Raw genomic sequence first — 144,179 nt, 5'->3', positions numbered from 1 at the left:
CATTTTTTAATCTTGAAGTTCATGAGTATTTGATTCTAATGTTGCTGACGAGAGATTACTCGTTGAACTTGTATTTAAACATAAGTTTTCAGTCAACTTCAAAATTTGTCACATTATTTGAAGAGAAACCAGTGGCTTAAAAGAAACTTTTAAAAATGCAATATAACGAGAATGGATATGGCGAATACGTAAAAAAAAAAAAAAGAATACAACCCCACGGGGATGAAAAATGTGAGCTCAGACCTACCTATGGGTTTCCAAAAATGACGATGAAAGATGGTAGGCTGTAGCTGGTCCCTAAACAACACATTGTCTGGTAAAAAAAAAACTGGTTCAAACCACCGAAAATCTTAACGTTTTATGCACTTAATAAAAAGCAAAGGTTTCGTGATACAAGCGAAATTATATTCATTTTATACAACTGTTGTTGTAATAGAGGGAATTATTACTAATTATTGTACAATTTTTTCACATACAATGAACAAAACACATGTGGTTCAAAAAAGGGAAAATTTAACAAATTCATTTCTATTCTCGCCCATCGTTTTCATCGCCGACAAAAAGAGACAATGGCCAATACAATGACAAAAATCATTACTTGTATTTCAAAGCTTTAAATGTGCATTGAAAATCAGAGTTAACACTCAATTACCCATGTCATCACTGGAATAGCATTTCAAACGATCTATTTTGTAATGGGCTTTAAAAAGTCAGTGAAGCAATCTCCTATACTGATGATTGGGGTGGGTCCAATGTGGATGTCACTTTTGTTTGGTTTTTGTCAATATCAGGTATATTAAATAGCAGCTTAATTTTCATTGGATAAATTTACAAACTGTGTTTACAAAACATATTGGTGTTCGAATTAAAATTCATTTACTGACACGAGGTTCGAGATTGAGCCTCCAGACATTGTAAGTTGTTTTACGTATTACTCATTTCCTCATTCTTAATACTATTTGGACTAAAATAAAAATGCCGATTTTAAGGTATGCACCAATATAGTAAATTTGAAATCGAATAAAAGTTTGGTAACAAAAGGCGAATTTAAAACTACCACAGGAAAATGTAACTTGTTCAAAAAGCATGATTTCCTAAGTTGTTTTATTTGCTTTTGCGTAAGAAGGTACAATTTCGAAATTAATTTTAATATTGAATACTTATATGGCTAATAAGAAATGATTTTAAAAATATTTATCAGTTAAATTCCCACTAAGGTACTCATAAAACCCCAGAATGAATATTGTAATACGTTATTCCTATATATGTTATGCTACGTTCTTGTCGATTCCGACCGACCTCCAATACAGTACAATCCATTGAAGACCTTTGGCAGTTTCTACAAGTGAAGTTGGATCAAGTTACTTTATACGTTCGTAAGTGGTAAAATGAACCCCACAGCATACAAACCATCAAGTCACACGACGAGTTACGTTTTTGAATTATCAGTTTGCTTTATGTGAACTTTAGTACAGAGGAATACAAGCACAACTCTTTAAGAATTGTAAATTATCAAACATATTTTTCTGTTTCTTCATTAGCCGATAATATGCCGGAATATTTGACAAACTATCCTATGACGTCACTGACTCTGGATGCAATAGCGTGCAAAGAAGAAGACGCTGTAGTTGTAGACTATATCCTTAAAGGTAAGTTGATATTGTCAAGAAAGCTCTTGTTCTAAATAATTAAACATTATCTAAATAATGTTGTTGATATTTGTAACTTTTTCTGTCTCTTCTTGTACCACAACTCGGCGGGTGTATCTAGAAAAGCAGAGGACGATTACCCTACCGGTTACCGGTGCACATGGTCCATGCTCCCAGATTTTAGAGGAGCCCGAGTTGCTTATTTACTTTTGTTACTTTGTATATATTATTTTGATTATTTTACGTTCTTTGTTCTTTGTTGTGTGTCTGTTTTTTCATGTCTGTCTTTTGATTTCCGCTAGCATTTTGGTTCCTTTGATTACTCCTTCAAATCCCTTGCTAGAGATTTTGGGTTTTTTTGTTCGCTGTAAATATGGTATAAAAATTGATGTTGTGTCTGATATTCGTTCGGAAATTCAATGACCGAAATATATGACTTTAGCTGACCATTTTTATTTAGATAATTAAAATGTTTGAAGCAATATTCTGTTTCGTAGCCATATTTCATCAGTTTGAGTATTGCAGCAATATTTAAGTAGCACTCCAGCTAAGAATCATGCAAAATGTGATATATGGTTGGAACGCCTACATATTTTTATTTTTTTCCATTTTTTGTTTAAAGTGCTTTAGTAAACAGAAATTTATAGTTGGTTTTTCATATAACCCGTGCCCATGGGAGATAAAAAGTCTATAGAATGCACTGCAGATTTCAAAATTAAGGGAAATAGCTATGTAAATGACACTCAAATATAATAGAATCTACTGGATTTTCAATGTTGATTATCCCCTAAGAGCTGACAGATCGGAATGAATAAACACACATTTCATAATTTACACCCATAAAACAACTTAATTACAAAAATAAAAATACGTAGCCTTTTTTGGGGTGTATCATATTTTTCAGATTTTGCATGATTCTTATAAAGACAGCTACTTAATACCTATACCCGAGCAAGCATAATCTTTATTTGGAAAAGAATATTGCCAAAATGAATATTTGAGTTATGCCTTGCATGAAAGAGGCTTTACCCTATCGGTGCACCTGGCCCATGCTCCCAGTTTTAGTGGAGTCCGAGTTGCTCATTTGCTTTTGTTACTTTGTATGTATGATTTTAGTTACTTTATGTTCTTTGTTGTGTGTGTCTGTTTTCTATTTCTGGTCTTTGTTCCAGGATTACATTCTTTTGATTACCGCTATAACCTTGGTTCCCTTGATTACTCTTTAATAAGAATAGTGCTATTGTGCGAATTTTATTTTCTTCGAGGAATAAAACAATACATGAATAATATGTTATGTCTTTGGTTGAGCAAATGACTAACATTGTCATTACATATTACAAGCAGTTCTACAAAATAGGCTTACATTTGTGTTTGATCAAATAACTAAGCTAATCATCATTGATGTAATTTTTTAAAGAAATTGAACACATTTGTTAATAAAAATAAATTCAAAATGAAATGACTATGACAGAATTCGTACCTTATGCTCCGTAAATTATGGTTTGAAACGTCATTGCTTGTCACATTGGATTTTATGGCATAAATTTTAAAATATTGTTTTGAAAATATGATCACTAGTTCACGTTTGACTTCTTAAAACATTCTTATTTTCTTTCGATTACACACTGAAACACTTTAAATTATATGTCTAAGCTGATTCATATTTAAGTGTAAGTCTTAGGTATCAATTTCAAATTTAAAATACATGATACCGTCTGGAATTTCTTGATTAATTAATAACTTATAATGATTGGACTGGTATATTCTTATCCTGCAAAGTCTAGTAAGAATCTGGAAATAATTCATTTTTTATCCTGTATTATTATTTCATCAAATATAGGGACTAATAGTACACTTTCATTGATCAAATTAAGGCGTTTCAATACAAATTTACCACATTTACTTCCAAAAGTAAGATTTCCAAGTAATAATTTGAATACTATATCAGTAAAAAGCACAGGATGCATTTTCCAAAATTAATTCACATTTGATATACTTGGTACATCTCAATCATTTTAAAAAAAGATGTTTAAGCTATAGCTCAGTGGCGTATTGAAATTTCCTTATTTGTTTAGCGTATTTTGTTTAATGGCCATTATTTACATAAATAAATCATCCGTTTAACGTGTTTATTTAGTCTCAGCAACGCTTTAGGCTAAACGACAATCGTCTCGCCAGTGCAGTTTAACGCGAAAATGTCTAAATATCAAAACGATTTCAATTACTTGCATATAAAATTCTATAACTTAAAACTGAGTCGTTACGATGGATTTGATTGCCTTTTTATTTGATGTTTTAAATCATTGATCAAAGATAGCCACTAGCCGATCTTCATCACGTTATGCAATCCCAGTAACTGATTTTTTGTATTGTATTATTTTTTTTGAAACTGTCATTTAAATCACGAATAACATTATGATTGAACTGGGATGTGCAGTAGTGTTTACCATTAAGATATTCTGCGGATAGATTTGAATTGCATGATTGAGGCTAGTGTATAGACCGTCATAACTGTTTAATTTGAATAAACTATTAACTGGAATTTGATCGCTAGTTTACCCAAATAGCTTGATATTATATCCCATAGATTGATGCAGTTCAAACATCGAACATAAAACTTTCCATTTAAATCGGTGTAGGAGACAGCATATGATTGTAATGCAGTCGATCTAACAGCCTCTGGAAAGAGCACACATTTGTATAGAATATGAGACTATGTCAAAGACCACCTGCAAATAAAGCATAGATTGAAGTTTCTATCACAGTTGCTCATTCTATGGAAATACTATGGGCTGAGTTTGGTTCTCCATTCTCATGAAAGGAGCGCACATGTACAAAATATAAAGTTATGTCAATGACTTCCATCTAATGATCGAAAATTCTTACTTTCTTATTTATTTAAAAAAAATTCATTTTGAAAAAGGAACAGTGGACCAAAGGAAGGGAGAGACTATTGCTTTTGATTCTTTTGCATTTATAACAATGTATTCTGACATAATAGACTTTCAATAGCATGCTAATTATTGAAGCTAAATAATATGATTAGTTGGCATTGTTCATATATCTTTTCCTACGTCTAAATCTATGAGGACTTAACTTTATACTTGAATGACATATTGAAGGGATAGTATAATTAATCAGGTATGGTGTTGTAAACATCTTGACTCTCAAAACACCTTCAACGATCTATGTGTTTAACGTCTTAAATAAATTATTTTGTATGATTAAGTGCCAGACTTAATGAATCAAAGAATCAGACTGTGGGTAAAATATGGTATAAAAAATCACCATTTTTGAAAGTCATTGAAATGCACTGAAAATGGACATTTCAAGGGCATATAATTCTGTCAAAAACCTTTATTTAAAAAAAAATTCTAATGATTTTTTTTCTGAGCTAATCCAAAGATGCATATATCAAATAATGGTCTATTCAAATAGAGAAGAATCATTGAGTGAAATAATAATATCAAAACGGTGGGTTTTTGAAATAGATGTCTATAATTTTCCCCATTTTTCCTGATTTTTACAAAAACTTACACTTAAATCAACATTTGTTTTCGTGCTATGCGCTTGTAAAACATAAGTCTTGCAATCTTGAAATGGTTTTATGAAGTCGATAATATCCAGAATACATGTCCAGTCCATATTTAAAGAAAACTTTTTAAAACTTTCAGTATACAATAAAACCACCTTATTTGAACTTTTAGGTGATACCTTTTTCCTTTTTTAAGTATCAATCCATTTAACATTCAGGTACTGTCAGTAGAAGTAGCGCTGGAAAACCTAACGAACAAACAATGTATTATCGGTCGTCAAATCGTATACTTAAAGCATCTATAGTCCTTTCTATATACATGTGTGTATTATTTAAAAAAAAAACATACATCCATTCCCCTCTTAAATCAACTAATCTGCATTCCGTAAGCAATATTGCTTTGACTCTCATGGTGTATTTGAACTATTTACCATTATTTTGGGGTCAAAGATTTCCAGTTAAAAATTGCTGTTCAGACTGTATAGCGTCAGTGGAAAACTTAGGAGGTATCTTTAAGATTGGGTGATGTAATAAAACGGTTATTTTGTTAAAGCTGTTTACTAAAGTACCGTCATATGGTAAGTGTCTTTCATCATTATATCCTCAGAAGAACTTTTTCCCAAGATCATATAGAATAAGGCAGTGAACGAGGAAGGATTCAAACTATTAAAGAGCTAAAGAGCACCACTACAGTCATCTAAAGTTTAAATAATTGTATGGTTTGCTTTTCGTTATATAAAAGTTTGTCTTTCATAAATTTTATTATTTATTTCTTAAACATCTTTACAGACATGACCAAAAAAAATGCGGAGAATGATTGATTTTCAGTTTCTTTTAGGTTTTTGGATAAATCCATTTATCAATTCAGGTAATACTGAGAAACATTGCTGGTCTTGTAAACGAAAAATGTATTGAGAACCCGCTTTTTAAGTCAGTTTGATTGAATAGTTTGGTATCTTCCTTGATTTCACATCCTTGCGGATGGTATATTACCCGTGGAATATCTTAAAAAGTACATTATATGATAAAAAGATGCTAGAGATAGGGAATTCATTAAATTATGATAAGCCACTTAGATAGTTGACAGCAATAAATGACTTTTGATTATTTAAAAATACATCGTTAATCATGTTTTGAGTTGATGGAACTGATTGCATATATCATAATTAATTTTTCTTCATAATAAAATAAAAATCTATGAAGGTGTGGAAAGATATTAAATTCTCATTACCAAAGCCATCAGCAATGTCACAGATACACGTCATGCTAATATCACATGCAATAAATATCCACAAATTTGCATATATTATCTTGGTTTTGATTGACGGAGGTTAAAAAGTACCCGACATTTATTTGGATGTTATTGTGATAACGCTTCTTATTCTTATTCCGTTTCACTTCTCCTTTTATCTGTCTTGATATCGTATCAAAAATGTGTCCACATACTTTACCATCTGGTAAAATGTATGTTTAGATTTGTAGTTAAGACCCTAAATAACTAAACAGTATGTCATATATCAAATAACATTTTACCTAATTTACACCCTTCCCAAAAAAACTGGGTCAATTTTAATACTCAATTATTATGTATGTTCCTGTTTTGTTGAAACAAATAAATAACAATAATGAAGAACATGCATCAAAACGTTTCAAAAAGATTGAATTTTGAACCAACCTAAATGGACAAAAAATTTCCTTTTTCCTTAGTTTTTGTCACCTGATACCTGTAGATATTTTCAATGAATGCTCGTTGTAAAGATGGAAAATAACGTTATTGAAAGTCGATCGTATAGTCTAGTCGCTCTTTTGTAAAGAGGTGTTTAGTGAGTCTCGGAGATCATGTTTCTTCGCGTTCCCTCAAATGTATCAAATGACACTGTAAAAAAGTTTTCTATTGACTATATACTTTTACATTGATTATCTTTCTTTTGAAAATTCACCATATCTGCTACTGATGTGGCGTGAGATCAGTAAGTGGAAAGTCGCATTTATTACAAGTTCACACGATATGTGCTAGTTATAAATTTACTTTGCACTTTTCAACATTTAAATAACTTATGACAGACCAGTACATATAAACATCCCCAAAACTTGCAATATAGACCAATATAATAAACATTCCCAACTTACAATACAAATTATAAATATAAATATCCCCAAAACAATGTGATAATCCCATTTTTTCACAAGCATTTATTATTTGTATTGAGATACGTTTTCTTTTCAAAATCTGTTCTTCACTTCATTGTTCAGTGTAAAAGGGTGGTCCATAAATTCAAAATAAATAACTGGTATTGATTGTTAAAAGCTGTTATATCTTGATATTATTTACCAATACAATATTTTATATCAACATAACATCAGCACATTACATTTCAAAAGACGAGATCAGGCGGAGATTTAAGGAATAAAACCGTCTTTTTTTCTAATCGTTGTGCTGATTACATCCTTCAGCATTGTCCACGCGTAATTATCACTGCCAATTGTTAACCGGAACAGTGGGTCACTGTCTGTCGTCCCATGTCATTTTCTGAATAAACATTCATATCACAATGATCATCATTTTCTTTCTAAAAAAATCGCTGTTATATAAACAGTTTTAAATTTTAATATCTGATATATTAAGCGAACAGCTTGAATCTTGTCAAAAAATTAGACCATTTTTTTGTGCAATATGGCACCTTATGTGTCTGATTGTCTTCAAATAATAATTTCAATTGACGTCAAGATAATTTAAGATAGAATGCAGCTCAATAATCTTGAATCTCTTTACTATTTTTATAAGATTTACTAATGTTAAGTAGCGATCGAAGGGTTGACCTGATTTAATGTATCATAATTTATGTATGCTATTCGGGACAGATGCTTCATGATTTTTTTCCTATTAATTAAAATCACAAATTTCACACATAATGGCCATCGATAACTGCAACAGCACTTTGCGAAATCTTAAGAACTTAAAGCATGACCTTCGTGCACAATTAATTTTTTACAATTGTGCAATAAACGCTTGTTTTGATCAAGGTATAATCGCTTATAGGTAATACATTGATACTAATAATGATGACAATTCCTTACGTGGTTAATCATTGATGACGTTGACACAAGTTACAAAAATTGCTGAAACAAATATGACCCTATAGGTAAGATTAACAATGAAATCTTTAGGGAATATATATTGGGTTTTTTTAGATGCGAAGACAAATTTGATACAGTAACTAAATAATGGACATAATTGCTACGACTTTAAATGCAAATTTTTAATCTACTTGAAATACGATTTGTATAGTCACAATATCCAACAGTATTTGTATGAAACAGTTTTGGAGAATTTTACACAGCAGTTCCGAAAGTGTAAACATAATAAGTTGTAAAGTTAAAACGAACCAATGAACTTACATGTCCAAATATGTACACGGATTCTACAAAAAAAATAGTAAACATCTGATTGAAATTTCAAAATTCATTTAAATATCACGTACATATCATAAAATAGAATCCCCACTAGTCTGGTTTGACTGTTGTTGATATACTTAATATCACAAAAGAAGATAATTTATTTAATAGGTTTGATTCATTGTGTTACAGTAGATTTTATTACTTTTGTTGTCGGGCCTTTCAGAGCTTACATAAAGGTGTGTTTACACTTGTTGTAAATTGTGTTTACCATACTGTTAAAGGTTATACGATGATTTCACCATAAGTGTTCCCTATTTATCAGTATATGCTATTTTTTATACTTCATTTTTTTTTAATATTTCATATATCTGGTATATCGGTTTTTCTTCCTGTTATGTCGATATCTATCCCCAGACGCGGTAATTGTTTTCATCCTTTAAAAATCTAATAACCGTATTCTTAATTGATTTTAAGCATCTTCAACGTCTTTATAATGTTCAAGATGTTACACTCTATAATTAGCTAACATCAGCTTTTTATTCTAGTTAGACCTATCTTGCTGAATGCTTTAATATTGCAATCCATACATCAGTGCTAAGGTCAAGTTATAAAGTAATTTGTTTAACGTTTGTATATTATACATTGTAACGACAATTTTTATTGGTCGACAGATGGTGTAAAATTTTCAAAGAGCAACATTGGTCGCGTAGAACTATATGAGAAAAAAACAGGTTTTTTTAACAATTATAAGTAGTTTGACTATCTCATATTCGCAGTTTAGCCGGGCATATTTATTAATTTTTTTCATGTTAAAGGATGGATAAGAACTATTGATTAAATAAATTGAATGCATAAATTGAATAAATTTGAAAATTTTCAACACATTACTTATAATCTACGTAACTTTTTCTTAGACAGAATTAACAATACCAATATGATTATCATGATTGACAGCTATTTATGGAAATTTTCGTTTTTAAAAGGGTTAAAAATACTAAGTTTTAAATTTTTGTTCTTTATCCTTGAAATCACGTTTCATTGTTAAAGTTCTGAGATACTAATCTATTGATTAATTATGCTGATTAATAGACCAACAAGTACGCTTGTATTGTCACATGTCTCATGGGTAGTTTAGGCGACGAAACCTAGAAACCTTATATAAGAAAGGGAAACAATACACGGGGTAGATGGCTCCCAATGATACAGTTGACATCTGCAATCGCTTTGTTTTGGGATAATTGGTGAAAAGATATTCCAGAAAAGGAAAGTCAGAAAACAAAAGACATCCGTAATGGTAACGATAATTTGTAGAAATGAAATTTTGTTAATGGTCTTCTCTTTTGTCTTGTAGCAGAAGATTGACTGACAAAGTTAAGATGTGTTCGTTAACATATATATGTACTTATATGAACTTATTGCGTCATTCACCAAACAGAGCACTACTTTATCACAGAAATATCATGAATTATTGTATCGCTTATATCACTGAAAAAAGTAGTTGCTTACTTTAAAATAATATTATAAAGATGAAAAAGATAGCACTTTCCTTAACTATCTACCTCAATGACTCCTTTTGCCCGTTCCAATACAAACTTTAAAAAAGTTATGTTTCGATGTGTTAAGTAGCAGTCTTTGTAAGAATCATGCAAATTATGTAATATGTGATACACCCCCCAAAAAAGGCTACTTATTTTTATTTTGTTACTAAGTTGCTTTAGAGATCTATATGATGAAATGTATAATCATTCATTCCAATCTGTCTGCTCTTAGGAGATAATTCACATTGAAATCCAATGGTTTCTAATGTATTTTAGGGCTATTTACAGAGTTGTCTCTTTTATTTTGAATTATACGGTACATTCTATATTATTTATATCTCATATGAACAGGGGTTATATGAAAGACCACCTGTTAATTTCTGTTTAGTATAACGTTTTAAACAAAATATCAAAAATAAAAATATGTAGGCTTTCCAACCATGAATCACATTTTGCATGATTCTTAGCTGAAGTACTACTTAGAAAGCCTAATTTTTATTTTAAAAAACTCAAAAAGACGATAATTTGAGAGTTTTCAGAATTCAATTCAATACGTTTTTGGTGTGTTTTTGCATTCAATCGCATTGTTATCAAATGCATGCACCTTCTACAACACGTGTATCTACGGCAGGACAATTTTTTTCTTTATTTAAATCATCACAATCATATTAGCTCAAAACCATAAAAGGTGTCGCAAATTGAAGGGTTTTCAGAAAACATATTTCCCTATACACAATGAATAATTGTGTTTATTTTAAGAATCAAACGTTTAATTCCTCTAATGACAATGTTATACACATACGTGGCTGAACATTTTGTTTTACTTTCCATCCGTGACAACGTAAAAAAATCACAGAACCATATTTTATATTACATTTTAATTTTCTTTGAACGATCTGCCTCATATCGTATAACTTTCATTACATATTTTTTTGTTCAACTGTATTTCAAAAACAGTTTGGTGGTGAAGTGGCAAATTTAGGGTATTACTCTTTAGACAGAAACTCACACTTTTCCCCTGAAACTGATTTTTCTTTGTGATCGCTTCAGTCTACAATTAATGAGACATTTGATTCAATGTATTTGTTTTATGAATTTAAGGCAATGTATGTTTATCGTTAAGCAAAATATAACTTGTATTCATGATTAAAATAACAAGACGTGGTTTCCTTTCATGTTTTTATTAGTTATAATGTTGTTGTCATCAAAATTGTAGGGTCTCTGACCTATATAAAGAAAAAAATGTTTTAAAAGCGTTGAAGAAAGTGTGTTATATTGATATATCAATTACCTTAAGGTAATTCTAGGTGTCTTATTTGCTCTTTGTAAAGAACAATTTCAATTGCTCTTCTTTTTTACTCTTAGGTACAAATAAAAGTGAAGGGGCGTGTCACTAGTATAATCGAATCTTTAAGCAAAAGAGTTCTTTTTAGACATCAGAGGGAGACCACCAGCAAAAGTTCAATTGGGAATAACACCTGAACGTTGAATTGTAGCCACTTGTACTGAATATTACCCCATACCCGTACACTTGAAACTCACTACTAAGTTTTATAAATGGTTAAATAGATGCGTTTTTCAATCAGATCAAACAGAACACAGAAATACTCGAAGTATGCCTTAAATAAATGAAATAATCTTTTTGTTGGTTTTATTTATTAACATGAAAACTATTTAATTGAATGTAATTATATACCAAAGTTTTTACTTCTAATATAGATTTTGAAAACATTTACTTTAATAGTTGAACTGCGACTAAATAGTTTTAAGGTTATAACTAAACGTTAAATACGTCGTAGACAAGTACATGTAAATTTGTTTCATTTAAAACAAACCATTTTACGTACGTATATCTTCGGAAGAATAAAATTCGACGGTCCTAGATTTTTTTGTTCAACTGATGGAAGTAACGTATACAAATGTATTCGGATAATGTACGAAAAGTTTGTAATGTCAGTCATTACTTTAAAAATTGTTTAATACAAAGTCTGTTCGCATCAAAATATCAAAATCTTTCGTTAGAATAGTCGTTTCTCCAACAGTAATGCCTTCGGCGATAACGATTTGTGATAGTTTCATGTTTTAGTGACTAATATCAGTTACAGTTACTTTACATGAAACACAAAAAATCGTTTCAAACAAAACTATAAAAATGATCAGTTAAAACTACAAAAATGGCCAGCTAGGCTATATGAAATATAGACCTCTCTCTCTCTCTCTCTCTCTCTCTATATATATATATATATATATATATATATAGCCTAGCTAGCTATATGACATATGGCCGAGTGGTCTAGGGCGCTGGACTTTGTGCAGGCGGTGCCATAGATGTCACAGCGGTACGAGTTCGAGTCCCGCGGAGGGAACGACCAAACATTTGCATCGCAAATTTGACAGTTCTAACATTGTTGGGAATTTTTCAGACCCTTCTACACGTTTACATATCTTCCCTGTATCAATATGATCCGATGGAGCAGTGTAGCGAATAGAGTCGCCATATTCTGAGACGTTCATATATATACATATATGTGTGTGTGTGTGTTTTTTTTTTTTGTTTTTTTTTTCGTTTGTGTGTGGTTTTTTTTTTTTGTTATTTTTTGCTAGTTCTGATTTTTGTTTATTGTTTGTTTGTTTTTCTTTTGTTCCATTTTTTCATTCAAATGACGTTCAATTCATCGCAGTTTTTCTTTATTTTCTTAATTTACTTCAAGTAGAAAGGGTGTTATCGTTAAGGCAATATCGATATAATGCGAAACTTGTTTTAGTTATAGAATGTCATTTGCGACTAAGGCGATTACAGTCTACAGTTATTTGATTATTAGATAATGGAATATCCTTATACAGTTGGTCGTCATTTTCAATATTAGATATTTGCAAAAAAACACAACAATTATGCAAATCAATAACTGAAAATGGATTCCGGAAGAAAAAGAGAAGTTCAAAAATTGTTTATTAACGTAATACTAGAAATGTGATGATATGTGATAATAGCAACCTACTAGTGGAATACGTCAAGATTTAGAACAAAAACAACTGTAAATTCGTCTGAAAAATATTTGAGCTTTAGTAATGATTTTACCACTCCTTTCTGGTGCCAAAAAAAAAACCCGGAATACTTAACGTACACTACATAAAAAGTACTAGAGCGTATTAAGAATAACAAAATTTTGTTTTATATTTTTCTGAAATAAAAGTCTCCTTTTAGTGGATCGTGCATTAATTTTACAGAAGGTTAAAAAATAATGTACTTCTTAAGTGAAAAAAAGAAATAAAAATGCATAAGGAAGACCACACATTTCGTTTTATCGCTTAGAAAAAAAACAGGAATATCAGAAAATTCATGACAATCTTGTTTGTCATTTTGTTTCGTGATTTTTTTAAATGATAAATTTAAATAAATGTTGAACAATACGTAACCTGACCCGGTAACAATTATTGCAGACCCCGTTCTACAAATATATCTGATAAAAACTTATAAGTCTGTCAGTGCTGATTACGTTTTACCAGTAAAAATGAAAGCGGTATTTTATCATTTTTGTGATCAATCAGAGATTGTAGTAGGAGTAGGCTTCAATGTGTCATATATCAATGGGCAAACTCTTTTTTCTGAGTCTGGCGATTTAACTCTATATAAAATCCCAAAAGTTGTCATCGTGAATTGTTGACATGTGATATGCATTATGTTATTTATGTAGGTACTATTGAATGGGACTCCAAAATGAAACAAAATTTTGTAACTTACATGTTGATTTTTTTTCTGCATTGTCCATGCATTAACTTATTCGAAAGGTCACTTAGAAAAATCAATCAGTGCTAGAATATTCAAATTTTGACCAAAGCGATGCATTCACTGGAAGTTTTGTTGAGATTTCCAATAAAAAAAAGAAACAAAATGACACTTTTTCAATATTTGCAGTCATATCGATATTTCTTACTCTCATTTTATGTAAAATCTATAAATTGCTGTTTAACAAGAGTCTAAATGAGCAATTATCGGAATGTCGGACGCTACGTGAAAATCGCTGCTTTTGCTAAAATCCTAGTATATCTAGCTACTCCCTTTTACGTTTCTTTTTCAGTAAATGAAAAATACTGTAACCATAGGAAAAGATGTACAAGATATATACAAATACATAACATATAACATAATTGATAATATGACATTTTTTTACATACTCTTCTTTGTCCTTCTTTCTCAAATTAAAAAAAAAACTGGATCCCGTTGAAAAATGGCACGTAATTTCTGATATCAATGACATTTATATAATTACATAATAGCATGTTTATGAATACAAGTACGTGTACTTTAAACCATACTTACTCCATTTTTTTAACTACGAATTAAGAGAATTTGCATCCATGTCTAAAATATGACCGACATCTCATACTCATGAATGCATTGCATGAACCTGCTAATCTACATATTGGTCCTTGAACAATAAATCTCTCAAAACTATTCCGTTATTACTGTAAACGTTCTGTTTGTTTCCTCTTTTCCATGTACGTTGTACGTTTAAAAAAATGTTTCATTACTGCATCTCCTAGTCAAGAAATACGAATGTCAGAAAAATCAGCGTCAATAGAACACAATAATAAACCGGTCTGATGCTTAACATTTATAAAGCACAAATCGATAATAAAAGAATAATTTTCAAAAACATATTTTTTATCCTACATCTTTGGATTATTTTGTATATTTTTAATACAAGGGAAGTAAGCGAGACAAATAATAAATAACCGATCTTTTATGTTATTTACTTCTTAATTTCTTGGTATTTTATTGTTACTTTTGATCAGTTTTGTAATTTGTTTAATTTTGTTTGAATACTGGTATCTTTTGTTTCCATTCTCACTTCTCAATTTTCTACCATTTAAGCAAATCCAACAGTATTTTATATGTATCTGCAAATAATCTGCAAAAATGTGCACTATTCATTCAAGCACAGAACATGTGGGATTTATTTTTACGTAATATTTCTTATGACTTAAGTGAGTCACATCATGTAAGATAATAAATAGCGTGAGACGGCTGTTCGATTCTTATCAAGGTTTTGTCACCCCTTATTAAATATAATTTTGTTTTTTAACCTTAGGTAGGGATCATTGCCCACTAAAAGAAAAATATTTAGTTCTATCATTATCTTTTCTTCACCATTTTCACAGTCTCTACATAAGGGAGTAAGCGGAACTTGTATTGTGTTACATTAGATAGGCTTTCTGGTAATTTATCTTCAAAAAAAGATTTTAAACAAGGGAAAGATAAGCGCGTCCTCAGTGTTGACTCTCATTTTAGGTCTTTGTTGGGGATCTCTCTTTTCGCTAACTAATAGTGGTGAATTAAAACAATTAACTGTTTATCTTCATAATAAAACGATGATTCACTTTACAGTTATTGCATCAAAAGAATTCAGTAACAATTGCAAGTATAGTTTGTGATTTTAAGGATAACAATATTTTAGTAAGTCTACAGAAAGAACCAGTGGATGTGATAGTACCTGTTTCACAACCGAAGCATTTATTTCATTACTAGTACATTTGGCAAAAATATAGGCTAATTTATTATACGTTATATAAAACTCTGAACGTATAAGTTACATGTTGCATGTCTCTTAAACAACAATTCGTGATACAATAGGTAGTACCGCGATGCATAAATTGCAGGACATAGGAGTATATATACTAGTAACTACAGTGCACACAAAAAGGGGGTTCGGACTATATATGTTCATCAAGCGCGACATCGTATAGTCAGTGTTTGTCGGACTGTTTCCACTGTTGGTTAAGAACCATAAAAAATCATGCGCTGCTTAAATTTCAATTTACAATTATGTGAAACAGCTGAAAAGTGGCAATTTCTATAATGAGAATCATCCTTTCAGAGCCAGTGGGATTTTTAAAGGGAGGGGTATAAAATATTAAAATTTCAATTTGGGTACTACAGTAACAGAAAAAATTATTTGGTCGCAATAGAATGTAAAAAATACATTTTCACCCATACAAAAATTTTGCTATATCATAATTTCTGGATATTTACACGGAACTTTGATGTTTATCTTTTAACTGATATAATTAACTTAATAATTAATGACAAATGCGAAAACAAATGTTAGATAATGACCAAATTGGACCCTTGGCTCATTATATATGACTAAAATGCTTCCATAACTACAATAAATGCCATCTCTGATGTTTTCCGAACAAAAGAAGAAATTGAAAAGATGGTAATTTTGTATACCTTGCACATGCATTGCTTAATTGCATCTCCTGAGTTTTTTACTGAGTAAATATAGTTTTTTTTTTATATTATATATAAAGCAACTAAGTTTCAACTCGAATCATTGCAGTGAATCTTTGATCAATTACATCGAGAAAATACCGTTTTTGGTCTTTTGAAATAATAATAGCGCATAAAACCTACTCCAATGCTAGGGGTTGGGTAACTCGAATAATTCAAGCCCTCACTGTCATCCGATTCTCTCCGACTCACGAGGTTAAAGTAGCGATCGATATTGAATGGAATATAACCGACTGAATTATTCGGGTTAGGGGGTTGGGTGGTTAGGGGTTATTTTGAATGGATGCCTATCTTTGGATAACGCAATGCGGGTATTTGATACGTCAACCCAAGAGTATGTTTTTACCTACAGGATCATACATTGGTTTCTTCTGGTAAAAATATCGGCGAATAACATCAAGACCTGGCAATATGTTTTGTCACCACCGGTCCGTTGATCTCTTCGCTTGCTTTAGCACACATGATGGAATGGAACTATTGCTATTTTCAAAAAAGCTATGAGTCAACAAAACTGTCAATGATAATTGATCTTTAACGACAAAAACTGAAAAACAATTATGTTGTTGAAAATGCTCATATTGTTAGTCCAAATCTATTTCCTCTGTCCGTTTAAATAAAACCCACAGCTCTGCCAGGTTGTTTACTTCTAACTGTCCAAATGTGGCCTACTTTCTGGACTGGGCATGCGTACTAGTCCTTAGATCTATTTGTTCAGTACTGAAAACCTGAGGTCGGATTACAGTTTACAGATAAAATTTATTTCACTTCTTATGTATGGATGTCTTATGAATTATTTAATTAAAATTATTTTAATTAAATATGATTCAACATACTGAAAGACTTGATCTAGATTTATCAAGTCAAAATTCTGTGTCAAATGGAGAAAGTGTGGCAGAATCGGGTTCTATTAGTGGGCCCCTTGATGGCGAAGGTAAGCCTGGCGTTGAAAATAATTGCTGCATCCTAATTTTTCAATTATTAGAACAAATTGAAAGCATTTATTATATTTTCATGAAACAAAATAAACTGTCTGAATAATGGAAAGGGTTGTCATCGATTTAAAAGCTGTTAATTTTATTTATTTTTAGTCTTAAGCTCGCCGGCATTGATAACGTTAACATGCGGTTTTCCGTGGGGTACCCGATGGGAGCAATCAGCTGATTCCTGAGTACCCTACTTAAGATGACTTGATATAAATACATATATAAATATATCAATTTTTTTTAATATATTTTTGGGAGTCCTTCAAAAGTAAAATAAAAAATTGCGATTTATTTAGAAATATAGTCATAGGGAGCGTGTTAACTTTTATGTGATAAATGAAAGCCAGATCTATATGAAATTTTAAGTTCACTGGAAGGTTATCTTTAACCGAACTATCGGTCATTGAATGTTGATTTATTTTAGAAATATGTACACATTTCATCATCATTCAAATGAAAGGTTTGACAATGAAATGGAAAGCATTACCAGCTGTTGGTCCTGGTGATAAAGAAACTGTTATCCCTGTTAAAAGTTAAGAACTGTTCCGGGCATATTCGCGCACAAGATTATGCATAATACATGTGTCCTCGTGCTAATAGATAACAATTAATTACACGTTTTTTAACATTTCAAAGGCTTGATTACTGTCAAGAAGTCCCAATTTGTAGGACTGTTATTGTACAAATTCGTGTGAGCATAGAACACTCCTTACTGAAAGAAATGCCAAACCATGTTGTCATTTAGATATTTCTACTTAAGAAGTACTCTGTAACTGAATATATCTATGCCATTTCTACAATCAAAGACATGTTTACATTGCAAAATCAGTTTACGAAATGCATGCTATGCTTTCCGTGCAGCATCCATTTATCTTCGTTGTTTTTGCTTTGTTTTATTTTTATTGTGAAAGGTATTTAAGTAGCATGCCTTTTACATTGCAATTTTAAACTGGTCTTTCAACTGATCAATGCAAACTACTCCGTGCCTTTTCATTAAGTCAATATTCTGTTGTGAAAATAGTAATAGAGTTACTACCCTTACTATGCTCTCCTGTGAAGAAGGTGCCCTAATTATGCATAAAAATGGATGTTGTCAAAATTATTTAGATGAGATAAGATTTTTACGGTTTCTTCAAAATGGATGAATCCGATGAACCTGTAAACTTGAAAAGTTTGTATTTAAGATTTTGATGAACGAAATGGAATATTGGAAACTTCTATGATTGCAACGGCATATGTAACATTATTTGTAATAGGGGAACAGACTTCACAGAGGTCGTGGCCTTTCCGTACAATAACCCCGCAAATAAATTTCTTTGTTGACAGGTTTGCTTAAACAAACACAATTAAGTGGAAATATGTTTGATTTGTATTTTACGAATTGTGATTGATAAAAGACTTGACTGACAATATACAATTGTTGTATTTTTAAAACCCTTGCCCATTGTTAGGTGGGGAATGGAAAACAACTGTTCAGGCATTATTGAATTCATAATATTACATGCACCATGCTTTTGGAGAAGTTCATTTCCTTTCATACATTGTCATATAGAACCATCATTGTAACTTTGACACAAAGATGATCTATTATTTTATTTTAATAGTACATTGTACATGCAATATACATTTACATTTAATTTTGAAAATACAGAAAATTAAAATGCATACACCTATAATGTAGTTGTACAGACATCTGTACTTAATATTCTTGCTGCATTATAGCTCATTTAAGACCCAAATATTTGGGAAACTTTTGATGAGAATATCAAGTATAATTCAATTTGAGACACACATTACAGGGGAAGACTTCATTAATTAGAAAAAAACTTGTGTCCATTGTTTAAGAACAATAAAATATGTTTAAACTAGAAGCATTATAATAGCTTTTTGGTAACAATATTAACCAAATTTATTTGCAAACTTGTAAAAAATTACAAGGCCAAAGATATAATTTTGTTTGGTGGTCCTTCTTTGAGTAAGCCAGAAGAAATTCAGTCTTTCTCTCAACTTGTCCTTTGGTTAACAAATTAATAAAGATAAGCTACTTGCATGAATTTTTCTGAAGTTTTGATGTCAGACACCATGTGCAATGTACATTTATGCAGCCAGCAGTAGATAGGAAGTACATGTACATGTGTACACATTCTTCAAACTTCTTGGGCAGCTTAAAAGTACATGTACATGTAGTAGTGCTTAATATGTGTATACTATTTCCCTTGCCTCTACATTGAAATCAAAACTTATTTTATTGTTTTTTATATATATTAAACTTCAATCTTACTTAAAATATACCTGCATGACTGACCGGATATATGCACCTGTTGAGGTGTCAATATTGCCAACAGCCTATTCATAAAACCGATCATCTTTGTCATATTGGAGGCACATGGGACCGGGGCACAGAAGGGGGAATTTTATATTTTACAAAAAAGGCATCAAGGGTGGCTGAGAGGGCACCGAGGGCGGCGGGAAGGACACCAAGGGCGGGCACCCTTCTAAAAAGGGCTGGCGGGAACACTGCAGTATGCAGCATGATTTCTAAGTCATGAATGTTGAACTATCACTAGTTTGCTAGTAGTGTAATGATCACCATAATTCGGGTGGTGAAGTTGGGGAGATACATCGTATCATTTGACTGAATTTCAATATTACATCACTGTCATGTACATGAGCTTGTAAATAGCAAAAAAATACCATTTTCTGTATTATTACCCTGTAAATTGCTTGCTTTTCTCCAGTTATACAAATGTACATGAAAATATGTATTTTGTACATGTGAATTAATTTACATAATTTTTTTCCCTTGCATACATTACATGTAACTCTAAAGACTGTTTAAGCAGCTACCACTGAATTAAGTTTCATTTTGTTATTTTTTTTTCAGCATCATCCTCTGGTAATGATATGCAGTATTCAGGTGACCTGAAATTTGGTTGGGATGAACTTTGTCCTGTGTGTGGGGACAAAGTTTCAGGATACCATTATGGTCTTTTAACCTGTGAAAGCTGCAAAGGTACGGTACAAGTACATGTAATAATTGTTCTAATAGCATGTGAAAATTTCATTCTTTTCAAAGATGTTCCATGTTGTTTTACATGTAAATATACAATGTATGTATTTGTATATGTGGAAAACACATATATCTGAATTGTGAAATTGTAGGAACATAAACTGTGTGCTGGTGCATGTACATTTTGTACAATGTACATAATTACTGGTACAATGTACATGGACAATCAAGTAAATATCCCTGATTTATTCAACTTGGAAGATTAAGTGTAAGTATTTGTAAGAATTAGGCAAAATGGGTAAATTCAGAAACATGCATGTCAAAACCTTGATTCCTTGATTCTCATGGTGCAAGTATTCAAATTACACTCTTAAAATGATGGGTTTTTTCATACCATGTTTCACCTACTGCCTGATTCTTACAGGGACCAAAACTTGAGTCTTTCTCATGGGCATAATACCTACATAGTAGTTACAGTATAAAATTTCATAAGGAAAAACAATGTTTTTTTATAACTGATGGAGTTGTCAACCATTACAGTATTGAACACCTGATAAAATGCCATGTTATCCATATTGTCATTAATTGATGACTGTACCTACATAGTTATAAGTTTGTGATTTTTTTTTCATCTTGTAATGAGTTGATGACATTTTCCACATTATAGTGAGTTAGTGATACAATGTATTTTCCACTTTTTAATGATTTGGGGTAGTGATATTTTCCTCTTTGTAATGAGTTGGTGATGTTATTGCATTTTCATAATTTCGTTTTATTCAATTTGATCAATCATCTATTTGTTTTTGTTTTTTTTTTGTAGGATTTTTCAAACGCACTGTACAGAACAAGAAGGTTTATTCCTGTGTTGACAACAGATCTTGCTTGATTGACAAGGCTCAAAGAAAAAGATGTCCATTTTGTCGATTTCAGAAGTGTTTAAATGTTGGCATGAAACTGGAAGGTAAAGTGGGTCTAAATACAAAAATACTAACCACATTAATACTGCAGATTTCAGTAGCTGTACAAGTGAAATACAAGAAAGAAAACAATTTCACCTGAAATGGCAACATCATGGACATTTGTAACATTTTAATATACATGTATTTTACGCTCAGTAGCAGTATGTCACATGTAAATGTACAGTGAACAGAATGGTAGCTGTATTAAAAGAAACTGAACTGTTACAAGTTAAAAATGCAACAAAGAATGCCATCTATTCTATGCCTTACTGTGAAAGTACTTTTATTTGTGGATACCCATGAAAACCACACAAATTGGTACCCCATGAACAATAGTACTTTCACAGTACTTGTAAGTTATTTATAAGTTTATACAGTTAAACCTGTTTTACATTAAACTCCTTTTTTACTTGAATTTAGTTGGTTTATACAGATGTTTGGTTTGTTCAGGTTAAAAATACATTTAAACTTATATACAGGAAATTAGAAAAGTGTCTGGTTTAGACAGTTTTTCCTTTGGTTTTTATTTCAGGGACTGGTTTAGCCTGGTTTAGACTAGTTTAGACTGGTTTCGAGTAGTTTCATTGTATTACATATGGGGTTACACACTAATTGTAGGTCTTTTTTATTGCTTTAAATTTAAGTTTACTCCGTATTGAATTAGCTGAGTAAATATTAGTCATGTAATAATTTTTTGTGTGTGTTTATAGCTGTAAGACAAGACAGAATGAGAGGAGGGAGGAACAAATTTGGCCCTATGTACAAACGAGATCGAGCTCTTAAGCAGCAAGCTATAAGACAACAGCAACAAATGCTGGCACAATGTCAAATGAGACTTCAAAACGGGATGACTAGTCAGGAAGAAGATATTAAACCTGACCCAGCAATGCTTCAACAAATATCCCAAATGGTGTCAAATAATATGGGATACCCAAATTCGGCGAGCATGCCTTCACCATCGATGCCAGATTCGCCAGCATCAGACATTAGCTGTGTGTCATCCTCTCAACCATCACCCATTTCTACACATCCTCAGTCATCATACACCATGACACAGAACTTCCATCCACCATCGATGATGCATGACCCTCGGAATCATTATCCGATGCCCTCATATCAATACCATCATCAGATGGCACCTCCTGTCATACCAATTGTGCCTCAGACTATTATTAATATGAAAGCAAACATGACTGATGAAATAGAAATCAAACAAAAACTTTTATCATTTCTTCACAATGCATACGGTGCTGAAGATATTCTAAGTCAGCCAACCAAATTATTACAGATGATCTGTAAACTTTCAGATCAGCTTTTATTTCTTATGGTGGAGTGGGCCAGGACTTCCATATACTTCAAAGAATTAAAGGTACAAGACTTGTGATGTTAGATATTTAAAAATGTGGAGGGGCATTAGGCTATCAGTATTACCTGAAAAATGTCAACTTTGTTCATAAAAACATTAAAAATGTTCGTAACATACAGTAAAATGTATGAATATCAGGAAAAGAATATAATTTTCTCTTTGTACAAAGTTGTTTTGTAGGTGTAGGTACCATTTCCTTTCAAAAATAAGGTCTGAAGTAAAAAGGTACTTAAAAATATAATATCTGAATTTGTAATGTTCTTAACAATTCTTTTGCCCTTTTATTGCAAGAATTATCAAAAGTCTTTATGATCTTTCATTTTTTTTAGATTCAAGTCTCAAAATTCACAATTGGGTCTTTCATCACTTTATGATTAATTTTCAGTAGTATTTTTGGCCAATGAGACCCTTTATTGCCAATTCTCCATTGTGTAAGGTGTCACCATTCTTGAATTCATGTAGTTTCAGTGTTCTCCCTAAGATTACAGATATTATCCTGGTAACCTTTGAATTTCAATAAAGCATCTTGCATCTTAAAATTACATTATCACATTTGTATTGTACCCTATGGGAAGTTATTTTTGGATAGCATCGGCCATCCTGGTAAAAATATAGCTTGAGGGCAATGTGATGCGATATGGCCCTGGGGAAATCTCCTGAGTTAACTTTTGGTTTCGGATACATGTATCTAAAACTTGTACAAGAGTAATCAAGGGAATCTAGGTTCTAGCAGTAATCAAAAGAATGTAATCCATGGACAAAGACCAGATATGGAAAACAGACATACACAACAAAGAACTTAAAGTAACTAAAATTATACATACAAAGTTACAAAAGCAAAGGAGCAACTTACAGTATGAACTCACTTAGTAAATCTCCTGAGAAAAAAAAATACATGTAGCTTGTTAAAACCAATATTGTAAAACCACTACTTGTATCATTGAATGATTTATGGAAGAATCATTTGGTCAGTTGATGCACTCCATGTAATAATTCCTAAAATCTATTGTATATATTGAATAACGAGTCGTATAATTTAGCAGGGGTTCAAATTGGTGGTCTGTGGTCCTGGAGCCCTTAATTTGTGCCTAGGACCTCTGAAATTTCATTTACTTGGGTCCTGGACCTCTTTATTGACACTTTATGTGGACTCTTCATTTTCTTCAAGTAGACCATTGATTTGAAATTTGAAAAAGTCCTGGACCTTTCACTCTTGGAGAAATTTGAACCCTTATGAAAGTATACATGTATATTATTTGAAAAGATGCTTAAGGTTGGTAACCTCGTGAATTTACTGACCTAAATTGACATTTGAAGTTGCAAAACCTTGGAAAACAATTAGTCACTAAATATAGTGCTGATGAATTTGTCACCGTGAGAAAAACTTGTGAATATTGTGTCTGTGTTGTAAATAAGAAAGAGCCCCCTACCCACCACCCCCCAAAAAAGGAAGGGAAAAACGTATTCGAAATACAACTACTTGTAATAATCATAATGGTGCACAATATATAACGAGAATAGGTATGATGAATGTGTCAAAGAGACAACAACCCCACCTGATGAAAATGTCAGCCCAAGGCCACTTATTGGTCTTCAATGAATTATAACACAAATTAGTTTTTCAGATGTGCACAAAAACAGAACAAGCGGAGCCTTGTATATCATGCATGTACAATTTGTATCTTGTCGCAATTATTGAAAAGAAAAACATCATGCCAATAACTTTCCTTTCCTGTAATGTACTATTTAAATTTCAGACAATATAACATGAATGCATATGGTTAGTTGAGTACACCTTTCATGTAATGTATTGTTTAAATTTCAGACAATATAACATGAATACATATGGTTGAGTACACCTTTCATGTAATGTATTGTTTAAATTTCAGACAATATAACATGAATGCATATGGTTAGTTGAATACACCTTTCATGTAATGTACTGTTTAAATTTCAGGTTGAAGATCAGATGAAGTTATTACAACATAGTTGGAGTGAAATACTAATACTTGATTTAGTACATAGACTAGCTCATGACACTTGGAGTGGAGAAGTTCTCCTTGTAAGTATTAAATATACATACATACACGTCTTCTCTGGCATCTTACGGACTCATGAGATAGTTCAACGTCCCTTGACATGGAGAGCCTTTCACTTATTGTTTCAGCACTCTGCTAAGTATTCTCTTTTGATTTTTTATTAGTTTGAATCCACAATTTTAGTACTGAATTAACTTGAACGGATGTATGAATGAGTCTTACAACTGTGGGAACATGCAAGGCTGCACCAAGCATTTTTCACCAGTTCAGGTCAAATTTGTACTTCAAAGTTTTTGTCAAGTCAGTGTAGGGTTATTGTTTCTGTGCTGCAACAATTTTTAATCAATACAGTTAAATCTGGTTCAAATGACCTACCAAGGGAAGAGCTAAATCATGGTCACATAAGGCAGGTGGTTTTTATATATAGATTAATTTTACATAGAATGCACTACATACAATGTAGGGACATTTCAGTCATAGTTTTTTAAAGGCAGGTTATTGCTTAATACAGGTAACTGTTGCTAAGACAGGATTGCATGACTGTAATGTTTTTTTAGACAGAAAATGATGATTTGGATTTGAAGTAGGTGCCATCCTGGCAGCCTGAAAATAAGGTTTGTTAATTCACAATAAAAAGTTATGTTCAGTCAGTGACATTATATCATTTGACTTGGAGAGTACAGAAAATGCCAACTTATGCCTTAAGTTACAAGGTGACTAAGTCAATATAATGGCTTCACAAGGCAACAAACAGAAGCTAGGCAATACTAAAAAATTTATAACAAATATCAGAGATGAAATTTCATGCCAAATACATTTACATGTGAAAGACATGATTTTCTTCTGCTCTTTCAATTCCTGTTTATGATATTTTTTTTCACCATATATTTACTTCAGATTTTGACATTTTCTGCTTTGTTAATCTTTTAAAATCATATATGATACATGTATAAACGTTTTTGACCTTTTATTTAAGTCACTGTTAATTTACAGATGTTTTCCCCCCAAACTGCTATGTTGAAGATAAAACAAATTAGGTGTTAATTTTATAACAAACTGTTGCTATGAAATTACTCGTCATTGTTATCATCTTTCAAGGAAATTTGTTTAGCAGTTAACAACATACTGGGCTTTCAATTACAAATGTTAACAAAAGTTTCTAACAATTTTGATACCAAAACTTTCTTAAAGTAGAAACAGGATGCAAACTAATTACAAAATTCAAACTTTCTAAAAGTAGAAATACAGTATGGAGTTATTTTTGTCTTGTTTTCTTGTTTAGTGTGTTACTATTTAAAAATGGCCCATTTTTGTTCTGTTGTTGTTAAGTTCACTGCTAAACTGTGCAGGGACAAAAATGTTGGTAGAAATTTCTGTGATAACTAAATTGTTGTGTTGAAGATTAAAGACAAGATTTCAGTACCGTAGTAAATGTTAACTGAGAGTACTCATAAGAAATCCTTCAAGTTCAAATGTCCTGAAACAAGTTTTCAAAATTTAGTACCATCATGACCACACATACATGTATATTCTTCAGAAGTACAGTGTACACACTAATTTAATGCATGACGCTTATTTTTTATTACATGTACTACATTTCTGAATATAATTTTCTATTTTACTGATGCCAATTGTGGTACATATTACTAAGTTCTGTGCTGCTTTCTTGGCAGGAGTTTTGTCATTTTATGTATGCCTGTAATGTGAGATTTATCATGGTACATGTATATGGCTTTCCACCTGTCCACACTTGATACATGTAAAACTCACAAAAGATTTGATTGATTTTGACCAATAGTACAATGTTTACTATCATGGGAGGATGCTATTTTTAGTTTTCATCATTTTCTATTTCCATTTTAGAGTTATGGAACTCCAAACAATTAAAAAGAGAGACTGCTGTATTATATGTCTTTGAGCAGATGTTTTCTGACACTTATATTTATCACAATTGAAAAAAAAATTTCATACATGTAGAATGGTATGATGTTGTAGTCATTGTTGTTGTCAATAAAGACATTGATGAAGGATAAGTAACAAAATTATTAAACTGATAAAATCTAGGCAGTAGTCAAAATGAACAGTAAAATAGAATGTCTTTATAACAAATGGCAACATCAGGGTAAAAACTGGAAAGTTGGATACCACTGCAATGATCTTGACTTGGTTCAGGCTTCTCAAGATGATCTCAACACAAATGACTGGCCAAAATTTGCATTAACAAGTGAACAAAATATAAACATGACAATACATTTTACTTTTTCGTTTCTTTCAGAGTAATGGTCAGAATTTAAACTTGGAATGTTTGGATAAACTTGGATTATCTGACTGTAAAGACCGTATTCGTGACATGGTTCGAAAGATGAGAGAAATGAAAATAGATGTCAACGAATATCTGTGTTTGAAATATTTAATTCTTCTGAACCCAGGTTTGTTTTCTTATTTGGTACCTTTTAAAAGGGAAGATCAATAGTCAATCTTGCTGTTGAAATAAAAGTGCAAGAGATTAATAAACTACAAAATTGATTTTTAACACTGTATAAGACTAATCATTTTTTAAAACTGCAAAAATTGATACCCGCGAAGATGTTCTCTTGACAGAATCTATGGAAATTAATATTTTAACAGAAACTTTGCTCAACAGTTTAAATATCTATATATTTGTGGTAAATGTTCACTTTACAATTAAAATATTTCGATTTTAGATGTACCCGGTCTGGAGAATCGTCAACATGTAGAACAATGCCAAGAAAGTATAAATGCAGCACTTATGGAATACTGTATAAATTTTTACCCAAGTTTAAAAGACAAATTTGGTCAAGTTTTACTACGACTACCAGAAGTTAGAGTTATAAGTATTAGGGCTGAAGAGTTTTTCTATTACAAACATTTAAACAATGAAATACCCGATCAGACATTACTGATTGAAATGCTGCATTCTAAGAAGAAATGATTGATGGTTTCTATGGAGATAAAATTAGTGCCATAGCAACAGAATCCCTCCTACATGTACATTTCAGTCGAAAATCCTACATGTACCTTATATATCAAACTCCAGTTTATTCTGAAGCATGATGAAAGACTTACGTTGTTGTTACAACATTTTGTTAGTAGGGAATTCAGCCAAAGTTTGGATTTTGATATCTGATCAGATATTTCAATATTTTATTCTGATCATTCACCATTTTAACTCAACAGTTTTTTCTGTTTGCAATATTTCATTTAAGTTAGTGATTTCAAAACTTTTTTTTATCTTTTTTTCATTTACTGGAATGTAGAATATTATTTTTTCGGAAAGATACCCTTATATTTTGAGGCTAAGACTTTATATATGTTACTTTTGTTTCTTAATGTAAAGTTTTTTTATCAATACACTAAAATTAATCTAACCAGCTATTGAAATTACAAATTATTTGACAGTACTAAATTTTTAAATTTCTAATTTTTGAAAAGAATCTTGGGTTGGCATTTCCCTTTAATAAATGGAGTTGTCACTTACTACATGTGTTTATGGTATATGATTATACATTTAAGTGCTACAAGTATTTTTTTTTATTTATATAGAAACTGTTCAAATCAAACTTTTAGTTTGTAGTGTATTGTATAACAAGTTTTCAAACCAGACTTTTTTACCTGCATAACAGCGAGAAAGAGGATTTTAAGCTATTTCCTCTAACTGGTCCAGGATGCAGGCTAAATGTGCATTCAGATTTTTAATTAATAAAATCATCCCTCTCTGTTACTTTGTTAAAAAATGGTTAATTCATGCCCTTGAAACTGGAAAGCTGAGATCAGATTTTGATTCTTGCTTCTCTAATTGGCAAAAAAAATTGAATGTGCATGTACTACCTATAATATTATTCTATACTGTAATCTTTCTGTTTTTAAAGATGTCACACAATATCTTATTAGTTAACCTGGACTAAAACAGCATTATTTGAGCTTTACAAGCTTATTAAGGGTTTGGTTTGGTCAGATTTCAGGTAATTTACATATTTTATATTAGTACATTTGTACTGTGAAAATTAAGCTCAGGTTTTGACAGTAGGCTTGTCTAGAGGCTACACAAGATCGAATATATTTTCATGACCTTGTTAGCCCTGACCTGTCTTAATGTCAATATACAACCATTTTATCATTAAACTTGATTTCAAAATGTTATTTAACATTTACATGTTAAGGCCTTTTTTGTAATTTAAAAAATCTAATGAGGCCTGAAAAATTTAAGGAGTTTTCTTTAACATGCCTAATAGACTGGTTCACTTTGAGAATCAAAAGCTTTGGTGGAAAATACACTGGGACAGCATTAGGAATGTTGGGCCCGTTTTTTTAAAACACCTTTATTTTAATAGTTTTGACAGAAATAAACCTCATGTGGGGCTAGGCCTGTACAAAATTTTATAGACATACTTTTTTTTCAAAATTGAATTCTGTATTAGCTAATTAAAAAATTAGATTCTTGAGTATCATTTGTTCTTCAATGTCTTGGGTTTCTCAGAAACTTTTCTTGTGATTTTGTAACTTTGCAAAACAAAATAAACTCATTTAAGGGATGACGGTGTTATGCAAATTTCTTTCTCTCAGGAAATAGTTTAGTGATGCTATGTTCAGTTGTAAGTTAGGCATAGTAAAAAAAAAGTATTGATAACATGATTGTTTGAAGCACTAGCAAAAGATTTGGGAAAAAAAACATGTACACATGGATTGGAAATTACGTAATTGAGGAAATGGTCATTTTAATCTTTATCTTTTGGATCTCCGAAATTTTGAGTGCATATAGACTAATTTAGGAAGTGGTCGTGCAAATCTTCATCTGTTGAACTTTGGATCTTTAAAATTTTGATCGTATATAGACTAACTGAATATGACCTGTTACAAATTATGCATAATTGAAGACATACCGTACTTTATCGTTCAGTTCTTAACCAAAACTCACGATTTTCAGTTTACTTTCATTTTCATGCCACCTGGTTTTTCAGTTTACTTTCATTTTCATGCCGCCTGGTTTGATCAAAGAGACTCTTGTTACAGCAACACTTTGTTAGATAACTTGTTTTGTTTTTTTGTTGTTTTTTTTGTGTAATTGCTCAAGTATTTTTTCTGTTACAGATATGTTTATCTGGCATATGTTTAGATTTCACATTTTCTTATTTGTTTGTTAATATTTTTTATTTCAAGAGGAAAAAAATCAATTTGTCTAGACACAAACCAATTTTAGGGGTGATATGTGTACTTCTTGGTTTCTGTTTAATTTTAATTTTTCCCCGCAAAGGAATATGAGATCATGGTTAATTTCCTGCTTAGAAATCATATTTAGATACAGCCCAAAATGAAACATTTCCTCTTCTCAATACTGTAAAAGTACTTTTATTCGTGGGTACCAAATTTCATGGTTGAGGGAAAAATTATCAGTTAAATTCTTAAATGTGTGGATTTGACAACTATATCATATAATGAATGGGACATTTCCTCCTTGTTGGGAACCAGATTTCCAGGTTTATCAAACCCACAAAAATTTGTTCTTTGACAAACAATACTTTCACAGTAAGTGTAATATTTCCCTTTATATCTAAGCATTAGGCTTGGGGTGATTAAGAGACTAATCCTACAATATGATGAAAAAATTATACATATGAATAGGGATAATCATGGATATGTCTGCTATGGAGATTAGTTGTATGTTTATCTTTATAGCATATAAAATGTGTATGTTCAGGGGATAGAGTAGACCTTCCTTTTATATAATGACAATTAACTCAGAAACTTCCTGAGGTAGTTAACCGGACAATTTAGATTAGATATTTTAATTTTTTATCTGACTTAGACTCAGATACCCATAGAATGATAAAACTGTCATCTCAAATGTCAAGTTAAGTACCTCCGGCAATTCATTAAGTAATTGCCTTTTATTCATGGGAAGACCAGCTACATTCCCATAACATTATCATTATATGTGCTGTAACAGAAATAGGTAACCCAGATAAATATTTTTGGGGGAATTCATTTCGTTTACAATTATTGTTTAGTCACTCATTCCAAACAGTACTACTCTCACATTTTAACAATGTACTCAGAAAACTCTAAATTTGTTTATATATATATAGGGCAGCAGTTTTCTAATTGCTTCAGGTTTGTTCGTTTTTCACCTGTCACTTACTGGTAACAAGGTCAAAGAAGATATGCAGGGAACCAGTTGACTGGATACCTGTTGATCTTTTTTTTTTTATTTTTGTCCTGTCCAGTGTTAAAGTACTGATGAAATTTAGGTGAAATTTGAACATAACCTTCTTGGACAATCAGAGAGTTAAACCTCTCTGGTGATATTGAAGTGCTTCATATTAGGCCAAAATTAAAATAAAGTCTGTTTCCCCTTACCCTATTTATTGCCATTCTGACAAGATTTTTTTATATTTTTAAGGCTACATTTTTCACTTCTTTAAATATAATTTTACAGAATTTGAGAACTTTGGGAGAGGGGATATTTACCATGCCTACCTACCCCAAGCCAGGAGGTAGGATCAGGTAAGGGGAAACAAACATTATTTTAAATATGGTCTTGTTGTTAATTATTGTTATGTATATGGAACTAGATTTTTATCTCCAGTGCTTTTAAATGTAGAAAGTGCTTTTCATAATCCTTTTATTAGAGATTTTTACATAGTTTTTAGATTCTCTATAGAGCTAATTAAGATTTGTTAAATATGTACTAAGATTTAATCATGATTGTATTTCACTATGACTTATTGGAAATTATATATTTTGTGTTTATCTCCCCTTTTATGAGACTATTTTAATTATTTCACTCTTACTTTAATTAATTTATCAATTTTCTGTGGCACCGTTTTTTAACTTTTTAGGGCATGATTTTAACAAAAGTTGAAAATCTTGAAATTGTTAAATTTTTCAGATATTTATTATTTTAACAGATATAGACCATTATGGTAGATCATACCTAATATTTGTTTTCTATAAATTTCTTACCCCCCCTTCCATAATATTAGTCTGATATAAAAAAAAAATGAAATTTCAATGTGAATGAGACTATATCTTTGTTTGGTTTGGAGATCTAAGTGATTTCATATTGAATTTATGGGAATAAACCAGATTACTTTGGTTTTTGCAACCAAAAAAAAAGGAGAAATCTGAAATTTCCCATACAAAAGACAATTATCTTCCCTTTTTAATTTTTTTTTTTAATTTTCTTAATTTCTCTTAAATACCTTTTAGAAAAAATACTATTGCATTATATTAGATTTTTCTGTTAAAGACATATATCTCTATCCAAATATGCAAGGTGCCCAGAGAAGAGGTTCTTTGTAATAGGAATTATCTCCCTTGAATCCAAATAGTTCACAGTGGTAGCTCATTAAGGTACCATTTTAATTTATTTTTAATTAGAAAGGATATTTAACATTATTTGTGCTGACTTTAAATATTTAATTTGTACATTGCTTTGTATAGTAAGTGTTTTAATTTATAACCAGAAGTGCTAACTGTTTATTTATTTTATCAAATGTGATCTCATAACTTTAAAAATATGTGAAGCAGTGACTTTGTTTCATTTGTACTTTATATGTTGATGTAGATCGTGTAAATTTGACTTTAAGTTCTTTGGATTATGGTTTTGGTAGAAATATTTCTTCTTATTTTGACTTTATCCTTTGACTGAAAAAAATTGCAATTCTGGCTTTAGTGTTTTTTTCTAGAAATTTTCAAATCAACATCATTTCCCAGATACATTAAGTTATATGAATTTAACCCATTTTCCTTTATTTTAGCTATAAAATCTATGTTCATCATTGTATATGACATTAAAAATTAAAATATATATACAATGAAGTTTGTAATCGAATCCAAAAAATTAAAGTCATATTGCCTGACTTTGTCTACCAGGTAATCTTCAAAGATTGATTGCATTAAGCAAACAAATGATGTGTTTTTAAGTAGGCGATACTGGTTGTTTATGTTAAACATGTTAAATACGTACGAAAAATACACAATGCAAAATTTATGAACTGATCTTCAAAAATTTGATTGAATTAAAATAGAAGAATTGATGAAATATCTTTTTTTATAAAAAAAAATTTTCAGTTTTGGAGTTCTTCAAATCCTTTTTTGTTTGTAAAAAAAATTGCAGTCAATCTTTATATGCATTTTTTTTTGTTTTCTAATGTCTTGGAGTATAGCTTTCCTTTACACATGTTTATAGGTTGAAATGATTGTGGAACTTTTGGTGTATATTTGTTGAATTTCCATAAGTCTCTTTTAGGCTTTAGGCAGTATGTGACCAAAGCTGCATGACAGGTTCAAGTTCAGTAACTGCTTTACCTGGTAGTTAAAAAGGGTGCACTTGATTTGTTTTCAATCATATTGGTCCTTTTTCTCAGATCATCAGCATTTGTCACAGACATACAAAAAGCATTAAATTTTATTTTAGCGCTAGTTATGTGATTAGCATATGAACTGCTATTTATTCATGTACATTTTTATATTGCACCTGAAAGCCTGGAGCATTTCTTTATATGTGATATTGACTCTGTTTTTGAATATATGTATTTTAGGTGTGGTTTTCATGTATCTTCAGGATGTTGAAAGAGCTGTGTATTATAACAGAATAAACATGTTTCTTCCCTCAATCTATAGATCTAGAAAGAATTTATAAATTATATTATATGCAGATGTTGTATGATTTAAAAAAAGAGACATGTATATACTAACTTGTGCCATGTAATTGAGATAAATGATTTAGATGTGAATGTAATACATGAACATGCAAATCATCACATTTGTGAAATGATCACTTAATGTGGTTTATTGTCTATATCATCAATAACAGAATTTGTTTTTGGCAAATCTTGAATGCTTTACTATGTATGTAGAAAAGCAGAAGCTTCAATTCTCAAAATTATGCCACAAAAGGCACATGTATGAACAAAAATTAATTTAAAATGATTTTTTTTTTGCTGGGTGACTGTTTTCTTTTTTTTAAAAAACATATACCTCAATTAGAAGATGTTGTGTAACTCTGAAAATACCTTCATTTTTTTTTAAGACCAGTTCATTATTTGGGCAAATATTTGCTACTAACTTCATATTGTCATTCCTTATTGCAATTGTAAATTTCTAAATCATTATTTCAAAGAGAAAAACAAAATTATATTACTCACATTTTAAAATTTCATTTTATTTTTATAGGAAAAATTGTATATGTAATTCAAATTTCATACAATGTCATTGCAATATACACATTAACTTGTAATGGGACATAGAGCATTCTATTAATAGATTGATTCTATTTATAGATTGTCCCAACAGCATATAGTGTACTAATGATTAAGCATTTATGATATGTAAATACTTCTCTTGTTAGACTTGTTAATCCAGAAAATTTCTGGAAAAATCTAATAATAAAGGTCAAAATCTTCCTCTTTCGTTTCATATAATGATCGTAATATGGTATACCACTCTCTGTTTAATAACATAAGGAGGTAGACCTAGGGTAAGGGACATAACTCTTGAAATCATTGATATGTTTGTATCATATTCAATTTCAATAAAGCGTATCAAGCTTTCATTTGAAACAGAATGAAATCAGTCCAAATCGCTTTGATGCTTCAATAAGATTGATGTAAAATACTGAATATAAACGTTCCAATGATTTGTTAGAGTAGTGTCCCTTACCCTAGGTCTACCTGCTTAATTCTTTTTTTTTTTTTGGTGAATGATATGACATCTTAATTTAATCGGTCAATCAGAAAAAGTCCAATATGCTGGAAGCCATTTAGAAAATAGCAGGCCTATAATGCAGGATGGTAAATCATTTTCTTTTCATATGTAAATATCTTCAAATATGTACATGAATAATTTAAATGCTCACGATTTGCACCATGAAGGATTCTCTAAAAGAAGATTTTAAAACATATAAAAATACTGTCATTAGATTACAGTGTTGGATCCACAGGGACCCACCATGGGTACCCAAAAAAAAATTCTTGATAAAAACATTTTAATGCACACATTGAAACAAAAAAATACTCAATTTTCTCATTGATAAGCAGCTCTCCCCCACTCTAGTGGGTCCATCCTTGACTTAAAAAAATAACGTTTTAAGAAACATTTGATGTAACCATTCAATGAAAAAATATCAATAAAGATGGTGTATGGCATTCATATTCAAGGAACAGAAATGGAACAATTATTTTACTGGTACCTTCATCTGTTGATAGGGAGTTAGGCTTAGCTCAATCCATGAATGGTCTTTTAATAAGCTATCTTTACAAACATCAGACAGGAAGCAATTCCTGCATGTCAAAAAAAACATCAAATTCACTTTTATTCCTATTGCAGAAATAGTTATCAACCATATAAACAGCCTTAGTTTGTGATTCAGTTGTTACACATTTGAGATAAAAAATTATATAAATTGTGTATGAATTTGGTACCTTGCAAGAGTTATTGTTCTTGATTTGGTTTGATTTTAGTGCGAGATGAAAAAGTGGTTTTCTCAAAAATACAGATCAGAATAAAAAAGGACTGTAAAAATTTGGTATATGTAGACCAAAAAAGCATGGTTTGTTTGGTGGGTTTTAGCTCTATGTTAACAATTATTTTTTTTTTATATATTTGTGCAGATCTGGAGCAACCATTTCAATTTATGGGAGTGGTAAGATCAGATTTTCTATCCTGCCTTTTTATTTTGGGAAAATATAGAAAATATAGGTCCTGCCTTTTTTTTCTTCTAATCAGCTCAAAGCACTGTTTATTTTTTTTTTAATACAAACAAAAAATATATGGACAATAATAGATCCTGCCTTTATGTTTTTTTATGGCCTGTCTTCCCTTTTTAGCTCGCCTGGCTGAAGGCCATGTGAGCTATTGCCATCACTTGGTGTCATCATCATTAACAATTTTTCAAAACTCTTCTCCTCTGAAACTACTCGACCAATTTGATCCAAACTTGGTATGAATGTTCCTTAGGGTATCCTGCATAGAACTGATGTGGGGATTTTTTATCCATTGAAAAACATGGCCGCCATTACTAAAAATAGAACGCATTGGTCAGACAGTATTTTTTCGCATATGATGAGATCTATCTGCGGTCAAAAATTTTCATTTTAATCTATTTCGCCATGTTTGAGTTATTGCTCTTTTTCAACGTTTTTTGCTACTTTTAATGTTATTTATTTCAAAACTCTTCTCCTCTGACACCACTTGACCAGTTGGAACCAAACTTACTTTGAATGTTCCTTGGGGTATTGTGCATAGAACTGATGTACAGATTTTTGATCTGTCGAAAAACATGTTCGCCATTACTAAAAATAGAACATAGGGGTCAGACAGTAGTTTTTCACATTTATCTCCTAAACTGTTATGTTTAGCTAAATTCTGACATGGGAGAAAAGTATTCAGCATGATAAGATCTATCTGTGGTCAAATTTTCATTTTGATATATTAAGCCATGTTGGAGTTATTGCCCTTTTTCGACGTTTTTTTTGCTATTTTGAATGTCATTTCTTTCAAAAATCTTCTCCTCTGACACCACCTGACCAATTGGACCCAAACTTGGTATGAATGTTTCTTGGGGTATCATGCATAGAACTGATGTGAGAATTTTTTGATCCGTTGAAAAACATGGCCGACGTTACTAAAAATAGAACATAGGGGTCAGACAGTAGTTTTTCGTATTTATCTCCAAAACAATTAGGCTTAGCCAAATTCTGACTGGGATAAAAGTGTTCAGCATGATGAGATCTATCTGTGGTCAAAATTAGGTAAAAATCTGTTGACCTATGTTGGAGTTATTGCCCTTTTTGGACGTTTTTTGCTGTTTTTGATGTTATTATTTTAAAAAATCTTCTCCTCAGAAACTGCTTTACAGAATTCAATGAAAGTTTGTATTTTTGTTTTAAAGGGCATCCTTAACAAAATGACTGTTTGGATTTTTGATCTGTTATGAAGCATGGCTGCTGCTACTGAAAATTGAACATTGGGGTTAGACAGCATATTTTTGCATATATCTCTAAATAGATTTAACCAAAATCTGACTTTGGGGTAAAATTATTCAGCATGAAGAGATATATCAGTGGTCAAATTTTGGTGAAAATTTGTTGACCCATGTTGTTATTGCCCTTTTTGGATTTTTGCATACATCTCCAAATCTGTTAGGTTTAGCCAATAGCTTTCAATTGCTGAAATGATCCTTATTATAAGGCTTACAAATGTGTCCAATGAATCAAATGGAGTCAACATTGTCTGACAACTCCTTGTGAGAGTTATTGCCCTTAAAAGGCAAAAATTTAACCAGGTGACCGATTCAGGCTCTTGTTATTTCTTAAAAATTTCAATCCTGCCTTTTTTTTTCATTTTTGACCCCCCCCCCTCCCTAAATAATCAAATAGTAGGTCCCTAAATTGTTCCTTAAGATACTGGGAATTGTAGCCTACCACTTTCACTGTGTGAGTGTGCATCAAAGATAATACTACTTGATATTCATGCTTATCACCCCCTCAAATATTGGCATTTTGCCAAATCAAATTGCTTTTATTTTAGTGAAGAATGGGTTTTTCTTCCTAACAAAACTATCAATTAAGGATTATTTGAAAAAAAAAAACCTAAAAATTCTGAGGTTTAAATCTTGGACAAATGTTTGTCACTTGAAATACACAAAATAAGAAAAAAACCTGACTAATATGGATAAAAACAAATCTAAAGAATTGTTTAGTTGTAATTAAGTTATATCATCTCAAATAATCTTGCTTCATTATACACATACATATGTGATAACAAACTTCCTTATCTAAGTTTCATCACATTCCATTGAGCAGTTTAAATAGAGTTGCTCTTATAAGATAATGAACAGGGAATGACCAGATGGGGATTCCTATATACCCCAAAACTGTTTGCATATTTATTAAGGTAAATCTAAGTGTGCATTCTATGCTGCAGTGTTTTTTCAGTGTGTGTCCTTGTTTTAGTCATTGGATTAGGTTTGAGATCTCTAATAGAACAACTGTGGAACAGTTATCAAGAGAACCAAGATTTTAGCTGAAATCAAAAGATTGTAATCCAAGGACAAAGACCAGACTTAAAAAACAGACACTCACAACAAAGAACATAAAATAACCAAAGTAATACATACAAAGTAACAAAAGTAAATGAGCAACTCTGACTCCACTAAAGACTGGGAGCATGGACCAGGTGCACTGGCAGGGTTAGTGTCATCTGTTTTCCGTTTTGTTCCTCTTTTGTTTTTAGTCTTTTCTGTTTCATAATTTTTGGGGTGTCATGAGTTATGCTTCTGCACCATTTCTTTGTAAGTTTTGGGTGAGTGGCCACTGATAATATCCTGTCATTTAGTAAGTCTCACTCTGTGTATATCAGGGCTATTCTTTTTCAATCTTACTTCTTTTTGACACTATGTCACAGCAGGATCCATGGAATTTGGTAGAACATGTTGTATCTAGAAAAAGCTAATCATGTCTTGGCAGAATACAGGTTGCTTGCCAACTTTTTTGTGTTCTTTTTTAAAATTTCTCCTTTAGGTTTGTAAAATCTCAGGAGCAGATCCAAGTTTAAATTTAGTGGAGGAAGAAGATGCCATACTCAGAGAGGCAAACATTTTTAAAAACAATTCTTGATTATTTGCTCAACTAAATGAAAAGATTTGTGATTAAAACATCTTTTGCTAAATCCACTGTGTTAATAAAATCAATTGATGCATTGCTTTTCCTTGTTTTTATACTCCTACAAACCATACTTTGTCAATTATTAAGGATGGGACACACAAACCCCATCTAAATTCCACCAAATCTGTTCCTGTTTTGTTTGATACGCACTTTGTTTCTTAATTTCTGAGATATTAATAACAATTCCTCCGTACAAAATAAAAAATTAGAGTAAGGAAGTCCCCCTAATTTTCATACCTACTAAATTTACTATTCGATTTAAACAGCTTCAGGCAATGATTGAAAAATAAATGTTTCCATGGATTAAATATTTAATATTGTGAACAAAGCATAAATACCAACAATAAATGAACTATCAAAATAAATAAAATATTACAAAAAAAAAATCTAAATATCAATAAATGATAAAACAAAATATATCACTTGTGAACACAGATTACGACTGTTGGACGGTTTTTGCACAAAATATTATAAATAACAAGATTTTAATCAAATCTCGAATTATTTTGGATTTAATAAAACTAGTAAAATAAAAGATTTATGAAACCAAACCCTACCATCATGACTAAGGAGGTTAGTAATATTTTTCTGGTCTTCTTATATAACCCACCTAACTCCTTGACAAGAGGGCATGACTAATCCCATATGGGGAGTTTTGTTTCCTCATTTTTGTCAAGAATAATTCCAATTTTAATTTTTCCATTGTTTAGATAAATATTCAAAATTAAAGACAAAAACAAAAGAAAATAGTTAATGATGAATGACACCCTACTTAAAAAAAGGAAATAATCAAAGATTTTTCTTTTTAAATTGTATACTGGTGTACAAGTCCAGTACAAGTACATGCATATACTGGTAAAAACATGTGATTTCAAACTGTTAATTCAAACACCTACATACATGTATAATACAATGTTCCTTTGCATCACACATCCCCAACTGGAGCAGGTGTCCACTTTCAGCACTAAAAGTGATACTTTTAACAACCGAAACATTTTATTTGTTTGCCAGTATGTGTCAGTAAATAGACCCCACCAGATTTTCAATGTAATGTGTGAGCTAAATGAAGCCAGTTCTTTATGGGACAAGGCGTAGACTTAGAAAAAGATAAATTTGCAAAGAGACATTTTTTCCTGATGCATGTCTTACAAGAAAGGGGGGTATGTATGGAAACAAATAGAATCACACAATTTTTTTCAGCAATTTTTCAAAAAAAAAAAAAAAAAGTCTTGAAAAATAAACTGTTTGTTCTAATTATCCTCATAAACAATTGGAAATAGATATAAATCAATGCAAAATTGTTGTTGAGGAGGTTTTGTTAAACAAGTTTCGATTTCTTTTATTTTATTCCTGTTTTTTGCTTGGATGATAATTTCTCCATAAGAAATGGATCCAACTGCCTTCTTACTGCTGAATATGTCTTCACATGGGATGCATATGAAATCTAAACATTATGGACTTGAACACAGGAAAATGCATTTTCATTCTAACAGCAATAATGAGGAATTTATGACAAAATATTTGAGATTTGAAAACAGATACCTGTATCAATAACAAAATATATTTCCATAGTAACAAGATGTTTCCATGGTAAATTAACAAAAACAAACATCACACTGAAGAGATCACGACACATGTAAAACAAAAAAAAAGAAAATTTACAAATGATATGAAAATTTAAGCTAATATTGCGTTTTCAACTTCTCATTGTCAATACCCTTTATACATACACACATCTTGAGAACATGACATATTGTTTATGAAAATTATTGCAACATTTTAATTATTGTAATAAAAGGATCGTAATTGCAATAGTAAAAACACTTACTGTAAACATATGAATTTTTGCCGTTGCTAATTTTCGCACATTCTGTACCGTGACCATATTCATGTGTATCAATTTTCACAGTTTAAACAAATGATTAGTGTTACATAGACGTAAAAAATCAAATTCATGGGAACAATTTTTCATGCTTAATATAAGTTCACCCTAAAAAAAGCAAAAAATTGATACGTTTACGGTATTTGGAATTTTTAACATCACCTATGCAGGAGTCTTTAAATATTGCTCAAATTTAAAATCACAATTTTGTTTCAAATAGACAAATAAGCATACAATAGTTTCTTCATTTGAAAATATTGCATTTAAGATATTAAAGTAAAACAATACAAAACAGATTCTCAACTTGGTTGGATTGCAATATTTTGGAATTTATGTATCATCTAAGCAAGATTTTTCACAATATTGCTAAAAATTTATACCACATTTTGGTTTAAAACGACAAAATAAGTGCACAAAAATTTCTTACTTCTACCATTGCATTATTTAAATTTGTGTCAATCAACACTCCAGAGATTCTCAACTTGGAAACAACTGCAGACTGTAATATCAATCACAATCCATGGCATTCCTCTGGGTCTTCTGTTGGATTGTCTGGTACCCTGTTTTCCAAACTTTTGTTTTCAGCAGAAATATTACTGTACCACGCATCCCCATCCTGCGTATGTGTCAACCTCTGGTGGTGCTACTTCTACCGGGGGCTCTGTAAACTCACTTGCAAAGTAAAATCTGAAAATCAAATCAGATAGCAAATATATTTCTCAATTAGAGATATTTTAATTTTTCATTCATTCTTTTATTTCTATGTTCTTTTTGAGTCTTACATTGACCTTCATTAGAAAACTGTCATACCTGTTAACATGTGGCAGATTCTGCCCCACTGACCTACAGACCGAGTCATTGTAGAATTAAGTAGGTCTATAATGAGATTGACTCAAGTTGCTTTAAAATGTACAGTACTGTAAAATTATAATGGGTCTATGTTGACAAAAAATTTAGTTTCTAACACTGCAGTGACCATGTCTCATGTGGGAGATTTTGCCCCATCAACAATGTTTCATATGGGAGACTTTTATGTAAAAGTAAATTTTTTATCTAACAATACAATTATTTAGTATTTTGACCATTGACCAAACTTCATGACAAACATAATAACTTTTCATTCAGAATTGTTAATTTTCCTTTCATCTGTGGCAACATTCCTTCAGCACCTGCATATGGAGTGTTCATATCACAACTCGTACTTTATGCCAGAGCTTGCCGAAACTATGCAGACTTTTTGTATCACGCTAGAATTCTAACAAATAGGATTCTGGAACAGGCTTATGTTGCTACAAGATTGAAGTCATCACTACAGAAGTTTTATGGTCGCCATCATGAACTTGTGGATCATTACTGTGTATCCATCTGCACCATGAAAACTGATTTGTTCAACGTGTCATAGTTTTCCTTTCCTCTTTCGTTGAACAAGGACTTAACTTTTTATGAGCAACTCGGCAGGTGTTTCTAGAAAAGCAGAGGACGCTTACCCTACTGGTGCACCTGGTCCATGCCCCCAGTTTTTAGTGGAGTCTGAGTTGCTCACCTGCTTTTGTTACTTTGTATGTATGGTTTTAGTTACTTCATGTTCTTTGTTGTGTATGTCTGTTTTCCATGTCTGGTCTTTGTCCCTAGATTACATTCTTTTGATAACTACTATAACCTTGGTTCCCTTGATTATTCTTTTGCAAAATTTATGGTAATTTTAACCAAAAACTCTCCACAAATCTTACATTTTTATGTGGGAGATATTAAATATTTCATTGATTTTATGGGAGCCTCTCCCTAATGTGAAAGAGATAACAAGTATGAAACTGGCTGCAGATATTAAGACAGAATGCTGAAATGGCCATAGTTTGGTCATGTGCTTAGAAAGAAATGAAAATGGCAACCTTAATTCACAGAAAGATTAATGCAACCTGGAAGTTAATGGAAGAGCTGAAGGTAGCATATTTTTCATGGGGTAATGAACAGGCTCTGTCATTAAGAGATCTTGTGGCCTCAGGCTCTATAGAGGAAGGTAGAAATATGTAAGAGCTACTACTATTGTGAAAATTAATAAAAATGTTCTCATTCACTAATGCTACAGGAGATAGTTGAGTAAGGAGCCCTTTTTGACCACATCATTTGTGCTTTATCAAAAATTTGATTAAAGCTGATTTCTAGGTAGTACATGTAGTAGTATAGTAAAATAGTTGCAAACACTGAATACAAGCTGGTTTTGATGAGATTTATGACCTTCTCCAGAAATACCAGTATGCATTTATGTAACTTTTACAAATATCTTACACTTTTAATATTTCTGCAATTTTTAAGATGATTTTTGAGTGGATCAGAAGTGGCCACAAATTTGTTCACTCAAGATATTCTCACATGAGTTGTAACTGACAAATTTATACAAAATATATGAAGCATGAGAATGAACATGCATGCAGCCATTGTTAATGAAGCAAAAAACTGCACAAATTCCCAATTTCAGCCAAGTTTGAAGGCCATATATGACTGTAAATGTTCAAATGATTACAATAAACCAATCGAATCAACTATAAAACACATTAAGGAGTTGGAGAAACGTCATTAAATTTTCTTCAGGTAGACTTTGATTTTAGGGCCAAATTTTGTCCTTACTGGACCAACTCCTTCCACAACTTTTGGATAAAATCCATTATCTTCTCTAAATGGTATAAGATTTTTATGAATTACTAATATGCATTTTAATACAAACTCACCTAAATGTTGATAACTGGTGTCTGCCATTTGAACGTCTTACATTTTTATCCACCTTATCCTCGAGGGGACCAACAGTTTCTCCTCCAAATGTTACTTGATACTGGACTGTTTCTACTGAAAATGGTGGTACTCCTGAAATATAACCCACCAAATATGAATATTTGTTTTTTTCTTATGTTTATTCACTTAAATTGTTATGGATGTAACTTTTATTTTCTTTGCCAAACTCACACCAACTGGAGCAGCACAAAATAGTGCTATGCTCTTCTGTCACTTGTTGTTGAGTATATATGGATTCTAAATAAGTAGTTGCAGACAATAGTCCTTACAGTTCATTGGAACACCATTACATTATATACCCCTATTTGTTATGTTTAGAAGACTTAAAGTACTTCTCTGTCTAAGAATCACGCAAAATGTGTCAAAGGTGTGGCACATAAAGAAAAGGACCACAAAGATTTTATTGCATTATCCAAGTATTTTAACCTCATGACCCTCAGAAATAGCAATAAGAGTGTATCTAAAGTTTGCCTTCTTAAGATGTTGATTCGACAAGTTTACTTGAAATGGACTAAGAAAAAATGGCAGGAAAATTCACCGCAGTTTTTCCCTATATGAACAGTCAAAAAATATCTACATCACAAACGCTTCAGGATAAACTTAAATAGCTTTTTAGTTGTTTTCTAGATTACTGAATAAGTTTTACTCAAAAATGACTAAATTGGGGAAATGATATGCCACCCATTACCTGATTCTTACACAGAATGGTTCTTAAATGTTGGCACGAGTACCCCAAAAAAAATGAAATAGGCCAAATCATAACATGAGTAAAGTGGAATTGTGTTTACAGATAATAATTCAAACACTGAAATTTGCTTACTAGTACTGTAAAAATATAAACTTTTGTGGTGTACTAATTTTCGCTATATTTGGGATGGACAGAAAAGTGCAGAAAATAGTACCCACCAAATTGATTTTTAACACTATATAATGCTTATAATTTTTTGATACCACGAAAAATGATACATGCGAATATATTCACTTAATCAGGAATAATTAGCAATCACGAAAATTAATACGTTTATAGTATTTAAAGTATCTTTGTTTTAAGCAATTATATAAAAGGTATTATGTAGCAAACAAATCATGTCTAAAATCTCAGTGAATGTTTCAATATTCTCTATACATAGCCTTGTCGGAACATCTCAAATACTGGACATGTGCAGCATGTCAAGGAACTTATTGGGGCAGACTTTGTAAGGAGTCTGGACATGGAAGGCTCATAATCATTCTGTCAAAAATGATGTACGTAATTTGAAAGTTTTAGAAACATTGCATTGTACCATCAACAGTCATTCTTATAAATACAAATTGCTCCATCCCTCATAGATTAAGCCTAAAATCATATCATTCAATGCAAAAATTTTACTTACGTGTATGTGCTAGCCATTTTATTGTTCTCTGAAAAGTTTTAGAAACACTTTCAAAATGCTTGGTCCACTCTGTCTGTACAGGAGTAAATAGTCTAGTACTAAGGTTGATAGATTGATAAGGTTTTCCTTCAGATTTCTGATGAACAAAAAATGCTCGTAAAACCTTTGCGTATCTTGTTTCTATTCCACATCGTTCTACATAGTAGCACTGATTGGCATCCAACTTAGCATTGGCTGGAATAAAATAAGTTATATTTAGATAAGAGGTAAGTAACAAAGGAGAATCTGATAAATCACTTCCTGCATGGTCATAACGACCAAAAAAGAAAAACAACAGTAGACAGTAAACCAACAATTTTGGCATGTAATTTATTTTCCCTAATATCTACAAACAAGTCCCTTTATTCTTGAATGCAGGTTTAACACAAAAATAAAAAGTAGTGGCATTTAAACTGATATATGAAATGCTTTGTACAATACAGTACCCTGTATGATGGTACATTAACCCCTCTTTGATTCGTGATCTAGAAAAATATTGTAGTTGCCTAATTTGTTGTCACATGATGATGTAAGCTGCAAGACAGATCTAAAATAGTAATGCATCACAGAAATGACCTATTATAATTATTTTTTGTGAAATTCTACAGATTTTAAACAACCATTCTTACCTTCTCTCCCAAAACCAACCACTGTATTTATACTTTGTAAATGTACAACTCTTATTCCCTGCAAATATACAAAAATATCTCAATAGGTATTCATTTTCATGGATTCCGTCAAGTGAACGTATTTAAAAGCAATTTTGTGAGTACTATTTTTCCCCATTATCTGACCACCATGAAAATAATGAAAACTAATACATTTTGTACACCACAAAAATTAGTATGTTAATAGTATCTAAATTATGATGGTAATACATGCATGTATTTTATGTATCATTTTTTTTATAGATAGCAGTGATTTATTGAATATTCCCTGTGTAAAACATTTTAATAATTCAGAGTAAGAAAGAAATTCTCTGATTTAACTCTCAGATTTTTCCCGGTCAAAAAGTCAATACAAGTATATCAATATGTTGACTACAAAATTAAAAATTAATGTTGAAACAGCAATAAATTATTGAGAAAATCTATATAATAAATATGATAATCGATTGGTTATTATTTATTATTGTAAATAAGCAAAAGATAATTACTCATGTCAAGAACATTTGAAGATTTAACTTGTGTGGACAAGTTCCTCACACCCATTAAATCTAGGTGTTCTTTGGCACTTGTGATCATATTTTGGTTATTTACTCAGACATATCTCAAATCTGCCTCATTGACATTAAAAAGCTGGTTTTAAATAAAGTTGAAAAAAAAGCCCAGAGTTTTATGTTAGTCCCTGTAAACTTTGACAGCTGCTAGGTTTTATCCTTTGCACATTTACTTTTGTTACTTTGTATGTATTATTTTATTTATGTTCTTTGTTGTGTTTGTCTGTTTTCCATGTCTGGTCTTTGTCCCAGGATTACATTCTTTTGATTTCCGCTAGAAACTTGGTTCCCCTTTGTGATGCTGAATTCAAATTCAATGTTAATCTAGTGTGCTATAACCACAGCACAGCATTAGGAATACTAACCTTTTGTGATTTTAACCAGTGTCCCATTCTCTTAACAGCGTTTCTGAATGGCCCAAATCGTACAGCAGTTACAAATGTAGTGTTGATAATGTCTGGCTGTTCATCATGGTAACCTATGTGGGTATAAATATTCAGATTCAAAAAAGTTTCATCGTTCTGTTACCATGGATTTTTTTTACTTTTGTTGTCAGGCCTTTCAGTGCTAACTTGAAGGTGTGTTTACACTTATTGAAGACCTTCTGGTGATCTCTGTAAGTATTTACTATTTTGTATTATTGTTGCATTTCACTATATCTGTTCCTTTTTGCTGCACCAAAATCCTTGTACCAACATGCATAAGGGCATAAATAGTTATCTCTCATCATTACAGAATAAGTTCAAAGATGAGGACTTTAGTTCAGCAAAACAACATGAATGCACAGTTCCAATTTGCTCCATTCAAGGAGGTAGACCTAGGGAAAGGGGCATAATGCTTGAAATCAGCAATATGTTTGTATTATATTCGATTTCACCATAGCCTCTCAAGCTTTCATTTGAAGCAGAATGAAATCAATCCAAGTTACTATGATGCTTACATGAGATTGATGTAAAATGCTGAATAAAAATGTTGTTTCCCTAACCCTAAGTCTACCTCCTTAAATCAGTACAATAAAACAGTATATATTTTGACTGAAAAAATTAAGCAACTGGTAAACAATGTCCTTTAACAAAGTGGCTAACCTACTACTGAGACTTTTTATAGACTTAAAAAGAGACTTTCAAATTCAGACAGATCATTTGAGTGGCACAGAGTAAATTCTATCTCACTATTTTATTTTGGTTCAAATGTAATTTTAAAGATCCCTATCAAATCAACTACTTTATGAACAGATGAAGAGTTATTTCCCTTTATTTTAAAGTTTCTAGTGCTTTCTATGTTACTTACTTCATTTTTACCATTTTCAGTAAATTTCAAACCAACATTTATTTTATATAAAAAACATGAGTTTGTTATCTCTAATTGATAATAAACAAAATTTGGCATGTTACATCCACTGCCTGGGTCTTCCATGCATACCTACTTAACAGAATGTAAATTAGCAGTTAAAATGGCCAAACTATTGACGAATATGCATCATTCCCTAAAATGCTGTGTTTATAAGAATAGCACAAAACATGAACAATTGTAAATAGATTAAACATAAACTTGCTCATTTTAAACCCCAAGAATTTTTTTTTTAATTTTAAAATTGCCTACCAATTTTTGCATACTCTTCTTTCCCTGTTATGAAGAAGATCCTGAGACCAGAAACTTTTATGATATTTTCAGAGCCATTTTCTGTCCAGAATGTCCTCTCAGGATCAATAGAGAGAGAACCCGATGTTTCATTCTCATGGAATTCTACCTGCTCTATATTGAGTATCACACCTACAAAATAACATTCGATTTTTTATAAAAAATATATTGTTTTCAGAACAACATTGTAGACATATCAAGAACAACACAATTTCCCAGAACTTAATAGCTTTATAATGCAACAAACAGGAACAAGACAATACTAAAAAAATTATTAGTATACCAGAATTGAAATTTCATGTCATATACATGTACATGCAGATATAACAGAGAGATTTTCTTCCACTTCAAAGCAGAATTCTGCTATCTCAATTCCTGATTTTACCATCAAGTTTTTTTTACTTTAAATTTACTTCTGATATTGCCAATTGACAGTTCAGTTGTCTTAGAAGTGTCAAAGGATGCAGAAAAACTAGTTCAAGATAAGGAAAATTGAGTTATCTCCCTTTGTGATGAAATGGAAATGCGTATCATAATAATTATACCTCAAATTACAGACTTTAAAAAAAGAAAAATCAGGTTGACTTTGTATCAATTCAACTTCTAAAGGATCAAGTCTTTTATTAGCAACTGTTCTATCTGCCTGATATTCTCTATCTCAAGATACTGGCTTGATACTTAAAAATATGACAATGTTAAGTCAAGTCAACTGTGACTTTGCCAAAAAACAGAATAACATCAGTTTTTAATGTCCTTATCTGAGCTATCAGGACATCAGTGATATTTTCTGTCTTGACTTCAAAACTGCCATTACTCTGTATATCAGTATAAAGGAAAAGAGATGTGGTGTGATTGCCAATGAGATAGTCATCCATCAAATGCCAAGCAACAAAAAATTTTAAAATGTCTACAGGTCCACACACAGTCTTCAATGATCAACAAAACCTATACCATAAAGCAAATTGTAAAAGGCCCAAAAATAAATGATGTGAAACTATCAATATAAGACAAAAATCGAACTAATCTATAGAAAAAAATGTAAAACCAATAACAATGAACAATGACAACCACTGGACTACAGGTTCCCGGCTTGGGACATTCAAATAACGTATGTGCCATTTTTTCTGCTAGTTAACATACCTGGCAAAGGTTTTCTTAAAAACTGTTTGTTAAGGCTCTCAACCAAATCGTGAATTTTACTATTAGGTGAGGCTCTGACAAGACCATCATTCTCTGATGTCCCTGGCACAGCAGTTGTAAAACCAATCTGACATACTGGCATTGAAGTGTTCATCTGTGGTAGCAACCATAACCTGTTAAAAATTTGCAAAATGGACATTTAATTATGATTTATTCGGAAATCATATACTCTATGATGCAATACAATTACACACTATGTAGTAATGGATTAGGATCAATTACCATTACCCATTACTATTACCCATTACCATCACCCATCACAATTACCCATTACCGTTACCCATTACAATTACCCCAACCCCATCTATGATGCAATTACAGTTTGGAGTGCATTTGTACCTACTGTGAAAGTATCATTGTTCATTGGATATCAATTTTTTATGGCTTTAGTGGGTTCGGTAAACATAAAATTGGGTTCCTAACAAAAAGAAAAAATCCCAATCAATTTGTATGATGGAGTTTTTTAAATCAACTGATTCAAATATCATCAACACACTCATATTTTTTCACTAAACCATGAAAACTGCTACCCACGAATAAAAGCACTTTCACTGTATATAATGTTCCTTGATTTTAGAGCTAAGGCCATTCAAACTTTAGGAACATTCTATTTCTGAATTTCAGGCATGAATCACTTAAATCAAAGAATGAAAAAAAAATTGATCCTGTCAGTACTTTTAGGCAAAACCTTTAATTTTTAACCATGATGAAATTTATTACACATATTTATAGGTATTACAGATCATATGTAATAGGTTTTACAATGTTTTCAACCTAACATCACAAAAAATGCTTGACCAAACAGTCAATGAACATGTGAGGGTATGAAACATTACCTCAGAGCACTTGACCAAGTCATTATTATAACAGTCTGATTTTCGTGTTTAATAGAAAACTAAGGAATTTTCTTCATGTACATTTAGCACTACTAAATAAAACCATTTTCTGTAATGCCCTAAAGAAGATTGAGCTAACCAAGATTAGATGGAACTACTGTTTTCAATTATATTTTCATCTTCTCCATTTCGGGTAGAAATACAGCTGTATAAGTTTCCTGTGCAAACTGCACTGTCTTCCTACATTTTTATGACATAAAGAATCTAAAAACACTAAGAATGCAATACAGAGAGATCTAAGACACCCAAGGATAAGATTTCAAGTTTCAAGGTTCGCTAAGGGCTGGCCATTTATGTTGCATTGTTTTACCCTAAGAGATAGTGAAGGGTTAAATAACGACATAAATGGCATAAATGAGTTTTTGTTATTTCGATTCTAATAGGACTAGTTTCTCCATATTTTTTAATAGACGCAGCCTATGCATTGCAAGAAACTTTCGTCATGCGTTTATCACTTTTTTACAAGGGCTGTGGTCTAAAGAGCTTTGAAGCATGTCATATTAGAATCTTTTACTTACTTTTAAAATTAATTATGTTATTAACTTGCACTAATTCAGAACACCTTGAATACAGAAGTTCCTTTGTAATTACAAGATACCGTATGTTTTTTTACAATGATGTCACAAGCATTGTATGTTTTATCTCATCCATAATTGAGGAAAGGAAATCTCGCATTAATAAAAATAAGAATAAGAATTCCATTTTGTCCAGTGAGATATATGTAGTCCACAGTACAAGACAGGCAAGCTGGGCATTTGTGCTCGATTTAACCAAAACCAAATTTTGTGGTTTGGCCTACCCACAAAACAACAAAAATTGGTACCCCATGAACAATACTTTCACAATTTCATACCTCAAACCTGATACAAATCTAGTAACACCATAAGCAGATTCCATATAAACAGCAGCATCTTGTTCTGTATTAAAGCTGGAAGTTACATTAAATGTGATGGTTTCACACTTCCATAGGCTATACTCCTTGTTCTGCATCAACCACTCATTAGCTTGTTCTATCAGGGAACTTTAAAAAAAAAAAGCAACAAAATTATGACTTTTTTGTCCTACTCTACCATTTACTAATGCATGTACCTGTTTTGGTAAATGTATTGATGTATCTCTGGTTGTAATGGTCATTGGTCAGACATTTTCAGATACTAAAGAAGAAAAAGATGCACATTTTACCTCTCCATTGCACTGTATCATAGGTTATCACATACATAAATGCTTCTTACAATGAACAAATCAACAAAATTTATCGCCGATGGATTAAAAAAATGCACTTGTAGTATTATTTGATAATTTTGTAATTAGTTTTGTGCACATGCATTTCAAAGTATTCTACATATAAATATATGCATTTCAGAAGAAACATATAGGCAAAGGCTGTCTGGTAGTAGTATATAAGAATTCCAAGTAATATATAGCATGAAACATCTAAACTAAAAATAAAAGTTCTATGATTTATCCCCCTATATGATACCTACAATTTTGCAAAATATTAGAGAAATTAGTATCTTAATTCAAATTACAGTACTTATCATATACATGTAGCATATGTACTGTACAGGATGAATAATTGGAAACTTGAAACTCCATAATGTAACTTTTGATTATTGTGAATTCAAGTCAGTTTTTTTTTTCAAAATAATAAAAACATCGCAATAATTCCTAAATTTACAGTAGTTTTTCATAGATAAGACCAATATCTAAAAATCATTGTAAGAATGTCAGTACACTTTACCTAAAATTTGTATACACTGGGTCTGTTTGAAATTCTTCTTGGCTTTTGGTTGGTAAAAAGTCAACATAAGTAATTGGTGGTATAGTTTCCTCAATAGCTGCATCTTCTTGCATAAATACTGGATTTGTGACACCATTTTTTATGTGATCATTTGCCTCAGTAGAATCAACATTTGTGTGCTTTTGTGAGTCTGTTTCTGTTGGTTCTTCACCATTTTCAGTGTTTGCAGTACAATTTATTTCTATAACAGGGCTACTTGTTACTTCCTGTTCCTGCATCTGCTCTTGTATTTGCTCCTGAGGTTGTTCCTTAGGCTTTGTTTCTGGGACATTTGGTAATTCTATTTCCTGTGTGGCCATCTTTTTTTTTATCTGTTCAGTAGAAAGCATACATTGAGAATATTCAAAATGATTTTCATGCCCTTTTCAAATTTACATTATAGGCAAATTATGCTCAATACAAATTCATGCACATTTTATTAGTTGTTGACCAATATTACTTTCAATTCCTCCTGTCCTCTTGACACGATGTATGTCTGAGGGCAATTAAATATTCTTGTTTTGTCAAAAATTAAATTCTAACCTTATTGTCTTGGAATCAACATATCAATTGTATACAGTAATGTGAATGTAGGTACATAGATAATACAGCAAAGTGGAAAAAAGAGGCAACACCAGATAAACATGAAAAAAAAATGTACACAAACCTTACCCTCACTCTCCTACCGAGTACCCATACAATCAAAATATAAACACAGTCGTCAAACAGGAAGTTTATATTAGTTTTGAATATATTTGATACCTATATATAATATTGTAGGCACATACCTAAATAAAGCATCTGTCAAAATATTGTCAAGTGGTTATGACAAGAAGTTGTTTAGAAAACGAAAACATTGTGGACTGATGAGCTAACAAATGGAGCGATGGGCAAATTGTATGCTTACTAAATGTCTCCTGTAAAAGGGGGAGGGGAGCAAAGGCACAACAAGAAATAATATGATTCTAAAATCTTTAGTCACATGTGCAATCAAATAAGTAATCAGTCTTGGAGGCTTACGCCAAATATAAACATTTGATTAACAAAATGCCTCAACAACATCTGGACTATCCCTGTATGAAATCATAGAAAGCATGATTTAATATATTGTTTTGGTGCCAAGAATCGACTACAGCTGAAATATATCTTAACACAACAAAAACTGCAGGGTATTAAGACGTTTTTACCAACAATGGCAACAAACTGGGGGCAGAAAAGGAAAATGATCGAAACGCTCACCTCAGCTTCTTTCACCACAATTACTTTAACTGGTTCTTCTACGCAGTTAAACGTGTTCTGGCTTATCATGTGAGTGTGAATTGTATTAATTTGGTCTTAAATTAATCAAAAGATTTGTCGTAACAGGTCAACTGACCACCCGTAACTAACAGAGACAGGTAAACAATAACAAACTTACTCAACCATAACATTACCTGTAATTATTTCGTATAGATATTGGATTTACCTAAGGCAGCATTAATGTATTTTGGGTTCAATTCAAAAATCAACTCCTTTTTTAATTAGCATATCAAAAATTTACACGCAACGAGTAAATTAAGAACTTCACGTGGCTGCTTCCACGTTTATTTGTTTACGCTTGACAATCTTTCAATCCTATCATTTCTTTTCTTAGTTCAAAGCATAAGAAAGACTAGGATCACGAGGCTCTTAATGGAATCTAGTCACGCATGATTATAATTAAGCTGATTGATTGATTGATTGATTGTTGGGGTTTAACGCCCGAGCAGCAATATTTCAGCTATATTCAGGCGATGAACATGAAGTGAATGATAAAATGAACATGAACTGTTGATGAATTGAAAAATGGGATGGGACACAGGGATGATGGGGTCGACAAATGTTGATTGCCACTGGGGCACACAACCCAGTTGCTCTGTGGGCAGAGCGCCCTAGCCCCCAGCTGAGGTTCTGAGCACTATTTAGTCGCCTTTTACGACAAGCTTAGCGCTGCTGCAGGCTTATTCTTTTGACACCCGGACCTACACGGGGCCTGAAGTTTGTTAGTTGCATGTACATACATTCACCCATATTTAAAGATCAGTCCATGTCTTTTGTTATAGTAACCAGCGGTTAACTCTGGACGCACCTCCATGTCTTTTGTTATAGTAACCAGCGGTTAACTCTGGACGCACCCCCCCCCCGAAATTTGTGTAGGTATGGTGCTTTATGTATTTTGAGGGCAATAAACCATTAAAAACGGTATTTTGGGGCACCCCATGCATTTATACATGAGAGCAATTCATTTTCTAAATCCTACAATAAACAGCCTTCACCTTAGTGTGATGTTGTAAGAGTATATCTTCAATGGGTGCCAACACTGTAGGAGCATACTTTAAATTGCAAATGAAGTAAAAAAAAATGATGAAAAAAAACTACAACTCAAAGCTGAATATGGCCATTTGGGGGCACATTCTAAAATTATGAGGATCGACAGCATCATGCAGGCGCGGATCCAAGGACTAGCGTGCCGGGTGTATGCCCCTTAAATAGGTAAAAAAAAAACATTTTTCACCAGAAGTTTCACCTCATAATATTTTTTGCCTTGCTTTGCACGCTATTTAATCCAATGAACGCCCCCCTGAAATCAAATCCTGGTTCAGCCCCTGGCATGATGCAGCGCCATGCAAAATTAGTGTCGGGAATGCCAGTTACACGTGAAGATCCTAGTAGCTGCGAAACCGTAGTTCTGAAGGTCCATTTTTGCGAATCAAGCCTTTTTCGTGAAATTTATTCATTTTCGAAGGTTAAAATGCCTAATTATCAAATTCTCGTCAAGGCTCGTAATTTAATTGCATGTTTCCAGTATATATATATATATATATATATGCATACGCAAATTTGAACGTCACTTTGATTGTTCTGATTTAGTACAGTTTTCAACGTCACAAACTTACTACGGGCAACGCCGCCGTCGTTTCCTATCCGTCAGCATAGACAGACGTGATTTTTTATGGTAAAGAATTTATCGACCTTTAACGTATACAGAATTCAAGATTGTATTTAATTGGTACTCTTAAGTGAAAGTTCGGTAAGTTTGTTATATAATATGGCCAAAAGACAGATTCATATCTATATTTTGTTTGTTTGCTTGTTTGTTTGTTTGTTTTGTTTTTTTAATGGCATTTAATTTGCTATATTCCATGTTTATAACACATTGAATCCTAAAATTCAACGCATTAAAAGTGATATGCATTGAACATGTATACTACCGACAGTACATGAGTATTCAGATTCATAAACGAATGTTTATTTAATTATACTACTTACTTCTTTTTGACAGTTTCAGAAATGGCACGAACAGGGAGACAAACGAGAAGTTTCAATGTCATAAGAAGAGGTCCGTTATTGGCGGATGAATTCCACTACTCATTGGATGCTTGGCAACTATCTAAGGAAGCCATGCTAGAGACCAAGCATAAGAAACAAGGAGATTTTAGCAGAAAGGGTAAAGGATCAGTGTATGCAGAGATTGAAATAGAAAAAAAAAAAAAAACAACAAATAATTCGTCCTCCTATTCTTGGGCAATTCTTGTTCTTGTATCTTCCAAATATGTATCACGCTGTGCGATGTTTCAATTTTGATAAGTACTGCAATATTTACATTTAAACATGTAGCAGCAGAGGAAAATCATTCAAGTTTACGAAGTTTCTACTACAAGAGAAGCCAATCATCACTCATTTCCGCAGTATGACGAGAAATAGAAAACCAGCAAATAGTTAGTCCTCTTGGTCCGAAACAATTCTTGTTCTTGTATCTTCCAAATGTGTAGCAACATCATTAGCCAAAATTTATTTATCGAAATATTTTGTAATTTATCTTTACGCTGATGTAATTTTGAGAAGTATTGCTTTAATTGTATTTATACATATAACATAACGGAATCATCCAAGTTTTCTGAGTAACGCTCTCACAAGAGAAGCCAATCATCGCTCATGTCTGCATTCGATTGCATTTTTCATGAGTTCATACAATAAATTTATTTGTGTATTACGCACACCTGCGTAGGGAGTGTTCATGTCACAACTCATACGTTATGCCAGAGCTTGCCGAAACTACGCAGACTTTTTGTATCGCGCTAGAACTCTAACAAATAGGCTTCTGGAACAGGGTTATGTTGCTACAAGATTGAAGTCACCACTACAGAAGTTTTATGGTCGTCATCGTGAACTCGTGGATCGTTATGGTGTATCCATCTGCACAATGAAAACTGATTTATTCAACGGGTCATAGTTTTCCTTTCCTCGTTTGTCTACCCCGGACTATTGCAAAATCAGTCACATTTTTAATATTACAAAATGATTTTCTAATAGTGAAAAAAATGTAATTGAATATGACCAATCCATTTTCTAATACTAAAAAATAGTTTTTTAATAGTAGAAATTCAATTAAATTTTTAATATTAAAAATGATTTTTTAATATTAAAAAAGTGTTTTGTGATATAAGAAATCTAATTTGTAATATTAGAAAATGAATTTGTAATATTAAAAAATCATTTTTCACTATTAGAAATGCCCATTTTTTCCACTTTGGCTTGCCATACAGTCCGCTCAGAAATTTCAAGTGTTTTGTCATAAAAAAGTGCATATTTTTATAGTTTTCCTTTCCTCGTTTGTCTATCCCGGACTTGACTTTTTATGAGCAACTCGGCGGGTGTTTCTAGAAAAGCAGAGGACGCTTATCCTACCGGTGCAACTGGTCCATGCTCCCAGTTTTTAGTGGAGTCCGAGTTGCTCATTTGCTTTTGTTACTTTCTATGTATGATTTTAGTTACTTTATGTTCTTTGTTGTGTATGTCTGTTTTCCATTTCTGGTCTTTGTCCCTGGATTGCATTCTTTTGATTACCGCTTTAAACTTGGTTCCCTTTATTACTCTTTTATATTTCTGTTTTACTATCACCATTACTATTGAATATTTAATTTCAGCAGGAAAAGTTTCCATCGCAGGCGAAAATAAAAATGAATTTGAATCTCCAAAGAATGACTTGAGACTTGAGGTATGTACTGTTTATTATATGCAAGGAAAAATTTGCTTCCTGAGTAAGCGAGGATGTCACCGTAAAAAGTGTAGATCAATTATCCGTTACTCCTACTCCACTGAGTGGACTTTAATGAATAAAATTTCCTACAATTATCAACGATGTATTCCATATGTCTTAGCAAAATCCTTATAAACTGGACTTTTGCCTATCATGAGTAATAATCGGAAATTCTTTGCTGTCTGTAAGAACTTAAATAATTTACAAGTTTTCCTTTCAAATAGGCTGTTTAGTGAACATTGGTTTATATCATACTTCTAATTAACAATGCTTACATTCAGATTTCCCTACCAAAAGAGGGTGAAATGATCAATGATGCTATGAAACAGTTGTGTAGAGATGTAATCGTAGTCGCTGCCCATGGGGTATCGGTAGAAGATGGACGAGCAACCAGGAACATTGAATTAGCAACAGAGGACAAAAAAGGTAAGGACTAGACAACCCGCCAGGTTTAAATTTTATTTAAGATGATGAGAATACCATGAGCTAGTTTGACGCATTGAATACAATTTATCTGTTTAGGTTTCGTTCGTTTGTTTGTTTTACATTTCCAACCGTTCTAATTTTGTTTTGATTTTTAGATCCTTTACAACACCAAGAAAGAGGAGATGGCGATGCAAAGTTCCAAGACCTCCCTATGAAAGTTGAACCACCATGTAATGGGCAGAACTTAGAGGTTGGTTTACCTTATCCTGGTCATTCTTTTTTTCTTTTACTTGGTCGTACCTATTTTGATTTCTTTTGTTTCAGAACAGATTTTGTTTTTACTTTCGATTTTGCTTCAGTGTTTTATTGTGGAGTTTTGCCGTTGATACCTGTTAGTTATTATGCTTTTACTGTTTTTTTTATTTTTCTTTTGTTTTGTTTTGTTTTTGTTGTTTGTTTTGTTTTGTTTTTGTTATTTGACTCCATAAAATTACAAGATTTCATTGTTTTTGCCAGATTGGAAGTTTCGCTAACTCCGTGGAAATGTTACAAGAAAGAGCGAGAGTGATTTGTAAGGATGTTATTACAAAAGCAGTATACCAAGTATCTAAAGAAAACCTGGACAATGTACAGAATACACTGAAGTCTGCAGTTACCAAAACATTACAGACCAATGTCAAAGCTAATAGCAATGAGACATTAGAGACCATGACAAGAACTCAAGACCAACAAAAGGTTGGTTATTTGTAAAAAAAATTCACTTTTGACCGTAGACATTATAGAAAAGCAGAGGACGCTTACCCTACCGGTACACCTGGTCCATGCTCCCAGTTTTTAGTGGAGTACGATTTGCTCATTTACTTTTGTTATAGTTGTATGTGTTAATTTAGTTGTTTATTGTTCTTTATTGTGTGTGTCTGTTTTCCATGTCTGGTCTTTGTCCCTGGACTACATTCTTTTGACGCTAGAATATCTTGGTTCCCTTGATTACTCTTTCTTAAATTATGTTCAGACAAAAATAAAGGTAAATCTCAGTGAATAAAAAGTTGATATTTAGTCTTCATTTCAATGAAATTCACTAATCCAGTATTCCTAATTCGCAGCAAAAACACAACGAAGAAGAAAAGAAGATGCTTAAGAAGTTAGAAAAAGCAAAGAAAAAAGAAGAAAAGGAACTGCGAAAATATCAAGAGGAAACAGCAAAAAAATACATCAAAATGGTAAGCAAGAAATATAAAGAAAGGAACGAAATAAATGCAAAGTCTTCGAAAAAAGAAATGAAAGAGCAACAGAAAGCACTGAAAAGAGAAAAGAAAGAAAGGAAAAGAGAAGAGAGAAATCTGAAAAAAGAAAAGAATAAAATGGCCAACAAAGGTAAGATTTTTTCAAAGTTTAATATTTGAAATTAAGCAATCAGGGCAAAATCATTTCAAAGTATGTTTTGGTTCGGCACTTTTATTTCCAACTTTTCGTTGAAATTGTTGCTCATTATAACAGGGTCCAAAACGAACACAGTAAAAATGTTAAGAGGAATTTGTTTGACGAGAAAGACTGAAACTGATTTTTGTTTTCGAACCAATGACTCGTTTTTTTCCAGTAAATGACAGAAAATAAGAACAAACTTTGGATTGACCGAATTCCTTATTTGTAGGTAATCATTGTGCAGCCTTATTCGCAGGAGAGATCACCGACAAGGAGGAAAATACCACAGGGAAGGCTCCACAAGACAATGGAAAGCCAAAACTTGCATTTATTGGAAGAATCGGACAATTATTTGGATGTACCAAGGAAAGTCTCACTAAAGTCTGAGCATATACCATCACTGAAGAAACGATATTAATTTATTAACTGAAATCATCGTTCTCTGCTACTGACCCTACTATTGCGCAATATTTGAATTTGATTTTATAGATAACATATATATTATTATTTAATTTTTAGTTATTCCATTGCCTGTTTAAATCTGTACCAGTGCAAGATACGGAGGGGTTCCGGGGGTTTTGGTCCCCTTTTCGTTGGAAAATTTGGTTAATTTCATGCAAAATTTGAACAAAAACGAGCAACTAATAGCTCGGACCCCCCTTATCGAAATCTATGGACCCACCCGTGCCTGTAATTTGATACGCCAGGATTTAACCTAGCTCTGTGGTTGTATTAAGGTGCGACCTGCAAAGCACTTTATTTACAACTGCAACAATCCCATTAAATGAGTCATATTGCTTAAATACACAGAAGACAATTTTTATAGTAGAAAAACTCAACTCACTCACTTAAATGTTTGATTAATCAGTTTAACACTTTTCAAAAACCATTACCCCTCGTCTCGATCCTGCCCTGCATACAAAACAAATCATTATGATAAAATATATTACTTGTATTAGGCTCTGTATGAAGCGGGTGTAACGTGTAAGAGGACGAATGTGTTATTAGGCTTTTTATGAGGCAGGTTTAACATGTAAGAGGACGAATGTATAATGTAAGGCTGGGTACGTGGCAGATGTACCGTGAAAGAGGACGAATATTTCATTAGGTCGGGTATGAGGCAGGTATAACGTGTAATTACATCTTCAGGACAAATGTGTTATTAGGTTGTTGGGTTTGAGGCAAGTGTAATGTGTAAGAGAACGAATGTGTTATTATGTTGGGCATGAGACAAGTGTATTGTGTAAGAGGACCAATGTGTTATTAGGCTTGGTATGAGGCAGGTGTAACGTGTAAGAGGGCGAATGTGTTATTAGGCTTGGTATGAGGCAGGTGTAAGGGGAAGAATGTGTTATTAGGCTTGGTATAAGGCATGTGTAAGGGGAAGAATGTGTTATTAGACTTGGTATAAGGCATGTGTAACGTGTAAGAGGAAGAATGTGTTATTAGGCTTGGTATGAGGCCTGTGTAACGTGTAAGAGGAAGAATGTGTTATTAGGCTTGGTATAAGGCATGTGTAACGTGTAAGAGGAAGAATGTGTTATTAGGCTTGGTATGAGGCATGTGTAACGTGTAAGAGGAAGAATGTGTTATTAGACTTGGTATAAGGCATGTGTAACGTGTAAGAGGAAGAATGTGTTATTAGACTTGGTATAAGGCATGTGTAACGTGTAAGAGGAAGAATGTGTTATTAGGCTTGGTATAAGGCATGTGTAACGTGTAAGAGGAAGAAGTTGAACATTTTGATATATTTTATTTAAAATCATATTTTTGACTGTTTTGCATCAACTAGGATTTATTTATTTTCTTCATAATGTAACAAATCTTTAATGTGAACTATAAACAAATTAACTTTTGTTTTTGTTAAAGATACGATTTCGGAAACTAGTGACTTTCTCGGTATATATCACAAATTAGTGTCAGTCTCTGTAAGAATCAGGCAGTGGATATGGAAAAAAAAAATCCATATTCAACGTGTGCTCGGGACAAAAAAAGCAAGAAAGTACATTACTAGTATATATAATTTATGCCTTATATCTCCCCTTAACTACTTCTTCCGATCAGTTCCGGCAGTCCTTCTGTCGGACGATAGTTCATACAGTATACAGTGCACGCGTTGATGTTCGTTGTTTAATCGCACGAATGTTTGTGGAACAGAACTTGTTTTCCTTGTATCGCAATTCAAACGATAATAATTTTATTTCAAGAGGCAAGTGGCGGATCAAGAGTGGGTGCATGTGTTGGCAACACCTTTTTATTGGAAAATTTGTCATTTTCATGTGTAAAATTGACCAAAAAAAATTGAAAAGGTGGTGCCAGCCGAGGTTCCTCAGAAAAAAGGGGCTGCTAGAACATTATTTGCCCCCTTTTTTTCTTAGGAACCTTGGCTGGCACCTTCTTTTCAAAGTGCTTAGATCCGGCCCGGCACACACGTACAAATACACACGCGCGCACACACACACACACACGAAACAACCAACAAAAATACAGAAGTAAAATAATTTACTTTAGGTTACAGACCACCAATTCAACCAATGAGCATTTGGAACGTACGCAAAAATAGTCCTACGCAGAAATTACCCCTGTTCCTCTTAGTGCTGTGAAAAAAGTTCTCATCTTATTTTAAAAATTTAAAGAGTTTCTGAAAGGAAAAACATTTCTGTACATTTTATAGGTGCATTTTGCTTCTTGTGATGTGAAGCCTAATCTCCATAATGAATTTTTAATATACCCCTATCTTGTGAAAACACTGGGATTTCCCATGCTATTTATAGACCCTTCACTTCCGGTGACCAGTACTGCACTGCAAGTCTGCTAACCCCACATGCCATTCTGAGGATTGTGAGCTGACATATGTAGAATCATGCTGATATATAGTCATCTGCAGGTTAAAGTTAAGGTAAAGTCCAGAGAAGCCATTGAATATTGTGAAATTAGCATAGAAGCCTATGGGAAGTTGAATTAGTGGTTTTTAGCCTTAAGTAATATGAAGGTTTTGATATTAAATGTACAAAGCGGAGAATCCTGCTGTGTAAGGTAGCGTAAGTCGTGCATAAGTCATGATCGTTAAAATGCCACTCAACACACTGACAAGATCGTTCAACATATCCTACTCATCGGCTGTGAAGTGTGTTGATATGAAAGTTTTAGAAAGAGTTCATCTCATAGTACGCGAATTGGTATATGTATTCACACAAAAATAAAATGAATAACTCTCTTGGACCTTTTGGTGATCTCTGAAGGTATTTATGTTTTAAATTAGGTTTAAAGCTGATACGTTTCTCCATATACTTGTTCCTTTTTCTACATTTGTAATGGGCTTAGAATTATTCAATCCTGAGGTAATCCATGGCCGAGAAAAGACAACAAATTACCTTTTGTTTGATACAGTATGATAAATAATACGATAATATTTCGCGGATAAAACGTGCATGAATCCATATTTTGGCAAATATGTGAACTGATCGAGATTCCTCAGCATATCAATTCATGTCCAGTGTTTTAGTTAAAGAACCTGCAGATACCAATGGGTAATTGTTAAAGTTGTATTTAAAAAAAGACTACTAAATGAACAAGAAACGGAAATAAACATTAAAGAATAATTGAATTATGCAAGTAAAAACTGTCCGAAAGTGAACTTATTCAATTACTAAATGTCCGCGAAGGCTCGCATCGATTTTGTTGCTTCAATACATCTTTATTAAATTTTATGGGTGTATGTTTGTAGTATGTTGTATCGGTCAGACTTGGTACAATTTTAACGTCACACAGTTTCTACGGACAACGCCGCCGTTGTTTCCCACCCGTCGGCAAAGACCGAGTCTATTTTTACGCTAAAGAATTTAGGTTGTGTCTAGTTGTTTTCTCAACTAAAAATTTGGTAAGTTGTTGAAAAATATTATCAAGGCGTTATTTTGTCTCTTAAAATATGATCGTGTTATAATATTTTCAGTTTACTGAATCCTTAAAAGGAAATCTAAAGTATCCAATTCTACTTTATGTATACCACCAGTAGTACTTCAATGGTGAGTACTCAGAAATTCTTCATTTTGTTCCAAAATACTACTATTTATTAACTAAATTCATTGTTCTCTGCTACTGACCTAGTATTGTGCAATCAATATTTGAATTTGATTTTATATATAACATAAAGATTATTATATAATTTTTAGTTATTCCATTGCCTGTTTAAACCTGTAGCAGTGCAAGATACAGAGGGGTTCCGGGGGTTTAGCCCCCCCCCCCCCCCAACCTTTTTGTTGAAAAATTTGGTTAATTTCATGCAAAATTTGAGCAAAAATGAACAACTAATAGCTCGGATCGCCTGGTTAAAATCTCTGGACCCACCCGAGCTTGTACTTTGATACGCCATGGTTTGACCTAACTCTGTGGTTGTAATAAGGTGCGCCTTGCAAAGCATTTTATTTACAATTGCCATGATCCTATTAAATTTGAAATGAATTTTATTGCTTAAATACACAGGAGACAATTTTATATTGAAAAAAAAACTCGACTCACTCACTTAAATGTTTGTTTGTTTGTTTGTTTGTTGGGGTTTAACGTCCGAGCAGCAATATTTCAGCTATATTCAGACGATGAACATGAAATTGATGATAAAATGAAAATGAAATGATGATGAAATGAAAAAAGGGATGGGACACAAGGACAATGGGATCGACAAATTTTGATTGCCACTGGAAATAGGGAGAGGTGGGTAGGGTCGGGCAATTTAGCCTCCTGTGGCGGAGCCTTATGGTTCCTACTCCGGGAGAATACCACAGTAGGGTTCTTTAACGTGCGAGGAACGTGGCATCTTTCCCAACACGGTGCACCACTATGGTTTGCGGTCAGGTTTTCCGTATTATAGCCTGACAACCCCAGCATGTGATACGCCAGGGGTACCCCATTCAACCACCTGGGGCACACATCCCAGTTGCTCTGTGGGCAAAGCGCCCTAGCCCCCGGCTAGGGTACTGAGCACTATTTAGTCGCCTTTTACGACAAGCTTAGCGCTGCTGCAGGCCTATTCTTTTAACACCCGGACCTGCACGGGGCCTTAAATAAATGGTAAATGATAAATCAGTTTAACACTTTTCAAAAACCATTACCCCTTGTCTCAATCCTGCCCTGCATTAAAACATTATGATTGAGTATATTGTAAGACTTAGTATGAGGCGGATATAACGTTTAAGAGGGAGAATGTGTTATTAAGTTGAGTATGAGGCAGGTGTAACGTGTAAGGGGACGAATGTGTTATTAAAACTGGGTATGAGGTAGATTTAACATGTAAGAGGACGAATGTGTTATTAGGCTGGGTATGAGGCAGGTGTAACGTGTAAGAGGATTAATGTGTTATCCGGTTGGGTATGGGGCAGATGTAACGTGTAATTACATCTTGAAGACAAATGTGTTATTAGCTTGGGTATGAGGCCGAATGTGTTAATGTGGTTTGAGGCAGGTGTAGTATGTTAGAGGACGAATGTGTAATTAGATTAGGTATGAGGCAGATGTATCGTGTAAAAGGACGAATGTGTTATTAGTTGGGTATGAGACAGGTTGAACGTGTAGTTAATTACTTCTAGTGGACAAAGGTGTTACTTAAAGTATTAGGCTTGGTATGTGGCAGGCGTAATGTGTAAGAGGACAAATTTAAGTTTCAAAACGTACCACCAAACCTCTTTCAAAACTTTTAACTTCTATTCTCACAGCTGTCAAGCTGTCAAATAGGGTCTCCAGTCTTACCACAACACTTGTAACTCCCGTAGTGGTATTAAATCAGTGTGGATCCTGAAAAATTCGAAAGATCTTTTGGAAACCCTCATTTCAAGAGTATTATCACAATATAATAGCATTAAAACCTAAGATTTTTCAACACTCTATACTTCTATTCCCCATACTCAGTTAAAATCTCGACTCAAAAGCATTATACATCGTTGTTTTTAAAAAAAGATGGTACACATAGATACAAATATATAGTTCTTAGAAATTCCTCATACTTCGTAAAAATTATTCCAAATCATCTTCCAAATATTCAGAAGAAGATGTTTTCAAAATGCTGGAATTTCTTATCGACAACATATGTGTCCAATGTGGTGGACGCTTTTTTCAACAAACGACCGGCATTCCAGTGGGAACAAATTGTGCTCCTCTACTTGCTTATCCATTCCTCTACTCTTATGAGGCTGACTTTATAGGTGATCTGATCCGAAAGAAAGGTCATCTTTTAGCTAGATTTTTTAATCTCAGTTTCCGCTATATAAATGACGTTTAGGGGATTTGATACATCGCATCTACCTCAAAGAACTTGATTAAAGGATACTACAAACACTGTGAAGTCAGTCTCGTACCTTGACCTACACTTAAAGATCGATGATAAAGGAAAACTATTGACCAAGGTTCTAGCGCGATACAAAAAGCCTGCGTAGTTTCGGCAAGCTCTAGCACAACGTATGAGTTGTGATATGAACACTCCATACGCAGGTGCTGAAGGGATGTTGCCACAGATGAAAGTTGACAATTCTGAATGAAATGTCATCACGTTTGTCGTAAAGTTTGGTCAATAGTTTTCCTTTACCATCGATTTTCTAAGTGTATGTCAAGATATGAGATATTTAAAGATAATACGTCATCTATATAGCGGAAACTGAGATTGAAGGATCTAGGGAAACGATATTCTTTCTTTCTGATCAGATCAGCTATAAAGTCAGCCTCGTGAGACTGAAGGAATAGGTCAGCAAGTAAAGGAGCACAATTTGTTCCCATTGGAATGCCGCCCGTTTGTTGAAAAACACGTCCACCATACTGGACATTTTGTAAACGTCTTCCTCTGTATATTTGGAAGATGATTTGTAATTATTTTTTACAAAGTATGAGGAATCTCTACCAAGAACTATTAATATTAAAAAATGATTTTTATATCAAAGTGATTTTCTAATATTACAAATTCATTTTCTAATATTTTAAATTCAATTTGTAATATTACAAAATGTGTGATATTTTATAACATTACTAAATCAGGAATTTGTAATATTAGAAAATTAATTTTCACTATTAAACATTGTATTTCTAATATTAAAAATTTTTTTCTAATATTAAAAATATGATTTTGTAATATTAAAAATTCATTTTCTAATATTACAAAATATTGATTTTTGTCCACTTTGGCTTGCCATAAGACTGCTTCATAACAGCTTTGTTTCAACAAAATGAGACCAAATTTTCAGAAATGACCTAACCGTATTGTACTACATGTACTTTTAGTTACAGAACCTGCATATACCAATGAATAATTGTTGAAGTGATATGAAAAACCACCAAATGTACAAGAAACGAAAATAAACATTAAAGAATAATTGAATTATACAAGTAAAAACTGTTCGAAGATTAACTAGGTTCCTAGGTTCGAAACGATTTTGTTGCTACAAGACTTTTTTATGCGTTTTATGGGTGTATGTTTGTTGTACGTTGTATCGGTCAGACTTAGTACAATTTTTAACGTCACAGAGTTTCTACGGACAACGCCGCCGTCGTTTCCCACCCGTCGGCAAAGACAGACGTGTATTTTTACGCTAAAGAATTTATCAACATTTAACGTCCACAGAACACAAGGTTGTGTCTTGTTTGGTTTTCTCAAGTGCTAATTTGGTAAGTTGTTAAATAATATTGTCAAAGCGTTGTTTTATCTCTTAAAACACGTATTATTATAATATTTTCATAGTTTATTTAATCCTGAAAAGGAACTTCAAAGTATCCATGTTAACAACAGCTGAAAAAGTGGTATGCCCTGAAAATAGTTATACTACGTGTAGTACTTGTAAATCGATAATTCTTCAAATTTACTACTTACCATTCATGACAGTTTCAGAAATGGCACGGACAGGGAGACAAAGGAGAAGTTTCACTATCATAAGAAGAGGTTCGTTGTTTGCGGGTGGATTCCACTATTCATTGGATGCTTGTAAAATATCCAGAGAAGCCATGTTAGATGCCAAGCATAAGAAACAAGGAGATGTTTACAGAAAGGGTAGGTGGTTGAAGATATATAACGAATAAGAACAAAATCATAAATGTAAGTTGTATGTTTTTTTTCAGAGACAATTCTCGGACTTACCATGGTCCATTAAGTAAACTTTTAAAACCGGCCTCTGAAATTTACCTTAATTCAAATTTCACAGTGATGTTTTAATTTTGAGATATATTGACACTGGCGTGGTTGATTGCATTTGTACATGTAACAAAATGCAGTTATTCATCTTTTCTTTGTCAATAGAACGTCTCTCACAAGGTCTGCCAACCATCGCTCATTTTTGTTCGGTGGATTTCATCACGTGATTTGTATTTTATGGTTATCATTTTTGTTCAATGTTCTATTTTTTTTTCAGCAGAAAAGTTTTCCATCACAAACGAAAGGGGAAAGAAAAAAATTGAACCTCCAAAGACTGAAATGACACATGAGGTTTGTACTAGTCAGACGTCAGATTTTTTATATCAAAATATCATGAAACATGTTTCGAAATTCTAGAAGTCGGTAAAATGTAGACGGTCTAAACCATTTTTAAATTTTCGTTTTCAAAAGGGGTGTTTTTGTGTTTATTTTAAACCGCACATCAATATATCAATGCATCATTTCAGATTGTTCCACCAACAGAAGATGAAATGGTCGATGACGCTATTAAAATGTTGTGTAGAGATGTAATCGTAGTCGCTGTCCTGGAGGTAGCAGTAGAAGATGGCAGAGCAACCGAGAACATTGAAACAGCCAAAGAGGACAAAACAGGTACGATGACGGTCGATGTAACCAAGGGTAAATTAAAGTAATATAGTTCAGGATCCAAGTTCAAGATCTGGGACATTTTCTGCATTTTACTACTCTATGAATTCTATTACTTTATTAAATTGTATCTGTCACAAGCATATCCCAGAACAGAGTTAATTTAATTCAGTGAAGGCAGTTTATCTGTTTACATTTCACCATTTGTTTGGTTTTTTTTAATCAACCTATTCTTACATATATTTTTTTTTATTTTTAGATCCTTTACAACACCAAGAAAGAGAAGATGGCGATGTTATCTTCCAAGATACGGCTAAAAAAGCTGAACCGCCACGTATTGAGCAAAACTTAGAGGTTGGTTATTCATATTTAACTTTTACCTGTCTTTGCTTTATCATTTCTACTGTTTCTTTCTTTTTCTTTTCGATCTTTTTTCGTTCGTTAGTTTTAAGTAACGCGTATCCGTTTCTAATTTTTAGCACATTTTCTAATAGGTTGCCTTAACTAGAATTCAAAGCATTGGTATATCTGTTACTCATTAATGCAGTATCCAATTGTTCATAACGGTGGTGTCTGTGTGGTTGACTTCATCGTGTTATCCTTTCCCACCAGATTGGTAGCTTCATTGACTCTAAAGAGATATTGCGAGAAAGAACGAGACTGGTTTGTATGGATGCTATTTCAAAAGCGGTATCCCAAGTATCGAAAGGAAACCTGGACAAAGTACAGACTACAATGTCTTCTTTTACCAAAAAGTTACAGACCAATGTCAACAGCAATGAGACATTTGAGACCGTGACAGTAAATCAAGGCCAACAAAAGGTTGGTCCTCGGTAAAACATAAAAATATATCAGAATGATGTAGCTTTTTCAACAGTTTGAACTTCAATATCATTAATTCAATGGCAGGGGCGGATCCAGAATTTAAGTTTAGGGGGCGTTAATTGAATCAAATGCCGTGCAAAGCAAGGCAAAAAACTATTATTATGGGGTGAAACTTGTGGTGAAAATTTTTTTTCTTACAAATTTAGAGGGACACGCCAGTCCTTGGATCCGCGCCTATGTGCACCCCCTCTTCTCTATGGGAACCCCTCCTTTCAGGCGAGTTTTTTTTGCAAAATGAATCAGGAAAATTTTTTTTAGAGAAACAATTAATAAAGCGTTATGAAATTCAGTTTCGGTCGTACGTACATGGTACAACCCTGTTTAAACAAATGAATTAAACTCGACCTCCATTTCAATGAACTTTTCTCATTAGACTTTTCAAATATGCAGCAGGAAGTTAACAAAGAAGAGCAGAAAATGCTTAAAAGAATACAAAGGACAAAGAAGAAAGAAGAAAGGGAACTACGAAAATATCAAAAGCAAAAAGGTATATCAAAATGGTCAACAAGAAATATAAAGAAAGGAACGAAATAAATGCAAAGGCTTCAAGAGAAGAAATGAAAGAACAACAGAAAGCACTGAAAAGGGAAAAGAAAGAGAAGAAAAGAGAAGAGAGAGCTCTGAAAAAGGAAAAGAAGAAAAAAGACAACGGTTGGTTAAATTCATATCTTTTTCTATTTTGAAATTAATTTAAGCGAATTTAGCAAAACAATCAATATCTGTAAGCACGTTTAGGGTCGGTGCTTTTTGTAAATAACAAAAAAGGAACTAACGATTGCTTTCATTCCTAATTGTAGATAACAAAAATGACGCCATATTTGCCGATGAGGTCACCGACAAGGAGGACAATCTCACAAGAAAGGTCTCACAAGGCAATGGAAAACAAAAACTTGGATTTATCCGAAGGGTCGGACAGTTATTTAGATGTACCAGAAAAGAAACACCTCACTAAAGTCTATATGTGCTTTATGGAAAAAAAAAACAATGACGATTTAAATTCATTATAAGAACGAATGTGTTGTGCAATATTTGAATATGATTTTCAATACCAAGTCTAATAATTAAATTATATATGATTATATTTTATACTTCCTTTTTATTGTGTTTCTGTATTTTCTTTGTCATGTAAGCACCATTTATAAACTTACTTTTCAAAGAATATATTTCGTCTATTATATCTAAAACATTTTGGGTTATAATTTATTTATTATCACATTTTTAAAGAAATAACACCTCCTGACATTGTACTTTATTGTGGGATCACAGGCACTGGTGGCACGGATGGTTCTCGAGAACCATTATTTCCGTCTTGTTTTTAATTTGGTTAAAAATCTTTTTTTTTTTTGCTGGTTCACGGATTTACTTTTTATTATCAACTCTGCGGATGTTTCTAGAAAAGCAGAGTACGCTTACCCTACAGGTGCACCTGGTCCATGCTCCCAGTTTTTAGTGGGGTCCGAGTTGCTCATTTACTTTTGTTACATTGTATGCATTATTTCAGTTACTTTATGTTCTTTGTTGTATTTGTCTGTTGTCCATATCCGGTCTTTGTCCCTGGATTACATTCTTTTGATTTCCACTAGAATTTTGATTCCCTTGATTACTCTCTCACCTACATCAAAAACTAAAAAAAACTCAGATGTTAGTGCCCCAAGTGCCGAATTTTGAATACGGTAAAATGCAGATGATGTAATAATAAATCTTTTGAAATTTTAATAGTAGTTGCATATATGCGATATGGTGTTTATTTCAGGACAACTTGAGCGCACATTGTTGACTGATTTCTGAACTGAATCAAATGTTTAAGACAGTCTGATTTCTGTTCTCCACGTTCAAATTTACGTTTACTTTAAATTAAATGTTGAAATGGTTTTCAGACTACACGAATTACGTTTCTGTTTTTATCATTATTATTATTTTTGCAAGTTATTTGAAGATTTTTGATTTTCAAGATTTTTGGATCAGAATGCAATTATATTAATATTTGAAAGTCCGAATTTTTAAAAAATTCAAACATCATATGTGTGAAGTGATGAATATTTCGTAAAACATTGGACTAAAAAGGCATTTCATCGATCAAAACTCAGTGATTCTTTTTTAATGGCCAAGTGTACATGTATTATGTTTTAGGTATATAAAGGACCCCTTCTGTATTTCCGATTAGAACTCTTCATGTTGACGTACTCCCCTCCTTTTAATTGGAAAATTTGTCATTTTTATGTGTTAAAATATATTAGCACCCCTTTTCTGAGGAACCCCGGCTGGCATCCCACCTTTTCAAAGTGTCTAAATCCGCCCCTGCACACGTTAAAAAAGCATCACGTGTATTATTCTGTATGAACTTGGAGTGAACTTAAAGAGAATCGGATCAAACACCATTTGTCAAATTTTCAAACTTGCTTTACAAGAAAATTCCATTTATGTACCTACATCGGACATCGTTTCCAAAGAGATTATAGTCGGTTCATTAAGAGACAATGGACTTTTATTGTCCAGAACTGACTAGCATCGATTTTTGTCTCAGTATTTGTACTTCTTCGTCCCTAGTGGCTACATATATTCTCGTTTCATATAACGAGATCAACACTAGCTCATTAACCCGAAGGTTTAAGCTTGAATAGACTATCTTTGGATGGAATGCATGTACATTAGTTCTAGCAGTTCTGGGAAATCTTGGTAGTTGTAGACTGTTTTAAATATAATATCATAATTGTGTGTCTTTTCCCGCATAAGCGGCTACACAAACAGAATGTTTTCAAGGAAGGAATCTAAATACAACGCTGATAGCAAAGAACATCAACTGTTTGAAGCCATCAAGAGAGGAAATTTCACGAAAGCGCGGACATTGGTGTCGCATGGCGTTGAAGTGAACAGTTTGGACTATTCTGATTCTTCGCCGTTAATGTTGACCTGTCGCCTAGCGTCGGAACAACATTACCGAGATCTAGAGGCTGTCGCATCTTTTGTGGACTATCTTATCAAGGAAGGTGCTTACATACGAGGTACGGATATTTTCGGACGGAGTGCACTCGATTATTTACAAGAAAATGGACCAGAGAAGTTACGAAAGCAAGTGCTACATGCGTTGGACAAAGAAAATGCAAGATTCCCGTTTTGGTGACTACATGGCGTAAACTATATATAGTGCATTATTTTTCTAATGGGGAATTTGGTGCTGCCTACTTCATGGCATGGAATAAACTATGTTTCATTCTATAAGACATAAACTCATTGCCAAAGAACCAAATGCGTGTAACTTCATGTAGTCGTTCATGTTAAACAATATTTTATTTAATTTAATTGACATTTTAATCTTTAAAATTAGACACTTTCCGTATATCTTTTGTGTCATCTGAGCAGTCAGTGTTTTTCCCTAGTATTATACCTGTTAACCCTTCCACGTTAGGGAGGAGACTTCCTCAAAAACGATGGAAAATTTAGAATCTCCCATATAAAAATATGGAAGATTTGTTGGAGGTTACTATATTTTCTGTGAAAAATACTAAGTAGTTTTTACATAAAAAAACTGCTTTTACATTTAAACCTCTCACAGGAGACAGTCAATGGGGAATTGTTCCAAAGGTTAACATACATATCTAGTGCTATGAAGCACTAGACGCGCGTATACTAGAGTTTTGTGGATTCCAAGTTGTTTATTTTTAATTTTTTCTTCGTTATAAATTGTTTCTGTATCCGTTTTGTTTTCCTCGGGCTCTTTGACTTTAGCTCACTTGGCCAAAGACCAAGTGAGCTTATGTCATCACTAGGCGTTTGTGGTCGAAAATCTCCTCCGAAACTACTAGACCGACAGAATGTAAACTTGGCATGATTGTCCCTTTGAGTATTGTGCACAAAATGACCGTTGGGATTTATGATCCGTGAAAAAACATGGCCACCGTTACCAAAAATAAAACATAAGGATCTGAAGGCATTTTTTTTTTTTGCAAATAACTCAGAAACGATGCCTTAAGCAAAATTTATGCAGAAATATTATTGTTCAGCATCAAGAGACGGACATTTGCTGAAATTTTCAAAACGATTTGTCTACTGATGTATGAGTTATGGCCCCTGAAACAGCTTATTTGGCATTTTTCGCATGTACAACTTCGAAAATCTTCTTCTCAAAAGCCATTTTACAGAATTCAATGAAAGTTGGCTTAATTGTTCCTTAGGGTATCCCACACAAACTTTTGATCCATGAAAAAAACATGGCCTCTGTTTCTCAAAATAGAACAAAAGGGGTCAGAGGGCAGTTTTTTTTGCAAATAACAAAAAAGTTTTAGCCTTTAAAACATTCTGGCAGGGTTATATTGTTCAGCATCACGAGACAGATCTATGCCGAAATTTGTAAAACAATTTATCATTTGATATAGGAGTTACGGCCCCTGAAACAGTTTTTTTTGCATTTTTCGCATGTACAACTTTAAAAATCTACTTCTCAAAAAGCTTTGCACATAATTCAGTGAAAGTCGGCACATTTGTTCCTTAGGGTATCTCACACAAAATGATTGTTGGGATATTTAATCCGAGAAAAAACATGGCTGTCGTTGATAAAAATAGAGCATAGAGGTCAGAAGGAAGTTTTCGCAAATAACTTAAAAAACTGTTGCCTTTAGCATTTTTTGCAGGGTAAGAAACAATTCGTTTTTTTTCATATGTACCACTTTGAAAATCTTCTCTAAAACCATTTAATATCATTTAATGAAAATGAGCATATTGGTTCTTTAGTGTATTGTGCTTGTGATTTTTAATCTCTGAATATAGATATGGCTGCCTATACTAATAAAAGAACAGTGTTCCAATGTTCCCCGCGAAAAAAGTGAGGAAAACTTTAAATTCACTAAAATTTTCTAAGTCCAAGGGCCATAACTTCCATAAAAATCAATCATAGTAACACTACATACAAAATTTTAAATCAATTGGTGAAAGCATTACAAAAAGTGCAGAAAACTGTAAATTCACTGAAAGTCCAAAGGCCAAATAACTTCCATAAAAATCATTCAACTGTAACCAAAGTCAAACTCAATCTGTAACTTCTCATAGTAAGGCTACATACAAAATATAAAATCAATTGGTGAAAGCATTACAAAAAAGTGCGGAAAACTGTAAATTCACTGAAATTTGTCTAAGTCCAAGGGCCATAACTTCCGTAAAAAATCATTCAACCGTTACCAAAGTCGATCTTAACCTGTAACTCTTCATATCAAGGCCACATACCAAAAACAAACTCATTTGATGAAAGCATAAAAAAAAAGTGCGGAAAACGCGGACTGACAGACACAGACAAAATGGAACATCGGGGTAGGTAAACCCCAGTTTTTTTTAATTTAATTCAGAAACTGTTAGCCTTTAGCAAAATTCTGGTTCAGGTCGTAAAAATGCTATTAAAAGCATTTCCTGCATTTGACAGTTCAGTTAATTTTAACTTAGCCTGTCTCATTCCTCAATTTTTTCCCAATAAGCAAATGGTAAACCAGGTGAGCTATTCAGGCTTTCTTGGGCCTGCTGCCTCTAGTTTTAAATTAGTTCTTCCTGTGCTATAACCACATTTTTTTTCATATTGCGAAAAAAAACAAAAAAAAAAACATGAGACTTCAAACACTAAATTATTTTTTAAGAGAAGGGAGAAGGTTGTAATCACACCAAAGTACTTTAACCAAATTTTTTTAACTGTTGAAGTCAGGAATTACTGTTTACTACTTTCAGTTTACTTTTATGTTGCTCGAGTCTATAGGGGTAACTATTTTGCTGTACCAATGTATGATGTTGTTTTGGGGCCAGCTCCAGTCTGTCCCGCGGTAGTGAGGGTTTCCTTGTCGTTCATTGAAGACCCATGGGTGGCGTTGAACTGATTTTTCATCACAGTGGAGTTGTATCTTTAATATATTCACCATATCCGTTTTCGTTATATACCATAGTAGTGAAAATTACAATCACATTTCAAATGAAATGACAAAACTAGGACATGAAATTGCAAGCATTGTTGCGCTAGGAATACTGCCACTTATACAGGAAGTTGATACCAGACAGCAACTAAAATCCCTCACAATGTATGACCCACGCCAAATTTAAAAATAAATCTATCATTTTTTTTATTTGGGTTGCTACATTATGTATGTAGATCTTTGTTCCCTGGTCGATGTTACCAGTTTTTAGTGGAGTCCAAGTTGCTCATTTGCTTTTGTTACTTTGTATATATGATTTTAGTTACTTTAAGTTCTTTGTTGTGTATGTCTGTTTTCCATGTCTGGTCTTTGTCCCTGGATTACATCCTTTTGATTACTGCTATAACCTTGGTTCCCTTGATTACTCTTTCATGTTTTGGGATTTTTCTTATTTAAATCATCCTACTGCCAACACTTCAATATTTTTTGTCAATATTGAGAGCATTGTGATGACTCTGATAAGGTGATTCCAATATACCACCCACTCGCTGAATGGTGGTATAATTAATCCACAATATAATTTACATTAGTCAACTTAACTTTGATTGGTTCATAATTTCTGAACAAAAATGAATCTTTACTGTTTATTCTGGTTCTTTTGATGATTTTTACATCTATTTGTGAAAATAAGAGCAGTTTGATAACATCTATAAAATAAACAATTGACTAGTCACTTGTACTTCTAGTACATCACCTAAAGAATACAATTCACAAAGTTTGTCTAATACACAGACAAGTTGTTTTGAGTATTAAGGAATGAAGTCACATTGGAAGATCTAATAATTATCTTTCATTCAAAGAAAAAGTACATCCAAGACTAGAAGATACAAGAGTACGCTGTATGTCAGATAAATAATTTCTTAGATACGTAATTGAAATATCTTTTTTTTAATTAGTTTTACATGAATTTTCAATATGTCCAATAAATAATTATACAATTTTTCTTCTTTTATATGAATTCAAGAAATTTATTCCCTTCCCGTATGTTTCAATACATTAATGGCTAATTGACTAACATCTGAAAATCAAGTGAATTCCATCATTTAAACTCATGTTAGGCTAATTTAAATGAAGATCATGAAGAATTGTTAGAGACTAGAATACCATGAAATTCATAGTTTGAAGTTTAAGCAAACCACTGTGTGTCAAACTATGAAATCAATTACATAAAAATTTGATTGTTTCTAAATTTACACAAGAAACATCCTAGTTCAACATACAGTTTGGTAGCCTTTGGAAGAACATGTATGTACATGTAATCATACAAGAAAATAATGAAAAGGTACTGATACACCTTTTAAATATCGATCAAATTCCTACACTGCAAAAGGAATGATTTTATGTGATCAACAAACGAAGTGGAAAATGGCAAAATCAGAAGTAAATTTACAGTAAAAAAAAGCATTGTTACGGTAAAATCTGGATTTGAAATAGCTAAAAAGCAGAAAAGAATCATGCCTGCATACAGATTTGTATTTATTAGAAAACCATGCATTCATCTCCCAATCCTTCAACAAAACAAGAGAGATAACTTTAGAAAAGTGCCAGTTCCATGTACAATGTACATAATTTATATCTCAAAAAATGCAAAAAATGGATGAAAAATAAGACTGGCTATATTGTCTGTATTAACTGTTCCTGAATTAGAAATAAAAATTAATTTTGTGGGTTTTTGACATGCCTGAATCACCTCCTTTATGATCTTGATGAAGACAAATACTCTGCACAAAAATAAAATCTAAATACATAATATTCTATGATAACATTTATTACATGTACACCATCACATAAGCAAAAGTTTTATCTTTAATAACACAAGCATCCATGATCCACCAATCAAAATGATTTTCATTAATGATCAATATTATCACACATTCAATTCTCCTTCCATTTTGATTGTTGTACTTTCAGTTTCAGAAGAGGCTTTATTGATCTCTATCTTGAACACATAAATATGAATTTTCAAGTTTACTGAAGCAGTAACACAATAATGAAGTTGTTTATGATCACAAGACCACTGGTGTGATGAAATTATCTCTCATTTCTAATCGACAATAAATACATGAATACATTGCACACTCAACTTCAAATTTGAAATAAAATGTTGCTTTTAAGCAACCATGTAACTAGCATATGTTGCCATCCTTAACATTTACAATTCTCGCAAATGTTAAAAAGTTTGATGAGCTATGAAAATATTCTTTCATTGTAAATATTTTCCAATAACACTAACAATGCTTATATAAGAAATAAAATTCACATTCTACCACCAAAATCGAATAAATAATAAAAATACAATAACGACTATTACAATTGCTGCTATTTTAGCATATGATGACCTAAGGTTCAAGTATGTAGCGTCTTTTCTGTACTTCTGAGACACAAATGACAAGTTGCTTGCTTTGTTATCCAGTGCTGAAATGAAAAAAAAAAATCTCAAAAGGGAGCTTACATCAATATAAATAAACAATTCAACAAAGTTTCCTGGATATTGCAGCAAAGGATTTGAGATATAGCCTGAAAACTGAAAATCTCCCTACTTTGTATGCACAAAGTCCAAAGACTCATAAAACAAAAACAAAAAAACAGATATTTACTAAAATGGAAAGGGAACTCACATTATTAGAAAGAAACAATTCTTCGAATTTGAAAATTCACCACAATCCTAAAATTTTAGTTCAAAACCTGAAGATAATATTTGCAGAAAAATTCTCCTTTTTTGCAACTCACAACAATCTAATGCTTACAAAACATTTCTGGCCACATAAACAAACACCTATTAATCTAATTTAATGCATAAAAGATTAGTTTTTCTATTATTTATAGAATACATTCTTTTTGCCTTAAATTCAAGTTTATAAAAAAAAAAAATCTTCAATTGTTTTGTAAATATATACTTTCAATGAAATAATGGTTAGAAAGTAAATTTTCATGCTAAAATTTTCTTATGGAAAGCAGATTAAAACTAGAAAAAAATGAGTAAAGCTCTATGAAAGATACTCCTGGGCTTCCTACCCCAGTCACCAAAAGGTCAAAATACAAACAAAGTCTTCAAACAAGATTTTAATGTCTGTTGTCCTACAATTTGAATATGATACTTATATAAAGCTCCTGTCAAATATTAAGTGGCTGCGTTAAGTATTTGCAAAGCAAGTTTTAAAAAACCTGAATTAAAAAGTTGTGGACCGATGAATGGACAAAGGGGCACTTCCCACAAAGAATAAGGCATAAAAAAATTTTGAGAGGACAGTTTTTAGTCTGTAATTCGACAAACCTGATAAAGTTTCTCCTCTCTGCAAGACATCATCAATGTTCTGCACCATAATCCTATGTACATCTTGTAATTCTGTATTGATATTGTTTAAATTCTTCCTGGCTCTGGAATCCATATAGGATTTTCTAGCTTTCTGGATATATGTATCTAAAACAAAAATTAGATTATGGGAGTACAAACCACAGTAACCAATTTATATGAGAAATTTAAAATTCACAATCTAAAGGACAATGATGAAGATAAAAACAGAAGACAAAAAGCAACAATAGAATATACAAATAAACAATTTAGACTGCACTAAAACTGTAAGTATGGGCTTTAGTGTCCTGTTACATGAAAAATCACAATATGATTTTCTTCATATCCTTTCTTCACTCAAATTTTGACCAATCAGATTGCTTGAAATTAATATATGTGGAAATTCTCTATATAAGAATTTTTGTGAAACCATTGTTCAATGTACCTATGTGTTAAGGTGTCTCTGCTTTCATAGAAACACCTGTCAAATGCTAATGTCATGTACTTACAGATATAGTACATGTACTGGTATTTACAAAATCATATATTGAATATATTTTCCATAGTATTTTTAGAAACCAAGATAGAATCTGACAACCATCTTGTTCTATAATGATTACTTAAAACTGTTTTAAAACTCATGCCACTACAAAACTCATTAAAATATGACACCAAATATTCAAATTGTTCAGCATTATGTTTTGTTAAAACTTTTAACAATGATAGGAAACTGATTTCCGGTTATACTAACCAAATTCTATAAAACTGTATGGTCTGGCTACTGTTTCCACCCTACTACCATACTGTGAACTGAACTCAGTTTGTAAATCATCCAGGTATTGGAATGCAAGTCTTTTAGAAAATGATTTATCACATAATATCAAGTAACACACTCCTCTTTCAATTATATAACTGAAAAAGACATAACAGGGTATATGTTTGTTTTATCATATTACAAAATTTTTTAAAAAAATTACAAATGGTCACACACTCTATTGTAAAACTGTTCTTACCCCCATTAACATTTCTTTAAAAAAAAATTCTTTTAATTTTAGATGTCTTCAATATTTTGTTGAAAATGTATAATATATGACTATGACAATAAATCTTTAAAGTACATGTATGAACATACAATACACTAAGCGACATTTGTGTAACTAAAAAATGTCTGACTTGAGTGAAACTCGGTGTTACACCGACATATTGAGTGTTTACCACCCAGATTTCCCCTAGCTAACACCAACCTTTGTAACAGTTGTAAATTTCAATGAGGTATAACAGGGAATTCATTGTAAGATATGATGTATATTCTGTGTCTGTTTCTCAGGTAATTCAGAGCACTCCAGTTAGGATAAAAATTTAGTCATATTAAAAATTCTATTTTTTTTATTTTGTACTTATTTATCATTTACTGATGTGTTATTTTTTATTTACAGCTATGTCCAACGAGTGGGGGATATCTTGTAGAAATATTACACCATATTTTTACCAAGTCATAATGCAATCCTGTGATATTTAAATTTTGCACTTTTAAATTGATAATTACTATTAATAATTATAAATAAAACACTTTGAAAGTATTGATTGTTGTAATTTGAGTCGAGTGACAGACTTGTAAAAACAGTCTGGTGACACGTTTAGTTTTTGATAAATTTAATAGTTGAACGGCTTTTCTATAAATAAAAGAAACTAATTACATGTACAAGTCATCTATATCATGTGTACATCAGATTTGTAAAGTAGAAGCTCTAAATCAGGACTGCGAACATTATCAGTAATAACTAGTTAATAACATGTTACAATACGCTGTCCAAACGAGGACGAGACAGCAACCTCAACCTGTCGTTTTCAACCGCTAAAAATGCTTCAAATTAACTCTGAGACATTTCGTATTTAAAGTACATTTCAAATACCAGCTATATATATCTTTATTTTAATGATAAGTTTTGTTAAACGATTTTGAACTTTCATTGATGCCGACCAATATTTACTCCCATATAAAAAATAATCCCTTGACAAACCTTGTATGTATATAGTTGTCTATTTTTAGAAATTTAAATGAACAAATTGTTTAAAACGTCTTCGATGTGTGTCTGTCGATCAAATGGACTGCAATTAATTATAACTCAATACAGAACAGTTATGAAGTATGTCTTTTTTATGATTTTCTCGTTATATTTGTCAATCGTTAACACCACATGCTAATTGTCCCAGTCACTGTTTCGACGGGTTGGATTTAAGCTGGACAAATCAACTACTGACTAATGTTACCAGTATAGATTTTGACAGTTGGATTAAGAATTTTCATAAGTCCCCTGAACTCCCCTATTGTGATTTTCAGGGGTCCCCACTGAATTTTGGAGGTCAGTGACCTTGGAGCTCCGGAAACTTATGTCCATATTGTTGGCGGAGATCAATGAGATTAACTTCACCGAGCTGGGTGAATTTCACACCCAGGTCATAGATTCTCAGTACACAATGAACAACTGGAATATATGATGTCCCAAATGGGTGGGTGTAACACTCACATTTCAATGTGGAAAAAAAAAAACAAAAAAACAACTTAGACAATGTTTCACCGACAAACACAGATTTAAAACTCTGACTTGAGTGTTAGAGAAACAAAAGTCACTGAGTGTAGTGTGTTACAAGTTTCAGCCCCCTGTGTTATTGGTAATGTAATACAAAAACTTACTGAAAAATATAAGGACCAGATTCTAAACTACATCTTCCTGGTGCTGCAGGATCTGACGATATTTTTCTAAATAACTGTTTGGCTTGACTTTGGTAATCTGTTAAACTTCTCCCAGCCTTGAATCAAAATAAGAAATGAATAAATGATGACAATGCCCCAATAATGGCAACTTTTATTCAAATTTAGCATACTGCATGTACAACTACTAAGAAAAAAATATTTCTTTATTTGATACTGTCTTGACTGTTAATACATGTATTATATCAGGGAGCAATTGTACCATAATTTTTTGTAAATAAACAAAAAATATCGAAAACAATATGATAAGGCATCTGCTTATTTAAATAAAGTATGCTAACATACATTCATATTAAAACATGTACATATTTTGACCACTACTTTCTTTTATACTTTCTAAATAAATTTGGGTAATACCAATGATTTAAGTCTCAACAGAAAATGCAAAAGGATTTTGAAAGCAGCTGCTTCTGCACCTACATTCACTAACTTAATTGTATCCTAATAGGATGTAATAAACATAAACATCTATCTTAAATTGCACTTTTGGTACATAAAAATCGTAGTAATAAATATTTAATCATCTGTAACTACAATCCATTCTATGAAGAGTTTGTAAAAATATCTTCAGACACTGAATCTCATAACGAATCATAAACCAGAAAACTCCAACCATCAGTGCCTATGTCAAATGGTCAAATGAAAATCAAGAATGTGCTGTACATGTACAATGGGCCAAAAGAAAATTCAGCAAAGGGATTTCCAGCACATCAATTTTCTCAAACCCATGAGATGCAACTGACTATCAAAGTGTATCTCATGGGTTCATTACATGGTTATAAGAATAATATATCAGTGTTGATTAAAAGAATGAAATGTTTTTTTTTAATTTACATGTTTCTCCCGGAGCATTTCAGGTTTCATCTGTCTCATAGTACTAGTCTTTAATCTTTGAAATCCAAAATCCTTTCTTTGTCTTGTATACAAATACCAGATTTGACATATATTATGTATATGGATGTAAATAGCAAATGTGAAAGTTGTCTGTTGGATCAAACAGCTCCATAACTGTCTGATTTGGCATATTAACTTCTATTTCTTCGGTAGCATTTCAGGTCTTACCTATCTTACATTTAGTGAAGAATGAACATGTATGTATAACAAAGAAAAAAATGATGGGAAGGTGAATTTCATTCATTCACATATTCTAACTTCTCTAAGTGACAGACAGTTTTAAAAAAGCACCTGTTCATCCTCTTGTACTGATGCTGCAAGTGGCAATGCATCTTTAACACGCACAATTGTTGTCATCAACACCATTATTCAGCAGTGTCAGGCAAAACTTTGATGAATGGAGTTTATATAATACATCTGTGCAAGGGAAAGTTTGTTGTGATCTGTCGCAGGTGACGTGGTGTTCCGCAGGAAAAATAAAAGAGCGCTTCCGGTAAACAAAACATGCACTTCCGGTTCAGACACCCAGCAAAATTTTCTGATTGAAACTTGTTTAAGGTACATTATAGGATAAATGCGAGGTATGTAGTTTAGAAGAAATATAAGACGTATAGACAAATTTGAAACTGTATAGAAAAAATTAAGTATAGTCGAGGAAATCACTAAAATAGAACGGGCTAAAGAAAAGTGCGCATGAACGTCACACGTAACCACTGAAAGCAATATGGCAGATTGTTTTTGACAGATGTTTAAATTTCTATGTCGTTCAATTAATCTGTTTAGTTTCACGTAAATAATATAGGTAACGTAATTGTGTGTCAATCATTTCCCTAGTTATGAATGAAAGTCAGTAAATCTGTCAATTGACACAACGAGATGCAGCTACTTGTATTCTAAAAACAAAGATCTCTTCACATTGTTTTTGTTTTTACTTTCCTTATATACATTGTCTCTTGTGTTAAGTATTCATAATACATTGTTACAATTTAAATAGTAGCTGATGTAACAAATAATGATTCAAAATCATTCAGAATTAATTCAAAATACATATTTAACAAACTTGAAAGACTATTTTTGCACATTGAGAAAGATTGTTTTGGCACATGATTCAGTCAGACACATTTTAAATCATAATACTGCCATTCCAGACTGCATATGTGAAACATATCCATTCACACTGGTCCTTCTTTTTTAAGAACATTCAATGCGTTTTTTAAGAGTAATCAAGGGAACCAAGGTTATAGCGGTAATCAAAAGAATGTAATCCAGGGACAAAGACCAGACATGGAAAACAGACATACACAACAAAGAACATAAAGTAACTAAAATCATACATACAAAGTAACAAAAGTAAATGAGCAAATCGGACTCCACTAAAAACTGGGAGCATGGACCAGGTGCACCGGTAGGGTAAGCGTCCTCTGCTTTTCTAGAAACACCTGCCGAGTTGCTCAGAAAAAGTCAAGTCCGGGGTAGACAAACGAGGAAAGGAAAACTATGACCCGTTGAATAAATCAGTTTTCATGGTGCTGATGGATACACCATAATGATCCACGAGTTCATGATGACGACCATAAAAAATTAACACATGGGATATTTATATTATCAGCTAAGATTTAATTATTTACTTTTAAATATCTGGTAAAGATGATGCATCGACTTTGGCACTAGTCAACATGACTTCTGCGACTTGTTCTGTGTTTGACCAACATAAAACTCGTACATTTCCAAGCACAGGGGCTTGCTCTCACTATCAAATATGCAGTCAAACTAGAATATAACATGAACAGAAAACTGTTCAATTTATTAAATGTGAACACAGTTCGTTATGACATTAATAATCGTACATTTGTGGATAAGTTCGACAACATTTTCATAACGAATCAGGCGTTTCCGTCACGATTCTGTATGTTTTTGATGCAAACTGGATGTGGGGACGATTAGCCTGAAGAGGCTCCCATCCATGAATGCGTGGACGAGGAGCCACTGCTTTATTTTTCTAACTCTCAGATTTTAATCCCTTATTGGATACAATATCGAAAGCTATTTTCTGTAGAATGGAGGAATCTACAACAGATCCCAGATGGCTGCAAATCAAATGCAAAGAGGGTTTAATTTGGTCACCAGAATTTTAAACTAATCAAATTCCCATTCCTGATCAGAAAACTATGTCCAACATTTAATATTGAGAAATTTTACCTGATTGAGACCATGATCTCTGCAAAATTAAAATTTAGATAGGAAAGATCATGTAATATTGTCATGTGTAACTTAATATTATGCTTTGTAGTCACAGGGAATACTGCCGTCTCAATATTTGTCAGACCAAACTTTTAATGGAATATTTTTGGTTATTATAATTGTGAAGGAAGAGGGTCAGTAATGGCCAATTTTGGCCTCAAAATTTAAATTGTCAAAAAATAAGACTTTTTATCACATTTGTACATATAAGTGTCTTTACCAGCTAGTTCGATATTATTTAGGCCAAAACAGAAATGCATCTCGACATTTTAGCACCAACAAATTTGTCTAAATGATGACAAATCTGTAAAATATAAATATTTCAGCATATTTTTTACGGTTTTTGTGAAAAACAAATGTGGCCGCATCATACATGTGATACAGTCATTCCTTCAAAACTGGAGATTTGGTTTGATATTGGAGGTTTTTTATCAGTGTTTTTTTTTCGCGGCGTAATGAATCAGATATATGTGAAACTTATGGAAAACCTTGTATTAAGTCTGTTTCCATGAGAAAAAATGCTGAATACTCTATTTGAATAGTTAGAATAACCCTTTTGATGGAGTAACACTTAAACATTTTAATAATTTTCTTTATTAATGACGATAATTACAAAACAAGAACAGCATAAACATAAATAACTTTCTATTTAAAAGTGTCATCATTACTAAATAGCTACTATTAATTAAATAATTTTCATTTAAAAATTGTCACTACGTGTTATTGCTACTATTGCATTAATATGCATCAAAATGATTTAATTTCAAATAGTCATTACTGGCTTGGCACCACTTTAACTTTGACTTGGCAGGAGATGCTGAACATGAAATATTACGTTTCGGTATTTTGATGGTTGATGATCATGAGAGTGCTCCAAATTAAAAATATTCACATAGTTCCTCCATTGACTTGGATAAAAAACAAGCCATACTTTGAGTCAATTTCATTATTTCCATAACCATCAAAAGATCGAATGTCCCGCATCAATATGTACACAATGTGTCCTAATCGTCTGAAATAAATACTTTTTTCATTTAAGAGTGTGCCACTAAAACTTGGGGTAATTGTCAATCATCTCCTGTTGTCATATAATCATCATACCTTTTGAATTACGTCTCGTCGATAACCACTAAGGCACTAAATTACTGTTTATGAAATTATTACCCTAATTAACTTGTTCACCTGTCTACCCGAGATCAACCGGAAATGTCGTTATTCGATCCTCTCAGGTTTTTTCGTTCAGTAAAAAAAAAATGGTGTCCAAAATTTGTTTATGGTATAATGTTCAGAAAGCGGTAGATTTTCTGTTTAAACTGTAGAACGGTAGGCAGGTTGTATTTCCAGTAGAATTGCACTACCACCTGTAGGTTCACATATATGCCACATGCGTGTTCATTCTAGATCTTTATATATAGTGTGTAGTATTGTGAAGATTTCACTAATATTGTGTTAAATTTCACCGCTATTAGATCAAAAACATTTGTGATATCTCCAAAATGAGATCAGCAGAGATGTATTTACTACAACTATTATTCTTTCAAATAAACTAGTATAGACCAAAATAAATCTTTCAAAAAAGTTGAAAACTGGGGCCAAAATAGGGCCTTACCGAAACCTACTCCTTTTCTTATTCATCAAAGTTAAAAGGTTTCCAAAATAGTCTCCATTGAAAAAATATTGAAATTCTCTTGGTGTGTATCAGCTTTAGTTGTGTTATACTGTTTGTTATTCTTGAATGAGATATTTACTAAAACTGATATATGGTATTTGTTTTGGTTCACTGTTGCATCTCTGCAAGCTTGTTAAGGTTTGAACAAAAATGGGAACAAGAACTGTACCAAAGTTTTGCTGAATGCTACAAAATATATTTATGCATGTACATGTATGTACCAGTGCATATTTATTGATGTATATCAACCCTCTATTCTTCATTCTTTTACAAATGTAGCTGGTTTCAGTCAGAAGTACTGCATTTAAAAAATTAGTAGGAGTGGGAAAAAATGTTGAAAAACCTGATAGTGTTTAGTGTCAGTTTCTAATTTGAAACAAGTCAACCTGTAATTTAGCTAAGCCTATTATTGAAATGTCAAAAGTGTATTTGTATCATATTGACTATGTCAGAAATGTACTACAATTGTACATTGTACACTGTTTCACCCCATGTAATGGCTTTTAACCATTTACAAATATAAATAAATATTTATTTGTTCAAACTCATTTACAAGAGATGGTTACGACACAATACGCAAATCCAAACATACAAAAAATGACAGTTCCAATAACATTATATACAATGCACATGTACATGTATGTGTGATATGTGTACAGTACATGTACATGTATATGTACATGTAGATGATCACTGATTTGCTAAAGGTTAATACAAATGTACATGTATCATACATGTACATGTCAGTGATATTGTTGGTTTTTTTTCAAAACTACTCTGGACTTCATCCTTTTTTAACTTCATACTTTTTTATTGGGAAAATGCATTTTTTTTAACTTTAGAAATTTGGAAAACCATCCATAACTTAAAGATTGTAGTTAAAATGATTAATTTTATAGAGTATGTTAAGGAAAAGACAAGTGGTAAACTTTTGATCAGTGTTAATCTGAACAGAAACACTATACCCTACCCTCTGACTACCAATTTATCTTCTGGAGATTATTTTTTAATCATTTTAGGACACATGGGGAGGTAATTTAAGGGAGTAATATCACTACATGTACATGTATATACATTTGTACATGTACATCATATGTGTGTACTGCTACATATATCCAGAATGGCCTGACATGACATCAAAAGTAACTTGAACTGATTTCATTCTGTTTCAAATGACTGCTTGATAGGCTTTTTATAACTCATAATCAGTTTCTCTATTTCTGTTTTAACAAGGGACTCCAACCTTCTTGTACTGATTTTTAAATGTGTTTAAATATATAATACAGTACATGTACCCTGCCTCTTTTTTTTGCACCTGTCACAAGTCAATAATTTCTGGCCTGTGTAAGTGTATGTCTTGTCTGGATTTCACTTTCAGTTTTCTTTTATGCGGCTGAAGTCTTTTAGGGTAGCTTTTTCATTGTACCTGTTTATAATGTTTTGGAGCATGCTGCAGTCTGCCCCATGGTGTGAGGGTTTCCTCTTTTATCCTTGAAGACCCATGGGGGGCTTTGAAATGACATTTTCATCCCAGTGGAGTTGTTGTCTCTGTCGTATTCCCCATATTCATTCTTATTATACTTGGTTAAATTGAATATGTTACAAATATATTACATATCACTGATTTCCTCAGTTGTGTCCCTTAGCCTAAGTCTACCACCTCAACATGATATGGAGGATTCCATCACTGTCTTTAAGTTTATTTTTTAAACAGAATGTAAGGCATACTAATCAATTCTCTCCAGGAATAAGAATTTCATTACCACCTCATAACTACTGTAATGATCAGAGTTAGATTTTGGACATTGTTTCTGATTTGAATTATTGATTATTACCATCATTTATCATACAACAGTTGTTACCCACTCTCTGTTTCATGTACAATTTGTAATTGATCAGAAAAGGGGATTACATTTACTGAACTATACTAATCAGTTTTATACTTTATCTAACTAACCTTGTACTTTAAGTCTGTGACATTTTTTTCTTCTTTCAGTATGAGCACATCTGCGCCATGGAATTTTCAGCCTTCATCAGAATCTCAGGGAAGTGTTAAGCTATTCAATCCAGCACAATTCCAGCAAAATGGTCCAGTTCAACCTAGTGGTACAGATCATACCAACCAATCAAGTTGGGGCTCAGGATGGGGTGCTGACAATCAATATGGAAACTATAACACAGCAGGAGATGCAAATGCTGGGGCACAGCAGGTGAGCCAGGATCATGGTCAGAATGTACAAGATGAAGGTCAAAACTATCAGGGTCAAGGTGATTCTCAGCAATTTTATAACTTAAACCCAGGAATTCAACAAGGATACAACCAGGCATATCAACAGGTTAACCAAGGTCAACCCATTCAGTATGATGAAAAAGGCCAACCAATTCAGCAGTTTGATCAACTAGGGCAGCCTATTCAATATAACCAAAGTGGTCAAACTGTACAGTATGACATGAATGGTCAACCCATACAATTTGACCAAAATGGTCAACCAATTCAACAGTATGGCGAACAACAACAACAATATGATCAGCAGAGTCAGCAATATTACAACTATGATAACCAAGGTCAGGTTTATGATCACAACTATGGCTGGAATAACCCAGGCTGGAATGGTTATGGGAGTCAACAAAATTGGAGTACTGCAGAAAACCAAGGAGCAGAAACCCCAAATGAGACTGGTAATTCTGAGAATGTAATGGACAGTGTTCACGACAATTCCAGTGCAGGGGTTCAAATTCAGGAATCACCCACCACAGAAGGTGGTAATATTGAGTACCAGCACTCTGATAATACTGGACATGACAATTTGCTTGGTGACAATGTATTAAATACCTCTGGTGAAGGATATGATCATTTTAATCGAGATGAGCCTGAAATAACTGGTAACCATAATCAAAATTTGAATGTTCCTATGTCAGAATCAGTATCTGGTGATATTAGCAGTGAGAGTTTGGTGACTTTAAATAGCTCCAGCAATCAGCTGGTCAATAGTGAAAGTGAAGGACAGAATATTGCAAATCAAATGGAAAATTTGAACTTGGGTGATAAATCAAAGGAAAAAACAAATAGTGAAAAGGGTGATACAAATCATTCAGCTGTTGATGGCCAAGGTGTTTCAGTTGATAGTGGACCAAAACAGTCAAAAGACTCACCTGTATCACAAAACTCACAAACATCAGATGAGTGGGAAATGGTCCCTCCACCTAACACCCTTATGCCTCCAAGTAATCATAGTCGACAGGGTTCTACAGACAGTAGCAGTAATGTTCATTTCTTCATTGGTTCAACTAATATTTCACCTTCTGGGACCCCACCAGTTCATACAGAATCAAACACTGGTGACAAAAAACCTGAGGAAAGTTCACCAACTTCAAATATGATTCCTAAACATGCATCATCTCCAATGCCTCCAAGATCAGATGGCCCTCCTGCTACATCAGGACCTCCCCCTGGAATTGGTGTCCCACCTCCTCCCACAGGAATGGGCCAATCAGGAGGTAATCCTTTCAGGAAGGGGAAGGGATCTGAAGTAAAAACTGGTCATCCTGCTATGTCTAATGTAAGCCAGAATGATGAATCATCACCCTCAGCAAATCTTAAGCTAGATACAGCAGTAGCTACTGGATATCCTAGTCCTATACAACCAGTTGCTGAGGAGGCCAGTTCTGCGGATTCTCAGTCACAGAGTCCTATCATGCCAAGAAAAGAAAGTCCATTCCAGCCACCTAGACGAAGGAATCTGTCACAATCCAGCAACTCCTTTGATGATGAAAATACTCCAATGCATTCAGATAAGGGACATATGGGAGATGATCTGAGGAGGGATTCAGGATTAGATAGACGAGGTACAGATAGAAAAATGGGACCTATGAAAGCAGACAGGTCTATAGTACCAACATCATCTAGCAGACACCAAGATTCTGGTATTGATTACAGAAGGTTCTCTAACAGGGGTAAAGAACAAAGGAGACCAAGGTCACCTTTAAATTCAGGGAGAACTGTAGGTGGTGGTAGAACAACACCTACCAAACCTCCCACAGGGAGGACCACCCCAACTAAAGCCAGTGGTAGGACTACACCTGGACGAATTACACCCAGTAGAAGGCTTGAACAAGCTGCATATCAGAAGGCAGTGGAACGTAGGAAAAAAGAAAACATTTCTCCAGCTACTTCATTGTGGGCTAATAATGATGAGGTACCTAAAGCAAACATTCTACTGGCACCTGCAGCTCCTGTACAGGGATCAAGTGGGTCTGCTATCATGCCAATTTTAGGCTTGCTGCCCCAGACCACTCAGAAAACAAATCCTGAGACCAATGAAGTGTTGTCTCCTGTAGAAAACTTGATTTCTAGTATAAGTAATAATCTTTCACGAGAAAACTCACCTGAGAAAGACTTAGGAAAATCAAAAGTACCAGACCGAGGTGGACCAAGAAGAGATACAAGAGATACGACTCAAAAGGACAGACATGAACGAAATTCATCTATAGACAGAGAGATTGAAATGACAAAGAGAATGGATGAGAGAGAAAGAGTTCGGGAAAGTGAACGATCTTACAAAGACGACAGGACTAGGGGACCAAGAGACGACAGATATAGAGATGATCGTTACCGTGACAACAGAGATTACAGAGACAGAGAAAGAGATATGGAAAGGGAAAAATATTATGAGGCTTACTATCAAAGAAACAATAAACAAAGTCAGAGAGATCCATATTATGTTGATGAAAGATATGAGAGACCAAGATCAAGACAATCTACTGGTAAGTTATGCCTTAAAAAATTTCTGTGTTTCAGGTAACTTTAAAAACTGTTTTTACAGTTTTGGGAATATACAATGAAGAATGATATATTTGTTCATATTTATTTAAAAAATCATATTTATTTAAAAAATAGAACAAAAAATACCTTAAATTCATTTCCAATCTCAATTTGAAAGAAGAAATTACTGGAAAGACAGAATTTTTTCAGGCCAAGTTGGGTTAATTTTTGTATAAATCTGCATTTTATTTTAGTTCACAATATTTCTGTTTCTGGTGCAGTATTATGAGCAATCAGTATTTAAAGGCTATGTCCTTTTACTATTAAGGAGGTAGACCTAGGGTAAGGGAAACAACTCTTGAAATCAGTGATATGTTTGTATCATATTCAATTTCACCAATGCTTATCAAGCTTTCATTTGAAACGAAATGAAATCAATTCAAGTTACTTTGCTTACATGAGATTGATGTAAAATGCTGAATACAAACGTTCCAATGATTTTCAAGAGTTGTGTCCTTTACCCTACGTCTACCTCCTTAAATACAGTTAATGTACATATGTAAATAAGTGTCTTTAGGCCAACCTTAGTCATCCTTGTTCTGAGGCCAATATTTATGAAAACCAATGAGAGATTGTGAAATTTCAAAATTTGAAATAAAGAGGTGCTTTTTGGTTTTACTTTATTTTGAAGATTTAGTATTTTTAAACATTAGCAATGAGCAGGGAGGCTAAAGGACCAAGATATTTTTTCAGTTTGCCATATATTTTTTGAATTTTAAATACGAATGTATTGTTGTATGAAAAGGTAAGGAATCCAATTGTGTAACTATATTTCGTGATATTTAATGGTAAAATGTTTAATTCAGCAAGCAAAAATATTACTATCAAAAATCTTTGCCTTCTTGAGGGATTCCCCTAGCTTTACAGTTTCTTCATAAAAAAAAAACAACTTTAATTGTAACTGCCTCAGGCTATTTTTAAAAGTACCAGTCCATATAAAGTTCAGGCACTGCCAATGGTAAGGTGATTCATGGTTAAGAAAAACTCACTAAACAAATGATGCTTTCTCAGTCTACTTATGCTATACATTCACATAATGATAATCATTTCTGCATTCACATCTGCACTTTTTAGAAAATCATACATTCATCTCCCACAAAAATCAATCAACTCAAGCTAAATCAAGAAAAATAACTCTTGCAAAGTGCTAATTTCATGTACAATCTATATAAACTTTATCTCAAAAGTGCAACAACCAAATGAAAAACTAAGACTGGTTATGTGATCTGTAACTATCTCTGAACAAGAAATAAAAATGAATTCAGTGGGTTTTTGACATGCATGAATCACCTTCTGTCTGATTTTTAGAAAGACTGCTACTTAATATGCACTGTAAATTTATGTACATTGCACATGATTGAACAGGGTTTAACAGAATGGAGAAAAAAATTATTGTACCACATAAGATATTATGATGGATGATCATGGAATCTGTTTTTAGTTCTTTTTCCTTCTACATCAAAGATTTGATTTTAATGTATGATTGTGTTCATCTTTATAAACATTAAATTACAGAAGTAATTGTAGGCCAATATGTTTGGCATATGTTAAATCAAGATGTATGAAAATTTAAGGAATGGAACAGGTACATGTACATATATATATAATTACAAATACATTAACTTTTAGTATACAATGGAGCACTTGATATATCGGGATTTTAAAAAAAAATTTACTTGTTCTTTTAGTTGATGATCGGGCCCCATCACGTCAGACAGAGGCATCAGACCGAGGGCGCTATGACAGAGATCAGTATTATCGTGATAGATATGGTAGAGGTAATTAAGTAATTCACAAGGATAATGTTGTTCATAGAAAGGTGAAAGTACACAATATTTTTAAACCTGTAAAAAGTAGAACATGTTCAAATTTAGTGGGGTTTTGCTATAAACAGAAATGCCAGAAAACTGGTATGAGGAATCTCAATAAAGTGTTATAACAAAATCTCTAAACTGAAAGAGTGTTCAATTTAATTATGGTTTGGTCTGGTTTTCACTGTATTTTAAGGCAGTGTGATGAATTAGTATTACCAATTTACGTACATCATTTGACATCATAAATATGTTGTCTTTTTGATTCGACAATAGTTAGCAGTGTTTGAAAAAAAAATTGTTCTTGTTGATGAGGTTGTAGTAAAATCTGTTACTATTTTTTGTTTCATTATCTATCACCAAATTCATGTAATTTAATGGTAGATTTTCAGCATAAATAATTATATTAATTTGTCATATTGATGAGAATAGTTTTCCATGTTAATAATTTCATTTGGTTTGTGACAAGCTTTCTGATTGTTTGGTTCTCCTTGAGCAAACCAGGTTATTTTGTATAAATTGCTTTGGTACTGCGAGGTCATTAACATTGATTGGTTCCCACTTTGAGATTCAAATAATCCCAAAGAAAAAAAGTTTTGATAATGAATAAATTTTTTATATTTAGATTTAAAAGGAATGTTGCTTAAATTTTCTACAGGTTATGCAAAATAGCATGGTTTGGGCCAATCTACACTTAAATATTCCTTAATTGTTTAAATTTTGTGGTACCATAACATTGCCTCCAAAGGTTTTTTTTATATGGAAAAGAGAAAACACCCTTTTTTCTCATTTTCACAGGTTACTATGATTACTATGGTAACAACAGACAACAATATGGTTACTATGACCCACGTTACCAGGAGTACTATGACAGTCGATATGGTAAAGGTTACTATGACGAATACTACAGTGGACAATATTCAGATAAGTAAGTTTCACTGACAATATACATTGTAATAATTTAAATCCTCTGACAGCAGAGTTGGAAGCTTTTCTTTAATCTTGACATACTGTCTCAGGATTTGAATTAACCTCAATCTATTTAGTCACTCTATGTAGGATCTAACAAAAATCCATTCTACTTTCTCTTCAGATGACCTTTTTTGCGGAATCTTTTTTTTTCCTTAATTTGATACTTTCATAATCATATAAGCTAGAGTCTGATTGGTTGATCAGAAAGGTCAACTTTGTGTAGAGAGAAGTATGAAATTTTGATTGATTATACATGCAGTGACTGAAAAATTACCAGGTCTATATTTTACTTAAATTGGATTTAAAGCTTGAAAATCCTGAAGTGTTAATATCAGTACATGTACTACTTTGCTACCTATAATTTATTTAACAAATTATAAGGCATTTAAATTCAGAAAATAATTTGTATTCATGAATTATTTTTATGCTGTTTGAGTCAATACTTTTAACAACAATCTCAAAATATGATATTGTAAATTTATTGCAACACAGTTTTTAAAAATCTTCAAACATGATTTACTTCAATATTTTCAATAGAAAAGATATAAATCTGATCTATATTCGACAGTATGTTAAGGATTTTGCTGCTTGGTCTGAAGTGACTCAGTACAACAGTATGTCTGTAATACATTTTGATTCAATTAAACTGCTGTTGCTTGCTCTCTTATCATCTTAAAACATCTTGACATCAGTACAAAAAATAATTATAATTTCAATTTTTTTTTTCAGAAATGATCAAACTGAACTCATACTGAATTTGTTTTACATTTTTTTAAATCTAGTTCCAAACAAAATGTGTATTTTTTTTTAAGTAGATGGCGGAATGAAATTCTGAAAATTTTGAGAGCTTAAGAAGTAGTCCATGTAGGAATCATGCAAATTTTGTAATATGTGATACTACCCAAAAAGGCTACACATTTTTATTTTTGTTATTGCTTTATGGGTCTGTATGACAGAGTGTGTAATTATTCATTTCTATCTATTTGATCTTAAGAGATACTATAAATTCACATTGAAAATCCTATAGTTTCCATTTCAGTGTCATTTATCTCTCTTAATTTTGAATTCTAAAATACATTCCATATAGTTTACATCTCCTAAAAATCAAGGATTATATGTATGAAAAGACACAAACTTATTTCTTTTGCTAAACATTTTACACACAATATATAAAAAAATCAAAATATATAGGCTTTCCAATTTTGCATGATTCTTGGCTGGAGTGTTACTTTACACCATGAAGTCAATTCAGTGAAAACAGCTCCTTTTGGACTTAAAGATTGGTTCATTTTAGACAGGTTTACAGATATTCAAAGTACATTTGAAACATTTTACAAACTGATATATAAGTCTCTGGTTTAGACAGGTTTCACTCTGCTGATACAACATGACCATAATTTGATCATTTCTGGAGAAAATGTTTATCTAGACTTTATTTACAGCATCCTGATTAATATGTTATTCATTGTACTTATATACACTACTAAAGTCATTAATCCAAAGAGAAATTTGTCAAATCTGGAAATTACTTATAATTGAATATTAAATGAATTATAAAATATCTTTAGATGTTTGTCACAGGTGTTGATTTTTTGACAAATGATAATTTTATGTGTGTGCATTGTTTCTGTTGCAATTCACATTATGATGTGTTTTTTTTTTTTTTTTTTTTATAAAATACTGTTTCTGATTTATTTCTTAATTTGTTTTACTCTCAAGTCAGGAATTAGCATTCCCTATTTTTTTTTTTTTTTTTTTTTGAGAGCGATGGAAATTCATCTTTAGACAAGCCCAACCATTATTTTACTGATATTTAAACTTCAAAATTTTGGTTAAAGATCAAAATTGATATTTTTTTGAAAATTAAACATTTTAAATTGGAAAGCTTTTATAAACATATAATGTACATTTTATACCATGGTCATCAAGTCCATTATGAGCAATGGTGGTTTTATATATTTTGTCCATTCTAAATTGTAACAGTCACAAGCTCACCTGGACCTAATGTCTTTGTCAAAATTTATAGCACTCACACTTTTTGGCTTATGACTATAGAACAAAGTAGATTGAAATATAAAAGCTTAAAACCTCATTCAAAAGGTGGAAGTTGTAAAATGACTTCATGTTGGAATTGTTGCCCTTACATCACTTAAACAGGCCCAGGTGAGCATTCCTGTCTCAGTGGAGCCTCTTGCTTCTATAATTAATGTTTGGTACAGAGATATGTATTTTCACATCATAAAGCACAACTTTGACAGTCCAGTCAGTCTATAATTTCACGAGTCACCAGTATTGTGTCATATTCATGTAATTTCAGTTATGACAGAATGTCGCGTTATGATTATTCATGGCAGCAAGCTGGGTAAGAAAAGGGAGTTAACTCCCTTTTTGTCTTGTTGGATGTTTGTCAAACCATTTACCTATATTTTATTTCTTTTGTGCACTGCATTGGCTTTTTATTTAACATGCTTTTAGATTTTTGTTTTCTTCCCTTGCTTTGTACCAAAAGTTCATTATTCCAGGTTTAAGTTAAATTTCAAGTATTGAAGATGCATGAACTTTTTGATACACAACTTAATACTAGTTTGTCCATCCCCAAGCTGTTGCAAATACAGTTGGATAGTTTTTGTTCAAAATGATAGAACTGTATATATTTTTGTTCTGTTGACATCTTTATGAAATAATTCCTTTTTTCTCCAATTAGAATGACTGCCCTGCTTCATCTAACCAGAAAATTTTCAGCATGTTAGTTTTTCATCTTTCCATTAAAAATATTTTTCCCTTCTCAAAGATGCATTGATCATATATCCAGATGTAACTGCATTTTACAAAATCATTAGATACTTTTCCAATTCAAAGACTTATTGATAATGTGTAGTTTTAATACCTTGCTACAAAAAAAAACTGTTATAATGTCATTGTTTCATGATTGCATTGTGCCATTTAAACACCTTCACAAAGTTTTTGACTTTCAGAATTAATACATGTTTCCATAAAAAATACATGATGTATTTACCTTTGCTTTATCATAATTGTGTAGATTCACAGTACTACCAGTAGAATTTTTTTAACTTTCAGATGTCAAATACTAAGATTATCCATAGAAAAAAATACTATGTTAATGTACTATGAAGGATGTTTTTGATATCATAAAAAATATTTCATCATTATCAAATATCATTATCATCATGTACTAATTGCACAACGATTTCCTGTTATAGACAATAAAAGCAAATTGATTGAGTTACTCCATGTGCATTGTGTATCAGGGTTAGAAACTCTTTAAAAAAAGCACCAGTAGAGGGTTTGGAAACTGAAATTAAAAGATTTTCAATAGAATGTAGTATTTTAAGAAAAATCACATTATTCAATTTACTCTCAGCTGTTTTTTTTTTAATCTAACAACCCTGAATTTCTAACCCTGATGTATATTGTCAGACTGCATGTGTCCCATTGTGCATGTGTTTCCAGGTATTATGACCACTATAGAAATGACGATTCATACAGTACAAGAAGTGATAGTAGAGTTCATACTCCAGGGTCATTATCAGATTCGGGTGATCAGCTGTAAGTTATGTAACTAATGACAGTTCTTGCCCTGGGTTGAAACTTGGCTCATGACAAAATGAAATAGTTGTGATTCATGGTCTTGAAAACAGTGTATCATGTGGTACTTTTTGCACTTACTGGTTAAATCTTTATTATTTCTTTTCATTATGAAAGTTCCATAACGTTTCTTCCAATAATGGGAGGAGAGACAGGAATACAGGGGTAATGGGGGTGGGGATCAGTGGTAAGGGGCAGGGAATGGAGAGTGAAAAATACAGGAATTGGGGATTATGGTTGGCAACCATAACTGGTGGTAAAATAAAAGAAGTTGGGAAGCAGTGGTCAGGAAGGAGGGGGCAGTGATCTAAGGTGAAGGAAGCAGGGTTGAAGTACACCCTGTCCATCCCTTTAGTAAGAAACAGGGTGTGTAGTTTTGAACTGGCTTGTAGATTTTTATAGTAATTTAATTGTACTTTCACAGTTGTTTCTGCAGGCTGGGTTTTGGTTGCTGATATTCCAATGGGAAAATATTCAAACATAGAAATTTGTTTAAAAGTCTGAAATTAAAACATTCAAATTTTCAGTCTTTTTGTGGCACAAAACCATGACTAAAAAGCAACTGTTTATCATGAAAGACAACAAAATTTTTGTATTGTTATGTGCCATGTTTCCCCATCATTTGAAGGTTGCCGTGTTGTCTACATAGATTACATTAGTCTTTGTTAAGGTTCATTTGTAGTGCAGGTGTCCATGGTGAGCTAGGCAAGCAGCAACAATAGTGTGTCTTGTAAACGAGGAGGCTGGAATGTTGGGGATGGAAACAAACAATACTGTTTAACTTATAAAATCTATATACGGGTATATAAACTCTGTCTGCTCTACAATTCTTGGCATTGGTTGAGGGCTGTGGTTATGGGTGTATGTTACTAAACATGTTATAAAATTTGAACATATGGGTCAGCTGCATCCAGTTTTTTTTTTTTAATTTGCTGCCTCAATAAGGTTTTTTCAAAATGCAAAAGTTTAAAAGTTTTATACATAGCTGCTTCATAACAAAAGGAAAGTGCTAGTACATTGTACTATTGCTAGATGAGAATTCTATTAGCAATAGGTTACAAGTAGTTGCAAAGCTATCATTGCACATAGTGCACTATATATAATATATATCATGTGGGTATATTTTATGCATCAGTTTTTGCTTCAATTCTGTAGTTGTGCAGAAATTAATATATGGATGTATATTTTTGTATCTTGTAATACAAATGTATCAAGAACTTATCCTTACATTAATTTTATTTAATTAAGTATTCAACAGTTATTAAACAATAGATATAATTACCTTCATAGTACTGGAAATAAAGCATGAAAAGGCATGAAATGATATAAAATTATTTTCATTTTTTTTTTTTTTTTTTTTTTTTTTAAATAAACTTATCATTTAATGAATACCATTGTCTGTTCATCTACCCACGCCAGATGTAAATGTAGTGTAATAATTTGAAAGCACTAAGTTATATGTTATAAGTTGCCTTTGTGAAAGAAAGCTTAATTTTAATTTTTTTAATGTTTTCCTTATTTTTCAAACTTTGAATGCTAAAAATGGGGTTTGCTTTAGGACTGACTTAATTTAAATATTAACTAAGTAGCACCATACTCTTTTACCACAGAACAACTTTTAGCAGACAAAAATTGGCAGATTAACAAACTTTTATTGCCCTAAAAACATTCTATAATTATTTAGGTCATTAAGTTCATATTTCTTATAATACATGTACATGTATCAGATTTGGGTTTAATCTTTTCATTAAGAAATTTTGAATTTTATATAAGGTAAGTAGGATGCATGAAAGAGTCTGGTGTTCTGAGGGCTTCTAAATTTGTCGACTGGGATAATCTTTAAATCTGTCAATAGGAATGTTGGTTAAGGTCTACTCAATTGCTATCATCTCTAATGCTTTCTGAATGGATAGTCAGTGTCTGTTGGTAGTTTTATTCCAATACAGATTTGTCAAGTGTCACCAGTGAATTGAACAAAGGTGTTAATTTTTATAACTATATATTTTAGGGAAGGTTACCAAAGGTCTCGGGCTTCTAGTCGACAGGGATATGATGACTATCATAGAGGGCATTACGACCCATATTATTCGTATGGCTATGGAGATTATTACAACAATAGTTACATGGAACGTAAGTCTTTAGATTGCATATTTGTCACAAAATGACCTAGTTTGAACGTTACTGTTTTGAAGATTCATGTGACTCAGGTATGGGGCAAATTACTAAAATGACAAAAGCTGGATTATATTACCATTACAATTACAATTAACATTACAATTACAGTTACATGTATTTATTTATTCATTGCTTAATTATACCAAAAGTAAGACAAATGCAAATAATTTTCTGGAGATTAAGATGTATACAGTGTTGGCCTTATTTTATTTAGATGAGAAATGTTTGTGGCTCAAAATTTAAAATTTTCAATGGAGTTTAACATAGTTTTGATTTTCAACTGTTGCAAATAGAATTAAATTGTTAGCATTATATCCTATAAGTGTGGTGAACCTGTAGATTCTTTCACAACATAGAAACTTAGTAGAGGATCACTAGTTTTCTTTTGATTACTTTATACAGCAGAACCACCAGGTAGAATGACTCCAGAAAAGTACACACTGCCCCATATGTGTGCCCGATTTGGCCCAGGTGGGCACCTGATTAAAGTGATGCCCAACAGACCTAAGGAAGGACAAACAGCAACTGTAGAAATACACGACATTAGTATGATGCTCGAGGACAGACCAGAAGTTGAGGAGCTCAAGTGTTTCCCTGGGCCTCTTGTTAGGTAGGAAACCACAAATAGTAGTCATTGTTTCTGGAATCTTTACATGGAATCAGTTTAGATCAAGTCAGAGGACCAAGGCCTGGTTTCATAAAAAAAATCTTGAATTGAGATTTTCCTCAGATCCTTCCTCAACTGAAATTTTGACCTATCAAATCATTTGAAATAGAAGATTTTAGGAAAATCTCAAATTGTGATTCATTATGAAATTGGACCAAGGATGGGTCTTTATGTTTAGGGGACCTCAGACGAAACAGGGATAATTAGTGGTATGATTATGTTGTTTTTGTTGTTCATAGATGTTGGATTCTGAAGAGTAACTTGAGGGAATAGATCTTTAGTGAATTGTAAGAAAAAGTTTTCATACTATGAAAACAGGGTTTAAATTGAGTAAGAGAGTTGTTTCTACAAGCATTTCTAAATTAGGGCTTAAGATGTTAAAAAGAGGGTTTTAGAAGACGTGTTAGTAAGAGAGTTGTTTCTACAAGATTTCTAAATTAGGCTTAAAAAGTTAAAAAGAGGGTTTTAGAAGACTTGTGAGTAAGAGAGTTGTTTCTACAAGCATTTCTGAATTGGGCATAAGAAGTTAAAAAGAGGGTTTTAGAAGACTTGTGAGTAAGAGAGTTGTTTCTACAAGCATTTCTAAATTAGGGCTTAAAAGGCTAAAAAGAGGGTTTTAGAAGACTTGTGAGTAAGAGAGTTGTTTCTACAAGCATTTCTGAATTGGGGCATAAGAAGTTAAAAAGAGGGTTTTAGAAGACTTGTGAGTAAGAGAGTTGTTTCTACAAGCATTTCTAAATTAGGGCTTAAGAGGTTAAAAAGAGGGTTTTAGAAGACTTGGTAGTAACTGTTTATTTCTTGTTTTCTCTAAATAGTATTTGAACAATTGTGTTACATGTAATTCATTATGGTAATTATTGTTTTTTGTAAAAGTTTGAAAGTGCTTTTTCAGGCCATTGCACTGTCATTAAAATTGGTGCTGCATTATATATTATACTTAATTTCAGAGGTGCATGTGTTTATTGAATTAGGGAAGAATAGTATCAAACTATGTACTTGTCTTACAATATATTTTTCTTTTTGTAAAAAACTGTCCTTGTGCTTAAAAAGTCAAAGGAACTACCTTTTAGTTCATAAATACATCATAAGTTTACAAGGACGTAAGAAAAGCATTATTATACGTCGTTATCGTTTTAACATTAATCTTAATTTTTTCAGGAATGACACCCATAAGAACGATGTATTATCATTCTGTCAACAGAAGGCTAAAGCCTGCTCTGAGAACATTGACATGACTGATAGGGAATCAGCTGAGTTAATCTGGAGACTGTTAGAAGTTCTCATCAAACAGAATGGGGTTAGTGTTATAATTAAATAGAAACTAATTGTACAAACCATCTTTCTTATATTAATGTTGACTAAATGAGATCAATCAGGAATCTTATAAGAAAAAGGTGATTTTATTTTTTATTACTAGGTAGAGCTAATGGTTTTACCTTTGTTCTGTCATCTGTAACTAACAGTTTTTTTTATATATATATATATATGAGAGTTTTCCCCTATCTGCTATTGATAATTTTGAAATTTTTTGCAATGTTTCTATTATTGCAAAAAATTCAAACTGAACACAACTGCAATAACTAAAGCTCACATTATGGATGTTTTAACAATACTTAATGGAGATTTCCTTGATGTTGCTGAAGTTTAGATCACATTTTGGTTCGGAATTATAACAAAATCCCAATAATAAATACATGCCATCATTTCTGAATGTATAATATAACTTTTTGTGAAAAAGTTGGTGACATTTACATCCTTCTTGATTGAAGCCCGTTAAAATACATACATTAAAGTTTTAAAATGGAATACATGTACATGTTAGAATCATTAACAAGCCAGCCATACTACATGTAATAGATTAAAACATTAAGGGGAAAAATACTTTCATCTATGTGACTCTATTTTTGGTAACTGAAAAATTCATGATTAAATCTTATTTAAATGCTATGGGAAAACAGTCATGTAAAATTCTGTTCTTTTCAGGTGATAGTTGGGACTGATATTGCTGACCTACTTTTACAAGGTCATGAACCCACCACAGCAGAATATAGCATCATGGGAATGAAGATATCAAGTAGTACAGACAATTTGGAAGCTGACCTAGACGACTCTGAAATATCTAACATCACCATGGATAGGTCTGTTGTGAATAAAAGTCATAGGTCAAGGGAAGAGGTCACTGACAGATTTAGACATCTATTGATGTATGGCCGAAAAAAGGTATGTTGTCCTAATTTTCATTTGTCTTAATGTATTAAAGTTGTTTTTGGGTACAAAATTTATACCTTCATTCAACAGTTTTTTGCTGCTACAATTACCGGTACTAAAATTTAGGAGGTTATTAGCAAAATATTTAATGTTAATTGAAAACCATTGACTACTTTTCAGGATGCATTAGAATGGGCTATGAAGAATAATCTGTGGGGTCATGCCTTATTCCTAGCCAGTAAGATGGACTCTAAGGCCCATGCTAACGTAATGACCAGGTATATTTTCATCAAAACTTGTAATTTCCCCTTATTTGAAAAGTAAGTTCTAAAACTATTAGTTCTTGAAATATTTTTTTGTGAATGAGTTGAAGGTTAGGCTAAAAAATTAACGTGTTGAAATGTATTATGTCATTTAAGGCCAAAAAGTATTGATATGAATTCCAGTATAAGAAATTTTCAGTTACACATGTCAAGATTTTATGATTATAACTTAAGTCACGTTATGATATATTTTCATATAAATAAATGTAAATAGTAGTGAACCATTGCTGAAATTTACAATGGGATACCCTTGATTTCAGACCTGGCTAAATCATTTTTCAACATGTCGGACACTTGTTCCGGCAACTTAACAAAATCTGCTGGACCCAACAATTATCTACCGGACGGAATTTAAATTTGCTTCAATTCTGATGCCATCTTTAAACCGGAAGTTCCATTTGAGGCATTTCTAATTAAAAAAAAAACGTACCGGACATCAGGTCCGGAAATCACACAAATTTTACCGGACCGACGGCTAAAAGTATCGGTCATGTCCAACGGTCCAATGAATTTCGCCATGACTGTGATTTATTCAGAATGTAAATTAATTTTTCAGATTTGCTAATAGTGCTATGAAGATGAATGACCCCCTCCAGACTCTGTATCAGTTGATGTCAGGTCGACAACCTGCTGCAGTATCGGTAGGTGTAAGGAAAATAAAGATCTTTTTCAAGAATAGTTTAAGTTGAATAATTAGAGATCAAACTTAAAGTAGCTGAACTACATTGTACTTAGGAACTTGGTGCTACTGAATTTTTACAAATACTGTTTATTTGTGATTTCCTGGATCAAAACACTTCATGTGGTTGTAATTGGTTGTAAATTTCACAGTCAGATAACTTGCATCTAACAAATTTAATAGGGTCTGGTATTAAAGGTTTTCCAATATCTATAAGTATAATCGTCGTCATCTTGCCCCGTAGGATTAAATTCTTAAAGTTTTAACATCAAACCCTGTAAACAAGGGAATTTTCACATGGGAATGATATTGGCAGAATATTTTGTGACCCCAAATACAGCAAAGAAATTCTATGTTAACAATATGCCATTTATTTGCAGTGTATAACAGATGAGAAGTGGGGAGACTGGCGACCACATCTTGCAATGATGTTATCTAACCAGACTCATAAACATGACTTAGATAGGAAATGTATAATGACCATGGGTGACACACTGGGTAAGGATATCATCTCCATTTACAGGTTGTCATAGGTGTTTCTCATTTGTTTGTATATTTTTAATTATCTTTATTTAGACATGTGTCATGTAGGATTAGAATCTCTTTAAAGAATGATGTTGGGCAGAGGCAGACAAAATTTTTTGAGCTTCTTAAACAAAAATGCAGTATTTTAGGAAAATATTAAGGCATTCAATAAGTTGTTTTTGATAAATAGATAACCTCAAAGTTCAGACCCTTTTAATGCATCATGCATCTTTGTTTACTACATGGAAAAGGTTTTGAAAAGCACTAATTAGTTTAAAAAAATGTTTCTGTAATCCAGAAGCAAGGTACAAGACATGATGCTAACATGGAATCTTTTCACTTAAAATACAAAAGTAGTATTTTACCATCTTTCCACTTGCAACTAAACAATATTAACAAATTTAGAATTTCCATTGAGGAGGAGTATTTTCTAAAAGCTACATGTATTTGATCTGTAATACATTTTTGAATATTGACAACTAATAAACCAAAGGTTTACCTTGCAGCTGCCAGAGGTTTCCTACATGCCAGTCACTTCTGTTACCTGATGGCTCAGGCAGGATTTGGTTCGTATCATAAAAAGACATCTAAGATGGTACTGATAGGGTCAAGTCACACACTGCCTCTGTCTGAGTTTGCTACAAACGAAGCCATACAGTGCTCGGAAGTTTATGAGTATGCAATGTCTCTAGGAAATGCAGCCTACTTCTCTCCAAATTTGCAGGTTTGTATACTAGATGGTTCATGGAGGTATACCTAGGGTAAGGGACACAACTCTTACAAATCGTTGGAATGTTTGTATTCAGCAGTTTACATCAATCTTATCTGAGCATCAAACTAACTTGGATTGATTTCATTCTGTTTCAAATGAAAACTTGGTAGGCTTTGGTGAAATTAATTATGATACGAACATATCCCTGATTTCAAGAGTTATGTCCCTCACTTTAGGTCTACCTCCAGAAAGAGTCTAGTATTAATATTATATTTTTACCTTTAGACTTGAGGTTCTTGTTGTTGATGTTGTTTTGTGACATCTTTTTTCAATGTTCTGAAGGGTTAGTATTTATAAGAATCAGGCAAAATGGGAATATCAGAAACATGGATATCAAAACCCACTGATCTGACAATATAATTTCACTCAAGGATGATTTCTCTATTTGAAAAGACCAATATTTGATATCTGCACAACTATTTGCTTAAATTTTTTTCAATAGAATGTTAGAAGAAATATGATTTTTACAGATTTATCTGCCTTTGAAATACTTCAATGAAATTATAATTCAATCTTCAAAAATGATATGGAAATATCTTGTCTTTTTTCTCCTTGATTCTGATGGTGCTAATAGTCAAATTAACTTTCAAAATTGTGTTTTTTTCATACCATTTTTCACCCACTGCCTAATTCTTACAGAGCCTGATACAACTGGGAAAAAGTTCAAATTGGAGTTTCGTTTTTTTTTTGTTTTTTTTTTTTTATTTGATAATTTTATTATTGAATTTTTTTTTATTTTGTAATGATTTTACTTTCAAAGAAAACTTCATTTTATGTTATGCTTTGCAGAAACATACATGTATAGTGATGAATAGAATGGTATGAAGATGGCTTTAAGTAATACTACTAGTCAGATTAAATAACTGTTAATTTAGTAAGGAAGTTTTCTTTTTGAGTGTTTTTGTTTTTTGTTTTGCTTTTTTTTTTTTATTTTGCTCAAAATAAGGAAGGTTGAGTAGTAGATTAACTTGTATCAGATTATAAATATCTTCTTTTCAGTATTTCAAGTATTTGTATGCATGCAGGATGGCAGAAAATGGGTTTGCCCAACAGGTATGTGAATTCAAAAACTCATTCAAGATTTGTAATCAGTACATTTTTTTTCATCATGTAAGTTTTGATTTAAATCATTTGACAATAGATTACAAAGTCAAGCATATGACATATTGGTGATGAAGTAATGACTGGTTTATCAAACTATAATAATGTATCTTAGTGGAGTGATATGCTCAACTCTAGGCTCTTGCTTCATTTACTCAGCATATTTAAAATCTGACGCCAAATGTCAGACTAATTTAAAGCAGTGTCTGTTCCATATATCTCGTCTTGAAACGGATGAAGTATCTGCAACTGGATATTAAAGCACAATAAATTAGTCAAAGTTAACAAAGTACAATAACTTGATTTTTTATTTGTAGGCTTTGGAATACTGTGAAGTAATTGCCAAATTTATAAATGTATCACCAACAGTCTTTCAACCAGCTCTTGTTAAACTTGTGTTTGAGGTAAGACTTCAGTTTGCTTAGTATGATTTCAGTTAGCTTTTAATGCCCCATCTGAAACCATCCATACCTAGTTCTAATCCACAACTCCTCTCTAACTACTGAATGGAATTTAATTAAACATGTGCACCTTTGTTTTGTTTTACATCAGAATGACCATTTATGTTATCCTGATGCAACCAAGGGGAAACATCCTCTTACCTACAACTCCTCTAAAACAGCTGAAATGGAATTTGATGAAACTGTCATACATTTTCTATCACACGTACCATGATGCATCACCTAATCTGTTTTCAATCTGAATGACATATGGGATTTTTTATATGGCTTCTGTGGAGGGGGTGGTTTCAATATTTGAGCTTTGCTAACAGTATTTCTAGTTTAAAATTATTATATAAATATCAAATTCTCAATGGTTGTACTTAAGTAGCAGTCTTTATAAAAATCAGGCAGTAGGTGTTTCATGCATGTCAAAAACCCAAAGGACTCACTTTTATTTCTTGTTTAGAAACAGTTACTGATCACATAACCAGTCTTAGTTTTTCCTTTGGTTGTTGCACTTTTGAGAAAAAAATTATATAAATTGTACATGAAATTGGCACTTACAAGAGTTACTGTTCTTGTTTGATTAGATATGGTTGATTATAGTGGGAGATGATTGTATAATTTTCTCAATAAAAAAAAATTTGAATACAAAAAGGATTATTTTTTCCTAAAGATATAGCATATGTAGACTGAAAAAGCATTGTTTGTTTTTCTACAATTTGAATCACTTTACCATTAGCAATGTCTGAATTTTATATGGACTGTTACTTAAGTCCATCACTTTAATGCGAATGTCCTGGGATCTTGTCTGTTTACTAGTGAGAGAATTCCTTGAGAAACAATAGTTACTATTTTAGGATTTTTTTGGCTGATGCCATTGTCATTTCCTGTTTAATTTTGACCAATGAATTTGATTGAAATAGATTTGGAATGACTACATGCGATAACACTTGTAAATGGGAATGAGGATTAGTTCTGAGTATGTGAAGGCCATTTCTTAAATTTGATTATCTCCCTATAAAAATAACATTTCTTGCCTCCATTCAAATGAAAGTATTACATAATATCTAATGATGTGTGTTGATTACAAATTGAATACACTGTCTTCTGCATCAGTTAAGGTAACAATCCGTCTTCTGCATCAGTTAAGTTAGCGATCCGTCTTCTGCATCAGTTAAGGTAGCGATCCGTCTTCTGCATCAGTTAAGGTAATGATTCGTCTACTGCATCAGTTGAGGTAACAATCATTTAAGAAAGAAATTTTTTCATTGTTTTGTTCACAATTTTTATACAGCTGGCCTTACCCTAATTTCATTATGTAATTTTTCATCATTTGCTATATGAAATATAATTTGTTTTTACCTTTGTGTGGATAAAAATAATTGAGATGTCTTCGAAAAGACTTTTAAAATAATTGTCTTATCCACAGCTTTTACCACTTGGACATGGAAGGGAGGGTTATCATTACACAGTGAAACCTGTCAGAACTGAACCCTGTATAATCAAATAACCTGTTTAAACCATACACATATTAAAGCCCTTTATAATTTCAGGGGCAGAAACAGGATTTTAGATTACTGGGCAGGCGCACAGTTAAAAATTTTTTATGTTAAATTTTTGGAATATTCTTCTTGAGTGGGTGCAATGTAGATATCTTTTGTGGTAAAATTAGCGAGAAATTAAAGTTTCAACCTTAAACCGCCTAAATCTACCCTTTACAACACATGTTCTTGGATTCTTGAGCCAAGTAAGGATAAAAATAAAAGGACTATTCTTTGATGAAACAATAAGCCAATTGTTGGAAGATAGAATGGAAGATGAGAATCTTTAGATTTGCCCTTAATCAGTTACATGTATCTAATCTTTTCATCATTTGCTATATATAACATATTATTTTGTTTACCAAACAGCTGGCATCTCGGTTGAAGAAATTTGACCCTGAAAAACAACAAGTAGGAGAAGATAGTGATGATCCTATGTGGTTACAACATCTACAGAGAGTCAATCAGGGCTTTGAGGTATACATATCATCATTGTTATAATCTACTGATGAGAGAGACTATACTACCATGTCTGTAAATGTATTATTATTTGCAGTGGCTTACTGTCACGAATTCGTGATATGAATTTTGCTGTAATTGTTTTATAGGGTTCAAATCAATTTCACAGTACTAGTTTTTTTATCTGATTACTCCATAAATAATGAAAATTCAAATGCAGCAAAATTGATATGTTTACAGTATGACCACAAACAATTAATCTACATGTATTATTTTGTCACCTCTTCTTGCAAATTGATATCATATTTGATGTTTAGCTTTTGGATAATGAGTTCTGCATTGTTTCATAAAGACTAGTCAATGAATGAACTTTTTTAAAATTTTGAATCATGTGAGGTTAATCTATGCGTCCACATGTTTTGATTTACATAGAAGTATCCAAATTTCAAACCTCATAGAGAACTCAGTTTAGTTCTTAAATATGTGTTAGTGTTAAAAATTACAAGCACAATTCATAGAACAAAGCAAGAAAGTATGGGCAATTAGATGTGGTGTTTGTCAATTTTTTATGAAATTGGACCTTGTTTTGTGAAAATGAATACCTCTTTATTATTAGTATTTACACATGTAGTACATGTATATTAAATTTGTCATGTTTCTAGAAAAGCAGAGGACGCTTACCCTACCGGTGCACCTGGTCCATGCTCCTAGTTTTTAGTGGAGTCCGAGTTGCTCATTTACTTTTGTTACTTTGTATGTATGATTTTGGTTGCTTTATGTTCTTTGTTGTGTGTGTCTGTTTTCCATGTCTGGTCTTTGTCCCTGAAATGCATTCTTTTGATTGCCGCTATAACCTTGGTTCCCTTGATTACTCTTTTATTCTATTTTTATTAGTAATGATATTGACTCGTGTAATTTGTTATTTTCAGGATGGATCTATACAACCATTGTCTGGTAGTGTTACACCTTATTGTTTCATGGGTACCAGATCCAGCAGTGCTAGTGGCGAGGTAGCAGGACTGACAGACTTTGGTGCTGTGATGCAGTCAGGACAATATACTGGTTCCAGCCCTTACCAACAGAACCAGCAAATATATCAGCAGGGCTATGATCAGTCACAAATGTACAATCAGGCTTATCAAGCATATAATCAGGGTCAAGTTCAGACTGAGGCTCAGCAGCCTGATGCTCAGACTGAGAATCAGGGTTATACTGGGGACCAGTCACAGCAATACCAGTCTAATCAGCAGACAACAACTGACCAAGGTCAAGGTCAGGATTATTCCAGTCAAGGTTATTACCAAGGTCAAATGTACCAGGGTCAGCAGGTAGAGCAACAACAGAACCAGCAGTATACTGGGCAGGAAGGACAACAATACCAGTATCAACACCATGATCTGGCCACTGTTCCTGAGTCAACCATGGCAGGGAGTCAAGATTACTCACAGCAAAGTCATACTGGTAAATGTTCTTTGAGTAATGATTAGTGAAGACAACATTATAGAGAATGCATCTATACTACAGCTACTTAAGTAATATAAAAGTAAGATAGAATTTGAGCAAGATAAAGTAGTTGCTGACAGCCCAGGATTTTGAAATCTAGAGCCCACATGATACTTAACATTTCCTTTCCTTGTAGAAAATAATAGTCAACAACAACAGCCAAACATGACTCAGCCCACTGACTTCAGTATGTATCATAATCACTCCGGACTCCACAATCAACCTGGACAGAGAAACAGTATATCATCAGTGGGTACAGTAAGTTCTCATGCTGACACTGATGATGAGGAAAGCCTTGGCAATTCACAGAGAAGTGAATTTGATTATTTTGGAGCTGCTACGAAGCAGGTGAGTAATCATATTCGTCTCTAGGTTTTGTTTAACAGACATATTGTGTCCATCAGCATAATATAGATGTATTTTTTATAGAATGTCTTGATGGAAGGCAAGTCTGTTCTGTATTTAATTATTGTTAGTTTAGTGGACTTTTTAAGCCAGAAATTAAGAAGAGGCTTGTCATATACTGAAGGCTATTCCATAAAAAGTGTATCATCGTGGCAGAAAACCCACGATATCTAAGGGTACCACCAACACATCTAAGTGAAGATGCAATACATTTGTCATATGAGAAAAAAGCTAATTGTATCCCCCCACCAACTTATTAATAAATCAACTGCATGCTGCCCCCAGGAAACTTTTTTTTATCTGGAATAGCCCATAAGTGCAGCTTTGTTTTTTGTTTTTTGTTTTTGTTTTTTATTTTGGTGGTATTGTTGCAAAGGATTATGTCTGTAGAATACTGATCATACACCTTCCACTTTTTAATGTGAGCCATCTTTATAAGTAACATTTAATGTCCATAAATGTAGGAGTATTTTTTATTTTAATTTCACATTTGAATTAGTTACATATACTGCTTTGCAGCAAATAGTAGCACCTAAATTAAGGAAGAGAACAGAATCAGAAAGTAGCCAAGCAGGGCCCCAAAAGTCTGATTCTATGCCTCAGCAAAAAACTGAGATGAAACAAGACCTATCTGACAAGAAACAACAATCGCAGGTTAGACTTAGAAACTTCTTTAGTAACTTTCGAGGAGATGATATTTTAAGTGGTTATTTTTGCGGTACTTTAATTTTCAGTATATTTATGGGTGAAGTTGGTACGTGAAATTAAATCAAGGGAAATATTTATGAAGATAAACTAGAGTTATTCATCATTGTCTGCAGTTTGTCTTCCGCGAAAATTACATTACACAAAAAAAAATCCTCATCCAGTTTTTTACCAAAAACATGAAATCATTTTTGTATCTTAACAAAGTATGGTTAATCTTATGTTTGCAACAATGCAGGGTATTACCAAAAGTTAAGGTTTTTGCTTTTAAATCAATTCTTTATAAAATTAACTGTCAATTCTCTATTTTCAACTACCATTAGTAGAGCAATTTATTTCTCTCTTTTTTTTTCTCTGTATTCCTTCATATTTCAAGAAAATTTTAAACACCTTTCTATATCATTTAAAGGATTTTCAATAACATTTTTCAGAGTAAAGGTTGGTTTGGAGGTGTATTCAGTAAATTAATACCTAAATCAAAGAATGAGATGAAGTTACCTGACGACAAAGACCCATCTGTAAGTTATGTAAATGTTCTGAAAGTTACGACTCAAGTTTTAAAGGTTTGCCGCTTCTATAGAATGTTCATAAGTATTCATTGAATCATATTAACTTTATTAAATTATGTCCTTTAAAGTTCCAGTTTCACAAAGTTCGCTGGTTTGATGAAGGATTCTGAAAACAATCAATTGGAATTAGAAACTTTCAATGGATGAAATGATATGTACATATGTCTACATTTGGATAATTTTCAACCATGGAATTATAACCTTCAAAGATTAAATAAAGGTTTGCTTTTAATTCTGATTGAGTGATTCAGGTTTCCTGACATCTTTCTGTTGCTTTGGAATCATATGTATTTGCATTTATAGATTGTTTGGGACCCTGTCAAAAAGAAGTGGGTAAATCAGGATGGTAGTGCAGAAGATGACAAGCCTACAGCACCCCCTCCAAAAGATATGGAATTGTCCTCATCTACAGGTAAATATTCTTTGAATTTTTTACCATGATTGGTTAAAAAATTGTAGTATTGAAAAGTCTTATTAATTCACACAACCGACAATTACCCTAGGTGACTTAGGGAAAGGGACACCAAATGTTAAAATGCTCATATAATAAAATAATGCCTCAATGCAGAATTAGCTGTTTTTTATCCAGAATCATAAATTCCTGAAAACTATAATGTGTCTCATTATGGTGTCTGAATTAATGTTAAGTATTTACCATAACTACAGCACTCCAAATGTCGAACTGCTCTTGAAGTATAAATACCAATACTGGTAGTTTGTTGGAAGAAGTTCTAGAATCCTTCAAACCATAACCATTCAAAATTTGAGGGATCTTATTGCATTCATTTTCCATCATTCTTTTATTCATAAAAAAAATGTACAAGAACAGGGATGGGTGTATCATATGCCTTACCACAAAATGTACAAGAACAGGGATGGGTGTATCATATGCCTTACCACAAAATGTACAAGAACAGCGATGGGTGTATCATATGTTTACCACAAAATGTACAAGAACAGGGATGGGTGTATCATATGTTTACCACAAAATGTACAAGAACAGGGATGGGTGTATCATATGCCTTACCACAAAATGTACAAGAACAGGGATGGGTGTATCATATGCCTTACCACAAAATGTACAAGAACATGGATGGGTGTATCATATGCCTTACCGCAAGTATTTACTATTATGTTTTTCAGCTCCCCAACTTACTCCATCGACAGGCACACCTGCGGTAGGACCTCCTATGGGGAACAGATTTGGTCGACCTAGAGGAAGAGGTTTGTATTCCTGAATTTATGTCCTTACCTTTTTTGACATATTTCCAATGAATTGTTTGTTTCATATTTGCTTTAGAATTTTTAATTTTCATTGACTTTGATAAATGAATATGCAGTTAAAAAAACAAGCATATTGAATTAGATATGATAGATACTTTACAAAAATAACAATTAAATGCTGTTTCGACTAGTAACTGACACGCTACATATACATTTATTTGCATCAAGAACTTTTATGTATTTATATCTGATCATTTTAGATTCTTTGGGTTTGTCATTTTTATGAACTTTTTGCATGCATTGGTGAATGGGAGTATACTCAGATTTTGATTTGCATTGTCTCAAATATCCAAAAGAGGGGGAGTATCATTCCTATCATTTTTATTAGTGTAAACATATTAATTTTCACTGATTTTGGGGGATTTTGTCAGGTTAACTTATTTGGGGGGGGGTATCAATTTTTGCAGTTTCAAATACACATTAGTGTTTTAAAGCATTGAAAATCAATTTCATAGGTTCCATTAATCGTTCTTTTCTCTCCTCAGCAAAAATAGTGAAAATTAGTACACTGCAAAAAATAATATGTTTACATCACATTTTGTGAATCATAGAATGAATTAAAAATCCTAGTCTGAGATTACTTTTTACTTAAAATACATTGTTTCAGAAATATTATGTTAAATGGTTAATATGGGAAGTAGATACTTTTAAGTCTTCCATGGTAGTCATTGATCTAAAAATAAATGTGTTAGTTACTTGAAGGAATTAGATAATACATGAGAAGATTGATTAATTTTGAAGTCATGATATTTTATACTGCACATAGTTTTACTTTCTCACATAAGTATGAGAAATTATCATTCATGCTATAAAATTCCTTATAATAGGATTTTTCATGATAAAAAATGCTTGCAAATGGGTTATGGGTATAGAAATGTAGCCACATTTTGTAGTGAGTGGTGAATAGAGTTTACCAAAAGCAAATATGCCAAATACATTTTTTTCTGTATTTTCAATCTTTTCACCAGTAAATGGCATCCTCAAAGATTTACATAAGCTTAGTTACTTTAAGTGTAAGTGTTTATCAGAATCAGGCAAAGCCGGAAAAATCCGAAACATGCGTGTCAAAACCCAACAATTTGACAATGTAATATCACTCAAGGATGCCTTCTCTGTTTTAGAAGATCATTATTTGATTCCTGCATCACTGGCTTTGCACAAAATTTTTTCGATAGAATCTAAGAAAAATGAGGTTTTTGACAGTTTTCTGCCCTTGAAGTGTTCATTTTCAGTGCATTACAATGAAATGATATGGAAAATCTTGTCTTTTTTTCTTCATTCTAATTTTGCAAATAGTCAAATTACACAATCAAAATGATGAGTTTTTTCATACCATGTTTCACCCACTGCCTGATTCTTACAGGGACTGACACTTAAAATGAATCTTTGTAGAACCACTCAATCACAAAATTTGAATAATCATTTCTGAATTTATATTGTATTGTTGGGACCAGAGTGGATCTTAATGGCCCTACTACTTTTACTGACCATTATTTTTTTAAGTTGTACAAATATTTGAAAGTTCACTTAGATTAAGTAAAAGTAATTATAAAGGATAATTTTCGATACAAATTTTATCTTCAATCATAGAAACTCTTTGTGCCTGTGTAATCAGACAGGAAGTGTTCTGCTATGTAAATTGTCAGATACAACTCAACCAGCAGACGAGTCTTCCCAAGTCTTCTTTGACTCCTGTTATGACTTCAGCCTCTTACTTGTTACTCCTGCCTCATATTATAGTATCATTTTAAATCTTTTGTAGGTGCGAGAACCCAGTATGTAGATGTTTTGAACCCTAAATCATCAGAATCTACTGCCTCTGTACCTAACAATATATTCAATGTGATGCCATCTTCTCAGTCTTCACCTGCTATCTTTAACCCAAGTGAGTTATAAGCACCATAAGAGGGTTTAACGAATCATAACACAACCAAAACTGGATAAAGTTATTTTAATGGTTTGAAATTGAACTTAAATACCATATAATGAGAGTGGAAATGGTGAATATGTCAAAGAGACAACAAGCCAGCAGGGATAAAAATGTCAGTACTAGGTGCCCCCTGGATCTTCAATAAACCAGGAGGAAACCTTAACACCACAGGACAGGTCCCAAAACAACATTATATGCAGCTACAGTTAAATAGTTGGCCCTATATACCACAGCAACATGAAAGTAAACTGAAAGTGAAAACAAAATGGAAACAATACATACAGATTTTAAATATCATTCTTTATAAAAATCAGACAGAAGGTGATTCATGCATGTCAAAAACCCACCAATCTCACTTTTATTTCTTGTTCAGAAACAGTTACTGATCAAATAACCAGTCTTAGTTTTTCTGTTGGTTGTTGCACTTTTGAGAGAAAAAATGTATAGATTGTACATGAAATTGGCATTTTGCAAGAGTTGTGGTTCTTTATTTGGTTTCATTTGGTTGATTTTAGTGAGAGATCTACATATGATTTTATAATAAGTGCCGATCTGAATACAGAAATGATTAACATTATGTGAAAGTACAGCATATGTAGACTGAAAAGGCATCGTTTGTTTGGTGGGTTTTTTCTTGACCATAAATCACTTTACCATTGGTGGTGTCTGAATTTTATGTGGACTGGTACTTAATAGTTAATTTTATTGTTGTATTTTCCCTCCACTTTGTCATTCATTTTACTTTTTTTTCTATAGATTAGGTCGATTTTCATATTTTATAAATAGTTTCACGTCATTAATTTAGTGGCTTTTAAGAGCTTGCTTTATGGTATGAGTTTTGCCCATCACTAAAGACTGTGTGGTGACCTGTAGAAGTTCAATTATTTGTTGCTTCGCTTTAAGCTGATGACTCGTACCACATCTAATTTTATATTTATCTCTTTTAAAATGAAGGATTGTGAAAAAAGTCCTTTACCAAACTGATGAAAAAAAAAGACGTTTTAGTTCCTTTCAGATAAAAGGAGGCATATGCATCAGTTTGTGACAAAACAGCTTAATTTTCTTTTTTGGGTGAAAAATGTCCACAACAAAAAACTTTAGTGGAGCATTTTTTGTTGTTGCTGATTGTATAATGTAAACTTCAAAATGTAGAGTTGTTCTTAATCATATGTATTGAAACATTTTGAAAATCCATGGCAGTTTAGAGGAATGTTATACATATATGATATATTATTGTTTTTTTTAATAGTTAGTTGCCATCATCATTTTGAAATCTATTTCTTTTGTGTATGAAATACTTGTAATAAGCTGATATTAATACATTAGGTTCATATCTGGAACCAATGGTAAGTAATTTTTGTTTATATTAAAACAGGTGGTGGTGGAGAGTCAGAACCTAGTCAACCAGAAACTAATGTTGCTCAACCAACTGACCAAAGAGTTCCTTCAAGGGAGGTAAGTAACTCAAATTTTTCATTATTTTTCTCTGTTCTATTTAATCCAATGAAAGGACTATTAGAAATACTATTAAGGGTTGAGGGTATTGTGTTAAAGGTTTCATTTGGGTTTTTGTTGAAAATTATTTGATTTTATGATTTTGAGACAAATAGACAAGTACATGCTCTTCTGGAATTTGTTATGAGTCAGTTATAATCCTTATATAAGTTGATGTTAAAATGTGCCTTAAGTATTGTTCAAATTTAATTCTAAGACTTTTTAAATGATTCTATGCTGAAACATATCAATCATCTCTTATTTTATTTTATCTTATTTTTAATTCATGATAGGAATTTATTCTAGTGTTAAGTAAATGTTAATATTATTTTCAGGGAGAACCTGCAGAGATGCCTCCCCCATCAGGACCCCCTTCCATGCCAATGTTATTTAACCCTTCACAAGTTTCACAGACCTCGACTGCTCCTCAAACTGGGTCAAAACGGTTAAATCAACGACGAATATATCCTAAATCTTGAAACTGGCTTCTGTCTAGTCTTCTGTGTATCTCAGTGGCAACTATGTGATGGTGTATCATCATTGTTCACCTTTCTTCATGTTGAAAACATGCCATACTACTCTCTAGTCAATTCTAACAGAGGAAGCTGTGAATTATCTCCCTTTGAAGAACTCTTCTTACAGGAGGAGAGGATACTACTACTTGTGATTTTGTGGTTGAAAAGTTAAGGACCAGTTTCTGAAAGTGTGTAATGAAGGATAGTTGTTGAGAGTGTGATTTTCTTGTACATGTATGTGAAATTGAATTGATTTTAGATGTAAATTTCATGCATTTTATTTTATCATGTTATTAATCATTATTTAAATTTTATGGTGTATAATCAGTTGTGATGAATTTGAGTGTCAAACTAAACATAAGCAGTGATGGGGTAATTTAGAGTAAATTTTGAAATTTGATTTTTTAGGTAGTGTTCATAAAGCATAATGGTGTGGATTTTCACAGCTGAAAAGTACATAGTTTTTGCCAACCATGTCACATATATAGAAGTTGCAATGTTGTATCTTTTTTTATTTGTGTCATAAGTCATCCCATTTAGTGCTGTATGAAATAGCTTAACATTCATTAAACATGTTAAATCATTCACAGTTTATACTGATACTAGCTTAATCATCTTTTGGATCAACATTTATGGAGTAAAATGTTGGTTTTAAGATATACTCAATGAATGTTCTGGGTTAGGTGCCAAAAATGTTAAATTGTTTTTAAGATCAGTGTTCGGCTCAGCTTCGTGAAAGTGAAAAAAAATTAATGCTGTAACAATAGCTACAGTGCACGTCTCAAAAAGCTTTTTAGAAATGTAGAGGGTTGCAATGCACATATATATATACATTCCTTATTTTTCTTAAGATTTTAAGATTAAAAATTTATATTAGTTTTTATAAGTTGTCTCTGTTGCATCATTCTAGACATAGGTCTAACCTTTTATCTATACACCTATTGGCTTTTTCATTATAATCAGTAGTTGATCATTGAAGGGTGATTTCAAATCAGGGGAAAGGACACGGCTTATTTTTAAAGTCCACAAATAGGGGACATTTATATGTCGGAAGATATTTTTTGTTTAACCTTTAAGTGATGCACTAAATATTTAATGGTATTTTTAAGATGTGTTGTTCTGCATTCAGTAGATGATTTGCCTTAGTGTCTGCTCTTCAGTAGTTATTTATGCATTGTGTTCATCCTGAAAATTTGTATAATTTTCATTTCTTCATGGGTTCTCTCATGCATTCATTCTTTTTTTTCTCACAAGTTACTGTGAAAGTACTATTGCCAAACCATGAAATTTGGTTCCCAAGGAAAAGGAGGTTTCCATTTATGTGTATACTGAAAACCTCAAAACAATGAATTCAAGAATCCATGAACTTGTGTTTCTTCCCTAATCCATGAAATTAAAATGCTTTCACAGTATCCAAACATCTTTGTGCCAAAATTAAAGAATATAATGGTTTGAAATGTATATTTATAACATCATAGAATTTTTTACTTACCTTATACAAGCTTTTCCTCTTTAAAATTGTATGTCTCCAAGTTTTATAGATTTTCCTAATAATCAAAATTCTGTCTTAAGGGTAAAATTTTCTTTCTATTCTTAGTTTACACTACTGTGATACTGTAAACCGTGAAATTTCGCAGCAGTCTTATTTTTGTTATTTACAAAGTAAGACCTTCTACACAGGAAATATTGTGACATATGTTTTCACATGTGTTAAAACACATGGAAACATATGTTTAGAACTAATATCGAAATTTGTGTTTTTGTGCCTATAAAATTACATGGAAATGAAACGAAAATTTTTTCTAAATTACATGCACCGTGTCGGGAAAGATGCCATGTTCCTCGCACATTAAAGAACCTTACTGTGGTATTCTCCCGGAGTAGGAACCACAGGGCTCCGTCACAGGAGGCTAAATTGCCCGACCCTTAATGATCCATTATTCAGGTCCATTGGAAGACATATAATTACCATTTGATTTTTATTTACCTTCCTTTCAGGAATTTATTTGTTAATCCTATGTTTTGAGAACACCTTAAAGAACATGTGTTTATATGTTTTTCATATGTTTAGGACCATCATGAAAAACATACCAAAAACATATGTTGCAATTTTTCCTGTATACAGGAAAATTAAACTGGTGAATGTTTCTTCTGAGATCATTTTTAAGTAGTTTGAAGAATAATCATGGATTTAAAACTAATGGAAAATAGATTGAAACTAGAAAAAAAGAAAAAGATGGAGCATAAATTTCTCGGTTTACAGTACTCTTTCTTATATGTAATTGTTCATGAAATGTATTTATTTCCTAGAAATAAGGATTTTATGCTAAAATGTGATAGCGTTCTGAACTTATTTATATAGTACTGTAAAGCGTTCTGAACTTATTTATATAGTTCTGTAAATAAAAGGGAAGTAATATAAGATTTCTGAAATTGTAAATATAGATGTACTTTTGGTTTTTTTTAGTTTTTCTGTGCATTGTAAGTGCTTTTGTATATTTATTTACTATGTGTTCAGAAATATTTAGTTAAATATCAGAACATTCTATGCTTAAAATAGTTTTAATAGTGTCTTTATAATTCTTTTTGTTTTTTTTTAAATTTTGTTCCTTTAAACTTGTTGTTTGTCTAAAGTTAGGAAAATCTCTAAAAAACTTTTCAGAAAACATGCAGTTTTTCAGTTATGTGGTATTTTTGCAATTCTATTGATGTTAATCGGATGTGTTGAACTAGCATTTTTTTATTGATTTGGTAAATGTAATACAAAAATGTACTGTGTACAGTATATAAAACAAATATGCTTGTATGCAGGAAGCTTGAAATAAAAAAAATTGCTTAAATTTAATTAATGTTTGATAATTTTTTCAAGGTTGAATTTTATGTTTGAAAACAAAACATTTTAATCTTTAAATTATCATATTTTTTTTTTCAATTCTAGCATGTTACATGAAGTTGCATTTATAATGATATTGCTAGTATATTTGTTTCCACATGTATAGCATTTAAATAAGTGTTCTGTTATATTCATCAATGAAAATGAATATGTGTGTTGCTTTCAATAAATAAGTATGTGTATTTTGGGTGTATCATTTTTTTGTGCATGTACATGATATTTATGTGGTTTTGAAAGAAAAAATTAGACAGATGTAAAATTTGGTCTGATATTTGTGAATTCAGTTTTATTGAGCATGTATTTTCCATTTGGAGCTAGCATAACATTTGAATTTTGTTAATTATTAAATTCTTTTATGCAATATGAATTGAGAGTTGAAATAAATTTTATCATCCTTTCATTTCGTTCATCCAGATTAGTTAATTCTGTGTGTCTCAGAACCTGATAAAATTGTTTTTAAATTATTAAGTTTTAACTCTGTATGGAATCCAAGTATAGTTGGCTTTTACTACAACAATGTATACTTTAGTTGAACTTATTTTCACAAATTTCATGATATGTAGTTATTTGCGAAAAGCAGTACTCATGAAAATGAATACAATTTCAGTATATTTCATGTCAAAGTCATATTAGCTTATGTCCCATAAGTAGTCACATTCATAAATCTTGTACTACTGTCTCTAATTGTTCATTTGATTTTGGGTGCATTTAAGGAGGTAGAGCTAGGGTAAAGGACATGAAATCAATGATATGTTTGTATCATATTCAATTTCACCAAAGCCTTTCAAGCTTTTATTCGAAACAGAATGGAATTAATCCAAGTTACTTTGATGCTTACATGAGATTGATGTAAAATGGTAAATACAAACATTTCAATGATTTATAAGAGTTGTGTCTCTTACTTTAGGTCTGCCTCCAGTTCTAGGCAGGGGTACTATTGTGGTGTTTTCAGATAAAACTTTTCTGATAACTAGTAAGTATGGTTGTTGGAATTGTAAAAACAGAATCTGCATTTAAAAGAAGAAAACATCTACCATGGTATTGGTTTGGCTGAATCATTTATTCCTTGTTTTCCATTCAGAGTATCTTGTTGATGTGTTTGTTGATCTCTGTCAATCTGATTAAATACTTTTAGACCATGTTTCATATTTGTACAATGGGGGTGGTTTATCTATAAAGATTATGCACTATCCCATTTCTTGAAATAAGATGACATTAGGAGAATCATCATCTCCCCTTCAGACATAGGGGGTGTGAGTTAGGTTGAACATCTTAAGTGCCTAATATGATACTTCATTAATATGATGATCATATGATAAGCATATGTTGCAAACCATATGATCCTCATGTGTGGCACATTTGATTGTGTATACCAGCTGAACAGATTCCATTCTCCTTAATTATCCTCGTCTTGTTAAAAACACAAAATTGCATACAAATCTATACAGGAGTGGGAGTATTAATTTGAAGTTATAGAGATCCATCTTTTGTATATTGCTGTAATTTTTAGAAGAGTTTCTATGTCTACCAGTTCCTACTAAAGTATGAAGCATGTTTTATGATATAATCAGATCAGATTTATTTTATTGTTTTTGTGAAAAATGATTGTTAGTAAATTAATGTAATGATATACATGAGCCATTGGTAAAGAAATTAAATGATATTTTATGTCCAGTTTTATTTCATTTTGTGAAATTGGATGATTATACCCTTGCAAATGAAGTTGGAGGGTGTATGTAAATAACCTTCACATGTTGGTCCATATACACCAGAGGCCCACATTCGTGTGGGTCCAAGGTGTAGGACACTCAATTTTAGACCTAGGACATTTGAAATTTCACTTACTGAGGTCTTGGGATTTCACTCTTTTTCATTGACATTTTATTTAGGTTTTCCTAGATTACAGTTTCAAGTGGGTACCATTAAAGAGTTAGCTTACAGTTATAGTTTATACAGGTTTAATTTCTATCATTTACACTAAAAGGTACATACTAACTGCATATTCTGTGAACAATGTTGATAACTGATCAATCTGTGAAAAATCCAAAATGTTCAAAATCTCACCACATTCACACTTTGATCTGCAGCAAATTGATCAAATATAGGAATCTAATTTTTGTGTTTTAGATCAAGAATATTGTTTCCTATTCTATATATTTTTCTTGGAACATTATTTAAAATTGCTAAAAAAAAATTAAGAAATTTATCAGTGACTTGAGCAGTATCTTCTTTTGTCTCTGTTAAAGACACGGAAATTTAGGAAAACAAGAATGAAAACAATTGGAATTGGAAACCTATGAATCTGACTATCTATCCATTTAAGGAGGTAGACCTAGGGTAAGGGACACAACTCTTAAAATCATTGGAACGTTTGTATTCAATATTTTACATCAACCTAATGTAAGCATCAACGTAACTTGGACTGATTTCATTTTCATTCTGTTTCAAAGGAAAGCTTGAAAGGCTTTGGTGAAATTTAATTATACAAACATATCACAGATTTCAAGAGTTATGTCCCTCACCCTAGATCTACCTTCTTCAAGATATTCAACATATGAACCAAGGGTACCATTAACGATGTTAAACAGACCAATTACTGGAATAATTGCAGGTAACATGAGTAGTATTAAATGCAGGGAATAGAGTTGTCTTCTCTTCATTAGATGTTGATTACCTTATGAACTTCCTCCACTAGTTTACAAGAAAATCCACAAAAAAAACTGCCTATCAAACTTAGATTAAATTACTTATGTAATGATAGAAACTTTGAATAACTCTTTGTCAGTTGTCCTGCCTTCATCGAGGAATAGCCATTCAATCAAGGGAAGGCCATGCAAGGTTTACAATATTATTTGCTTTGAGTATATTCAAACATCTTATATATATATGAAATAATGGACCATTTTTTTAGGCTAGGAAAACTCATCTAAGATTTTTTCAGTTTTATTCTTTCTCTACTATTGAGGTAATTCTAAATACAATTAGTACTGTCAATTAGTAATTTTTATCAGTATTGGTTTTCTTGTATCTTGATAGGCGGAATGTATGTGTTGGTTAGAATCTGTCTTCATGTTTTTGCTAAACCAAGAATTCAAAATAAAAACTCCAATAATTCGGAAAATGAAAATCGGGAATTCAAAAAAAAAAAAAAATAGAAAAAAAAACCAAGGAAGCTCACGAAGAATTCTGCTGAAAGTATCATAGATCGAAGTGTAAACAATGGACGGACGGACGAACACAGAATACCATAATACGTCCCATTTAAACATATCATAAACAGATTTAAGTATCCCTCATTCTGAAACATTTTGGTTGATTATATTGGAATTCACTGGAGCTCTTAAACATGTTCGCAACCCCTATAATCAGGCACTGTAGACTGGCATATAAAAATTATTTCCGACGAACAAAATGGACTTGAGAGAGAGTTGATGATTGGCAAAAGTCATTATTACAACTTCTTCTTTCAGCACCTGTTTATTATTTAAGTAAAACCAGCAGATGATGTAACACAAGTACAACTTCATAAATAGATCAGGGCAACTACCCAAATTTTTATGCATCTTTCCACAAACGTAAGTCTATGTCAGGAATGTCATCACAATCAACAAGGGGACTGAAAAACAGACAAATTTATAAGCACGTGTTCCGAGAAATAAAATGTTAAATATTGTTTATATATTTAGTCATTATTATTTGATAGATTTTTATTATAGCTGGTATCATTCAAATATTTGTGTCTGTGTCTTTAAACCATTATCGTTTGTTCAACAATTCTTTACAATAAATTATATAGCATTTTAAAAAGTAAATATTGGCATAGTTGCTCTCTCCAAATTTATATGATAGAAAACCAGACGACGCACCTACCCTACCGGTCAATGCTACGAGGTTCTCGCCGGACTAAGGGTTTTTTTTTATTTTAGTTTTCTGTAATTTGTGAAGCACCTGTATGAAAATGTATGTGTCATTGTTGCTTCAATACAATTTGATATGTTTTACTAACTTATCTTCTGATGGTATTGTGAACACGTCCTTCTGAATCTTTTTCAAACCAAAATTTATGCAAAACATTTTCGCCAGAGTAGTATAACCTTTGATAGAATTTAGTTGATCTGAAATGATAGAAAACAATGTTCTAGTTTGTTCAAATCGATACCCTAATCCATTTTTATTATGAAACTACCATTTGATTTTTTTTTTTTTTTTTTGGGGGGGGGGGTGGGGGATAGGATCAAATTTTAAATAATAAGGCAGGATTGAAATTTTCAAGAAAAGAAACCAGAGTCGCCCATTAGAAAACAAGCCCGAGGTTGAATCGCCCACCTGGCAAACCCTATTAACTAAGTATGTAAAGGTATCCTGTTTTCTTACAATGCTTGACAAAAATATGATGAAAAAGGTATATATTAATGAATGCTGTAAGTTTAACTGAGTACTTAAGGCACTGTAAATTGTTGGAAATGCCTTCAAAGGGTTTTAGAACTTTTGAAAAAAAATGGGCACCCCCCTTTTCCTCTTATTTCACCGGGTCTGAGGGGCATTACCCCAGTATACATTTGCTGAAAAGAACATGAAATGAAGTTAAACCATGGCTATACAACATTTTAATCATCGACATTCAAGTCAGGAGACCATGTTTGCTATCGAAACAAAATATAGTTGAAATCAAAGCAAATATAAAAAATGGCGGGAAAATGGCCGTCAAGTACAAACTTTCGTCATCACCATTCAACTTAGAACACAATGTTTCCTCATGAAACCAAAAATCATTGGAATACGAGCAACTGGTGAAAATGGTCGCGCGAAATGGCAGCCGTTTTGAAAATGGCCGCCTATAAAAATTCAATACTACCAATTAACGCAGTATATCATGAGTAGCTTTCATCTTTCTTATTCTTCTAACGTTGAGGGAAAAAATAGTAAAATAAGCGTTTTGACCCCTATGTTCTGTTTTTAGCAATTACCGCCACGTTTTTTTGATGAAAAATTTTAAACGATCAGTTTGTCCAGGATACCATGGCAAATTTCATTATATTTTGCCGCATGGTTTCAAAGTACGACAAAAAGATCTGTTTCAGGTGCCATAACTCCTACATCTTGCGACAGATCATTTTTGGAAATTTTGGTTTAGGTCTGTCTTCTGATGAACAATAAAATCCACCATCAGAATTTTGCTAAATTCAACGGTTTTTGAGTTATTTGCAAAAAAAACTTTATTTTGACACTTATGTTCTATTTTAGTAACAGCGGCCATGTTTTTTTTCACGGAACAAAAATCCAAACACTCATTTTGTGCAGGATATCTTAAAAAAATATTGAATACCTACTTTCATTCAATCTGTGCGGTAGTTTCCGAGGAGAATATTTTTTACAGTAATAACATTAAAAACAGCAAAGAAACGTCCAGAAAGGGCAATAATTCCAACATGGGTGATAAATTTTCACTGTAATTTGACCATAAATAGATCTCATAATGCTGAAAAAATTTATCTATGTCAGGTTAAACCTAACGATTTTGGAGATACATTTTATATATGAGAAAAACTGCTGTCTGACACTATGTTCTATATTTTGTAAAGGCGGCCATAATTTTTCGACGAATCAAAAATTGAAACGGTCATTTTATGCAGGATACCCTAAAAACAATCATGCTAAGTTTCATCCAAACCCATTCAGTAGTTTCAGAGGACACCAAGTGACGGCAATAGCTCACTGGGCCTACAGCCAGGTGATTTAATTTTCTCAAAATAAAAAGGCAGGAAAGACAATTTGATCCTAGCCCACACCCCCTCAATCAATTTAAAAGTCAAATGGTTGTTCCCTTTCAACAACCAGGCTATTGTGTTATGTACGCATTTTGAAAATGTCCAGGAATTGTTATGTTAAAATCCACTTAAGTCTGAACCATTGGCTTTGTATTATATCATGGTATTTGTGTAATAAGGTTTTTGTATATCTATGACACTTAGAGCATATTGACCCTGTTCAACAAAACTTACCCAAGCTGAAGGCAAAATCTTTGTCTCCAGATTCATACCAAAATCTGTCTCCAATCTTTAGAAGGTAGAACTGCAGACCAATCACGCATGAAAATGTTGGCCCAACGCTACCTTTTTCCCCTTTTTCTAATAGTCCCCCAACATAGAAGTCTATATCATCGACAGTGCTGAAATTCAAAGTACCAATTTTGTTTTGCTCTACCATGGACAATATTTGATAAAATTATCTTGAAGAGATCTTCAATTTCCCGCTGTTCAATCCCACAGCAAGTTTCACTATTTTAATTTTAGTAATAAGTAAATATGCTTAGACCTCTTTTTAGACTCGTAGTATAGCATGGCCATGAAGTGGTTCAGTTAACACTTATTTCTTGTATGCACTAATATAGTTAGTGCCAAAACATTTTCATTAACGGGGAAACACACACAACTATCAAACAAAATAAAATAATATTTTAAGAATTGGCAATAATTAATATTTTTCAATAGACAAAAATTTTTACTATTGCCAATTCTTATAAATTAATTTTGAAACATATTTTTATCTTTAAACATGAGAAAAGTAGATCTGAATTCGACTGAATATGGGCATGTCAATATTTTTTTATCCATTGAGATATAACAAAATCATTTTAACCAATCCGATTACAGTATTTATCTCAAATTAATTTATTACATTATAAATAAAATAGAAACACTAAAATAGAAGAACATACTTATATAGTCTAGCAAGTTTATATCCCAAATAACCAAACTCGCTGAATGTTGTATAGTTCCGTAAGCCACAGAACTCCCTCCATTTGTTGTAGCTCGGAGTACCTTGGTCCCTTCCACGCTGTATGTTGAGGGAAACTAAATCGTTTCCAGGTGGTTGTGACAGGTAGAATAGTTTGTCGCGTATCGAATCCACAAATTCGCTGAAAAATAAACGAAACTAGAAGAACTGAGAGCAAGGCTCAGTAGGTGATATTCCCGTTTTCCTTCCCTAAAATCCATACAGAAAGTCCGTACACAATGTCAGCATCTTGTGAAAAAAAGTTTGCAAATTGCACTGAATTCTATTCAGCGATTTCAGAGGAGTATGCTCCATTTTTGGCAGAGAATTGAAAAAGTCCATGCATCAGTTTTGAACCAAAATGCAAAATAAGAGGTACACAATGCATTATCTGTCGAAAAGTGTATGCGTTCAACCGAATTCCATTCAGCAGTGCAAGATGAATTGCGGATAAGGAGATGGTCCCCCTTGGTCTACAAATGACATGATACATGATTTGCATCAAAGAACAAAAAAAAAATAAATAAATCATGCAGATGAAAATACAAAATACTATCTTCTGATAGAGAATGTATACATTTTCATCGAATTCCATTCAACTGTTCCAGAGAAGTTGCGGACGGACGAGCGGACAGCATGATCGCTATATAAACCTCACGCAAAGCAGGAATATAATCAGATATTAGTATTACAGAGGGTATAAACCTTCAAGAAATTAGTCAGCTATTATACGAGCAAAAAGCACGTGTCTATTGAACGTAACAATATTATATTGAAAAGGGTATCAATCCAAATGTGTCTACATCAATTTAGTTTTTAGTTTAGAAGCCCGTTTTATCACATTAATTTTAACTCACATAAGCAAACGCTGTCGCTTATCAGAAAATCGATCAAAAACAAACAAACAAACAAAAAACCAAATCTTTTGGATTTGAAATTCGACAGCAACTTCCGGAATTCAATTTAAATACTTAACCATCTAAGAATCATGGAAAACGTGTATGGTGTGGCACATGAAGAAAAAACGCAGATATTTTATTAATCCAAGTTTACACATATATATATATATATATATATATTTATATATTATACCTCATAAATTATTGATACGATAAATTTAGTTGAAATGCACTATGGTAAATGGTTTGAAAAATTCCCCACACTTCGTTCCTATATTAGCGGTCAAATATCGAAGTCACAGGTGCTTCAGGAAGAATTTAAATAGCTTTTTAGCTGTTTTCTAGATGTGTTAAATATCTTTGAGGCAAAAATGATGAAATTGAGAACAATAATGTGCTACTCATTGCCTAGTTCTAACACAGAGTGGTACTTAAGGAGCTTTAAGTGTTTGCTAATGAATCGTAAAATAAAAGATGTTTGTGAAAGTCATTGACTCTTTAAGTCAAACACGACTGAGTAACTAATGGTATGAAATGACTAGACATTACAAATAGCATTTCAGTCTGTGTAGGAAGAAATAAAATAATCATATAAGCGTGTAAAAACCAAGTACATTTGTACCACTAACTCAGTCTTAATTAAAGTTCAGCTAAAGTCACTCAACAAAGAACATAAAGTAACTAAAATAATACATACAAAGTAACAACATCAAATGAGCAACTGGGACTCCACTAAAAAGTGGGAGCGTGGACCAGGTCTACCGGTAGGGTAAGCGTCCTCTGCTTTTCTAGAAACATCGGAAGGAAACGTGCATATATGTAGAATACTGTACAGAGTGGCATTTTGCAAAGTTTTCAGGAACATTATAATTTATTCTTATAATAATATCTTGACTAAAATTATCTTGACAAGTAATGTCCTAGATTTTGACTTTAGCAGAACCAGAGAATGAAAACTTGATGGAAATAATAACCCTATTTAAAACAGAATTGAAGAAAGCGCTATGGTGGATAGTTAGTTAGAAGTTTATACCAGTCTGAATGAACACACGGAATTTTGTTCTATGGTCGTTTATCGGAATTACACCTGTTAATTGTTGCTAACGGTATTGTATAGTGTTATCGTTAAATAGTGTTGAACAACAGCATTTAACGCACTCGTTTAGTAACGTTTCGTTATCATTTTATTGACACGTTATAAGTAACGTTCATGTTAAGTTAACGACAGGTTGGACAACCGGGCCCGGGAAATTACACATTGAGCCACATGCAGCGATTCAGATTTTATCGATTTCCGTTTTTTACGAGGTTTTATATGACACAGGATAATTCAATAACATCTATCCTTTTATATCTACACAAAAAGGTAGATATAAAAAGTGGGTCACAGGGCCTTTCTCCGACGTGTTCTTGTACTTGTCGAGCAGCACATATTTTAAGCAAGCCTCTATAGAAAGGCTTTGGAAATAGGGAATATAAATATTAATTACTGATCAATCTTTAAAGCCGGTTTTGTAACTAGCCATCTGGCCATATCTTCCACCACGCCCATCCCATGATTTCTCTGGTACAAATGAGGACTCATCAGATTGTCCTCCATTTTGTGCTCTGTCAAAGTTTGAAAATCTCTTTTCAATTCTGAAATTGTTGCCATTACTTGGGAGTGTCCGTATCGCAGTGGTGCGGTTCCGAACCCGTTCCGAATTGACATGTCAATTTTATCATCGTACACGTTACTGTAACCAGTCGATAAGGAGTATAAGTGATAGGCAAGCATAGTGTGAGGTAAGACAACAGACGGCAGAAAGTGGTTGTAAGTGATATGCTGGACTTGCGCAATGATGATACGCCGGGTTTCCTGGTAAACTTTTTCGTTATTCCAATATGGGTTTAACTCTTTTAGTAAGTTTGCTAGGCGATTATGCTCCCTGACGAACAACAGATGGTTAAGGCCTAGATTTGGTGCTTCTGTTACTCTCTGGTCTCCTATAAAAACAAAAATATGACGCGTTATAAGCATCAAAAAGAAATAGTCTGAACTGAAATATGCCTAGTCTTCACTTCAGCCTTGCCGTAATTAGAGTTATGGTTAGCGTAAAATAGTTTTGTCTAGCCGCAACTTATACATAGCCTTCATTAGTCCTTCTTATCCTTATTTCAGACTAGGCATAAATCCAATTCAGTTAAGGCATAATTATTTCAGGCCAAGCATATAGTAAGTTAAAGCTTTGTATAGCTATTTATTTTTCTTTAATACTGTGTCAAACAAAAAAAAATGTAAGTATATTCCATATATGATAATTTAATTTATCACTTAAGTGTCAGTCATTGTCAGAATTAGGCAGTAGGTGAAATATGGTATGCGAAAAATTATCATTTTGACAGTGTAATTTGACCACTTGCCAGGGGTGGATCCAGGATTTTAGATTAGTGGGTGCACAGTTAAAATTCGCCGAGCCGAGCGAGGCGAAAGATTTGTTGAGGTTAAATTTTTGAAATATTCTTCTAGAGTGGGTGTAATGTAGATATCTTTTATTGTAATATTAGTGAGAAATTAAAGTTTCAATCCAAAACCGCCTAATGTACCCCTGACAATCCATGCTTTGCAAGTTTTAGGGTGGGGGCGCACGCCCCCGCATGAATCCGCCTCTGTTTGCACCATTGATATCAAGAAAAAGACAAGAATTTCCATATCATGTTGGACAATTGAGTCACAATTTCATTGAAATAAACTGAAAAATGAACATTTCAAGGGTAGACAACTCTGTCAGAAACCTCATTTTTCTAAGATTCTATTGTAAAATTTCTGAGCAATTGCAACGATGCAGAGATCAAATAATGGTCTTTTCAGAAAGAGAAAGCATCCTTGGGTGATATTTTATTGTCAGATCGGTGGGGTTTTGACATGCATGTTTCTGATTTTCTCCCATTTTTCCTGATTCTTACAAACACTAATCATACGCTTAAAAAGTAATATGTCATCGATAAATTGTTATGATTGACGTCTCCATTGAAAATATAAGGGGAAACATACAACATCCTATCGCACCATTCATCAAACGTGCATTCATATGAAATTGAAAGAAAAGTAATTAAAATAAAAAAAAAATAATTAATAACCCTTTTACAAACCGGCATATGGACATCTGTCTGTCTTTGCTTTTTTGAAACACGACCCTCCATCAATTGTTGGGAGCAAATCATAATGGTCGGTCTTCATTAAATCTAAAAACACGTCATATTTTTTTTTATAAAAATACAATGTAAAACTTATTTTGTAGTACAAATGTATATTGTTATTTACTTATTCTTATAATTCTAACATCTAATAAAAAAGTAGAAATATAAATGTAGCCCTTTCCTGGAAGCTCTTTTCAAAATCTCTGGCTCCGCGTGTAGCAGAGCCGTACACATCATTCGCAACTAATTAGATTGAGGTATATTTTTTATCAATAAGGAACAATAAGTATGTTAGCATTGAAACTTCAAACGGTTGACATATTGATTTCTTTTGAGATTGTTTTACCTTTGTACGGAAGCGTATTAGGGCCATCCTTTTTTTTTAATTTCTTGGAAATCCCAAGATTAAAGTTGATAATTCCAAGAAAAATGTTGATAATTCAAACATTAAAATTGATAGTTGAAGATTAAAGTCGACAATTTAAAAAAATAGAAAAGGATGGCCCTAATACACTTCCGTACCTTTGGAAGTAAAACATCGGTGAGCAACTAACGACTAATTATTATATAGATAGCAGTGATTTACCGAATGTTCCCCAGTGTAATTTTTTTCGATAATTCACACTGTGAAATAAATTCGGTAATTTCACTCTCGCGCTTTCTCCCGCCAAAACGCAACAGCACGAATATCAATCGGCAGTTCACAAAATTTTAGATTTATGTTGAATGTAATCAATAATGGAAGAAATCTATATGATAAATAGGATAATCAATTGGTTATTGTGAATAACCAAAATATGATCACTCGTGCCAAGAACATGTTCCACACACTCGTTAAATCTAGGCGTTCTTCGGCACTCCCGATCATATTTTGGTTATTCGCTCTTTCCAATTAATTATCCTATTATTACATCATCTATAAGTCATTTTTTTACAGAAGCAAAAATACTCTAGGGATTTTGACATTGAAAGATATTTCAATTTAAGCGATTTTTCAGTGAGGTATGGTACATTTTTTTTTCATTTTACTCCATAACGCGTTGTTTTACCGCAACTTTCTGTGCACCTTTGTAAAGCTGAGACATCGGGCTACATGTTGATACCTATATATGTCATTTTTAATTCATTTTGTAGAAAATAGAAGTCCGAAGAATGAAAAAAAAAACATATAAAATTGATTTTTGCCCCAACGAGGTATAAACATAGCCAAACGATGCGAAAATGCTTCAGTTTATTTTTTTGCCACAAAATGATGCGTAAATGGGAGGTATTAGGATAGCTGAAAATAATATTTTGGTTGATGAGTGAGGGTGTATTGGGGTGCCATAGCCCACATACTATAGTAGGTTGGTATGCAGAGTTGAATGGTATGCAGAGTTGAATGGTATGCATAGTTGAACGGTATGCGGAGTTGAATTCTTATCTATGGAACGCCGCAACTGTCTTTTGTTGATGGTTTTCTATATACGCAGTGCATTTCTCGTTATACACAGTACATTTTATGGTATACATAGTGTATTTCACATTATACGTGGTCGTGGACTCATCATACGCGGTGCATATAACTTTATGTGCAGTATAACTGTCATTATACATGGTGCGTTTTTCATTATATGCAGTACAAAACTGGGTATACGCAGTACTTTTTACATTAGACGTGTTACATATATCGTTATACGCAGTGCATTTTGCAATTTACGCTGTACATTTCATGTTACACGCAGTACAATTTCTAATATAATTGCGTATACCCAATTTTGTACTGCATATAATGAAAAACGCACCACGTATAATGACAATTATACTGCACATAATGTTATATGCAACGCGTATAATGAGTCCACGGCCACGTATAATGTGAAATACACTGTATACCATAAAATGTACTGTGTATAACGAGAAATGCACTGCGTATATAGAAACCATCAACAAAAGACAGTTGCGGCGTTCCATACTTATCTCATTTGCACGACATAATAAAGCCGATTTTCACCTGCAGATCCACTTCCTACGTTTTTTCCTTCACAACATATTTATAGTTTGTATCAGAGCAGAATGTATGCAAGGTTGTTAAGAAATGACCTTACTTCGATATACGAAGTTGCTTGGACGTCACCTCTCTTGCATTTCTACTATAGTATATGCAAAATTGGTGAGAAGTGACATTATCGATATGCGAAGTTGCTTGGACGTCACCTCTTCTGCATTTCTACTATAGTATATGCGAAGTTCATAAGAAGTGACCTCACCGATATGTAAATTTGATTGGACATTTACTCTATAGTATATTGTAGACGGTCGGATAGAGGAAATAGCCGGATATTTCCGATTGATATAGCAATTTACATTCAGGAATACAACTTGTATGCATACTTACAGCTATTTGGTACTCTTAAATAATTCGCGGTTTCTAAATCATCGCCATAAAGGAAAGTAGCGTCTATGAAAGAGCTTAAACGATTCACATTTTCTCTGTAATCTGTTGAGGAAAAAAAGGTATTAAATTTATACGTTTTGAACAGTATGATCCAAATGACGTACATGTACAACGGTGAACAATACATTTATCAATTACACACACACACACACACACACACGAAAAAAAAAAAAAAAAAAAAAAAAAAGGATTAAATTTAGTGTATTTTCGTCCATTTGATGTTGGATGTATTTACTTTAGAATTTTATGATAAAAACATAAGTCACTGTAAACGCCTAAAAGAGCCTTTCTAGGACTTTATATAGATTATGAATTAAGGATTTTTTTATTACGAGAAAAATTAAAAAACAAAAAAAAACAAAAAAAAAAAACAAAAAAACAGTCGGTATTTTTTTTTAAACTTAAAAGAATACTACTTGTTTAATTTATTTTCCATCATTTCCTTTAAAATAAAGATGGGGTTAACCGACCTTCTTGCGTGTTAAAACTAAAACTAAAATACCCATTACATTTCTGTTGAACATTTCCCCTCTACTAATTCCCCCAAAATAGTCTTTTTAAAAAAAAAATGTTCGTAATTTAACGACGTGTAGTTTAATATTAAACTCATCTTTTTGAAATAATTTAAAAATAATGTTTATCCATCATATATAACCCTGTAAGCTAATTGAAAATACATACTTCTTTATTTATTTGCAAGAAGACTGAAAAAAAAAAGCACAGTGTAATAGGTACGATTTACTTTAAACAGTATGTAAATGCAAAATCCGGTTTCCAGATGTTACCTGGAAGCTTTCCTTTGGTCGCTCTTCTTGCTCTAGCAAAACTTTTGCACCCAGCTTGGAATACATCATCATGTTTTGGAATGTTAAATGGATAACAGACATCTTGACTTCGAGTGAAAAGTAAAACCAATCATCATTAAAATAGTGAAAAAGATCATTATTATTTCATTATTATTTTAAGGAGCCTTACAGGTCATAGCCAACTTTAGTACAGTATTTTTCGTCATAGTTTCGTGAAATAAGTTTCAGTTAGTAAATCAGCTTTAAAAATCTTCGTGTTGCCTTCAAAGAAAATACTTTGGAAATTAACTTTATTTTCTGCTTTCAATCAATCCGAATTTTCTGTTTGTGGGGTGAACAATGTTAGCACATTTTAAATAATATATCTTAATCGAATCATTTTTATGAGAAGCTAAAGTGGACAAAAATGAGTATTTTCTAATATTATAAAAATGATTTTTTAATATTACAAATTCATTTTATAACATTATAAATTAGATTTCTTATATCACAAAATACTTTTTTAATATGAAAAAAATCATTTTTTAATATGAAAAAAATCATTTTTTAATATTAAAAATTCAATTGAATTTCTAATATTAAAAAGCAATTTTTTAATATTAGAAATTGATTTTCCAATATTAGAAAATGGATTTGTCGTAATTTTTTAATATTAGAAAATCATTTTGTAATATTAAAAAATTTGACTGATTTTGCAAAATTGCAACGTGATTTTCTAATATTACAAATTCATTTTCTAATATTACAAATTCAATTTGTAATATTACAAAATGGGTGATGTTTTATAATATTACTAAATTAGGAATTTTTAATATTAGAAAATGAATTTTTGATATTAAAAAATATTTCCTAATATTAAAAAGATTTTGTGATATTAAAAAGTATGTTTTCTAATATTAAAAAAATGATTTTTCAATATTACAAATTCATTTTCTAATATTACAAATTAGATTTCTAATATCACAAAACCTTTTTTTAATATTAAAAATTCCATTGAATTTCTAATATTAAAAAACGACTTTTTAATATTAGAAATTGATTTTCTAGTATTAGAAAATGAATTTGTAATATTGAAATATCATTTTTTTTTAATATTGAAATATCATTTTTTTTTAATATTGAAATATCATTTTTTTTTAATATTGAAATATCACTTTTTTAATATTAGAAAATCATTTTGTAATATTAAAAAATGTGACTGATTTTGCAGTATAGCAAAGTGATTTTTTAATATTACAAATTCATTTTCTAATATTACATATTCATTTTTTTTTATGTTTTATAATATTACTAAATCGGGAATTTGTAATATTACAAAATAAATTTCTAATACTAAAAAATCTTTTCTAATATTAAAATAAAATGATTTTGTAATATTAGAAATTCATTTTCTAATATTACAAAATATTGATTTTTTTTCCACTTTGGCTTGCCATACATTTTGTTAAGCATATTTGATAATAATCATACTTATCAAAATTTGGATACTGGCAGCAATCAGCTGAAAACAGAAATAATATCTTTTAAAATTCACGAATATGATCTCCAGTTTTATGAATGTAAGATCTCTTAATTTCTGGAGCCAAAAGAAAGATATATAATCACCAGAACTATGACGGATATATCAAACAACATTCCGCAGCTATAAACAGACACACAAAAAATCATTTGAATGAACTTGGATCAACATATGAAGGATTTACGTGAGAGCTAAAGAGGTGGGCCAATATGATGAGCGGAAGAAATGGGCCGATACGGCGAGCAGACGAAGTCTGCAGGTACGATGGGCGGATAGTTCTGTAACAAAAAACCTCGCATTTTATGTTAATCTTTCATGTTTTCATCGGATATCTCGCATTTTGACTATAAACAAAAAATGAAAATATCCGATGAAAACATGAAAGATAAACATAAAATGCGTGGTTTTATGTTATAGAACTAGGAGGGCGGACAACGTGTGCTATTTTGGTGAGCGTCCACTGACTTAAACTTTTTAATTGTCTCTTTCATACACGTAAAATATGTTGGACCAACGTATCGAATGTGATATAATCAGTACAACTAATGACAATCGTCAAATACTATCACAAGCGTTTAAACGCCATTATTTAGCATCTTTATGGCAAGCCAAAGAGGACAAAATCAATATTTTGTAATATTAGAAAATGAATTTTTCATATTACAAAATAATTTTTTTAATATTAGAAAAGATTTTTTAAAATCAGAAATTAATTTTGTAATATTAAAAATTCATTTTGTAATATTAAAAATTCATTTTCCAATATTATAAATTCCTGATTTAGTAATATTATGAAATATCACACATTAGAAAGTGAATTGTAATATTAGAAAATGCATTTGTAATATTAAAAATTTCCTTTGCAGTATTGCAAAATCAGTCACATTTTTTAATATTACAAAATGATTTTCTAATATTAAAAAATCGTAATTGAATACGACAAATCCATTTTCTAATATTAGAAAATTAATTTATAATATTAGAAAATTAATTTCTAATATTAAAAAATCTTTTTTTTAAATATCAGAAATTCAACTAAATTTTTAATATTAAAAATGATTTTTTTAATAATAAAGTGTTTTGTGATATAAGAAATCTAATTTGTAATATTAGAAAATGAATTTGTAATATTAAAAAATCATTTTTTTGTATTAGAAAATATTCATTTTTGTCCACTTGGGCTTGCCATACATCTTTTACCTTAATAACAAACGCGCATGTAAAACCTATAGTCAGCACTCATTTAACTAGATACATCACAATGTCAACAAGGAGTTATAAGTAAATTTCATTGCTACTGTGGACAGTTTTTTTTTTACTTTTACTTTTTCCAGACGATGCATTTTACAATTGATTGCTTCAACGGAGGCAACAATTATATTTATCTAATTGCAAAAAAAGAAAGGAAATTTATGTTGAAATCAGTAAATTATCCCAATGTCATATAAAAAGAGAATTCTGCTAGTTGCAATATAACAAGATTTAAGCTTTTTATTGAAATTCTTGTCCCTTAAAAGGCACTGTCTGTTGAATGTGCGAAATTAATGAACAACTGTCGACAGTAAAAATGAGAATTATGATATGTCTCATTGGTAACAAATCAAACTCGGTGCATAGATTACCTTTTAACAACTTCGTTCATATATACCTGAATGCAGGACGGTCTGTAAAATATCATGTGTCAGCAGTTGACCAAATGCCATATGCTGACCAGTACGGTAGACGTCTTCTTTGTTATGCCCAGTAGTTTTGCTCAAGACATTTGAAACTCGCCGAGGATCCGGTAGTTTATCCGGATATCCTCTTGGTAAACCTTTTCCTGGAATGGAATTGTTTCAAATATTCGTACATAGTTATTAATGTACGGTTTTGTCCTCATGACTATATTTTTGAAATTCAAGAGAAGTTTTTAAAATTATTTTTCTTTAATATATTAATACCGGCAGCTGGAAAGCACGACTATATACTGACTGTAAAGGCATTGCGATGAGGCAAGCCACTATCTCGGGAAGGCTCTGGGATCAACGATCGCACATTGAAATAATATAAAGCAAAGGACCATTGGCTGTATATACTGTCCGATAATTGGTACAAAACCAAATCTCTGAAAATATGTTTACAACGTGCGTTAAACAATCATGCAATAAAACTTGTATTGTGTAGCAAATCCTTATTTCTCGTTGAAGGTTGATGATTTACGTAAGTTCTTAAGGTCTTATATAACCAATTTAATGTAGAAATTATTACAGTTTATAACTGTTGGCAACTTTCTGTGGGAGGTACCAAAATATATATTTTTAATGCAGAAGACCATTTTGTATTAACTATGGGTTAGTCGATAAGCATGTGTCATATCATGACTCGGGTGAGGTAGGGCTTGAGGTGAAGTAAAAAAAATGATCTGATCACAAAAGTGTTTATTGGGCATACTCAAAGACTGATCTTAGTTATGACAAAAGACGGGCGGCATCACGAAAGTCCTTAAAACAAGTTTTTTTTACCGTCGGCGAAGTCCACCATTGGTTTTCCTCTCCAATCAGTGAACCGTCTTTGAAGCGTATCAGATTTTCCCCAATTCGGATGGTTCAGGTTATTACACGAGCCATCAAATGTCCGATACTTAGCATGATGAGGACATTTACATCCATGGTACCCAAATACTGAAAAAAGGGTTGTTAGTCCTAATAATTCGTGGTTAAACAAAAGCCCACAAAGCAATATATCTAATACACGACCAAAACGTGCACACATGAGTCATACACGATCTACATACACAATGTAGTCAACATGATAAAATCCTATTTCATCACAGGCACTTGGGGCACGGACGGTTTCGACCACCCCCTTTTTTCTCGAGAACCATTACATTTGTTAATTTGTTTAAAATCTTATTTTTTTGCTAGTGTCTGGGTCCATTTAATGAAAATATCACAAAGGGAAGCCTCATACCACCATAAAAAAATTTGTCTAAGATGGTAGTATAGGGACCATATTAATACCCAATTATACCTTATAAAAAGTTAATCTAGATAACTAATGCGATATTTCACTTGATCGTGGTATAAGGGATTCTTTTAGGAAATTTTTAATGAATGGTCTTAAGTACGGACTCGAGCGTGCGATGTTATAACCGCGAGGAAGTGTATTCAGAGTCTGCTATTGACTGCTGCCGGTTACATGGGAGGGGGAGGGTAGCATGATTAAGAAAGATACAGAGAAAAAACCGACAGTTCGCATGAGGGCAGGTTTCAAGATTTGTCTAAGATTTCAACATAAAAAGTCAGTACTTTTGTATATATATTTTTGTAAATTTTAAATTTTACAATTATTTACTACGCCAGGCGTTGCCTGCTTGTCCAAAGCCAAGATAAAGTAGGAGAGGAGTCATTCTTTTTCCGCCAACGTTTTCCAATTTGCCCAAATGAAATACAAACGTCCATATCAAGTAGTTTTTTTTCCAACCGTGTAGAAATCCGTAAAAAAAAAACAAGACGGAGTTGTTATTGCTATAATAGCATATGCCTTTTGGATATTTTAATGTATAGAGCTAAATGAGATTTTTCTGAACATCACAAAGATGTCAAGTGACAAAATGCCAATAGTTAAAGAAGATAATGATTTACATCTCCAGTGCCATTAAAGATTCCAACTTTTTGTACATTTTCAGTTTTATGCACAATATTGTATCACCTACCAATTACATTTTTTATATTGAACTCAGTAATTGTTAAGATTATCCGTTTTAGTTAAATTAGTTTCTGCGGTTACACCAAGAAACACAATTTTTACCAAATGAGGTAAATTGGAACATCACTCGTTTTTTTTTACGGGAAAAACCGATTGACAGTCCGATTGAAAATAAAGGAATGCATAAATCCTACCTGATGAGAAAACTATAAAAGAAATTAAAATGCCACTCGAATGCATTTTATCAGTTTGACTCGTTCGGCTGACTATTGACTATATGTGGACTAGTTGCCACTCAGATTACAAATACGTAAGGCTTTACTTAATATTTCCTGGTGTCAATTCGCTTTGCCTTCATCGACTAAGTTTCTCAGAGGTCTTGTCACCGCATTATGTAATTCTAGCTTATACCTAATTGACCATACATTATGTCGACGAGTTAATGTATCCACTAACTAGTAAACAAGTTGCACAGCTGTAGGAGGTAACACGACCCTTTTTCATAAGTAATATTTAGTGGTGGTCGTTCGGTTTGGACATGAGTATCGATTTTGACGATTTTTTTTGCAGGGATTTATTCGGCTTCATCAACCAATATTTTTTTGCTTTTTTTTTTTAAGTTCATTTGTTGTAATCTAAGTGTATTTTTTGCTGAGTTGTCGCATTTCTTGAAGTTGGTACATTTAACTCTTGTAATGAGAGCTTGCATATTTGAAATATCTTTGTAGTTTTCTTTTCAAAATGCAATTTTACGTTTGAAGCCCTAATTAGTTTCTAAAAAAAATGTAGAATAGACAAAATTTATTATTAGACACATTTACTGACGGGTTAAACCAATACAAAACGGTACAAAATACACGAATGAAATGCTTCGCATGACACAGGTTGATAACGACGGCAGAGGTCGAACCCTGAACAGTTGAAGCAAGTTTGGACTAACAATTAAAGGTTGATACTGCATTGAAGTTTGATAGTTAAAAGACATTTTTAGACATGGTTAGAATTTGACCCGAATCAAAGCGACCCATTTTTTTACCCTTAATTCCCAAGTGGCACGTCCTATTCTCCAAATCGGTCCAAAGTTTCTTCTAGGTTTATGGCCACCTTGTGTTTCAAATTTAATGAGATTCATCCCCTTTTACTGAAGTTATCATTTGGACACCAGAAAAATGCTTTTTGACCCCTAATTCCTGATAGGGTTAAAATCTACCCCAACAACACACCCCCCCCCAAAAAAAAATCATAGTACAACATTAGTGGTATAAAATCAATGTGCAACAATATCATAATAATCCATATTCTTTAAATTCTGTGAAATGCTTGTTTTGACCCTTCAAACTGGTTATGACCATAACCACAACAAATTAATACAAATGTACCAACCTTCCGTCTGTGGTTTGCAAACATCTTGTGACATCGACCAACTATTACGTATAAGTTTTCACATGAAATCCACGCATAGCGATAGGTAATCATACTGGCCAATGCGGACCTAATTTTCCCAGATTTATAGACCACCATTGTCAACATGCTGGTACAAAAATAACTCCCCTTTGAATCAGTTTTTTTTTAATATTTTGGAACGCCAAGGAAGTTATATTAAGATCATTTTAAGTTTGTATAAAGTTAATTAATTATTAATTGTAGTGTTTATTTTACAATTATTTGACCTTTTAACCTAGCTTCAATAAATATTCTTCAAGTTTGATATAATACTTTTTTAAATATCTTTACAGAACTAGTTTTGAAATATGATCACACATTTTGTACCATGCAAAATAGCTCTTCTTTTCGCTTTAAAATGGTTAAATATTCATGAACCAAGCTTCATCGGGTACAGTAAAATAGTCGCCCCAATATACTCCAGCAACATAAAAGTAAAACGAAAGTGAAAACGAAACAATACAGACAGAGGCCAGAAATTCCCGACTTGGAACATTCGAAAAAAAAAAACTGCGGCGGGATTAAGGTACTTAAGCGTTATCACAACAATCCCCCCTTTTAAATTTGGCCACTCTGGAAAAAATATTACAGAACTGTCCCTTGTGAAAACCGAAATAAAGAAACCGATTATACGTTACACAAATGAACAAACAATGGACTACTGACCATTAACTGGCATGCCAGCTCCAGACCAGTTTAAACCTACAAAAAGTTATGTCAACATCGTATATAAAACCAAACCCAATTCTTCCCCAACAGGATTCAGAACACGGTACATCATTAATCATACAATAAGGACACAACCCATGTCATTCCGAACACTGTTTTTAACTTTTAACTAATTTATTCAACGGGTCATAGTTTTCCTTTCCTCGTTTGTCTACCCCCGACTTGACTTTTTATGAGCAACTCGGTGGGTGTTTCTAGAAAAGCAGAGGACGCTTACCCTACCGGTGCACCTGGTCCATACTCCCAGTATTTAGTGGAGTCCGAGTTGCTCATTTCTTTTATATGATTTTAGTAACTTTATGTTCTTTGTTGTGTATGTCTGTTTTCTATGTCTGGTCTTTGTCCCTGAATTACATTCTTTTAATTATCTCTATAACCTTGGTTCCTTGATTACTTTTAAATATGATAGTGTGTTAGTTTCTATGTAAAGACCATATGAGCGAATCAAGTTGGCTAAATGGGTATTTTAACAATTTAACAAACTCATTTTCTGATATTACATAATCATCATTATGTAATATTACAATTTTCGAAAACTACATTATCATTTTCTAATATTACAAAATCATTTTCTAGTATTAAAATCCATTTTCTAATATTGATAAATGTTTTTTGAAAAATTCAATTAGTTATATTACTATAGTTAGCCACTGTAGACAAAAATAGGTGTTTTCTAATATAAAACAAAAATGATTTTTTTCGATATTACAAATTCATTTTATGATATTACAAATTTGATTTCTGATATCACAAAACCTTTTTTTTGATAATAAAAAAAATCATTTTTATAAAAAAAATTTTCTAAACATTATTTTTTTTTCAATATAAAAAACTGATTTTTTTTTAATATTGGAAAATCACTTTGTAATAAAATAAAATGTGACTGATTTTGTAATATTATAAAGTAAATATTATCTAATATTACAAAATGTATGATATTTTATGATACACCGTATTACTAATTGAGAAATTTGTAATATTATAATTTTAAATCCTACAAAATGAATTCCTAATATTAAAAATATTTCTAATATAAAAAATAATTTTGTAATATTTTTTTTCTTCCTAATATTACAAAAATATGTGTTTTCTATATTTAAAATTACTTTTTAATATTATAAATTTGATTGCTAATATCATAAAAAACAATTTTAATATTAAAAATTCAATTAAAAGAGTAATCTATGGAACCAAGATTCTAGCGGAAATCTAAAGAATGTAATCCAGGGACAAAGACTTAACAAGGAAAAACACACACAGAACAAAGAAAATAATAATCCACATCGGTAGGGTAAGCGTCCTCTGCTTTTCTATAAACACCCACCGAGTTGCTCATAAAAAGTCAAGTCCTGGGTCGACGAAAGATGAAAGGAAAACTATAACACGTTGAACAAATAAGTTTTATGGTGCAGATGGATACACCGTAACGATCCACGAGTTAATAATGACGACTATGAAACTTCTGTGGTGATGACTTCAATCTTATAGCCCCGTGCAGGTCCGGGTGTCAAAAGAATAGGCCCGCAGCAGCGCTAAGCTTGTCGTAAAAGGCGACTAAATAGTGCTCAGAAACCTAGCCGGGGGCTAGGCGCTCTGCCCACAGAGCAACTGGGATGTGTGCCCCAGGTGGTGGAATGGGGTATCCCTGGCGTGTTACATGCTGAGGTTGTCAGGCTATAATACGGAAAACCTGACCGCAATCCATAGTGGTGCAACGTGTTAGGAAAGATGCCACGTTCCTCGCACGTTAAAGAACCCTGCTGTAGTATTCGATAGGAGTAGGAACCTTTGCGCTCCACCACAGGAGGCTAAATTGCCCGACACTAACCATCCCTCCTTTTTTTCTAGTGACAATCAAAATTTGTCGACCCTGTTATCCTTGTGTTCCATCCCTCTTTTCACTTCATCATCATTTCATGTTCATTTTATCATCCATTTCATGTTCATCGCCTGAATATAGCTGAAATATTGCTGCTCGGGCGTTAAACCCCAACAATTAATCAATCAATCAATCTTGTAGCGACATAAATCTGTCCCAGCAGAAGCCTAATTGTAAGAAGTCTAGCGCGATACAAAAAGTCTGCACCCTTACGGCAAGCCCTGGCATAACGTATGAGTTGTGATATGAAAAATCCATGCGCTGTGCTGAAGGGATGTTGCCACAAATGAACGGAAAGTTGACAACACGGAATGAAAAATCATTGCGTTTTTCGTATAGTTTGAAACGATTCACGATTATTGCTTAAACCTTTAAACACTTGTTGGTTATATTAATCTAAAGATCTCAGTACTTTTTGGTGATGATTCAATATTTTATTTTTGAGTTATTGCCTTTTTTTGTAAAAAGGTGGTGTTTTTTTCACATGTCGCACCGTATATCAAAAACTATTTATGATTAATGCATAAAACTTCACACAATTGTTAGTTAAGTTAATCTGAAGATTTGTATAATTTTTTATGATGATTAGTTACTATTTTTTTTTTTGAGTTATTGAATTTTTACTGAGTTTCTTTTTGGAAAAAAAGGTGTGTTTTCACATTTGGGGGAATTCAGGAGGTGCATTAATCCTTAAAAAATACGTATGTGGCGGTTGGTTCACAAAAAAAATGCCTTACAACCCTCCCATACATTTATTGATGGAATGCCTTTTAGGAAGAATCGAAAGGAGTTTATTTAAAAGAAACATTATACCACGAATACGGAAACATGTAACAAGTTTTGTTTCTCTCTCTTATCAACCTTTTTTTATGGAATTTGAAATTTTCAATTTATGTATTGACATGCAAAATTTTCGTTGCAAAAATCTTTGCTCACTTAATCAGAATTTTTGCTTCAATTTGGCATCATAGAAGAAGAAGAAGATGAAGATGATGATGAAGAAGAAAAAGTTTTCATCGGAATAATTTATAGTCATTTTGACTATAAACAAAAGAAGAAAATCCGATGAAAACCTGAAAGATAAACATAATTAAATGTGTAGTTTTATGTTATGAAACTAGAGTCAGGATATACTTAACGTGACATCCTATGCAACCCATCGTTATAAAAAAAAAATTATAATTTTGTTTTCACAAGACGACGGGTGCGTGCGCTTTTCGCAGCTGTTTATTTTTTATTGCCTTCTGCATTCCATGCCATTATTATGTTTCAGGGGCGGATCCTGGATTTAAGGTTAGATGTTTGGGGGGTATTTATAATTAAAAGCCGCCGTCTATGGAACCGCGGCTGTTATACTGTATAAGGACCAAAATTAGCAGTCAGTAGTAAAAAAAACATTATCCTCCATTATGGTCTGCGTACTATAGCTTTCTGTCAAGCTAGTAAACAAATGTATTTCAAGAATCGAAACACTTTCGTTTCAGGTTTTAGTATTTCAAAATAGATAAACACTTTTTCTGAAACGAAATCGTTTTGTTTTGTTTTGGAACAATAATTTTCTTTCCCTCTCTTTAAATAGTAGTCCCTGAAACAAATTAGAAATTGTCTTCGCAATATTGTAGTTTATAGTCGCCTTTCATAATTTAACGCATATTTGTTATGCTTAAATCATTTCTTGAGTTTCGAGAAAAAAACTTACCAGTCAAAAGGCTGAATAGGACAACTACGATAATACCAATACTCATGGCTTTTACTCAAGCACAGTAACGGTGAATTGAATGCAAACGTGAACATACTGTTATATGCATTTCAAACGTAATTGAAAATAATTTTTTTTTAAAACGTAACAAATATTATGTCAAATGAGGCAATATGAAACAAAAATCAAACCAACCAGCTGTTTAAAGGAAGTATTAAGAAATGCTCGACTTTTTGTGATAAAGATGCTTGGAAGCTCATTTCAGTGGGAAATATCGACATGTAAATCCGCATTAAATAGTAATTTGTGTATTGTGAATTGATGAGGGGGCGTCAAAGCTTTGAACGGCTATTAATACTGATCTGTTGCATTTAAAGCGCACGATCAAAGTAAGGACGTAATAAGAACTCGGTGTGCACGTCTGAAATAGTTACGTTATTAAATCTATATGTGATATAAGCATGACTGATTTAACATACATAGGGCAGGTCCACAAAGTTTGTAGTGAAAATAAAGTACTTGGCGTGTTTTACTTTGACCTTTATCAAGTGCCTTCGTAGCACTTGATAAAGGTCAAGATGCTGCTTTAGCTAAGCAGAGAAAAGAGCTCGCTGAAGGTCACATGTCGAAAATCTGTATATAAATACCGATGTAAACTTATCTCTCCAATTTTTTTTTTCAACAGCCATGTATATTCGTATTTATGAACGTGCACTAAAAGTCTCAAAACAAAAATATTGCCAACTGACACAAACACGTTAGTTCTGTCGTTAAATGGCCAGAATCAGAAAGTCCTATTGTCTGAATAAATTGCAGGACTAGGCACAGGGCTGGCCCCCACTATCAAATATGCAGCCCCACTAGTATATAACCTACAATATACAAGTGGGACTGCATACTTGAAATGATATGCCAATGAAAACCTGAATTTTAATTGTTTTTTAATTTTTCATTTTTTCTAATAAAAGAGTGTATAACAAGTTCAAGAACGATGATACATTTTAGATCGTAAAATCTTTTAAAATAAAAAGTAGCGTCACGAGAATTTTTATATAAAGTTTCTAGATA

At 32.3% G+C, this 144,179-nt stretch overlaps 7 protein-coding genes across 20 annotated transcripts; 4 read left to right on the top strand and 3 right to left on the bottom strand.

The window, feature by feature from the left end:
* Nucleotides 1-852: 852 nt before the first annotated feature.
* LOC148612176 (nuclear receptor subfamily 5 group A member 2-like) lies at nt 853-34,198 on the top strand. Of its 4 annotated transcripts, none has more exons than XM_088593385.1 (8): nt 853-914; nt 1,542-1,649; nt 20,284-20,412; nt 21,230-21,370; nt 22,079-22,737; nt 24,692-24,796; nt 27,049-27,202; nt 27,479-34,198. In XM_088593385.1, the coding sequence occupies exons 2-8, from the start codon at nt 1,550-1,552 to the stop codon at nt 27,724-27,726; spliced, it is 1,536 nt and encodes a 511-aa protein (XP_088449511.1). In that variant the 5' UTR covers nt 853-914; nt 1,542-1,549; the 3' UTR covers nt 27,727-34,198. The 4 variants fall into 4 exon arrangements, with proteins under 4 accessions (XP_088449511.1, XP_088449512.1, XP_088449510.1 ...); XM_088593386.1 differs by lacking the exon at nt 853-914 and adding an exon at nt 971-989; XM_088593384.1 differs by lacking the exons at nt 853-914; nt 1,542-1,649 and adding an exon at nt 17,119-17,347.
* Nucleotides 34,199-38,751: 4,553 nt separating this feature from the next.
* LOC148612175 (uncharacterized) lies at nt 38,752-52,862 on the bottom strand. Of its 3 annotated transcripts, XR_015924344.1 has the most exons (11): nt 52,515-52,683; nt 51,237-51,607; nt 50,349-50,516; nt 48,540-48,712; nt 47,361-47,531; nt 46,124-46,236; nt 45,169-45,226; nt 44,501-44,734; nt 43,067-43,199; nt 40,768-41,027; nt 38,752-40,643 (listed from the first exon to the last, which is right to left on the bottom strand). XR_015924344.1 is itself a non-coding variant. In XM_088593381.1 (10 exons), exons 2-10 carry the CDS (start codon nt 51,593-51,595, stop codon nt 40,934-40,936), a joined length of 1,503 nt encoding a protein of 500 aa, XP_088449507.1. In that variant the 5' UTR covers nt 51,596-51,607; nt 52,709-52,862; the 3' UTR covers nt 38,752-40,933. The 3 variants fall into 3 exon arrangements, 2 of the variants coding, with proteins under 2 accessions (XP_088449507.1, XP_088449506.1); XM_088593381.1 differs by lacking the exon at nt 52,515-52,683 and adding an exon at nt 52,709-52,862 and having other exon boundaries at nt 38,752-41,027; XM_088593380.1 differs by having other exon boundaries at nt 38,752-41,027.
* Nucleotides 52,863-54,123: 1,261 nt separating this feature from the next.
* Nucleotides 54,124-58,689, top strand: LOC148612174 (uncharacterized). Of its 2 annotated transcripts, none has more exons than XM_088593383.1 (8): nt 54,124-54,324; nt 54,577-54,741; nt 56,225-56,292; nt 56,616-56,760; nt 56,916-57,010; nt 57,277-57,495; nt 57,864-58,134; nt 58,412-58,689. In XM_088593383.1, exons 2-8 carry the CDS (start codon nt 54,585-54,587, stop codon nt 58,567-58,569), a joined length of 1,113 nt encoding a protein of 370 aa, XP_088449509.1. In that variant the 5' UTR covers nt 54,124-54,324; nt 54,577-54,584; the 3' UTR covers nt 58,570-58,689. The 2 variants fall into 2 exon arrangements, with proteins under 2 accessions (XP_088449509.1, XP_088449508.1); XM_088593382.1 differs by having other exon boundaries at nt 54,125-54,324; nt 56,222-56,292.
* Nucleotides 58,690-65,694: 7,005 nt separating this feature from the next.
* LOC148612173 (uncharacterized) lies at nt 65,695-68,855 on the top strand. Of its 2 annotated transcripts, none has more exons than XM_088595456.1 (8): nt 65,695-65,826; nt 66,041-66,205; nt 66,567-66,637; nt 66,814-66,958; nt 67,212-67,306; nt 67,565-67,774; nt 68,228-68,488; nt 68,635-68,855. In XM_088595456.1, the coding sequence occupies exons 2-7, from the start codon at nt 66,049-66,051 to the stop codon at nt 68,369-68,371; spliced, it is 822 nt and encodes a 273-aa protein (XP_088451582.1). In that variant the 5' UTR covers nt 65,695-65,826; nt 66,041-66,048; the 3' UTR covers nt 68,372-68,488; nt 68,635-68,855. The 2 variants fall into 2 exon arrangements, with proteins under 2 accessions (XP_088451582.1, XP_088451581.1); XM_088595455.1 differs by having other exon boundaries at nt 66,564-66,637.
* A 5,497-nt stretch (nt 68,856-74,352) lies between these two features.
* Nucleotides 74,353-81,174, bottom strand: LOC148612172 (vesicle-trafficking protein SEC22b-like). Its single transcript, XM_088593379.1, has 5 exons — nt 81,033-81,174; nt 79,770-79,885; nt 77,826-77,986; nt 77,057-77,203; nt 74,353-76,197 (listed from the first exon to the last, which is right to left on the bottom strand). The coding sequence occupies exons 1-5, from the start codon at nt 81,105-81,107 to the stop codon at nt 76,046-76,048; spliced, it is 651 nt and encodes a 216-aa protein (XP_088449505.1). The 5' UTR covers nt 81,108-81,174; the 3' UTR covers nt 74,353-76,045.
* Nucleotides 81,175-81,211: 37 nt separating this feature from the next.
* Nucleotides 81,212-119,730, top strand: LOC148612171 (uncharacterized). 5 transcript variants are annotated; one of them, XM_088593371.1, is made up of 26 exons: nt 81,212-81,322; nt 86,648-89,415; nt 91,162-91,251; nt 92,083-92,212; nt 94,574-94,618; nt 95,728-95,823; nt 97,871-97,992; nt 98,440-98,647; nt 99,863-100,001; nt 100,688-100,924; nt 101,093-101,190; nt 101,792-101,876; nt 102,295-102,412; nt 102,946-103,163; nt 104,211-104,264; nt 104,630-104,716; nt 106,669-106,776; nt 107,688-108,219; nt 108,398-108,609; nt 109,186-109,320; nt 109,803-109,889; nt 110,244-110,352; nt 111,084-111,164; nt 112,987-113,109; nt 114,530-114,609; nt 114,984-119,730. In XM_088593371.1, the coding sequence occupies exons 2-26, from the start codon at nt 86,649-86,651 to the stop codon at nt 115,125-115,127; spliced, it is 6,105 nt and encodes a 2,034-aa protein (XP_088449497.1). In that variant the 5' UTR covers nt 81,212-81,322; nt 86,648; the 3' UTR covers nt 115,128-119,730. The 5 variants fall into 5 exon arrangements, with proteins under 5 accessions (XP_088449497.1, XP_088449499.1, XP_088449500.1 ...); XM_088593372.1 differs by lacking the exon at nt 81,212-81,322 and adding an exon at nt 81,419-81,543; XM_088593373.1 differs by lacking the exon at nt 94,574-94,618.
* A 1,784-nt stretch (nt 119,731-121,514) lies between these two features.
* LOC148612170 (peroxidase-like protein) lies at nt 121,515-143,215 on the bottom strand. Of its 3 annotated transcripts, none has more exons than XM_088593376.1 (12): nt 143,112-143,215; nt 136,176-136,334; nt 135,323-135,493; nt 133,626-133,656; nt 132,135-132,241; nt 131,290-131,391; nt 128,865-128,957; nt 127,223-127,718; nt 124,775-124,975; nt 124,059-124,225; nt 122,063-122,171; nt 121,515-121,672 (listed from the first exon to the last, which is right to left on the bottom strand). In XM_088593376.1, the coding sequence occupies exons 1-12, from the start codon at nt 143,155-143,157 to the stop codon at nt 121,612-121,614; spliced, it is 1,743 nt and encodes a 580-aa protein (XP_088449502.1). In that variant the 5' UTR covers nt 143,158-143,215; the 3' UTR covers nt 121,515-121,611. The 3 variants fall into 3 exon arrangements, with proteins under 3 accessions (XP_088449502.1, XP_088449503.1, XP_088449504.1); XM_088593377.1 differs by lacking the exon at nt 143,112-143,215 and adding an exon at nt 137,556-137,702; XM_088593378.1 differs by lacking the exon at nt 136,176-136,334 and having other exon boundaries at nt 143,112-143,212.
* Between the last annotated feature and the right edge of the window lie 964 nt (nt 143,216-144,179).

Source organism: Perna viridis, chromosome 7, assembly GCF_037379345.1.
Source record: "Perna viridis isolate PV_CMFRI_1.1 ecotype Kerala chromosome 7, ASM3737934v1, whole genome shotgun sequence".
In the NCBI taxonomy this organism is placed as follows: domain Eukaryota; kingdom Metazoa; phylum Mollusca; class Bivalvia; order Mytilida; family Mytilidae; genus Perna; species Perna viridis.
Note: the sequence above shows the minus strand (reverse complement) of the source record. Positions and strands in the feature narration are given on the sequence as shown.

Excerpts from the sequence above, each read along its gene's own strand:
- LOC148612176 (XM_088593384.1), top strand. The coding sequence starts at position 17,236 with ATGATTCAACATACTGAAAGACTTGATCTAGATTTATCAAGTCAAAAT. Across the intron at positions 24,797-27,048 it reads GGAGTGGAGAAGTTCTCCTT|AGTAATGGTCAGAATTTAAA; the intron begins GTAAGTATTAAA and ends CGTTTCTTTCAG. Across the intron at positions 27,203-27,478 it reads TTTAATTCTTCTGAACCCAG|ATGTACCCGGTCTGGAGAAT; the intron begins GTTTGTTTTCTT and ends TTTCGATTTTAG.
- LOC148612175 (XM_088593380.1), bottom strand. The coding sequence starts at position 52,583 with ATGATAAGCCAGAACACGTTTAACTGCGTAGAAGAACCAGTTAAAGTA. Across the intron at positions 50,517-51,236 it reads CCAGTGTATACAAATTTTAG|TTCCCTGATAGAACAAGCTA; the intron begins GTAAAGTGTACT and ends TTTTTTTTAAAG. Across the intron at positions 43,200-44,500 it reads AAAATGGCTAGCACATACAC|GAGTACCACCATTTTCAGTA; the intron begins GTAAGTAAAATT and ends GTTATATTTCAG.
- LOC148612174 (XM_088593382.1), top strand. The coding sequence starts at position 54,585 with ATGGCACGAACAGGGAGACAAACGAGAAGTTTCAATGTCATAAGAAGA. Across the intron at positions 57,011-57,276 it reads GTAATGGGCAGAACTTAGAG|ATTGGAAGTTTCGCTAACTC; the intron begins GTTGGTTTACCT and ends TGTTTTTGCCAG. Across the intron at positions 57,496-57,863 it reads GAACTCAAGACCAACAAAAG|CAAAAACACAACGAAGAAGA; the intron begins GTTGGTTATTTG and ends CCTAATTCGCAG.
- LOC148612173 (XM_088595455.1), top strand. The coding sequence starts at position 66,049 with ATGGCACGGACAGGGAGACAAAGGAGAAGTTTCACTATCATAAGAAGA. Across the intron at positions 66,206-66,563 it reads AGGAGATGTTTACAGAAAGG|CAGAAAAGTTTTCCATCACA; the intron begins GTAGGTGGTTGA and ends TTTTTTTTTCAG. Across the intron at positions 66,638-66,813 it reads AGACTGAAATGACACATGAG|ATTGTTCCACCAACAGAAGA; the intron begins GTTTGTACTAGT and ends GCATCATTTCAG.
- LOC148612172 (XM_088593379.1), bottom strand. The coding sequence starts at position 81,107 with ATGGTGTTGATGACAACAATTGTGCGTGTTAAAGATGCATTGCCACTT. Across the intron at positions 79,886-81,032 it reads CAGTACAAGAGGATGAACAG|GCTGGGAGAAGTTTAACAGA; the intron begins GTGCTTTTTTAA and ends TTTTGATTCAAG. Across the intron at positions 76,198-77,056 it reads GAGAGGAGAAACTTTATCAG|CACTGGATAACAAAGCAAGC; the intron begins GTTTGTCGAATT and ends TTTTCATTTCAG.
- LOC148612171 (XM_088593371.1), top strand. The coding sequence starts at position 86,649 with ATGAGCACATCTGCGCCATGGAATTTTCAGCCTTCATCAGAATCTCAG. Across the intron at positions 108,220-108,397 it reads CTCACAGCAAAGTCATACTG|AAAATAATAGTCAACAACAA; the intron begins GTAAATGTTCTT and ends CTTTCCTTGTAG. Across the intron at positions 109,890-110,243 it reads CTGACGACAAAGACCCATCT|ATTGTTTGGGACCCTGTCAA; the intron begins GTAAGTTATGTA and ends TTGCATTTATAG.
- LOC148612170 (XM_088593376.1), bottom strand. The coding sequence starts at position 143,157 with ATGAGTATTGGTATTATCGTAGTTGTCCTATTCAGCCTTTTGACTG. Across the intron at positions 135,494-136,175 it reads AATGGTGGACTTCGCCGACG|GAAAAGGTTTACCAAGAGGA; the intron begins GTAAAAAAAACT and ends ATTCCATTCCAG. Across the intron at positions 133,657-135,322 it reads ACAGACCGTCCTGCATTCAG|CTGATTGCTGCCAGTATCCA; the intron begins GTATATATGAAC and ends TTCTGTTTTCAG.